The following is a 144179-nucleotide window of genomic DNA, read 5'->3' on the forward strand; positions in this document are numbered from 1 at the left end:
GATGGACACGTAACGGCCCTGGCCATGCCGAGTGGACCATGCATCTGTTGTTAGGTGCACCTTTCCACTCACTGACTGCTTGAGTGCATGGACAATGCAGTCTTTCACATGATGGTGGAGGGCTGAGATGGCTTTGCGAGAGAAGTGGCGACTGGGTAGGTCATAGCGTGGTACTGCATAGGCCATGAGTTCGCGGAAAGCTGCGCTTTCCACCAACCGATAGGGCATCATCTCTAACGAGATTAGTTTGGCAATGTGGGAGTTCAAACCCAGTGTACGCGGATGAGAGACTGAGTACTTTCTTGACCTACTCATAGTCTCTGGGAGGGTGAGCTGGACTTGAGAGCTGCATATGGTGGAACTAGCGGTGGACAGGGCGGACTGAGAGAGGGTTGATGATGGTGATGGAGTTGGTGTTCTTTCTGATGGCCTAGATTCAGTCTTTCGTTGATATAACAGTGGGATTCCCTGACTGCTTTGGCCTTGCAACGACACCTCAACATTTACTGCTGTGCTAACCGGTGGGCTTACAGTGGGGGAAACAATGTAGCGTTGCTGACTACCTTCTTTGTGATCAGTTGCACATGTGGTACTTGAGGTTTGGTGTTGTGTCCACGCTTGCAAGTGCATGCTGGTTAAATGTCTAAGCATGCAACTGGTATTTAAATTTTTCAGATTTTTCCCTTGGCTAAAGGTCTTTGCGCACTTCTTGCAGATAACCTTGGCCTGATCATGAGGATTTTGTTCAAAAAAGTGCCACACTGCACTCTTCCTACTTTGGAAGACTTTGGAAGGCCTAGCACGCCGTGCTATTTTGACCGTCTGGACAAGCTGTCCAGCAACTCTTTTGATTTTTGGAACCTGTCTTTGGAGTGCTCCGGGCCTGCCAGATAACAGCTGTTGCGATGTCGATGTCTGCTGTGGATGCTCCTCCTCCTCATCTGAGCTATTGGAAGCAGCACCCTCTTCCCCAATGGTTGTCAATCTGGGTCAACAACTGGGTCATCCATCACCTCCTCTTCAATGTCATGTGCACCTTCCTCTGTGTCACCGTGTATGGTGGTATAGTATGCGGGAAGGGGCACCTGAGTCTCATCAGGGTCAGAATCTGGCTCATTACACTGCGAGGACAATGTAGTGCTCTGACTGAATGTACCAGCAGAATCATCTATCAGTGGCTGTACATCAGTGCACTCCATGTCAGACTCATCTTGGCCTGGGTAATTCACCATTTCACTTGATAACCCAGGCATGGTATGTGAAAACAGCTCCATGGAGTAATCAGTTGTATGGCCTGCGTCATCCTTCAATCTTGGTTGGGGTGAAGGACACAAGGAAAGGTGTGGTTCATGAACATGACCCTCCAATGACGACTCAGTGCTTTTATTTTTTACAACTTCAGAAGAGGAGGCGATAGAGCTGGAGGCTGAGTCAGCAATGTAAGCCATTACATAGTAATGTAAAACAAGGTACAAGGTGTATATAGGACAGGGGAGACGTCGAATTTCTGAACACACTTGTGGACACTGTTGGATTGTGTGAGGCCCAGTTAATATCACACCGCTATGTCACAGGCTCAATGTCGCAGGTGTGAAAAATGTCACTATAGGACAGGGGAGATGTAGAATTTCTGAACACACTTGTGGACACTGTTGTGTGAGGCCCAGTTAATATCACACCGCTATGTCACAGGCTCAATGTCGCAGGTGTGAAAAATGTCACTATAGGACAGGGGAGATGTAGAATTTCTGAACACACTTGTGGACACTGTTGTGTGAGGCCCAGTTAATATCACACCGCTATGTCACAGGCTCAATGTCGCAGTTGTGAAAAATGTCACTATAGGACAGGGGAGATGTAGAATTTCTGAACACACTTGTGGACACTGTTGTGTGAGGCCCAGTTAATATCACACCGCTAAGTCACAGGCTCAATGTCGCAGGTGTGAAAAATGTCACTATAGGACAGGGGAGATGTAGAATTTCTGAACACACTTGTGGCCACTGTTGTGTGAGGCCCAGTTAATATCACGCCGCTATATCACAGGCTCAATGTCGCAGGTGTGAAAAATGTCACTATAGGACAGGGGAGATGTAGAATTTCTGAACACACTTGTGGACACTGTTGGATTGCGTGAGGCCCAGTGAATATCACACCGCTATGTCACAGGCAGAAATTGGCTAGTGTATGACAAACTACAAGGTGTATATAGAATTGGGCAGAATAGGAATCTCCCTAGAGTGTAGGTCTGTAAGAACGGAACATGTCCTCGACTTATCCTTACAGAGTGACACACAGATAGCTTCACTGTGGCCGTGATAACAGCCGTTACATGGTACTGAGAGAGGAGCGTGCACGTACACCGCTGTCCGGTGTCTGTAAAATTGTCAAGCTCCGTGTTTTTTTAAGTATACGGACTGACACACACTGTCTTTCTATAGTTTTGAATGTGATCAAACAGCAAATATACTTAACTGCCTCAGTAACAGCTGAAGTGTTACCTCACACAGCGGTGGCAGGAGCGGTCTGCATTGCATGTCCCAGGAGCAGAAGGGAAGCCAACCCCACGGTGAGAGAAGACACAGTCATCCAGCTGAAGCACGGTGAGGAAACCAGAGGTGAACGGCTAGTGGGCGGAGTCTATTGCCATCATAATCGGTGGGTGGAGCCTATTCCCGGCATCATCGGTGGGTGGAGCCTATTCCAGCCATCATCGGTGGGCGCAGCATATTCACGGAATTATTGGTGGGCGGAGCCTATTCCCACCATCATCAGTGGACGGAGCCTATTCCCGCTATCATAGGTAGGTGGGAAAGTGAAGCGGCAAGAACAGAATCCACTTACTGAAGAGGAGTGCGGGAGAGAGGCAGAGAACTGACGGAGAGAGGGGGAGCAGACCGTTCACAGCTGTGAAGCGGACATCACAGTAACGGGAGGCAACACCGGAAGTCGGGTCCATAGAAAGTAGATAACCGGCGCTGGCTTAATACAGAGCAGAATGTAATAACGGGCGATCAAAAGATCGTATCTGCCCCTAAATGGTATTGATACAAAACGTCAGCTCAGCACGAAGAATTAGGCCCTCACCCTGCCGCGGATCACGAATAATAGAGACGCTTCAAGTCTTGGAAAAATGGCGCCATTTTTTTTTTTTTTAAACAAACTTTGGATTTTTTCTTCACCATTTAGATAAAAATGAACCTAGACATGTTTGGTGTCTGTGAACACGTAATGACCTGGAGAATCATAATGGCAGGTCAGTTTTAGAATTTAGTGAATACGGTGAAAAAAAACCTCAAACAATTGTGGAATTGAACTTTTTTTTTTAAAAGTTATGGCTCTGGGAAGAAGGGGAATTAAAAATTGGCCTGGGTGTGAAGGGGTCAATAGCACCATCCTGATTGGGTCACCTTGTCACGGTAGGATGGCTTTTACTTTTTTTGATCAAAATAATATCAACTAAGTACCTTATGTTATTTACATGTACCATTTACTTGCTGCAGGGTATTTGCTCATTTTATCATTTATTTTTTTCTTGGGAAAAATAAAGATAATTATGGGTCTCTCAAAATGACAACACAAAACAATTTTTTTTTTACTAAGTTGTTTTTTTTTTTAAAAACTAAAACATAGAAAAAAAAAAGATAAAGGTTTGGTATCGCCGTAATGGACCTGACCTGGAGAATCACGTCATTGTAAGGCCTCTTTCACACTTCAGTTTTTTGTGTCAGTTAAAATCCGCCAAAAAGGCGGATAAGCGGATCCGTTCTTAACTGATGTGAACGGATGCCATAGGATCCGTTTTTTGACGGATCCACAAAATGAGGAAATTTAAAGGAACCGCTGGCCGGGAAGAGAGGAGAGAGAAGAAGAATGAGGGAAGAAGAATCAATGGTGGAGGTCGCCGCCCAATATGTCACCACATGTCATAAGATGAGAGGAACTAAAGACCTCCAAATGGACAATCACTCCCCAAATTTTGCCCCCAACACCCCATCCCCACTACCCTAATCCACTCCCCTGCCACACTTCTTTTCTTGCTTTGGCAACACTAATTGTATTTTGGTCCTGCCAATAATGCCTATTTGAATTTGAGAAGGAGAGAGAGAGAAAGAGAGAGAGAAAGAGAGAGAGAAAGAGAGAGAGAGAGAGAGAAAGAGAAAGAGAAAAAGAGAAAGAGAGAAAGAGAACGAGAGAAAGAAAGAGAGACAAAGAGAGAGAGACAAAGAGAGAAAGAGAAAGAGAGAAAGAGAGAGAAAGAGAAAGAGAGAGAAAGGGAGAAAGAGAGAGAGAAAGAGAGAGAAAGAGAGAAAGAGAGAGAGAAAGAGAGAAAGAGAAAGAGAGAGAAAGAGAGAAAGAGAAAGAGAGAAAGAGAGAAAGAGAAAGAGAGAGAGAAAGAGAAAGAGAGAAAGAGAAAGAGAGAGAGAGAGAAAGAGAGAGACAAAGAGAGAGAGAGAGAGATAAAGAGAGAGAAAGAGAGAGAGAGAGAGAGAGAGAAAGAGAGAGAGAAAGAGAGAGAGAGATTGATTTTTTTTTTGTCCGGCACCCAGATAGAATTTCGGGTTAAATCAGTGTCTGGAGGATCCGCCGGCCAAAAAAACGTTGCAAGCTCCGTTTGGAAATCTTTGAGGATGTTGACGGACAGCAACATTATGGCGGATCCGCACAAAAACGGATGCAACGGACGGCAATCAGTCAAGATCCGCCAATAATGAAAGTCAATGGGGGAAAAAACGGATCCACAAAAAAAATTGCGGATCCGTTTTTTTCAAAACTTGGCGGATTGTGACTGATTGTAAAAAACGGAAGTGTGAAAGAGGCCTAAGATGAATAGTATAAAAAAAAAACACAGCTAATGGCGGAACTGCTTTTTATCCCACCATTTCGCTTTTTTTTTCGGTTTTCCTGTACATTACACAGCAAAATAAATCACGTCGTTCAAAACTACAACTCGCAAGAAACAAGCCGTCTTACAGCGACACATAAGGGAGGAAAAAACTAAATTCTTGGAAGAGCGAAAAGACTGGTGTAAAAATGAAAATTGCTTGTGCCAGGAAAGAGTTAACAGCAAAACTTCAGTAATTTTCCTTCAATTCCTCACATATAATCAGCCCCCAGACATAAAATGTCCCAGAAACCACCCCTCAGGCCACAGCTGAGGCTCTCTACAACTACTACAACTCCCATCATGCCCACACCCCTTTCCCCTCAGCTCCAGTTCCACCTCCCATAATTCTCTGCGTCTGCACCATCTGATCCTTCAACGTCACGTGAGGCAAAACACAGGAAATCAGGTAGTCGCCATCTTAACTGTGGGAAAGAGCTTTTTTGACTTTTATTTCGTCCATATCAAACATTTTTACCTTTTGAGTCTGGTGAAGTAGAGAGAAGGAAATAGGTGCATGTTACCCCCCTGTAGGAACCAGCAATATTTTTTAAGGCTGGCACATTAGCATTGCCGTCATGTGAGCCTGCAATGTGCTGAGCCAGCACTGACCTTTTCTACCGCGCCCCCTGGTGGTGGAGTTTATGTACTGCGACAACAGGGGTTGAGGCAGCAGTCACATAGTGCAGGAGTCAGGGGGGTGTGAAGGTAAGTGCTGGCACACAGGGTGGTGCTCGACAACTGGAGCCCCTGGGGGTGTGCAGACTTCTGCATGGTTAGAGTTCTGGTGTTTCCTGCAGGAGAATGCATTGTGATCACTGTGGAAAAAATAAATGTATTAGTGTTATTTGCAGATATTACAGAAAGTGACAAAAATGAAGTTATCCGGCGACGCAGGATCGTTTATAACCTACAAAACGCCCTGAAGGTCGGTGAAAAGCTGGAAAAATGTGTCAGTGCGGCGTCACAGAAATATATACACCTGTGTGTACCGCCCGCTCGTAAAGGTTCTTTTAGGCTGTGTTCACACCTTGCAGTTTTTGCTGCATTTTTCCACAGGATGAGTTTTTGCTGCGTTTTTTATGTCTCTTTTGCATAGTGTACCCCTAAAAACATCATGATTTAACTTCGTTAGGTTTTTGCACCAAAAACTCAGCAAAACCTGACCCCTGCGTGTTTGTACTTACCCATTGTTTCCTATGGGGGGAAAAAAAACGCTAAAAGAAGCGACATGCAGCAGATTTCCAAATCAGTCAGGAAAAAAAAACCAATGTGTGCGAGAGATGCTGAAATCTCCGAGCCTCTGCTGGCGCTGTAAAATGCAGATTACAATTTGCATAAAAAAAAAAGCGGCAAAAAAAAAACCCACAACGTGTGAATATATCCTTATCGCGCAGCCTGACTGCTCATAGGAACATTCGCTTCATGATCATCTAGAAATGTTAAAACTGGCTGCCGGCCACCCAACAAACGAGCAAGACGGGCGTTCATCTTCTGTGCTGCACAGATCATTGTTCTCGGCAGCACATCGTCATTTTTTTTCATTCCTGGACAATTTTTTTTTTTTCTCGTGCACTTTTGTAGTGTTTTTTTTTTTTTTTTTTTTTTCCTTTCCTAACGTTTTTCCAAAAGCCATGGCGGGTTTTTTTTTTTTTGTGAAAGAAAAAATCAGAAGCTTGTTTAAAAAAAATAAAAATATACAAATGTGGTTTCTGTCACCTTTTTTCAAGGCCAGTGATAAAAACGTTTATTTTCCGATCGATAGAGCCAAGTGAGGGCATTTTTTTTTTTGCATTAGCAAGCTTCTAGTTTTGAGATTTTAAAATGGGGGGGGAGTTTTTTTTTTTTTGTTCCTTTTCAAGACTTGCACCTTACTATATACTTGAATACCACAGTATATGGTGTGCATCCTTGCCTCCTTCTGAAGCTCAGAGAACCAAGATGGCAGCATAGCCATCACCGCCTCATGCTCGCGTTATGGGGTGCCAGTGAGAGCCATCGTGCGTTCGCATCAGCTGTCACATAATTTAAATGCCGCTGTCACACTGACAGTGGCATCTACGTGGTGAACAGCCATGGCCGAAGCTCTGTTAGAAGGGATAACGCTGTAAATCATCAGACACCAGGTAATATTATATGAGCTCTATAAGGTAATAAAATGAATAAAAGATGCTCACCTTGTGAGCTGTGCAATAAAGCATCACAGTGTGGACCTGCTGCCACCCCTATCCAAAATACCAGATGGGTCCGGAATAAAGGATGTACAAAAAGTGGTAATAAATTAGAGTTCTTGGCACAGTCCGTATATAAGGGTTAACGGCACTCAATTTATTTTAGATAAATTAAAACCAAAATAAAAAGTAGTAAAAACATACGAATCGATGGGTATGATAAAAAAAAGCGTACTTGGATCTTCCTCAGCTTAGGGTGGTTTCACATTAGCGTTTCAGGCCGCTGCTAAGCCTCGTCCCCTGCCGCTCCTCCTCCGGTAGCTCCGCCTACGGGCGCATGACGCTGCATGCGACCTGCGTCCCCTATCTTTAGCACTGGGGACGCAGGCCGTGCGCAGGTATGTGTTTGGCGGTGCATGTATCCTTTTGACGCTGCGCCGACCAGCACCAAACGCAACCTGCTGCAATTTGGTGCGCTTGGCGCACAGTCAAAAGGACGCATGTGCCGCCAAATTCATACCTGCGCACGGACTGCGTCCCCAGTGCTAAAGATAGGGGACGCAGGTCGCATGCAGCGTCGTGCGCCCCTAGGCGGAGCTACCGGAGGAGGCGCAGCAGGGGGCGAGGCTTAGTGGCGGCCGTGCGCTGGCCGAAGCTGCGGCCTGAAACGCTAATGTGAAACCACCCTTAGAGACAGATGCGGACTATTAAATAGCCTAAGCCGTGTGTGAAGGGAGCTATTCTTCTGAGCCCCCTCCACATACTGTCACTCCAGAATGCTCATATACCTCCATATGCACAAAGAGTTCAGCAGAATCCACCTATATAAACCGTGTATGATTGACCGCTGATAGGTAAATATGTCCCGATCCGTGATCATATAAAGGGTTTGTCCACTACTCGGATATCCCCTTCTCAATTGCTATATTACTACTTTTAAAATGACAGCCTGTAGTCCTTAGTGATGCTGGCGCCATCCCAGCGATGTCGGGGCTCGCATGACTTTATGTCACGCAAACCCTGCAGCCAAACGTCACATGAGCCCTGACGTTCGTGGGATGACACCCGCAACTAAGGGGAGTATGGGCTGTTGTTGTTTTAGAAGGGATAATCTGATTAGTAGACAAAAACTTTAAAGAAGCCCTCCTCCTCCCATCAAAGTGTTTCTCCTCCTAATATATTGCCATCATCGTATTATACAGCACTGTGTACTTACAATTGCTCATTTTGCCTTTCTATCCAGTCAATTCTTCTTTTTTCTGCTCTATGTAGAAGCGTGAATTATCTTGTCCCCGCAGAAATCATTCTTGTTGTCAACTCCTGAACCAGCTGATCTTCTTCTCCCCCCTGCCATTGACGTTTGCAGTGACTGATGACTCATGCAGGGAAAATTGTCCTCCTGTTTCTACATAGAGCTTAGAATGATTCAGATAGTCAGTTTTTAATTGTGATGAGCAATTGTAAGAGCACAGTGCTCTATAATATGCTGACTACAATATATTAAGAGGATAAAAACTTTAATGGGGGAGGAGGAGGAGGGCTTCTTACATGCTGCAAAATGGGTGATGTAATCTCACCCCTATGTTCTCATGAGAATTTGCAGATGGAAAATCCACAGGGTATTACTACAGGTAAAGTCTGCAATGGAAATTGCCCAGCAACGCCACTTCAGCTCCTGAGTCCACTCCATGCATGTAGTTTATTTGTCTAGCTTATGTCACCATTTGGGCAAAGTGGGTAACGCGACTTTTCTGGACAGGGCCTGTTCTTGAGTAGCAGAGGTTAGTGTGATGTTTGTTACTAGCAGATTTATGTCCCACTCCTCGTTTTCTGTTTGCAGGGCTGTTGTGTGAACGATGGAAGATAACATCGAAGTTATTTTATTCGAGAAATCTACAAAATTCCTTTTTAGTGAAGAGCCTAACTCGCGTGCGCCATGGGTTATATCTGGTGTGACCGCCTCAGTGTATGCTCTATGGACCATGTTTGTCTTCCCAGGTTTCCGCAAAGTTCCCTTTAAACTTAAGGTGGGCACTGTCTGGTTGTGTCAACAGCTCAGAGCAGTTTCCATAAGAAACATTGAGAATGAGTGCATTTAAGGGAATGTCCATTCTTGAGCATCATTGTGTAGATTATATATGATCTACTATACATAAAAACTTATTGACTTTGTAAATACTGGAGATGAGCAAATTCATTGCGAGTTTAATTAGTTTCGAATTTGGAACATTCTGCAAATTTGGACAATTTGTGGTTCCATTCGCATTAAAATTGCAACAATCCTGACCTCTAATTTGCACAATGCAGAAGATTGCATCAGTCACAGAGGACTCGCATGTCCTCAGGTGTGGCCAGATGGGCTTCCCCATAATGCCTTGAAGCGATCCCATGATTTTATAGCTCAGAGCCAATCAGAATGGACTACCATAGCCTATATAAAAACGGAGGCAGGGAATGCAGCAGCCATTTTGCAGTAAATATGGATAGTGAGAGCATGGCACAGCATAATAATGAGAGAGACATAGAACAGCTGTCAAACAGTTGATAGAGAAAGCGAGAGATAGGAGCGGTGCCAGTTAGTAAACAGATGCACATATTGATCAGCCAGGTTCAGTCAATTCCTGGACTAGATACTATGGCAGAGATCCTTAACCTATGCAATGGGCATACTGTCAAGTCCCGTGTGCTGTCCAAGTGGGTATTCAGCACAGCAGGTGGGCTTGTCACAATCAAGCAGAGCAGATAGTCCTCTGCCAATGTGGAAAACCTTACATTTGTTAAAATTAATTAGACACGGATCATTGCCAATTTCCATTCGCCCATGGCTGATGCCAATGATTGGATCATCTGTAGCATCTGCTGTCTGTCCATTGTGTTCTTCAGCTACACTTCTACTAGGAACCCTGTCCTGCACAAAGTAAATAAACCGGAAACAGCTACTAAAAAAAGACAAAAGGACATTTTTTTTGGAAGGCTTGTTAAAAAGTCTCTGGTAATTTTCCAAAAAAGCAAACCTGTTGCTATCCTCCCCCCCCCAAAAAAAAAAAAAAAAAGGATTTCTTTTTGGACCACTGCTTGTCAAATAACCATGGTTTCTTCCATCTACACCACAATTGGCAAACAACAAAAGGTTAATATTTTGGATATCTTTTACATTTTTAAATCCATAAAAAGTTGGTCCGTTAAATGTGTTATTAAACAGGCCGAATACCATCCATTTACACAGTCATATGTTGCGGTCATGTTCACATTTCACAGGCATTGCTGAAAAGAGGTTAATTTCAGCCCTAGGAGACCTCAGAGATCTCTACTCATCTTTTCAGGGAAATTGGAGGCTCAGCGGGTATTTGCAATTGGCAGCAAGTCTGTTCTCTGCAAATCTAATTTTTGGGGAAAATTCGGCAAACCCGACAAATTCAAATTTCAAAAGATTTGCTCATCTTCAGTAAATCCATGGCTTACCTTGTACTGATTGTGCTTTACTCTATATTATACACCAGAGCTGCATACATAGTTCTGCTGGTTGTCACTGGAAGCAGCTTAGGTTTTTTATTAATGATGAGCCCGCTCGTGTGCTTGAATACTAAGTTCAAGTCGCCGTGACTGTTAGGCAATCCCTATATGTGTTGCGGCTGTTGAACACAGACGCGAGACATGCAGCCGCGGGGACTGGAACATAGTGTTCGAGTTCACCGAAGACACTCCTGTTGTCTCACGAGCGCGCCCCCTTGTCACACGAGCGCGCCCCCTTGTCACACGAGCGCGCCCCCTTGTCACACGAGCGCGCCCCCTTGTCACACGAGCGCGCCCCCTTGTCACACGAGCGCGCCCCCTTGTCACACGAGCGCGCCCCCTTGTCACACGTTTCCTAATCCAAGCACGCTCCCTCATCACTAGTTTTTATCCATAAAATAGAAAATGCAGCAGAATTATTTTATTTAGGATTTTTTATTAAGAGTTTTTCCGCAAACAAAGCCCATTTTAACCAATAGATCTGGAATTAAATATAAGTTCCACAATTGGATTTGTTAAAAAGATCCTGTACTAAGATAATCTTATATAAATGTGTCCTGAGTAGTAATGGCTGTGTCTGACCGTACAGGGACATGGTCTGATCGTAGCCTACAGGTCCCATGATTTGAACATGGTCTCAGTTCCTGGCCAGGGGAGGAAGCAAGAAAGAGAGTATACAGACGGGACTGCTTGAGATCGCATAATCTGGTTTCTGTGAGGTAAAACCTTACCCTGCATGTTTAACCCCTTACTAAGGGTGGTTTCACATTAGCGTTTCAGGGTGCAGCGACTGCCTGCGCACAGCCGCCGCTAAGCCCTGCCCCTTGCCGCGCCTCCTCCGGTAGCTCCACCTACGGGCGCATGACGCTGCATGCGTCTTGCGTCCCCTATCTTTATCACTGGGGACGCAGGCCGTGCGCAGTATGCGTTTGGTGGCGCATGCGCCTTTTTGACAGAAGTGCAGAAGTGGGCGGAGCTTCAGGGAGGAAGTACGCAGCCCTCCGCAGAGCCCCGGAACGCTAATGTGAACCTAGCCTAACATATGACATCCTGGCTCCCTGAATTTGATGCGGGCTATGTGTGCCTCTAACGGTCTCTACATATATTGTAGGCTTTTTAGTGTAAGAGAGGCGTCTTATCAGGACAGGGACCAATCTATAAGGTACGCATTGACGCTGCAGTTGCGCTCATATACATTGGCCAATCTATGTGCTAAGTACCTTCTTTTTACGGTAAATTTTCCTATAGTAATTTTGCCTTACCAATTTTCCAAAAGTCCACTTGTACATAATATAGCACCTAACCAGTGTTCTATGGCAGTAATGCAGTTCCAATTTTGCTGGTTTATATTTCCTTAGGCTGGTTTCACATTTGCGTTTTTTTTCGCGGTATTTTAGCGCTAAATAGCGCATGCGTTTTTTTTTCCTATACTTTGCATGGGATGCGCTTATGTGCGCATACACATGCGTTTGTACGCGTTTTACCGTGCATGCGTTTTTTTGCGGTATGCGCTCGGGCGCACAAAATGCAACCTGTTGCATTTTTTGGTGCGTCCGACTTGCCTCAAAAAAACGCATGCGCGCGCAATGCGTTTTTTTACAGCAAGACACCCATTATAGTCTATGGGTGCGCATATGTGCGCATTGGCATGCTTATGTATGCGTTTTTTTGCACATGCGTTTTTTTTGTTAACCATGGAATTTAGGGGTTTGGGTTAGAGTTAGGGTTAGTTAAGGGGGTTTAGGGTTAGGGTTAGGTTTAGGGTTAGTTAGGGTTTAGGGTTAAGTATGGTTTGGTTAAGGGTTAGGGTTAGGGTTAGGGTCAGGGTTAGGGTTAGGTTAGGTTTAGGGTCAGGGTTAGGGTTAGTTAGGGTTTGGGTTAGGGTTAAGTATGGTTTGGTTAAGGGTTAGGGTCAGGGTTAGGGTTAGGTTTAGGGTTAGGGTTAGTTAGGGTTTAGGGTTTGGGTTAGGGTTAAGTATGGTTTGGTTAAGGGTTAGGGTCAGGGTTAGGGTTAGGGTTAGTTAGGGTTTAGGGTTTGGGTTAGGGTTAAGTATGGTTTGGTTAAGGGTCAGGGTTACGGTCAGGGTTAGGGTTAGGGTTACGGTCAGGGTTAGGGTTAGGGTTAGGGTTAGGTTTAGGGTCAGGGTTAGGGTTAGTTAGGGTTTAGGGTTTGGGTTAGGGTTAAGTATGGTTTGGTTAAGGGTTAGGGTCAGGGTTAGGGTCAGGGTTAGGGTCAGGGTTAGGGTTGGGTTAGTGTGAGGGGCCACCTAATGTTGGAAAAAAACGCAAACGCGGTAAAAACGCACTAAAAACGCATACAAACGCATAAAAACGCTGCGTTTTTTTCATGCATGCTCATAAAAATGCTTGAAAAAAACGCAGCAGTTGTATGCTTTTGTATGCGTTTTTTCAATGCGTTTTTTTGCGGGAAAAACGCGCTGCAAAAAAAAGCAAGTGTGAAACCAGCCGTAGAATTATGTTAGCTGGCACCTATTCCCACTAGATGGAATGTGCTGGCCAGTTTTTTTCTGTTTGTAGCTACCTCAAAATGGTATCTGTAAATACGACAGCTCCGAGCACAAAAAAATAAGTCCTCACACGGCCCCATATCCTGAAAAACGAAAACATTATAGGTCTCTGAAAATGGCAAGGCAAGAAATTTTTTTTTTATTTTATTTTTTTTTTTATTTTATTTTTTTCTTCCCATTACTTAAATAATAAATGCATGTTTGGAATTATACTGGCCTGGAGAATCATATTTCCAGGTCCGTTTCTCCATATAGTAAACGTGGTACATAAAAATCAACAAAAACCATTGTGAAATTGCCCTTTTTTTTGCACTTGGAATTTTTTTTCCCCCTTTTCCTGTACATCACACGATAAAATGAATGTTGTAATTCAAAAGTGCAATGTGTCCCGTAAAAATCAAGCCCTCATACAGCTATATTGATGGAAAAATAAAAAAAAAAGTTATGGCACATGAAAACGAAAAAAAGGAAAATGGCCATGGCATGAAGAAGTTAAAGGCCATGTGAACCTCACAGAATCATTTGCGATCCCATGCTGTCCTGTCTGCATACTTTCTTTGTGGGAACACCCCTTTCATTAAAAATGTACGGCTTACAAATTGAACCCTAATGTATATGTACCACAGAATGGGATCTTCATAGAGACTAGATCCTTGTTATTAAAAGAAAGCATCATACAGTTGAAAATATTAAAGTTATGACCACTGGAGCGCAAAGAGGTAAAAACCAAAAAGTTATTCCGTTCCTCAAGGGATGCATTGAAATTGGCGCTCAGTTGCATGGTTCCACTCTTGTCTATGGGCTGTATTTGGTATTGAAGCTCAATCCCTCTTATTTATATGTTACACAGGTCCCATACTTACCTTCTGGCAAGAATCAAACTGCTAATGTGGTAAAACTATTACAAGGGCGGAAAGGAAGACTGGTTGACCTTGGATCAGGAGATGGAAGACTGGTAAAGTAGATGTAACTATACGACATAATTACGTCCTGATTCATAATCCTTTTCTTAGTATTCTCAGTGATCAGTAACTAGAATGGTATGCATCCCATTGATAATTTTTGTAGTCTGACTTCTATGTGGGCATCTCCAGAAGACAGCAAGCGGTGGTTTCCTTCCAATGGGCCACATGTGTGCAGGCAGTGATAGAAAATGTACTCTTGACTTTTGTCTTTTATCAAAGGAGGAACCAAAAAAATGGGCTTTAGTGTTCTGTCTGATGGACACTCAATGGGCCAGATGTTCACCAAGATGTTCTGTTGATGGGTCACTAAGGACCATTAATCTTGGTGCATGAAAGGGGTAAATGTATCGGAATTTTCTTCTGTATCAACCATTGCTTTGACTCTATCCATCCAATTTGCTATGCATTGCTGAATTCCCTCACAACAATTAGTTTTAAGACATTTGATATTTTGTCAGATTTGGTGATACGCTAAGGATTTTTTTACATTTTGATATTTTAAACTTCAGTTCAGTAGCTTTTCCCCAAGTTGTTAAAGGGAATCTGAGGTGTGAAATGTAGAGCCACTCTCTGCTAGACCATATGTACATTCAAAGCAAATATATCCAGCAAAAAAGTGTATTACGCACTTTCCCATGTTACCCCTGGTGAAATACCATGCCAGCAGCCCCAACGTGCGTTTCGCTCGGGCCTCCCCAGGGGGGCTTGTCACACAGCCCCAATGCTTTATGGTAATTGATTTGTCTTCTGCGCCGGCGAGTTACTGCAACTTCCACTCAAGTGACCTCTGGCATGTACGACGATAAGGTACTATCCCCACTTCCTTCCCACTAGGAACCATACACACATGTATACATATAAAGACAAGGCTCCTAGCAAAGACCATGCAGGGAGGTCACTGGAGTGGAAGTCGCAGTGACTCGCTTGCACCAATGAAGCCTGAATACACTGCCCATAGGAAGGAGGAAAAGGTACAAATTGAAGAGGGCGTGCAAGGCGCAGGTGTGGGATTCTGGCGCCACAACTGCATGTGTCAGCGCAGTGTGATGTGCATGGGAGCGGGATGGTATGATAAGATAGGAGGCAGAGATTTCTTACAGGACCGGCGTGCCCCAGAACCTGGAAGATTTTTCAACAACAAGACTGCTAATATGAAGCATACAGGTAGGACTAGTTAAACATTTCTATCACCTGTATGCCCATATCAATAGGCTATATACGTCCCGGGGAGTGACAGATTCCCTCTAAAATTGGCCATTTTTCATGACCTTACAATCAGGCTTATCCCATAAAATCTAGATAGGGAATATCTGGTGAATGTTGTGTGCCAGTCCAGTACTCCACCTCTGATTATTACACTCCTGAGACGAGTGCATACAGAGCCGTGTACAGGCTTAACTACGTGCTTTCAGGACTCGAAAACCCACTGATCCACAAAACACTTCAGTGCCTACAAAATCTTAAAAAAATATATTAAAATGTAGGTAGACTTCAAGCCAAAACTAGAAGTAGATGTAAAATAGAGGAAACAATTAAAGGGGTTGTTCAAAACAGTGAAATCGGACATCATCAAGGGACAGCGGTGACTGAAGCTGTGGTAAGTGACCACAGTGCTGCTCCCCGATGACCCTTTGTTTCAGGGAGGAAAAGGAAGCGGTGGGAGTAACAGCAGCCCCGACTCAAACAAATCATCATTGGAATTAAGGGAGAAAAAAAGTCAGGAAGTTAGATTAGAGAGGGAATTTTTAATGGAATTGCATTAAAAAATTGGTTAGATTATTACATTAAATAGACAGACATATAGTATGAATTTCACTATTTTTTTTTTGGACAATCCCTTTAAAGAAAGACTTTATTAGGGCGTGACTATGTAGCTAAAGAGAGAGGACGCATGTTGGGAGAGCTCCCAAGAATCCTGCCCTTATCCTGCAACTAAGACCTTATTACAGCAATATACCTGGCGGTACTTGGACCCCTGGATATCGGGACCACCCTGGACTCCCGTGGGCGGACGTGGAGCGGCGGTGAGCTAACTGCTGGGGAGGCCGGGACGGACGGCGGGGCCTGCACGAGGCGGCGGCCATCTTAGACGCACGCTCTGGTAGTGAGAGCTGCGGCGTCGGCCTTCACAGCTGCAGCGCCACCCGGGGAGTGAACATCCATTCTGAGGACTAGTGGGGATGCGCAGTGAGTGCCCTGAAAGATTGGGCCCTGCGTTTTCTTCCCCCCTACTGTTATACTCGCTATACCGTTGGCGCCATTACTGTGGGAGCTTGTGGACTCCCTTCACTGCTGCTGTCTCTGTGGGTGCTGCGGATCCACCTCCCTGCCGCAAGAAATCCTGTTGACTCAGCACCGGACGCTGTCCTCATAAGCTCATGTGGCACCTCTGTGTGGGAATTATTCCTGGGCTGCAATCATTAAATAATAGCCCTGCTGTGTTTATCATCTGACGTGGGAAACCACCAGAGCATATACCTCCAGTTATCTTGCTGTACCATACTGCCACTGATCATGAATCGATCTAAGGGGTCAGGAGCAGCAGAAAAGTTGAAACAATATGCCAGACCCGATCCCTCTGAATGTGCACGATCTCTTAGAACCCATCCCTCTCAAGCTCAGCGTAAAAATCGTCCATCTGGGGGAGAAGAATCTGAGCAGGAAGAACTGACCCTCAAACAGGTGTCCGAACAGTTGATGCAGGCCATCTCATTGACTAGGACATCCCTGACTGAGAAAATAGAGGACGTATATACTGAGGTGGGACGACTTCGACAGGATATGCAAACCATGAGGGGATGCATTACAGAAGTGGAGACAGGAGTGTCCTAGGTGGAGGACACCATCGCGCCTATGGAGGCCAAGTTAACAAAAGCGGCAGGTTCTGTGAACGCCTGGAGGCAGAAAGCAGAGGACCAGGAGAATAGAATGCGTCGGAACAATATTGGTGTCATTTGTCTGCCGGAACGCTCAGAAGGTCAATAACCTGACCAATTTCTGGAAGGTTGGCTTAAGGCTTCTTTGGGAGATGAATTCTCTCCAATGTTTGCCGTCAAAAGGGCTCACAGGGTCCCTACAAAACCCCTTCCTCCGGGAGCCCCACCTAGACCTTTCCTGGCACGTCTCCTCAACTGTAAAGACAGAGACACTATTCTGTGCCTTACATGGCAAAAAGGCCCCATCAAGTTCAACAATGCCGTGATCTCGATTTCCCTCCCCCCCCCCCCCCCCGGACTTTTCCATGGAACTTCAGAAATAGAGGGCACAATTCATCGATGTAAAGAAGCGGCTCAAAGAGAGGAATGTTATTTACTAAATGATCTATCCAGCCCGGCTCCGGTCGTACATGGGGGCTCCTCTGTGTTTTTTGCGGATCCAGCGGAGGCGACTGAGTCGCTGCGGTCTCATATGGGATCCCCTGCAAAGAAATCCTAATATACTTACTACTAACCTAAATTCTTTTATTAATGGTCTAATGGGGGCTCTCCTTGTCTTCTTGCAGGTACCCAGTTTACCAACTATGCCGGACACTGTGACCAGTGATGGTATCCCCCTGCTTGTGTTTTGCTAGGAGCGTGAGACTTTGCTCCACTAATGTTTGGTTCCTGTTTTGTTTTCTTTTTTACAATAGTTTTGATTGTTACTTAGGTAAAAGTCGCAGCTAATGGCAATCTCAATCTCTATGTGATGCCTCTGAAATCTGCTCGGGTAGTACTGTATGCCATATTCAATGAAGTGGGTATGGGGTCTGAGATGATATGTATGACATGGAACGTGAGAGGTATAAAGGCCCCCCGGAAAAAGATCAAGGTTTTCTCGCAGATCAGACATTATCATCCTCACATTGTGGCCTTGGTGGAGACGCATCTGACCGGAGATACTGCTCGGTGCGTGCAGAAACCTTGGGTACAATGGTCTGTCCATGCATTTCACACTTGTTATTCGAGGGGGGTCTCATTGTTGGTACATAGAGACGTTAGATGGGAAGCCAGGGAGACCCGGAGGGATCCTGAAGGTCACTTTGTCTTTGTACATGCATTGATAAATACCAGGGAATATGTAATCCTATGTGTTTATAACCCCCCCCCCCCCCCCCCCACCGGCCAATACGTCCATTCTTCAAAAAGCAATGAGCTTTGCCTTAAATCATCCAGATGCCAAAGTTATCTGCATGGGAGACTTCAACATGGTCTTGAAAACCCACCTTGACAAATTGAGATTAGAGGGAGGCACATCTGGGGGAGTCTCTTCGTTGAATGTGACCCAACTGTCATTATTTATGGAAGGTAGTGGGTGGCTAGATTTATGGAGGATGCGTCACCCTGAATCAAGGGAGTATACCTGCCACTCATTCACTAAGCGATCTCTATCACGCATAGATTATATATTCGGATCCAGCGGTCTGGCGATGTGGGTAGATAACATAGAACATGGCAGTATGGGGATTTCAGACAATAGTCCGGTCATTCTTAAACTTAAATATGGGCAAACAAATAATAGGATGTTCTGGAAGCTGAATCCTTTTTGGTTAAAATTAATGGCGACTCCAGATAGAACGATCGATCGGTTGCATTGCTTCATCTCGTCCCACCCAGAGCCTCAAGATATCAATTTATTTTGGGATGCCCTTAAGGCATATCTGAGGGGTTGCTTATCTTCCACGATTTCTTATATTAAAAGGGTAACCTCAAGGGAGGATGATGAGATGGAGCGGCGATTGAAAGATTCAGAGGCTACATATATATCTAACCAAACTAGCGGTAACAGGACTGAGTGGTTGGCTGCTCAGAGGTTATAAGCTCAGCATAAGGACACTAAGTCCATGTGTAAACTATTCTTTACTCGCCAGTCGTATTTTGAGTTGGGAAACCAGGCAAGCAAACTCTTAGCCTATTTGGTGCGCCAACATAACACCTCAAATACAATAGTACAGATTCGTAAGCCGGATGATTCATTGGCATCTTCAGCCGGAGAAATACTTGGCTGTTTTTATGATTATTACAGGTCATTATATGAAACTAAAAGAGTCTAAACACCCCAAGCTGTCACAGTCAATCTGTCAGATGTGACATTCCCTACATTAGATCCTGAACAACGGGCCCTTATGGACACTGAATTTACTGCGGAGGAGATAGAAAATGCCATAACAGACATGGCCTCCGGGAAGGCCCCAGGGCCGGATGGATTCCCTATTGAATTGTACAGGAAATATTGGGATAAATTAACGCCACTTTTGGTTAAAGTATTTCAGGGAATTTGGGAAGGGAAACCTATGCCTGAATCCTTTTACGAAGCTAATATCATAGTGCTTAAGAAGGAGGGGAAGGACTCTTTGGAATGTGGATCCTACCGCCCTATCTCGTTAGTAAATGTGGACTATAAAATTTTTACGAAGATTCTAGCTACCAGACTGAATTTGATTATATTGAGCCTTATACATTGTGATCAAACAGATTTTATGCCTGGTAAGAGCACTTCCATTAACATCAGACGGGTCCAGTCAATAGTCCAATATAGCTCTCTAATTCCAGACAACAAGTGGGCACTGGCATCGCTAGATGCTGCCAAAGCTTTTGACTCTCTTGAGTGGCCTTTCCTCTCCGCGTGCTTACAAAGATATGGCTTTGGGGATAAATTTATAAAATGGATCAAAATACTATATATGAAGCCCAAAGCCTGTATTATAGTGAACAACTCCGTGTCTGAGTCTTTTTCATTGCATAGGGGGACTCGTCAAGGGTGCCCCCTCTCCCCGGCCCTATTTGCCCTTGGATTGAGGCATTGGCAATACGTATTAGATCTTCCCCTGGTATTAAAGGTATAAATAAAGCGGGTCGGGTAGATACCATTGGTCTATATGCTGGTGATATTCATGGACGAAGCGGAGGAGACTCTACCACAAGTAATTGCCATTATAGATAGATTCAGTAAATACTCAGGTCTATATATAAATTGGGAGAAGTCCGCTCTGCTACCCCTTTCTCACGCCCCAATGCCCCAGTTAGAAGCTCTCTCCTCGCTGCCTATTGTAGCTAGTTTTAAATATTTGGGTGTGTATATGTATGTGTGTGTGTGTGTGTGTGTGTGTGTGTGTGTGTGTGTGTGTATGTGTATATATAATATATATATATATATATATATATATATATATATCTCAAAATAGTACGCTTGACTCACAACTCAATATTCACCATTGCTGGAACTAGTTAAAATGAAATTCACAACTTGGAGCAAACTCCCGCTGTCTGTGGCCGGACGTATAAACCTAATTAAAATGATATTACTCCCCAAGCTTAGCTACTCCCTTCAGCATAGTGCTGTAATAGTACCCAAGTTCTTCTTTGTAAATCTCAATTCCCAAATCATATCTTTCATCTGGGGGAAAACTAGGCCCAAACTTAAATTGACCACCCTGCAGAGACCAAAAAAGGGAGGTGGGGCGGCGTTGCCAGATTTTTTTCTTATACTATTTGGCTGGGCAAGCTAAAGCTTTAAATAAATGGATGCCGGGTAGTTGCCTCCCCAATTCGGAAAGCCACCTACTCCATGCTGCGCGAACTGACTGCCCACTAGGTTTCCTTGAGTTGGAGAGGACTAATGTCCCTCGTCTACTACCCTTGCTCCCACTGCCGCGATTAGTTTGGAGACAGATTAAGAAAGCGATTGGGTTAAAAGATTTTATAGCTGAGATGCCCCTATGGAATAATGAATATTTCCCAGAACTACTGAACCACCCATCCACTGTTTTTTGGATGCAACATAATGTTTCTTCGATGGGAGACTTGTATGACCAGAGGACCTTGGTGTCTTTTGAGCAATTACAGGTCACACATGATATTCCGAGATCCCAGTTTTTCCGTTATTTACAGCTGAGATCGGCTCTTCAATCACACTTGAGATGCGGGGCTGTGAACCGTACTATTTCATCTCTGCCTCTGATAGGAATCCTTAATTCACAGGGTCCCCAGGGTCTCCTCTCCTCTTTATACACGTACATGCTGTCGGTGGGAACGGAATCTGCTATAAGCTCTATTAAAAGGAAATGGGACAGGCTCATCCCTGATGCTCAGGGCGAGGAGTGGGAGGAGATCCTGGAATCTCCGATTGGAGTATCACCATCTATTAATAATAGAATGATACAGCTGTATATAATTAATCAATCATACTTAACTCCGACACGACTTTTCAGGATGGGTCGACTTCAATCATCAGAATGTCTGCGATGTCATTCACCAGATGCGGATTTTGTTCATATGATCTGGCAATGTCCCATTATTTTACAGTACTGGAAAGAGGGGACCCTGCTTCTGTCATCCTTGATGCAGGCCCCGGTTCCTCTTGTACCACTGCTCTGCTTGTTTGGGGTATGGGATGAGGAGAATTGGGGTCATTATGACAGGATTTTTCTGCGTGAAACACTATGGCACGGAAGGTGTTGGCACTACGGTGGATGGGGGGTTCATGTCCCTCCCTTAGAATGTGGATTGACCTGGTGAACTCGATTGTTCCATACGAACGTATGCTTTATCAAAATAGGGGATGCCCGGGCAAGTTTGAGAAGATCTGGGAGAGGTGGAATTCTTCTTACCTTACTTTGCAAAATTGAGACATCATATGTGAGATAACATGATATGAGATATTAGGCTGCGCAGTAGTAGGCACCAGTTGATATAGTTGTAGTTTAGGAATGTTCTTTATTATCTGAATGAATAATATGATAACAGCTGGTGAAAGTCAACTGATATGCATGCTTCACAATGTATAACCGGTTGGCTGTTTTCTGTATACTTGAAAGGCTAATGTTCTTTATTATCTGCATGAACAATATGATAAAAGCCTGTGAAAGTCAACTGATATACATGCTTCACAATGTATAACCGGCTGTTTTCTGTATATTTGTAAGGGCTATGCTAGTATTTTATTATCATAAGCCAATATGTATGATGTTCTCCTTTTTGTTCACTAAACGAATTAAAAAAAAAAAAAAAAAAAAGACTTTATTGGCTAAGAAAACAGCTTTTTGTAGACAATCCTGAGGTGCGTGGGTGTTAAAATAGCCCGGGGGCCTGTTCTATGGTATAGATGTCATTGTGGGCATCCTGTATTCAGTGGACACTTATAGGCACCTCAGGGCTGTATTTCCTAATTGTTTCACGTTTCCCATTTAGCATAGCGCCTTAAAGCGCTTGTCCCAGACTAACGGATTGATGGCCTAGGTCATAGGTCCTCAGTATCAGATTGGTGTAGGTCTGACATATTTCACCAAAGCATCTACATTGCATTTGCTGTGAAGACAATTCAGACAGTGTGTTTTTTGTTAGGTTTTCACCACCGCGTCTATGGGATTTCACAGTACCGGCTATGAATTAAATCCCATCTTGTTAAATTGGGCAAAAGTTATGGCATATCGGAGAGGGATTTCTCGGCAACAGGCAATTTTCCTCAAACAGGACTTTTGGGCAGTAAGTAAATTTACTTGCCATGTGTTTTACGTTGCTTGCCCAGATTCATAATGACCATGTAATCACAGTTAATTTATTGCTCATTTTGTAGGCCGATCTGTCAAAGTACAGTAATGTGACTGTGTTCCTGGCACCGGGTGTTGTGAGTATCGGTGGTTTGCCTTCCAATAGAAGTCTTTCGGCTGTCATCTGTTGTCAAGATGTCTGAAATAAGCAGGCCTGGATCTAGGAAGTCCTGTCCTGACTGTCAAAAAGTAGACTCATAGCATTACTCCAGCTTTTCCTTTTTTGTTATTTTTACCCTGGAGTGGTACTTCTAATCTAAGGTCCCTGACCATACTTTTATATTTACCTGCCGCCATCTCCATCTTTATCACCACCACTCCCATCGGTCTCCGGCAGTTTGAGACCTGCTGGATCTTCTCCAATGTATCATGGAGCAAACTGGAAGTCACAACTCGGTACAAGTCTATGAGAGCTTCGTTCTTGCTCATAGACTTAGATTGAGAGCTTGTTGATGTAACTTCTGAATTCCTGTCAGTCAAATGTTGAGTTCACAAGATGTCGCCAAAAATGATGAAGATTATGGAGGGTGAGTATAAGACCTAGGGGAGGGTCTTTACATCAGAAGCAACACTCCAGCGCTGAAAAACAACAAACGCTGGAGTGATACTTTTTAAAGGGTGTTATACACCCTTGTTTTTTTTGTTTTTTTTTTTCTGAAACATCCTCCATTCTCTGTGAAAGAAGTTTGATAATGTCCCATAATTTTTTTTAACAACCAGTTTTACCAGAATACAAGGCTCCATACTACAGTTGTGCTCAAAAGTTTACATACCCTGGCAGAACTTTTGCTTTCTTGGCCTTTTTTCAGAGAATATTAACACCAAACCTTTTTCTCCACTCATGGTTAGTGGTTGGGTGAAGCCATTTCTTGTCAAACTACTATGTTTTCTCTTTTAAAATCATAATGACAACCCAAAACATCCAACTAACCCTGATCAAAAGTTTACATACCCCATTCCTTTATACCGTGTATGGCCCCCTCTAATATCAATGACAGCTTGAAGTCTTTTGTGGTATTTGTGGATGAGGTTCTTTATTTTCTCAGATGGTAAAACCGCCCACTCTTCTTAGCAAAAAGCCTCCAGTTCCTGTAAATTCCTGAGCTATCTTGCATGAACTGCGCGCTTGAGATCTCCCCAGAGTGGCTCAATGATATTGAGGTCAGGAGACTGAGATGGCTACTCCAGAACCTTCACTTTGTTCTGCTGTAGCAAATGACAGGTCGACTTTGCCTTGTGTTTTGGATCATTGTCATGTTGGTACGTCCCATGTGCAGCTCCTGAGCTGATGATTTGCAGTTTGTGAACTATAAAAAAAAAATAAAAAAATAAAAAGAAGCTATTAAGTTGCTGAGTGATTATACAAGTGCAACACTTCTCTATATAGCACTTGAATTTTTGCACTAGCATTAACAGCACTAATCAGCCCTCACCTCTGCTAAACAGACCTATTTCACAAACCTTGTATCTTCATTATCCCACAACCCAAAACCACTGTTCAGCACATTTAACTCTCTCCTCTGCCCACCACTGCCACCTCCAACTCCCCTCATCTCTGCTGAGGATTTTTCCACCTACTTCAAAAACAAGATCGACCAAACAAGGCAAACCTTTACTGTCCCACCACCCCAAACCACTCTACATACCAGACCTCTGCCCTTCCCTAATAACCTCCCTCTCCAACATCACTGAAGGAGAGCTTACTCATCTCCTTTCCAAATCACACCTCTCTACCTGTGCTCTTGACCCCATCCCTTCCCACCTGCTCCCCAACCTCACTAACATAATCTTTCCTAACGCATCTCTTCAACCTATCCCTATCTTCTGGTACCTTCCCCTCTGCCTTCAAACATGCCTCCATCACACCCATCTTCAAAAAATCAAACCTTGACCCAACTGCTATGCCCAACTATCGCCCCATATCACTGCTCCCGTTTGCTTCCAAACTCCTTGAACAGCATGTCCATGCTCAACTTTCCTCCCACCTCTCATCTAACTCCCTCCTTGACATCCTCCAATGTGGCTTCCGCCCCCACCACTCCACTGAAACTGCCCTGACCAAAATAATTAATGACTTACTCACAGCCAAAGCTATCAGACAGTTCTCCATCCTCCTCCTTCTCGACCTGTCCTCTGCCTTCGACACAGTCGACCACTGCCTACTGCTACAGATTCTTTCTTCCCTTGGCATCAAAGACCTTACCCTGTCCTGGATTGCCTCATACCTTTCTGACTGCACATTCAGCATTTCCCACTCCCACACTACCTCCTCATCCCGCCGTCTCTCTGTTGGAGTCCCCCAAGGCTCTGTCCTGGAGCCCCTACTTTTTTCCATCTTTACTCTTGGCCTAGGACAGCTCATAATGTCCCATGGCTTCCAGTACCACCTGTATGCGGATGACACTCAGATCTACCTCTCTGGCCCAGATGTCACCTCTCTGCTGTCCAGAATCCCGGAGTGTCTATCAGCCATACCCTTCTTTTTCACCTCTCTCTTCCTAAAACTCAATGTAGACAAAGCTGAACTCATTATGTTTGCTCCATCTCGCGTATCTTCCCTACCCGATCTATCTATTATGGTAAACAGCATCACGCTGTCTTCTGCACCTGAAATCCGCTGCCTCGGAGTAACTCTTGACTCTGCCCTGTCCTTCAAACCACACATCCAAACTCTTGCCACCTCCTGCCGCCGTCAAATCAAAAATGTTTCCAGAATTCGTCCCTTCCTCAGCCCTCAATCTAATAAAACTCTTGTGCATGCCCACATCATCTCCCGCCTTGACTACTGCAACACTCTCCTCTGTGGCCTCCCTGCTAACTCTCTTGCACCACTCCTGTCTGTCCTCAACTCTTCTGCCCGACTAATCTACCTCTCTCCTCGCTACTCCCCTGTCTCTCCCCTCTGCAAATCCCTCCACTGGCTCCCAATTCACCAATGAATCCAGTTCAAACTGCTAACACTGACCTACAAAGCCATCTACAACCTGTCCCCTCCCTATATCTCTGAACTAATCTACCAATATCTTCCCTAACGTAATCTTCGATCCTCCCAAGACCTCCTACTCTCTTCCACACTTATTCGTGCCTCACACAACGCCTCCAAGATTTCTCCCGAATATCCCCTATCCTCTGGAATTCCATGCCTCAACACGTCCGATTATCCACCCCCCTCGGATCCTTCAAACGGAACCTGAAAACCCATCTTTTCAGGAAAGCTCACAGCCTGCAATAACCATTCTGCTGCATCACCACCGCCCGAGCTGCCGCCTCAAAATCACCAGAGCTGCTGCACCCCCGACCTTCTGTCTCTTCCCCAATATCCCATAGAATGTAAGTCCGCAAGGACAGGGTCCTCTCCCCTCTGTACCAGTCTGTCATTGTAAATTTGTTTACTGTTAGCGATATCTATAACTTTGTATGTAACCCCCCCCTTCTCATGTACAGCACCATGGAATTAATGGCGCTATATAAATAATAACAGACTAAGACTACCATTCCCATTTTCAATCTGCTTGATCATTGCTGTAGTGCGCCATAATCAGAATAGGCCTTTTTATATCCATATGTGGAATGAACTGTACACTCTGACCTCCTATTCTTACACTATACTTGCATAACATGGCGTCCTTGCCTGGCCCTCATCTTTTATACCGAATCTGATGGCTCCCTGATTGGCTATGCTAGACCATGTGATATAAAAGAAACAAAAGGAGAGTGATTCCATCATCGACATGCTAGATAGGTGAGTGTTTGAACTCACCTGAAGGTGTTGTGCGGCGGGCACAACACTGATGCCGCAAGGATTGTGCTAACTCCAAAGGCTGCAGCTAATTCCACAAAGTTCTGAAGTCAAGACTCGAGATGAATTTGCATACAAAAAATATTGTGGTCTCGGTGAGCGCTGCCTGTGAAAAAGGAGATAAGGGATGGAGTAGAATAAAGTAGGGATTTTTTGGGATTTATTCAAACAACGCGTTTCTTAGCAGATCTGGCTCCTTCATTAGGTACATAGTGAACTGGATATCAGTCATGACCTTTTTCTAGGAGTCAGTCTTGTAAAACAACTCAATTGGTGGGTAATAAAATATTACAAAAAAATGTATATATATAAACACACAAAATCATCACCTAGGCCAGTGATGGCGAACCTTTCTGAGACCGAGTGCCCAAACTGCAACCTAAAACCCAATTATTTATGACGAAGTGCCATTATGTGCCAAATGCCCCATCATGATCCCCTTCATGCAGAAATATGCCCCATCATTAATCCCCTTCACGCAGAAATATGCCCCATCATGATCCCCTTCACGTAGAAATATGACCCATCATGATCCCCTTCACGTAGAAATATGACCCATCATGATCCCCTTCACGTAGAAATATGACCCATCATGATCCCCTTCACGTAGAAATATGACCCATCATGATCCCCTTCACGTAGAAATATGACCCATCATGATCCCCTTCACGTAGAAATATGACCCATCATGATCCCCTTCACGTAGAAATATGACCCATCATGATCCCCTTCACGTAGAAATATGACCCATCATGATCCCCTTCACGTAGAAATATGACCCATCATGATCCCCTTCACGTAGAAATATGACCCATCATGATCCCCTTCACGTAGAAATATGACCCATCATGATCCCCTTCACGTAGAAATATGACCCATCATGATCCCCTTCACGTAGAAATATGACCCATCATGATCCCCTTCACGTAGAAATATGACCCATCATGATCCCCTTCACGTAGAAATATGACCCATCATGATCCCCTTCACGTAGAAATATGACCCATCATGATCCCCTTCACGTAGAAATATGACCCATCATGATCCCCTTCACGTAGAAATATGCCCCATCATGATCCCCTTCACGTAGAAATATGCCCCATCATGATCCCCTTCACGCAGAAATATGCCCCATCATGATCCCCTTCACGCAGAAATATGCCCCATCATGATCCCCTTCACGCAGAAATATGCCCCATCATGATCCCCTTCACGCAGAAATATGCCCCATCATGATCCCCTTCACGCAGAAATATGCCCCATCATGATCCCCTTCACGCAGAAATATGCCCCATCATGATCCCCTTCACGCAGAAATATGCCCCATCATGATCCCCTTCACGCAGAAATATGCCCCATCATGATCCCCTTCACGCAGAAATATGCCCCATCATGATCCCCTTCACGCAGAAATATGCCCCATCATGATCCCCTTCACGCAGAAATATGCCCCTTCATGACCCCAATCATGTAGAAATTGCCCATTCCACCACCTCCATCATTTCCTCCACCCCATCATTGGCCCTCTCCCCATCATTCCCCTCTCCCCATCACTCCCATCATTCCCCTCTCCCGCATCACTCCCATCATTAGCCCTCTCCCCCATCATTCCCCTCTCCCCATCACTCCCATCATTGCCTTCTCCATCACTCACATCGTTGGCCCTCTCCCCATCACTCACATCGTTGGCCCTCTCCCCATCACTCACACACACCAGTGGCCACGCACACACACCGGCGGCCACACACACCGGTGGCCACACGCACCTCTCCGCGCAACGGCAGCTTCCGTTCCTCTCACTTTAACACATTGAGCGGCCGCGGCTGGATAACATCATTCAGCTCCGCGGCCGCGCCGATTAATAAGTGAGAGGAAGGAGGAAACTGCAACTCCGGAGCAGTGAGGCGAGGCCGTATGCCATCTGAGAGGGCTCTGCGTGCCCTCTCTGGCATGCGTGCCATAGATTCGCCATCACTGACCTAGGCTATTCTTTACCTTGCGACCCCGGTCTTCAGGGGATGAGTCCCAACGGGTGGGAATAGTCATGTCCCTATTGTGAGGGGTCCCTCAGACTTGGACATTTTTTTTTTTTTTTTTTTTGTCCTCACAAGCCCCAGAACGGTCTTCAGTTGATGCCTTTTTGCTGTCTTAGTGTTCATTCATGACAAACTCTGCAGAATCCAGGTGGCTGAGGCTGCGATCATGAATCTGGCATGGGGGTCGCAACGCTGAGTACTACTGCATTGAATTCTGACAGTGGTCTCCTGATGGTTAGTGGAACAATGCAGCCCTTAGGTGCCAATTTCATAGAGGTCTGTCTGAATCCCTGGAGGACGCTCACGTTCTGCATGATCCCCCTTGTTCTTTGGCGAAGGTCATAACCCAGGCTGCACAAATGGATCGCCAAATTTGTGAGAGGCATGGTGTGCAGCGGAATGCCTTGTTTACCTCTCTGGAGCATGCCCGTTTACCCACGGTAAAGTCATTGGTGGGTGGAGCTGCCAGCTTTTGTGCCGTGGAGAAGAAATAAAGACATAAGCTTGGACTGTTTTGTTTCTACTGTGGTCTTGCAGGACATTCTTTAAAGGACACTTCAACTCGCCCTCAAGCAAGGAAAACTACTAAGTCTGCATGATAGCTTTGGAGGTCACGCAGACTTCCAGGTACCCTTTTTCTCCTTAGATAAAGTAGTGCTCAAAACTGTTTTTTGTCTTTCAAGAACCAGATATTGCCAGCATTGCCTTTCATTGACTGCAGGTATGCAGCTAACTTTCTTGATTTTTATCTGGTTCGGAAATTAGGATTAGGGACAGTTAGTCTGGCAAAAGCCATTCAAATTTTTGCAATTGACAAGACACCGCAACTTCAGAACTTTGTAAAATTTGTAACGGTAGAATTCATATAGAATAGGAGAATTTAACTCAGAATCCAAATCCTGTTTTGTCTTGGATACGGTACCTTCTTGGGTGGCATTGGGGCTTCCATGGTTGCTCATTCACAATCCTATTTTTGATTGGTACCATAAGGAAATTAAGTGCTGCCCAAAAAGTCATAAGAAATGTCTAAGCTCTGTGCCAGTATGTTCTTCAAGTCTGGAGGGGCTGCCGGGGTATCTGAAAGACTTCAGAATTTTGTTTTTCTGAAAAAGAGGCGGAGACATTATCTCCCCATCGTTCTTATTGTGTTATTGATCTTGTCTCTGGGGCCAAATTACCTAAATCTCACCTTTATAATTTATGTGGGCCTGGAGCTCTTCCGGCGTCTGCGCACTGCAGTACTCTGCTCTGCCCTCAACAGAGCAGAGCAGTGCGCCTGCGCCGGAGCCACGACGGGAAGCAAAGAAGAGGACGTCATCGCTAGAAGATGAGAGGAACCGGACCGTGACACCTTCCGGACCCGGACCGCACCTAGGTGAGTATAATATAACTTGATTTTCTTCTCTTTCAGGTTACATTGGTGGCCGCATCTTATATACCAAAAAATAGGTGACTGATTCCCTATAAGAATGCATACCCACTTCCACTCTTCCCCCGACCTTTATAATCAGCTTCCTGGGGCTAAATGGTTTTCTAAACTTGACATTAGTGGTGCTTACAATTTGATACACATTCAGAAGGGTGATGAGTGGAAAACAGCGTTTTTAACTTCGGAGGGTCTATTTGAAAATCTTGTCATGCCCTTTGGGTTAACCAATGTACCTGTAAGGGGGTGAGATATAATGCACCTGTAATGTTTTACATGCTACCCTTCCCTCTGATTATCTTCCAGTACTTAATGTTTATAGATGCATTTTATGATAATTGTCTGCGGTACTGCTACATGTATAACTGTGTATTACTGCTTATTGTTAATGGTATTGCCACATGAATGTGTTACTATTTTATAGAAAACTGTAATATATTGCCTTGCATTCCTGTATTATGGTATTGTAGATGTTATATGCCTTTTGTACAGTTAGGGAACGTTAGTGCATCCTTTCTTGGGACATTAGAGGAGGGCACTCTTAGTACATAGTTCCCCATAGGCCAGGTAGATGTAATTATGTTGCGGGCCACTAGATTGGGGCATACTAGTGGGATCTGATAGGGTTAATTGTAGGAGGGGCTGCTGGGCGTTAAGGTTAGTGCAGAAAAATGGTTTAGTCAGATGGGGCCAGGGGGACCAAGTGTCCACATGGGCTATAGGTCTGGACAACTCGGCAGTTGAGTCATTATAGCCCACGTTACCCACGGCCACTGCGGGTCTTAGCAGTGGGCCAATACAGGAAAAGGAAGATGTGGTGTCTGATCGCCTGGGCCAACGCTTTTAGGGCAGAAGTTGGCTGGACTAAGGAAATGAAGGAAGTTGGAGCTTCGACAAGATCGGTACAGACGGGCCGGATGCTTCACCAGGAGCCACCAAACGTAGTGACTGATGAATTTATGTCTGGGACGAAACGGGCTGAAGGAAATGTCATTATAGCAAGGTCTGGCCAGGAAGGAACTCGGAAGCAGTCGAAGACGGCCCGGTCCGGGCGTGTACTGCACAGAAGTGACAGCCAGAAAGGGAAAGATGAGGAAGCAAGCAAATGTTGTAATGTACCAACTGTGGACGTAACATGCGAAATCCTAAGTAAGTTTCCATTGATGGGGGTCGCCTAGAAGAGGGACTGTTATGGTCTGGGAAGTACCCGGGTGAAGCTGAATCTGGAGATGCAGGTATGCCGAGGAGAAGAGTCTTGTTTCATGTAGGGGAAGGGCTGGACACAGCTGCCACCGTTATACAGGTCACGACTACAGTCCTGGCCCTTCCTTACACACCTGCTGTGTTTCAAAACTTTATTAATTATGTATTTTCTGATTGCATTGGGAGATTTGCTGTTATTTACATTGATGACATTTCAGTTTATGTTGCCTGATTTGGACTCACATCTAGAACATGTCCAGGTTGTATTACAAAGATTCAGGGAAAATTCTTTGTTCTTGAAAATTGAGAAATGTATTATCTCTGTTCAGGAGGTTTCTTTTCTGGGATACATTCTATGGGTTTAAAATGGATCCTGGGAAAAATGCAAGCCATAATAGATTGGGTTCTACCTAGGGACCTGAAAGCATTGCAACATTTTATAGGATTTGCCAACTATTACAGGAAATTATTTATGGGGTTTTCTCAGATTGTTAAACCTCTTACTGATCTCACACATAAGGGGGCAGACCTCTAGGTTTGGTCACCGGATGCTATTGGGGCTTTCGAACAATTGAAAATGTATTTTATGCCTGCTCCTGTTCTAATCCAACCCAATCTTCACAAACCATTCATTGTGGAGGTGGATGCTTCAGATGTTGGGGACAATTTATCTCAAGGGCCCAAAACTCTGACTATTTTGTGGCCGTGTGCATTTTTCTTGAAGAAATTTTCGTCTATTGAAAGAAATTATGATGTCAGGAATTGTTAGTTACTCATGTTAAACTAGCTTTTGAGGAATGGAGGCATTTTTGTTTAGGGGGCAGTTCATCAATCACTGTGGTCACAGACCGTAAATATTTAGCTCACATTGAATCAGCTAAATGGTTAACTCCTAGACAGGCCAGTTGTTCCTCGTTTTTCTCTAGATTCAAGTTCTTTATCAAATTCAGACTGGAGTCTAAGAATGTGAAGACTGACGCATTGTCACACAGTCTTGATTTAGGTTCGCCTCCAGAATCTCCACCCCCCCCATTCTTCCTAAGGACATTGTGGCTTCTGTGGTACCCTCTGAGTTGGAAGCGGAGATCCAGAAAACTCAGTGGTTGTCCCTGTCTTCCACTCCAGGGTCCACGTTATTTGTACCTGTGTTCTTTAGATTGCACCTGTTACAGGAGTTTCATGATTATGTCTTGAGTGGTCATCCTAGGGTCACAAATACGCAGAAAGCTATTTCCAGATTTTGTTGGCTGTCTGTGAGTAATGATAAAGATTTTGGATCATCCTGTGAAGTGTGCGCACACACTAAAGTTTGTCATAACTGGCTGTGTCCGGTAAAGGAATTGGTTCCATTGCCAATTCCGGAAAGAATGTGGACTTATCTGTCCATGGATTTCATCACAGATTTGCCTCTGTCTGATGGAAAAACTGTCATATGGGTGGTGATTGACCGATTCAGCAAACAAGCTCATTTTGTTCCTTTGTCAGGGTTGCATATTGCAGAAACACTCTCCAGGTTGTTTATTCGGCAAGTGGTGAGGTTCCATGGAATTCCTCTTAACATTGTGTCTGATAGGAGAGTGCAATTTGTCTAAAGGTTCTGGAGAGCTTCTTGTAAGAAACTGGGGATTTTCTTGTCTTTTTCCTGTCTACCACCCTGAAACTAACGGTCAGACAGAGAGGACAAATCAGTCTTTGGAGCAAATTTTGAAGTGTTTTATTGCGACTTAGCAGCAGGACTGGTCTTCATTCCTTCGGTTTTAACAGTTGGATCAATCGGTCTTCTGCAACTTTTTCTGTACTTATGGTTTTCATCATCATTCTGGTGAGTTTTCCATGATAAGTTCTGTGTGTCCTGAGGTGAGGGTCGCAATACAGAAGCTTGGGGATGTTTGGAAGGAGGTTCAAAGGAATATTAGGGTTGCTTAAGTTCAACAAAAACCGAAGACTGTTCGAAAACTTTTGGCAGTTCCTGTTGAAAGTGGGTGATAGGTATGCTAGAAACCAGTAACATTCAGAAACATTAAATTTTAGGTACCATCATCGAAGTTTGGTTCGAAATTCATTGGCATCTATGAGGCTGTGGAAGTGGTCAATCCGGTGTTACAGTCATATGTAAAAGTTTGGGCACCCCTATTAATGTTAACCTTTTTTCTTTATAACAATTTTGTTTTTTGCAACAGGTATTTCAGTTTCATATATCTAATAACTGATGGACTCAGTTATATTTCTGGATTCAAATGAGGTTTATTGTACTAACAGAAAATGTGCAATCTGCATTTAAACAAAATTTGACCGGTGCAAAAGTATGGGCACCCTTATTTTCTTGATTTGAACACTCCTAACTACTTTTTACTGACTTCCTGAAGCACTAAATTGGTTTTGTAACCTCATTGAGCTTTGAACTTCAGAGCCAGGTGTATCAAATCATGAGAAAAGGTATTTAAAGTGGCCACTTGCAAGTAGTTCTCCTATTTAATTCTCCTATGAAGAGTGGCATCATGGGCTCCTCAAACCAACTCTCAAATGATCTGAAAACAAAGATTATTCAACATAGCTTTTCAGGGGAAGGATACAAAAAGTTGTCTCAGAGATTTAACCTGTCAGTTTCCAGTGTGAGGAACATAGTAAGGAAATGGAAGAACACAGGTACAGTTCTTGTTAAGCCCAGAAGTGGCAGGCCAAGAAAAATATCAGAAAGGCAGAGAAGAAGAATGGTGAGAACAGTCAAGGAAAATCCACAGACCACCTCCAAAGACCTGCAGCATCATCTTGCTGCAGATGGTGTCACTGTGCATCGGTCAACAATACAGCACACTTTGCACAAGGAGAAGCTGTATGGGAGAGTGATGCGAAAGAAGCCGTTTCTGCAAGCACGCCACAAACAGAGTCGCCTGAGGTATGCAAAAGCACATTAGGACAAGCCAGTTACATTTGGGAAGAAGGTCCTGTGGACTGATGAAACAAAGATTGAGTTGTTTGGTCATACAAAAAGGCGTTATGCATGCGCTGTATTGTTGACCGATGCACAGTGACACCATCTGCAGCAAGATGATGCTGCAGGTCTTTGGAGGTGGTCTGTGGATTGTCCTTGACTGTTCTCACCATTCTTCTTCTCTGCCTTTCTGATATTTTTCTTGGCCTGCCACTTCTGGGCTTAACAAGAACTGTACCTGTGTTCTTCCATTTCCTTACTATGTTCCTCACACTGGAAACTGACAGGTTAAATCTCTGAGACAACTTTTTGTATCCTTCCCCTGAAAAGCTATGTTGAATAATCTTTGTTTTCAGATCATTTGAGAGTTGTTTTGAGGAGCCCATGATGTCACTCTTCATAGGAGAATCAAATAGGAGAACTACTTGAAAGTGGCCACCTTAAATACCTTTTCTCATGATTTGATACACCTGACTATGAAGCTCAAAGCTCAATGAGGTTACAAAACCAATTTAGTGCTTCAGGAAGTCAGTAAAAAGTAGTTAGGAGTGTTCAAATCAAGAAAATGATAAGGGTGCCCATACTTTTGCACCGGTCAAATTTTGTTTAAATGCAGATTGCACATTTTCTGTTAGTACAATAAACCTCATTTGAATCCAGAAATATATCTGAGTCCATCAGTTATTAGATATATGAAACTGAAATAGCTGTTGCAAAAAACAAAATTGTTATAAAGAAAAAAGGTTAACATTAATAGGGGTGCCCAAACTTTTACATATGACTGTATTTAGGTTGAAGCTTCCTCCATCTCTCTGCTTTCTTAAAGACTTACTTCCATAGATTCCTGCTGAAAGAATTTGTCCCCTTGATGGTGTCGCCTTTGTCCCTGCCTCCACTGGTTGCTGTCGATGACAGTCTAGAGCAGTGTTCCCCAACTCCAGTCTTCAAGAGTCACCAACAGGTCATGTTTTCAGGATTTCATTAGTACTGCCCAGGTGATGGAATTATTGCCTGTGCAGGTACTTCAGTTATCACCTGGGCCATACTAAGGAAATCCTGAAAACATAAACAGTTAGTGGCTCTTGAGGACTAGAGTTGGGGAACACTGGTTTAGAGTATGAGGTTCAGAGAGTCTGTAATTCCCTACAGTACCTCATACATTGGAAGTGATATGGACCAGAGTAGAGATCCTGGGCTCCAGCCCGATCTGTGAGGGCAGATCCACTGGTCAGGGCCTTTCATGCTAGACTTCCTGGGAAGCATAAGGGTCCGGTGTCCTCACTGGAAGAGGGGGTACTGTCACGGTTTTCAACATTGACTGTGGCCGAGTGAGAGCTCGCCTGCCTATGGGATCTGGTGTGTTCTGGACTGTCAGTTTTGTGAGTGACAGTCCAATCATCCAGTCTGTTCCTGGGGCATGCTGAGTTGGCAGCAATGCAATCTGACAGCAATGCTGCTCAATCTGGTCTAGTCTGCGGGCGTTTCCACAGGTACCTCCCATTCTTAATCATTTACAAGGTATTTATCGGACAAGCTGTTAGTAGCCAGTATCAGTTGTAGCTTTACTTAAGTTAGGTGTGTTTTGCTTTGCCCTATGATTCTTTGCTCTAATCTTGTTTCTGGACTTAGGATTTGTCGTGACTTTTCTTGTGGATTATCCCTCCTGCTCTTGATGCTCTCTAACTTCTGGTATCTGACCCCTTGTCTTGACACAAACCCTTCTGGCTTTTGACCCCGGACTGTTCCCTGATCACGCCTTTGTATTACTCCTCTGTACTACGAGCCCTCCTGGTATCTGACCTCGGACCTCCTGACTAACCTGTTTAAGGGTGTGTTTTCACAGTCAGTAAATGCTGAGGATTGGACGCTGTGTACAGCCGCAGCGTCCAATCCACAGCGGCCAGATGTTACAGCATAGTGGAGGGGATTTTATGAAATCCCATCTCCACTATGTGTGCAGGGACGCCTCCGGCTTCCCTGCGTAACCGGATATGCAGCATGTCTATTTATTTTGCGGAGACACTCAGTCACCGCAAGATAAATATCACCATCCTATGTATAGAATGCGGTGATTCCGCATGGTTCAATGAACACATGCGGAATCACCACGCGTGAGCCGGTAGCGCTTTGGACGGAGCTGGGTCTAAAGCGCTGCCAATACTGACTGTGGAAAAATACCCTTAGAACATTTCCGCAACTCCCCTCCGCGGGTAAAACGCATGCGGAATTCGCATGCGTTTTCCTGCAAAACACAAGCGTTTTGAGCTTGCAGAATGCCAGCGCTTTCCCAAGCGATTTGAAGCATCGCTTGGAATAGTGATTGACAGGTTGGTCACACTTGTCACGCATAGTGCTTGACAAGTGTGACCAACTTTTTACTATTGATGCTGCCTATGCAGCATCAATAGTAAAAGATAGAATGTTAAAAATAATAAAAAAAATAAGAGAGATACTTGCCCTCGGAATCCTCCCGGTCCTCATCGGTGATGCCGGCAACTTCCGTTCCCAGGGATGCCTTGTGACAATGACCTCTGATGATGTAGCATCACGCGGGACTTCTACGTTATCAGTGGTCATTCTCGCAATGCATCCCTGGGAACAGAAGTTGCTGGCAGCGCCAATGAGGGCCGGGAGGACTCCGGGGGCCAACAAGAGGGTAAGTACAGTATATCTCTAATTTTTATTTTAATTCTATGTTTTATACTGGAATATGGCACCCAGTGCATGGAGGAGAGTCTCCTCTCCTCCAGACCCTGGGTACCATCCGCACATGAAGCGCTCACTTTACACATGGTGGGCATAGCCACATGCCTAAAGTGAGTGTTTCAATGCAATTCTATGGCGGCGGAATCGCCGCGGTTCCGCAGGATTAATGGACATGCTGCGGATTTTGCCGCTATGCAATTCCGCGGAGGAAAAATCCGCAGCATTGGCACAGCAACTGCAAAATCCCATAGGATTGCATGGGAATGCGTTTTGTTAGCGTTTTTTAAGCGTTTCCGCAGCGGCAAAAACGTGGCGGAAACATTTAAAAAATGCAACGTGGGCACACAGCCTTATGGTTTGTCTGTGAGTTGTGACTCGGCATCACAATTAGCCTGTTGAGTCTTCAGCAGTGTGTGGAATGGCACTTGGGCATGTTTCTTTTTTTGCACATCCTTGTGAATGGCAGAATGTTCTAATTTCTACCTGAATTCAGTCATCCGCGAATCTGTCCGCTCATCTCTAGTTGTCAATCTACTTTCCCAGAGAATGGAGAATGTTTTTCAGCCACATTGGTTGCCAATATGGGAGCTTAACATGAAACTCGTATAAGTGGAGAACTGAGGACCTTCCATTTGCAGGTTGAGTTTTTATTTTGTCATTTTAGGTGCAGATACTCCTTGATTTTTCTCCTCCATTGGGGAGTTGCAGAGAGGGCGAGCAAACATGACCTATAAAGACTTCTAATAATAATGTCCTCATTACCGCCATCACCGGCACAGAACTGGGTTATGAGCAGATTATTTCTTCTGTCATTAGTTCTGCGTTTGCCATTCAGATTTGTACAGAAAAACCTGAGTGTGAAGTTCATTTCTGCACTTCATTAACTTTATGTCCTGTGCAAAATCATGTAATTGCTCTTTTAGTCCATAAAACAGGTAATTTGCAAACACAGAATTAATACATCACCTAAATTTGTAAATGCAATTAAATGGGCGATGACTATCAGCTGGCTTATTAGGCGATAAGCCTGTCTGTTATATAGGAATATCAAAGGCAAGATGGCGCTAGAGGTTTCATTTTACTCGGCATGATTGGAAAACTAGGGCAACAACTTTATGAGTCACTATTGGTACTATTCCTACACCAGAGATAAGCTATTGCCAGAAGTGAGCAGAATATTCTCACTGAAAGACTAGTAAGGCCTCTTTCACACATCAGTTTTTTGCCTTCAGGCGCGATCCGGCTTTTTTTTGTAAAACCGGATCCGGCAAAATGCAATGCCGGATCCAGTTTTTCCCCATTGACTTGCATTAGCGCCGGATTGTGCCGGATGGCATTGCGTTTCATCTGTTTTTTGCCGGATCCGGCAACTTGTCTCATTCCGGCGTCTGGAAAAAACGGCTACTGTAACGTTTTTTTGTCTCTGGCGAAAAAGCCGGAAGCGCCGGATCCGGCGCTTCCAGCTTTTTGCTACAATGAAAGTCTATGGGCGCCGGAATGCGCCGGATCCAGAAAAAGACGGATCCAGCCACCGGATCCGGTTTTTTTAAGTCTGCGCATGCTCAGATCCAATTGGCCAGCCCCCAGGAACAGATATAACCTGCTAGACGGATCCAGCAAAAAAACGGATCCGTTTCTACAGTTCTCCAAAATTTATGCCGGATCCGTTTTTTCTAAAAATAGCCGGATCCTGCCTGACGGCAAAAAACTGATGTGTGAAAGTAGCCTTACCCAGCTGCCATGTAGTCCTCCATTGGCATGGCGCTGTAAAACCTGCCCACACCACTGATTGGCGGCTTTCTGCCTATACACAGTGCACACAGAAAGCTGCCAAACAGTGATTTTTAAAAAAAAAAAAAAATACAACAGGGCAGCCTAGTTAATGAAACATCACTGGAATCAGAGTATCTGTCCCTACATCATGCTGCTCTTAGATGGGTTAGCAAAAACCTGGTGACAGATTCTCTTTAAATCTAATGCAATGGATTTGCAGTAGTAGTAATGTAATTTTACATTTATGGTTATCTGACAGACTTTTTTTTTCATGGAGGTGGAAACCCTGAAGAAGAAGTTGGCTGATGAACTTCCTGATGACGCCAGGGTGATCGTTTGTCGATTTCCATTAATTGGATGGTCCCCAACATGTACTGAAGGCACTGGGCTGGACCAGGTCTGGGCATACGATATGGCCAATGTCAGAAGGGTTTATCAGCCGATGTCGTGAAGGAGATCATTTCTTAACAGTAAAACTTGAAGAGCACCAGCTCACAAATGGAAATTCAGCTGTAACTTCTGAATGTGAATTATCTAAGGGCTTATCCACTAGTACTGAAGATGCATGAAAAATGAGTTTTGGGTGAACCATTTTAATGGTGGAGTAATCTTAACTGTGTCTAACCACTGGGGACCCCACCAAGATGGGAGGCTCGTTTCTCCCCAACTGCAAGACCACACCTAAGAATTAAGCAGCATTAGACTGCATGCCCTATCGCTCCATTCAAAGTCCGTGGCGCTGATGGTGGCAGAAACTGAGGCCCTGATTCATTATTTTTTTCTTATTAAGTAATTTTTTTTGTCTTCTCTTTCTGTTTTCACTGGTGGACTGTTTGTTTGAAGTTGGAGCAAATTAAAAAATTCTTGCGTAAAATGTTGCACAATATTTTCAATAACCTTTAAATAGGACCTTTTACCAGCTTGAACATGTTCAACTGGCCACGTCATGGAATAGTTTAATTCTTTAATTTCTCCTCTGTGTTGTGGTAATATTAACTTGCAAAATTTAGGTCATAACTGATAAGTCCAATGAGGCGTTACCATAAATTTATCTGGGGGCGTGTACTTCTTCACTTGTATGATGTTCACTAATCCTAAGCAGGAGACGTCATACAGGAGAAAAAGAGGAGAACACGTCCTCCAAAATAGATTTTAGCAGATTTCTCATTGTGAGACATGTAATGACAGCCAATCTGCTCCTCAATGGTCTTATTGCAGATCTCTGTGTAATTACAACATTTTGAGAACAGATTACTTGGCACCTTTTGAGCTTTCATCTTAGGGCAATCAGTGTCCTTGGGGGAAGATACAGCTGGGCTGACTGTACTCTGAGAGGAGAGTTGCAGACCTGTTTGTAATTATTCAAAGCACAGCTCTCCTGTATAGTTTGTCCTAAAAGGAAAGCTAAAGCGTTTTAGTAATTTCTATTCTTCTATTCCAGACACTTGTAATCACACCTAGCTCTGCAGTGAGACCAGAGCGCAGAGCAGATTGTCCGTCTGTCATTATGTGCACACTGAGAAACCTTCTTGAAGCTATAGTGGGGGTGTTTGTTTTTTTCCTCCTCCAGGATGTTGTTGCCTGCGTATGATTGGTCAGGGTCATGCAGGGGAAGAAGTAAACGCCCCCAGAGAAAAATCTATGGCATCACCCTCTTGGACTTAACATAAATTAAAACCTAAAGTTTACAAGCTAATATCTCTGTAACGCAGAGAAGTCTAAACTGTAAAACTTAGTTTTTCTAAGTTCTGCAGTCACTTTTCCATGATCTGGCCAATTTAACATGCTCAAACTGGTTTAGTCTTCAACTGCACAAAATTTTTTTTTCCCTTACGTCCCTCCGGACAGCACCATGGAGGACGTCCTTCCTTGCCCTATAGTGGGACAGGATCAGAGAGAGGTTAAAAGGCCCCTCCCACCTCCACCCTCCAGTGTTTTTTCCTGTCCCGGCAGGGGACGGTTGTATGAGAGGTTACTCTTAGAGCGAAGATAGCCTGTGGACATTTATTGCTTTCCTTTCCCTTGGCAGGTGGTCTGTGGCTGATTCCTCTCTGGGAGAGGTCCCTCAGCCGTCATTCGTTGTACCAGACGGGATTGAGGGTCTCAGCCCTCTCTTCCCCACTGTCAAGTGGACCGTGGCTGACACCTCTTGGAGAAGTTCCTCAGCCAGCCTGCATGATGGGCTCAGGGGGATCGTGCGGCGCGTCCAATCCTTCCCCCTGTCAAGGGGCCCAGGGCCGACACTCCCCGGTGGGGAGTCCCTCTGCCCCAGAGACCAGTCGAGCGGACGTGCTCCTGGGTTGAGCCGCTCCTCCCGGTGGGAGGCTCTCGGCTCGGACGCCGGCCGGCAAAACATGGCTAAATCCGGAAAACATGCGGTGGAGAAGGCCGCCGCGCCTCCGGCAACGTCAGCATAAGGTCGGTGTGCGTTCCACGGCAGAACGCGGAAGTGCAGAACGAGACAGGCAACAGCCTACTTTCTTGGATCTCGTGGGGCACAGGAAAGGAAATCACTGGCAGTATTACAACATTCCTGACCGAACGCCACTTCCCTCCATGGTAGGCTCTCGGCGTTACCAGCTGCCCCTGTCTTTCTAGCAGGTGTGGAGCCAGCACAGGTGAGTGCACGCTGGAATGTTGTGTTCAGGGCCTGGCCTCTGGGTTAATACTAGCCCTCATGCCTTGGTGCCAAAGCTGGGCCTAGAGCCTCATGTGCTGAGATATGCTCCACATATAAGCAGCTAGGCCTTGGACCTCTAGGCTGTAGTAAGGCCATTTGTCCAAGCTACATCTCATAATGGGACCTCAGTTAGTTGCAGACCAGGTCTGCACAGAGCCTTATGGCTGGACACGTGGTGGAATGCAACACAGGGTCTCCAGGGAGTCTGCTCTCCACCTGAGTCTCATTAATTAGCTCCTTCAGGTGGAGCTGGTCTGACAATTGAGATATATTATTCAGAGCGAAGGTTTATCCGGATCTCTGATTGCTCTCTTGGAGGTAGCTGGGGACCTGGCCTCTTGTTTGGCACCTTCAAGCAGGGCCGTAATCTGTGCATCATATTACATCATAGGGGCATCGTTTTGTCTCTGTGCATCGTATCGCCGCTGAACATCGTATCGCTGTGCACGACACATGGCCGCTGTGCACGACATATGGCCGCTGTGCACGACATATGGCCGCTGTGCACGACACACGGCCGCTGCGCACGACACACGGCCGCTGCGCACGACACACGGCCGCTGCGCACGACACACGGCCGCTGCGCACGACACACGGCCGCTGCGCACGACACACGGCCGCTGCGCACGACACACGGCCGCCGCGCACGACACACGGCCGCCGCGCACGACATACTGCCGCCGTGCACGATATGTTGCCACCGTGCACCATACTGCCGCTGTGCATCATACGGCCTCTGTGCATCAATCGGCCTCTGTGCATCATACGGCCTCTGTGCATCATACGGCCTCTGTGCATCATTGTGCCTCATATTGCATCATTGTGCCTCATATTGCATCATTGTGCATCATATTGCATTGCATCATATTTCATCATTGTGCTTCATATTTCATCATTGTGCTTCATATGGCATCATTGTGCTTCATATGGCGTCATTGTGCTTCATATGGCATCATTGTGCTTCATATGGCGTCATATTGTATCATTGTGCATCATATTGTATCATTGTGCATCATAATGTATCATTGTGCATCATAATGTATCATTGTGCATCATAATGTATCATTGTGCATCATATTGTATCATTGTGCTTCACGTGGCATTGTGCCTCATATTGCATCATTGCGCTTCACGTGGCATCATTGTGCTTCATAGTACCTCTGTGCATCATATGGCGTCATAGTACTTTGGTACATCATACGTCATCATATGGCTTCATAGTGCCTTTGTACATCATGTGGCTTCATAGTTCCCTTGTGCATCAGACTGCATCAGGGGGCTGCATAGTGCCTCTGTTCACCATGCGGCATCATGGGACCTCTGTGCAGCGTATTCCACTATGTGGCTTCATAGTGCCTTTGTGCTGCAACATAGAGCTCTATAGTGTCTGTGCGTCATACTGCATCATATAACTTCATAGTCCCTTGGTGCATCATATTGCTTCATAGCGCCCCATAGTGTCTTGGCACATCATATTGCGTCATGGCGCTTCTGTGCATCATATGGCGTCATAAGGCTTTGGTACCCCTGCGCCTCGGGGTCATTTATGGGTCCTAATACCTCTGTGCTTCATAATACCTCGGGTGCTGTGGCTTTGGGCCTCTGGCTTAGACCTTCTGACTTGGGCATTTTTGTGGGCCACACCTTGTATGGTTGGCCTACCACTTCACATTTTGTCTCAGGCCCCAACTCTGGTCTTTGTGTTTCGGGCCTAGACCCAGTTTCTGTTGCTTCATTCTTGGCAACTGGACTTAGCCAGACGAACAGTTATGCTTGTATTGGCCTAGTAACTTAGCATTTCTTCTATTTGGAACAGAACTCTAAAGTGAGTTACTGTCTTGAGGGCTAAAGGCAGGTCCCTCTCATAGTTAACTTTTAAAGGGAGACATACGTCTTTGGGGTTCATCCTTTAAGTGGACATAGTCTGGGTGCAGAAAATCCCATAAGGTGTGAGGAAACAATTCTTCCCGACTCCACATAGAGCAGTCGGACTGGTTTCCTTGATAGAGACCCGTTAGGCAGATTCTTGTCCTATAAATCAGTTGTATTATGTTTACCAGGGGTGGCATCACTACTTTTTGTACCTGGTGGCGGTTCAGCAGCCCTGCGTCAGGTGGCAGAGGATCCCATACTCGCTGCTCTTACGGGAGTCAGGGCTCCTAAGGTAAAGAAGCGGTATCCATGACTCTTGCAGTCGAGAACCCATAGTCCATCTGCCTCGCAATAGTCAATCCCCTCTGCGATGGGAGGAAACCTACTTCCCTCTAGTTAAAGAGTGTGGTTCCTCGCACCATAGCAGTCAGGGGTATAAATATCTCTAAGATGATTGCCTTTTAGGATATAACATATGAATAAGTTGACACATTTACAGTTTCTGAGCTAATGACTTGTATAGAAGCACACACTTAGTCTCCTCCGTTCCAGAGTCCAGACTCCCTGTGTCTAACATCAGTAAAACAGGCGTGAGGATCCACATTTCCCTTTCAATGCTTCTAATGAAAAGCCAATGTTGGTAGTGGCAGGAGTAGTTACCTGCCAGATGGAGTATTTCCTTAGTCTTAAATAATAGCCAACCCTTTCTTGAGGTTTAGACATGTAAACAATTCAGAATACACAGGACCTCCTGGATGAGTTGGGTACATACGTCTCAATACTCCGCTATTTTCCATGTACTGTTATTGCTCTGATCTGCCAGCGGAGCAGGGTCTCTGGCCTGCAGGTTTCCTTGTAGTATGGTAAGGTGGTCTCTAGCCAAGATTTAAGCCGAGCCCAGGAGGACCGACGAAGGAACTATCCTGTGTTATAAGCACATACAGCGAATTAACGGTCTGTACAGTCCTCTTTGTATTATGGCTGTGGTTATCACCATACCTTTTTCTGGGCAATAAGGTTTTAATCCTATTTCTGCGACTGCGGTGTTCATAAGTATCTATCACAATAACTGTAATTCACTGCGGTTCATTAGTGGTATTGGGGTGCAACAGGTTGTTCCACTGCAAATCTTGTTTGCCACATTCATACTGAAATTGGCCATTATAGACATATATCAGACACTCACTGCGGTGATTACCTTTGTAGATCCCTTTCGATATCTATATTTCTTCTCATCTTATAGATAATGTCTAGATCTAGCCTGGTTCTTACCTAGAACTTTGATCTGGGGGCTTCTGTACCCACCCTGAGACCTTTGCTTTGGTATTCTCCATGGTGCTGTCCGGAGGGACGTAAGGGAAAAAGGGAATTAGACCTACCGGTAATTCTGTTTCCTGTAGTCCCTCAGGACAGCACCCTTAGTTCCCTCCCTTATGTTTGTCTTTAGGCTTGCATGGAATCGATCGGTAGATTGTTCATCCATCAGGTCATCGTGGCTCGAGATGGGGATGGAGCCGCTAAAGGGTCTTACAGACGCGTTTGTAAGGGCATGTTTAGACCATTTCCATCCATCCTCGGTGGTACTTTGAAAAAACACTGGAGGGTGGAGGTGGGAGGGGCCTTTTAACCTCTCTCTGATCCTGTCCCACTATAGGGCAAGGAAGGACGTCCTCCATGGTGCTGTCCTGAGGGACTACAGGAAACAGAATTACCGGTAGGTCTAATTCCCTTTTTTTTTTTTTTTTACAGATGTTGCACACCTAAGGAACTGGCATCATTTTATTATAACTTGAAAAATCAGAAATGATGAATTGGTTGTAAACATCTGGGTAATGAAAACCATGCCCACAATTGTTAAGCAAGTGCAAAAATAGTAAAAAAAAAAAAAAAAAGTAAACAACAATAGCATAAAAAGTGGTGCAAAAACCACAATGACTGGATTTTAGACATTTTTATTGTTGTGACATTTACTTAAAAAAAAAAAAAAAAATTATAAAGCGGTAAAAAGAATTAAAATAAAATCGGGGCCAAAGTGTTTAACCTATTAATGAACAGAGCCTTTTTCAGTTTTGCCTTTTTGTTTTTCGCTCCCCTATTTTCCAGATCCATAACTTTTTTTTATTTTTCTATCAATATGGCCATGTGAGGGCTTATTTTTTGCGGAACAAGTTGTACTTTTCAACGATACCATTGGTTTTACCATGTCGTGTAACAGAAAACGGGGAAAAAATTCAAAGTGTGGTGAAATTGCAAAAAAAAGTGCAATCCCACACTTGTTTTTTGTTTGGCTTGTTTGCTAGGTTCACTAAATGCTAAAACTGACCTGCCATTATGATTCTCCAGGTCATTACGAGTTCATAGACACCAAAAATGTTTAGGTTCTTTTTTATCTATGTGGTGAAGAAAAAAAATTAAAAATTGCGCCATTTTCTGAAATCTGTAGCACCTCCATTTTTCATGATCTCGGGTTGGGTGAGGGCTTATTTTTTGTGCGCCGAGCTGAAGTTTTTAATGATACCACTTTTGTGCAGATACGTTCTTTTGATCGCCCGTTATTGCATTTTAATGCAATGTCGTGGCAACCAAAACAACGTAATTCTGGCGTTTTTGATCTTTTTTTCTCGCTACGCCATTTATCGATCGGGTTAATCCTTTTTTTTTTTTTTTTTTTTTTTTTTTTTTTTTTTTTTATTGATCGGGCGATTCTGGACGCGGCAATACCAAATATGTGTAGATTTGATTTTTTTTTTGTTTTATTTTGATTGGGGCGAAAGGGGGTGATTTGAAGTTTTTATTTTTTTTTTATTTATATTTTTAAACACTTTTTTTTTACTTTTGGCTTGCATCAATAGCCTCTATGGGAGGCTAGGAGCATCCACTACTCGATCGGCTCTGCTACATAGAGGTGATGCACAGATGCGATACTTTGGCGAGAGATTTGCCCAATTTTCGTACAAATTGTTGTATCTAGTTTTACAATTTTTTTTTATTTCATGTTTAAAAATCACAGTTTGCTCCTCATTCATTAATGGCCGGCATAGAAGGGAGTCGTGAATTAAAAATGGGGCAACTTATGGCAAGTTGCATCAAAATGTAGACATGAAAAAGTGGAGCAAAGTAAGTCAAGCAATGGAGGGTGTTCAGTAACCCAAGTGTGTAAAGGTGTGGAGGATTCAACATCCATTACGTGCTAAATTTACAGCATTTTCAGAGGGTGTAGCCTAGTTCTTTTTACTAGGGGCTGATCTGCAGTACGGTATTTGGCAGCGGCCATTACACGTTGGACACAATCCAGGCACCGCCGGGGCTGCTAGCATCGGATCAGTGGGTGTGAGGGTGTCTGACCTGCACCTATCTGATAGAAATGAACTATCCAAAAGATAGGTCATCTATATAATTTGCCCAGAGAACACTCTTTAAACTCTCATTAGAAAATCCAGAAGAGTACATTAATTTTTGTCATTGGCCCCTTCTTTCACATTCTTGCTTCAGTGATGGAGAAACATATATGGCCCCTAATGCCCTCCCATCTTCCTTCTCCATTTCCAAAGGACCCTCCAGTCCTGTATCCTGATTGTCTTCCATATACCTTTAATTCACCCTAAGGCTACTTTCACACTTCCGTCGGGGAGATTCCGGCGGTGTGCGGCGAAAAGCCGGACGGCCGGAAGCGGAGGCAGCAGAAGTAGCTGCGGCACAACTTTCGGCAGACTCGGCAGTCGTCACCGCAGTACGGGGGAAGACCACTTTTCGAGAGAGAGAGAGATATCCGGGCATGCGCAGAGGAGGAAAACTGCAAGTGGTGGCCGGATCAGGTAAAAGCCTGATCAGGCTGCCAGACGTTACCATTGCCTTTCATTGGCCCACAGAGCCGGAAGTGCCGCATGCGTGCATGTCCGGCTTTTTTCGCCGGACAAAAAAACATTGCAGCACGCGTTCTGTCCGGCCGCCGGACAGCAGATTTCAGCCGGATCCGGTAAAAACTGGAACAAACGGAAGCACATGCGGCGCGATCCGGCGCATGTGCTATTCAATGACAAAAAACGCATCCGGCTGAAAAAAAAACCAGATCCGTTTCTTTACACACATGCCGGATTGCGCCTGACGGCAAAATCTGGATGGGTGAAAGAGGCCTAAGACTTTATTCACACGTGACTGTTGTCTGTGTGCTGTTTATCGTCAGTACCACTTTAATTATAAAGTGGATTTATTCATATAAGATGTTGACTGATGGGCTTGTCCACCACTCACAGATCAGGGCATCGTACTGCATTGCCTCCTCGTTGTACAAGTAAATGCATTGGCAGCTGTATATGCAAGATCCGACTATACCCCGATTAATCAAGACCGATGATTTTCTCGCCGCTCTCGATGAGGGGACGCGGTGGCGTCAGTCGCTTCTAATTTATGAAGAGGTTGAATACATTTGAATACATGAATGTGGAGCATCTGATGGGTGGTGTGCCACACCAGAAACCGTACTCCATTCCCACACCGTAAGACTCGTGGTGTAGGAAGCGCCACAGCTGTACATGAATTAGACGAGTTGTGGCCTTGTGCCCCGTCACGCCCCAGCTTTTCCCATTTTGGAGGAGCTGGAAGAAATGCCAAGTGTTACAAAATATTTGCGCCACTCCAAGTCACGTCAAAATTATACAAGTTTTCAAAGCAATTTATGACAAAAATTTTGTCGAAATTGCTTTGATGAATCGGGGCCTTTGTAGCTACCAGATGTGCACCAAATTATCCATCACTGATCATAGTCTCGCTGCACATCTGGAGGATCCTTGCCGTTTCCTAGTGCATTAGTCAGGGTCTTGGTGAGTCTACCTTTCAAATGTGTTTTTTTTTTTTTTTTTTTTAATTTTTGGGAATTTTTTCCTTATGTGCGCTATGGAGGAATCTGGGAATGATTGCCATATTTCTATGGCTCTAGTCGTGCCCCCAGTCTTTTTCGTCAAGACTCAGAACCGTATATCATGTCACCACCAGAGGGCGCATCTGTTCTAATAAAGAAATTAAGCAGCATGGGAGGAACACCACTGTTCTGGTGTTTTCTAATGTAAATGTATAGAGTACAAGAATATGTTCATCACTTTTGATGAATTCCTTTTAACTTCTGATAATCATTCTGTTTTATGACGCAAGTTTTATGACAATCACTGATGATCGCGATTGCACCTGACGACAGGCAGCGGTTCATCATTGGCATAGGTGGTACGAGGTAAGCGGTGTCCTAATGACATACAGCCACTAGGGGGAGACAGTGGCACAGCAGTGGGAATGTCACTAGCACGTGTGCGATCAGAAGCCGCCGTGTCTGGGATGGTTTTTATAGAAATGGTGTCACGTGGCTTGGAGAAGTAGATTACGCATCGGGAAATGTGAGACGCAGTTTACTTTATAATAAGCCAAAAACAAATGTTCAGTACATCTCTAGCCTTGTATCCAGATACCTAGGTCAAGGCATATCTGCTGGTTGGTGCTGCCCCCTTTCCTTTCCCAGCTCGCTTACATTGGCATGTGTGGGGGAAAAAAAGAGAAAATGGGTGAAGTCCGCATGCCCAATTCTGGACGTAAGCTGCTGCCATTATTGGCTCTGGTTTTACATAGGACTGCTGGCAAATGTTGGCATTTTCTTCAGCTTTGTACCTTTTTAATGCGCAAACAATACGGCTCTAAGGGTGAAAGGCCAATTTAGGTGGAGACCATGGGAGAAGCTTGTGCAGGATTTCCGTCCCTCGTGTGCGGCGTACACTCCACGCCCCGTTATATGGTGCACAGTGACGCCACGTTACATCATGCCAAGCTGCGGCCAGACATTGTGCCAGAACGGCTGCCTGTACCCTGGGCTCTAATAACTCTGTGGAAGATGCAATAACTCATCATTAGTAATCAGAAGGAATGTACGGCTGAATGAAACGCCAGACACACCGATCACTGGATACGTGACATCTTCACTTGCCTCGGGCTACTTGCATGCATAAGAAGTACATCTTAAAGGGAATCTGTCAGCATATTTTTGCTACCCAATCTTGAGAGCTGCATAATGTAGGGGCAGAGACCCTGATTCCAGGGATGTCACTTTCTGGGCTACTTGCTGTATGTGTCTACCTCTGTCAGTGGGTGCTCCCATCTGCTGGCCTGGCTGTCTTTAGAAGGATCGCATGGACCATGGCTCATAACACTGAACCCCCATTCTCCTTTCCCGTGGGCAGAATACTACTCCGATAACACAGGGTGAGGCAAAACAGCATGGCAATGCTTAATGAACCACCAACAAATAACACATAGGCCAGTCCCAGGAAATGGACAAGATGGTGCAAATTACAGCGTCTCACCCTTCCGCTGGCTCGCCGGGATTAGAGCAGCTGCGTATTCAGGACTGATTACCCCCCACCATTGGCACCCCGCTTATAGAAAAGTGGTAACAATAAGCTTAGGAAGCTGACAGTCCATTGAGGTATGTGGCCAGGTGACCTGATTGTCCAAACCTGGCTTCTCTGCACTTCTCCATGGGTTCAGTGATGGTAAATGCAGCAGATCTGTATTCCTCCAGCTACGGCTGTGGTTCCTTAAGCTGGCATCCTGTAGAATCTCATATCTGTATTCTTCCAGCTGGAGCCATGGTGCATTGGTTGCTCTCATGTAGAGTCTGGGAACAGAGGTAGATCCCCCTTTTATAGTCCACAACTGTCCTTCAGGCCATCATCCACAGGTCAAGGGGAAGGTGGGATGAGGTCATCTCTCATTGTTCGAGTATTCAATCAATCTGCATAGTTTGTTCTTCACTGTTTGCAGGGCAACAATGAGTAATCAACATATTGGCAAACATTGATTGTTTAAATATCTTACGTCCTTGTCTTACAAGGATAACAGCACAATAAGTTGCAACAAATATCTATCCAAGCATCAATGTTCATGCTCATATGAACAATGGCCTATGTCTCTTTACCCCCTGACGAAAAATACGTCTGGTCTAATTAAGAATAAATGCTGTGTTTGTCACACTGTAGTTTTGATAAAATCACGATGGGACTAGTAAACCTACCTGCCATTTAGTCCTCCATATGCATGTGCTCAGTATGACCCTTCCCACACCACTGATTGGCAGCGTTCTGTGTGCACTGTGCATTGGCAGCTTTCTGCCTATCGGTGGGTGCTGGGTTATCCAGAGATCATGAATATGGATGTCTTCCTGGCAGCAGGTTTACTAGTCGTCTAGTGATGATCTGCTGATACAATCAGCATTTTATCAAAACTACAGCTAACAGCCTAGTAAGGAACACATCACTGGAATCAGGGGCTCTCCCCTATATTATGTTGCTCTCAGACTAGGTGTCAAAAACCTAGTGACATATTCCCTTTAAAGGGATATGGATATATTCAGGGGCATTTTGTTTTCCTTAAAGAAGACATGTGACTTGCCATAAGTATATATTTTACATGGTGTGAATTCAGCTGTTCTCCTGAATCTGACAATGTTTTTCTTTTGTTACTGGATCCCTGTGCCTGAGATATGGCCTGGACTTTCCTGTATGTATTCATAGTCTTGTTAGCCAATGGGATGTGGTCATAAAATCTTTGCTGTTATCCCCTGGGGGCCATGCCCTGTTGGTGAAATAGACTAGATTTAAATGTAGCGAAGAGGTGGCCATATCTAATAAAAAAAAAAAAAAAATGGAAAAGAGCAAAAGGAAAACAAAGCCAGATTCAGAGAACAGCGACTATTACACCTGGTAAAAAAAAAAAATTACATATTTATAGGTGGCGGGTCCTCCTCTTTAATTACATTTATCTTTGAATCATGTTTGTAGTATTGTTTTATTAAAAATGTTGGACCATTTGCCCTCTACAGCCTCTATGTGCATAGCAGACTGCAGAAGGAGTTATCAGAGAATCTGTCAGTGAGCTCTTCTGACGGCAGAGTCTTTAACCCTTATCCTCCTCTTTTGGTTGATTGACTGCACGAAAATTGTGAAACTGTAACACCGATCTGTGAGAGCGCAAAGTAATACTTCGTGGGTGTGCCTTAAATGGCTTGTTCACTTTGTTAAATGTCTTTGTATTGGAAGGGTCCCTTGATGATCACTCGGTCTCTAGCTGCTGGGACCTTCACAATTAGCATGAAAGGAGTCATCTGGCCGAAGTAAAAATGTTACTGGCAGGAATCTGGAGAGTTCACCTGCTGTCACCCCGTAGAGCTAGTTGCTCCAGTGGTCTATGCCGACACTGAAAGCGATGACGTCCGTGGGGCGACAGCCTATGAGTAAACCAGATTTTATTTTCACCCCATTCATGACCCTGGTGATCTTTTTATTTAGACCAGAAATTTCCTGTAAACGTGTACTAAGTGTTCAATTTCTCTACAGCACTCCCAGAGGAGAGGAGGGGTATTACAAAGAAATCATTTAAATCAGTAGACTGTCCCCTTGGTAGACCACCTCTGGAGGACCCCTCTGCTTCCTGATGGTGAGACCTTCTATATTTACTCCGAATTCCTTAGTCATTTACAAATGTCGGGTGGGGGTGCGTCGATGGCTTTATAGATGGAGAATACACCGGCGCTGAGGCAGTTAATTTACTAGACTAGTGTTAATTGCAGATAAGTCCTGTAGATTGTCTAAATCGGACCTTTCGCTAGATGTTTTTAATTTAATCTTGACACCCCTCCAGGTGGCGCTGCTTCTCTGATTCTGGAACTGTTTTTTTCTCTTACTCCTGTGACCCTCCATTCCTAAATAATGGACCCTCCCCACCCCCCCACCCCTGTTATATGATGCAAATTCTCTCTTCAACCTATCGGGTGGAGCTTCCTTGTGGGCGTGGCCCTGTTTTGATTGGCCAGCATCAAAGGAGGAAAAAGTGAACGCCCACAGGGAACTTCTGTGGTACACGCCCAGTTGGCTGAGAAATTTGCTTTGCGCCACCATTAACATTACCAGGAGGCATCTCTTTGGAACGGAGGGGCACAGAAGAAAAAGGAAAATTGTTCCAGACTCGGTGGAGCAGCGCCAATTAGAGGTGATATTCAGATTTAATTTTTTTTTTTTAAAATCCAGTAAAAGTTTCATCTTTAAAGGGGTATTCCCATCTCCAAGATTCCATCCCAATATCTAGTCGGTGTAATAATAATATTACCAAATACCTCCAATTAGAAAGGTAGCATAGTTCTTCTGATTCACTATGCCTCGTTCCTCATGTGCAGACATTGCAGAACCTTAAATAGCCATGGTTGCGACCACTAGCAACTAGATAAGTGACCGTAACCATGGATTGTGAGCCCCATCGGGGACAGTGATGATAATGTGTGCAAAATTGTAAAGCGCTGCGGAATATGTTAGCGCTATATAAAAATAAAGATTATTATTATTCCTAAGGTCCTGCAATGCCTGCACAAGAGGAACGAGACATAGAGAATCAGAAGCACTATACTACACTTCTAATTGGAGGTTTTTGGTAATTTTTTTTTTATTACACCTACTATATATTGGGATAGGATCTTGGAGATGGGAATAAAACTTTAAAGCTAATTACTGTATGATGCCGGAAGAGCGATAATGACAGAGGTAGGTCTCCGGCAAGTGGCGTTTTCTACATAGCCGTACCGGGGTCCACACCAGCCCGGATGTCACTGCTGCAGGCACGTTACAGGGTCATGTTGTGTGAGAAGGGAGCACAGGAGGCTTCACCCAGTGAGGCGCCTCTGATCAAAGAGCGATCACCTTTCCTGTCCTCGTCTGTGCTGACAGCTGAGAGGTGCGGACATGCCTGAGCTTGTCGACTGGGACTGTTCACTGTGGGAGATCTGCGCTCCTGCCTCCTCCTACCTGCATTCTCCGCTCCCAGGGATTGCATTACACGCCAGTGCCACCGGCCACAAATGTCACCGCATCCCCACGGCCCGGACCCTAATATGGAGGAGCAGCTCACTTCTCCATTGTCTGTGTATGATGCCGGATCACTGTGCAGAGAACATACGGAAGAGGGTCCCTGTGGTCTGTACCCCCTCAATCGGCCGATGTCTGCAGATCTGACCAGTGACTTGTACCCATTTAATTACTGTAAAATTATAAAAAAATATTTCTTTTTCTACACTGTTTTTCATTGTGACAATTATTATATATGACCGGTCGGGGGGCTGTGAGGACCGCAGTTTGGGAAACGCTACGTTAAATGCTAGTTTGGGGGAACTAAAAGTTAGATTTGCATTTTGACTGTCATAAAAAAAAAAAATGCAACATTTGGTGATCCTAGCCTTTGTCTCATGGTCTATTGCCGGCTGCAGAATGAGGTCACTGAGAATCTGTCAGTGAGCTCATTGTGACAGTCTGATGGTTGAGTATTTTTTTTTTAAATCTTTTTCTGAGCTCTTTTCAGCTGATTTATGACCACATTATTAGTATTTCTTTATTTTCAGAGCACAAGTTATTCTACAGTGGATGTGCTGAGACACACAGAGTCTGGAAAAAGCCAAAATGGCTTATAATACAACTCAAGATTTGCATTAAAGTGACACTTGTATAGAAAACCAGCTCATAGAAGACGAGTCAGAAATGGTGCAAGAAAGGGTCACTGGCAGCAGGCTGCACCACCCAGAGGCTGACAATCTGCTTGCTGCTTCAGTTTTTTAACTCATCCTATACAAGACCTGTAATCTGGTTAGTGGCTACAGCAGCGGTTTACATCCAGTAGGATGACGGCTACAAGACTTTAAAGTGCCAGTCTGGAAACCGCTGAGCCATTCTGCACATTTCATGTTTATCTCTCATAGCCACCACTAGGTGGAGCTCATTGCACAGTGACTTATTTTTGACTGCACTGTGAGCTCCCCCTAGTGGCTTCTGCAGGGAGAAAGGTTTTGATTAAATAAAAATAAATCTATCACCAGCGCCCCACCCTGTCTCCCTCCATGAAGACTTGTATTTCTCTAGAATTAAAAATTCCGCAGCATTGTTTTCTATCTCTGCATTGTGCTCTTCCTCTATTATTCCTCCATTATTATAGCGCCATTTATTCCATGGTGCTTTACATGTGAGGAGGGGTATACATAATACATACAAGTACAGTAATCGTAAACAATACAAGTCATGACTGGTCCAGGAGGAGAGAGGACCCTGCCCGCGAGGGCTCACAATCTACAAGGGATGGGTGAGGATACAGTAGGCGAGGGTAGATCTGGTCGAGCAGCGGTTTGGTGGATCGGTGGTTACTGCAGGTTGTAGGCTTGTCGGAAGAGGTAGGTCTTCAGGCTCTTTTAGAAGATTTCCATGTTAGGCATGTATAAATAAATAATAATGGGGCGTTACCATTCCTCATCAAAGAGGCGTGTCCCTACATAGTCTGATACTATGTGCTCTGATTGGACAGTGAGTTTGTGTCAGTACACCCCCTCCCCGCCCTCAGCTGTCAGATTATTCATACACTTCCAAGAGGAGCTACAGAGGAACGGCCCCATGTGGCCAACATCCTCCTCCTGACAGACCTCATCATTGATGTCCCTACCGGGGGTAGATAAGGCCCTATATCCTCTCCAGACCACCCTGCATCGCAGTATTGACTCCCCTGCCCACCCTATATCCTCTCCAGACCACCCTGCATCGCAGTATTGACCCCCTGCCCACCCTATATCCTCTCCAGACCACCCTGCATCGCAGTATTGACCCCCTGCCCACCCTATATCCTCTCCAGACCACCCTGCATCGCAGGATCAACCCCCTGCCACCCTATATCCTCTCCAGACCACCCTGCATCGCAGTATTGACTCCCCTGCCCACCCTATATCCTCTCCAGACCACCCTGCATCGCAGGATCGACCCCCTGCCCACCCTATATCCTCTCCAGACCACCCTGCATCGCAGGATCGACCCCCTGCCCACCCTATAGCCTCTCCAGACCAGCCTGCATCGCAGTATTGACCCCCTGCCCACCCTATATCCTCTCCAGACCACCCTGCATCGCAGGATTGACCCCCTGCCCACCCTATATCCTCTCCAGACCACCCTGCATCGCAGGATTGACCCCCTGCCCACCCTATATCCTCTCCAGACCACCCTGCATCGCAGTATTGACCCCCTGCCCACCCTATATCCTCTCCAGACCACCCTGCATCACAGTATTGACCCCCTGCCCACCCTATATCTTCTCCAGACCACCCTGCATCGCAGTATTGACTCCCCTGCCCACCCTATATCCTCTCCAGACCACCCTGCATCGCAGGATCGACCCCCTGCCCACCCTATATCCTCTCCAGACCACCCTGCATCGCAGTATTGACCCCCCTTCCCACCCTATATCCTCTCCAGACCACCCTGCATCGCAGTATCGACCCCTGCCCACCCTATATACTCTCCAGACCACCCTGCATCGCAGTATTGACCCCCTGCCCACCCTATATACTCTCCAGACCACCCTGCATCGCAGGATTGACCCCCTGCCCATCCTATATACTCTCCAGACCACCCTGCATCGCAGTATTGACCCCCTGCCCACCCTATATCCTCTCCAGACCACCCTGCATCACAGTATTGACCCCCTGCCCACCCTATATCTTCTCCAGACCACCCTGCACCGCAGTATTGACCCCCTGCCCACCCTATATACTCTCCAGACCACCCTGCATCACAGTATTGACCCCCTGCCCACCCTATATCCTCTCCAGACCACCCTGCATCACAGTATTGACCCCCTGCCCACCCTATATCCTCTCCAGACCACCCTGCATCGCAGTATTGACCCCCTGCCCACCCTATATCCTCTCCAGACCACCCTGCATCACAGTATTGACCCCCTGCCCACCCTATATCTTCTCCAGACCACCCTGCACCGCAGTATTGACCCCCTGCCCACCCTATATACTCTCCAGACCACCCTGCATCGCAGTATTGACCCCCTGCCCACCCTATATACTCTCCAGACCACCCTGCATCACAGTATTGACCCCCTACCCACCCTATATCTTCTCCAGACCACCCTGCACCGCAGTATTGACCCCCTGCCCACCCTATATACTCTCCAGACCACCCTGCATCACAGTATTGACCCCCTGCCCACCCTATATCTTCTCCAGACCACCCTGCATCGCAGTATTGACCCCCTGCCCACCCTATATCCTCTCCAGACCACCCTGCATCGCAGTATTGACCCCCCTTCCCACCCTATATCCTCTCCAGACCACCCTGCATCGCAGTATCGACCCCTGCCCACCCTATATACTCTCCAGACCACCCTGCATCGCAGTATTGACCCCCTGCCCACCCTATATACTCTCCAGACCACCCTGCATCGCAGGATTGACCCCCTGCCCATCCTATATACTCTCCAGACCACCCTGCATCGCAGTATTGACCCCCTGCCCACCCTATATCCTCTCCAGACCACCCTGCATCACAGTATTGACCCCCTGCCCACCCTATATCTTCTCCAGACCACCCTGCACCGCAGTATTGACCCCCTGCCCACCCTATATACTCTCCAGACCACCCTGCATCACAGTATTGACCCCCTGCCCACCCTATATCTTCTCCAGACCACCCTGCACCGCAGTATTGACCCCCTGCCCATCGTAGACCACTACAAATATGGGAGATGAAGGGAAGTATGGGAATTTTATAAGAATATAGGATAAATAAGGGTTAAGATGGGGGAGGATTTTTCCATTTCCATCATTAACCCCTATATGAAATCTCCCCTCACCCTTTAAAATACCACATTTGACTTTCACCTTCCCTTTACCTATATGTACAAGGGAACAATTGCAAAATATCCAGAACTATTAATAATAATATTATATATATATAATATTATCTCGTGACTATCACACACCACTCTAGATGTCAGCACCTTAATGCCTGTACAGGAGCCCTGGCTGATGCTGTGGACGTTCCCAAAGGGTTCGCAGTCCCCTAGCAGTAGTCATGCGCTAACCCTCCCTATACAGAGGAATGGTATTTTCTTTTTTACATTGTTTTCATTCATATTTGTTTTTTTGGTGCTACCATTGCTCTGATTAGGGGGAGGGGAGGGTGCACAAATGTCAGCGGCACTGCAGGGAGAGATATGTCCAGGCAATGCCCGCGGAGGGAGGCGGGGTGTGAGAGGAAGGGGCGTGGCCACAGCTTATATAAGGCGGTGCCGCTCCGTCAGCCCGCAGACTGCGCTGGCAGGAGGCGGAGAGGGAAGGAGCGATGGAAATATTGAGGACTATTACTTACCAGCCAAGCAACGGGAGCAAGATGTGCGAGCAGCAGGGACCGGGAAGGGGGTGTGAGAGCAGCCGGAGGTGGAAGCTGCCGGCCGAGGGGGAGCAGCACGCCGGCGCCGCCACTGACGTGTCCCGGATTATCACCGACCCCAGCACCGGGAAGCGCTACTGCAGGGGCAAAGTGCTAGGCAAGGTAACGAGCTGCCACCCGGGGATTACACGGCACTGCCCCCGGATCTGCAGCCTGTGGCCGGACACCCTGCAGATCACCAGTGATCGCTGCCACTGTGCTGGTCCTGGACACCCTGCAGATCACCAGTGATCGCTGCCACTGTGCTGGTCCTGGACACCCTGCAGATCACCAGTGATCGCCGCCACTTCCACCACCTGTCTGAACATAGACGCCCAGAAATCAATGGGAATGGGCTCTTGTCCTCAGGGTGCGCTGCATACACTGCGATCAGAGGCATTGTGGAGTTTATTACAAGAATTGGCTATGGATCCATTTTATCATGATATAAAATACTACAATCACGCATACTCTCTTCTCTAATCCAACGCTTCCGTAATGTCACGTCTTGGTGCATTTTTTATCGTCAAAATCTGAAGATTCCAGTATTGGTATCTGCTAGATCTTGGCTTCTTTCTATTGTTTAAATAAATAATAAAGTAATTAAATATAAAATCTATATTCTAGCAACAAGAACTTAATTCTGCTATTGTTTAAAATAATATATAAAATCTATATATTTAGCAGCCAGTCACGGGCTGCGTGTATAATGCATGCTCATAGAGATGGATCCTTTGTGGGATGGTTTGCGTTGGTTGTCTGTGGATTCGGAGCGTCCTCGTATTTGTCCCCCCACACCCCCCCCCCCCCGTCTGCTTTGCAGCGTCTAGTTGTTGGTTTAGATGGCGAGCGATGTTGCAAGGCTTCTTTGTTTAAGACCAACCCGTCTTCTCCTTCTCTTTTGTAGGGAGGGTTTGCAAAGTGCTATGAAATGACAGATCTGACAACCAACAAAATCTACGCTGCCAAAATTATCCCGCACAGCAGGGTGTCAAAGCCTCATCAGAGGGAGAAGGTGGGTAATGTGCGATTGTCTACATACCTGGAGATTACTGCCAAGTTGTTGTTTTGTTTTTTGTTTTTTTTCCGCACTGATTTTATTTACAAGAATAAAAAAATTTACTGATTTTTGTAAAAAAAAATTTTTTTTCCCAGATTGACAAAGAGATTGAATTGCATCGGACCCTGAACCACAGACACGTCGTGCAGTTCTATCACTATTTTGAGGATAAGGAGAACATCTATATCCTGCTGGAGTACTGCAGCAGAAGGGTGAGCGTTCTGCATCCAGTGCGCCCGTCTGCGGTCCGTGCCCCCCGATCGCTCCCTGGCACGAGCTAATGACGTCTCTCCTATTGTTTCTCCAGTCTATGGCACATATACTGAAGACAAGGAAAGTGTTGACAGACCCTGAAGTGAGATACTACCTCAAACAGATCGTGTCTGGCCTGAAATACCTTCATGAGCAAGAAATCCTGCACAGGGATTTAAAATTAGGTGAGTGCAAGCTCTGCCGGCAAGGCAAGCCTTAGTGTTTGTAGCCTTAAAGTGCAAGCATGTTCTAGAAGTGTGACGTTTCTAGATGTAGCAGAGCCGAATTTGTGCATATATCAATCGTGGGTTGTAGCAGAGGCGAGCTGTCATTTGGCACATCTGTGCCATGTAATTGATGCACGCATTCTGATTTTGAGATTGCAATGTTTTTTTTTTTGTTTTGTTTTGTTTTTTTTCATTCATGGCACTAATATATATTTTTCTTTTTGTTTTAGGAAATTTTTTTATTAACGAAGGCATGGAATTGAAAGTGGGTGACTTTGGCCTGGCAGCTAGACTAGAGCCTATGGAACAAAGGAGGAGGTACGGTCACTGATCGATATTCGCCCTCCTGTGCTGTGAATTCGGATGCACCTCTCTAATGCGTGTTGGCTAATTTTCCGTCCCGTTTTTTTCTGCAGAACGATATGTGGCACACCAAATTACCTCTCACCCGAAGTGCTTAACAAACAAGGGCACGGCTGTGAATCGGACATCTGGGCTTTAGGATGTGTAATGTAAGTATCTCTCGTGATAATGGGGCGATATCCATCATGATGGGTGGGCTGGGGATTTTAGGCTGAGAATCAACTTTGCATGTTATATCCTCTTGTAACTTGTATGTAGCATTCACTAATCATGTGCATGTATAGGTGATGACCTTGTCCTCTAATTTTCTTTATAAAGGTACACCATGCTGCTTGGGAGACCTCCTTTTGAAACCACAAATCTGAAGGAGACCTACAGGTGCATCCGGGAGGCGAGGTACTCCCTGCCATCTTCACTAATGTCATCCGCAAAGCATCTCATAGCGAGCATGTTGTCCCGGAACCCCGAGGACAGGCCCAGTCTTGAAGAAATCGTGCAACACGACTTTTTCACCCAGGTATGTAGTGATTCATTTCTGGGAATGTTCCTTTGTGCCTGGTGCTCATCACCCGTGCAGACAATAACTGGCCGCCTTTTTCCCCTCCAGGGCTTCACACCTGACAGGCTTCCGTCTAGCTGCTGTCATACCGCTCCGGACTTCCACCTGTCAAGTCCAGCTAAAAGCTTCTTTAAGAAAGCGGCTGCAGCTCTGTTCGGAGGAAAGAAAGAAAAGGCAAAATACTTAGATAACCACAGTAAGTTTGTTCTTACAGTAACTGATGGAGCGGAAACCTTGGCCTCCATATCTTGTCTGTTGGGCCTTTTATCTAACCAGGCTCCATTGCTTTACAGATAAACTAGCCAAGGAAGATGAAGAAATTTACAAGCTGAGACAAGACTTGAAGAAAACCTCCATATCTCAGCATAATCCCAGGACGGATGAGGTTAGTTTCTTATTGCGAACGGTGGGACATGAGGGGTTTTACTGCACAGAAACAAATCTTATATTTGGGTCTTGAGCTTTGATTCTTATGTTCTTCTTGTTTCTTGACTTCCAGGAGATCAAAACTATCTCCAAGTCAAATGCCCTGGACAAGCCCGACAAGCAGCAGATGGGCGACACTATCCGAATGATTGTTCGTGGCACCCTGGGCAGCTGTAGCAGCAGCAGCGAATGTAAGTACACCCATGAGGCTATTGACAGTCACGGCACTAGTGACTATTGGCTCAATTATCTCTCCGCACAATTGGGCTCTCGGCTGCCTTGGCACTGCTACAAGTCAGAATGTTGACGATACAATTATCCAAAAAAAAAAAAAAAAAAAAAAAAAAAAATGCACACTGCCTAGAATAAACCAGAACAAGATAACTGCACAAAGCTCCTACAGAACAGGCTGCGCGCTGAGATTGCTGAATATGTGCCGAGAGTTCCCTAGGCACGCAGACTCACCTGTCATTGGTAGTAACGTTATCCATTACTCATTTCCAGGTCTAGAAGACAGCACGATGGGCAGCGTGGCCGACACAGTCGCCAGGGTCCTCAGAGGCTGCCTAGAAAACATGCCCGATTCAGACTGTATCCCTAAAGAACACTTGACCACCTCATTTCACTGGGTGACCAAATGGGTCGACTACTCTAATAAATACGGCTTCGGTTACCAGCTGTCGGATCACACGGTTGGCGTGCTGTTCAATAATGGGGCGCACATGAGTCTACTGCCTGACAAGAAGTAAGTATTGCATATGGGCCGTCATCACCTTATTCTTCTAATCCTCATCTGGTTTGGATGTCTTATGCTTATGTCTCTTGCCTTTTTCGCAGGACTGTGCACTACTACGCAGAACTCGGCCAATGTTCCATCTTTGCTTCTACTGAAGCCCCAGAGCAATTCATCAGCCAAGTTACCGTCCTGAAATACTTTTCTCATTACATGGAGGAGAATCTCATGGATGTAAGTAGCCACCTGATATCTGATGCGCTTTTGAGCCTAGTGGAGACAAGTCTGAAAAATATAACTTCGTCTATATGAGCCCAATTCATACACTTGTGCGCCTGCTAGTACATAGTGTCTACTTCCTCCTTGACTAATGATTTTTGTTTTTTCACTATAGGGAGGTGACTTGCCCGGTGTCACAGATGTGTGCAGACCTCGTCTATATCTCCTTCAGTGGCTAAAGTCTGACAAAGCCCTCATGATGCTGTTCAACGATGGCACGTTTCAGGTAACAACCTTTCTCTTCACACCAAGTGTTTGCGTACGTACAACCAACTATGGTTAGAAGGGTTCACCCCCTATTTTTTTTTTTTATATGTATATATATATATATATATAGACTGTTGCCCAGCCTTAAAAGTAACTGGTTGTATGTTCCATCTATGGATAGGAGGAGCTGAGCAGATTGCTATGTAGTTTATTGAGAATAGATTAAGTATAATTTGCTTTATTTAAACTTTTGCTCTCTGTAGTCCAGTAGGCTGTCTTAACCAGTAAAATAGGTCTGCCCACTGAACTACCAAGTATTGAAAAGAAGGTATTTGAATGAAGTGCAACTTTTACCCAGAGCTTATATGTACTCATTTAATCCCATACTTCATGTGTAGACCAATGGTCAGTTGTACTTGACTGATTAGGATCACTCATTGGAATCCTAATATTGAAAAAGTGGGCATTTTATATAGGCTGCACTGCATATTTTTTTTTTTTTTTTTTTTTTTGTAATTTAAAATAACCTATATATCAATCTGCTTGGCAGATTGCTATGTTGCTTGCCAATCAGACTAATGTGACAGTATGTCTTTTAGACTTATAAAATGACTTTTATAGATAATGTGGTGGCTCATAAATGCCTAAACTGGTTCCTCTTCATATAAACAGGTCAATTTCTACCATGATCACACAAAAATCATCATAGCCAACCAAAGCGATGAGTATCTTCTAACTTATATCAATGAAGACAGGATGTCTACAACTTTCCGATTGAGTACACTACTCATGTCCGGTGGTTCAAACGACCTGAGGAACAGGATGGAGTACGCATTGAACATGTTGATGCAAAGGTGCAATTAATGGGGCTGACGGTTACCGGGAACGTAGAGGATGATAAAATCCTTCACTGTGAGAACACAAGTGTCGGGCACGGAACCAAGCACGTTGGAAAGCGGAAGTGGTACGAAACAGACTTCCTACGTAGCATGCTGGGCTGGAACCAGACTGGACCAGAGATCAATACACTTGGCTTTGTTGGACCAGTTATGAAGCTTACATTTGTGGAAAGTAATTCTGCTGGATGATGAACCTTATTGGGAGTCCGTCAAAGCGGGGTGACTGTGTTTTGCGCTATGGAGAGAGAGCATCTTGGTCGTGGATTTGAACTGTGAACACTTTCACGATTCCGAATCGAATGTCTGCATTGGAGGACATGAATGTGATGTGGAATCGCTGTGATCGACGCAGCTTACTGCTGCTCAACTGTGAACTATGGCCATATATAATATATATTTTTGTTTTAATACCCACGTTTGTGGCTGGACAAGTGCATTCCTAGTTATTATAATAATTTATTACAGCCCAAAGTGAAGTATTTATGACCTTTTTTTGGACATTATTTTAAGTATACATTGTATACGTTGTTGGCAATAAATACATGAAACTACCGATGTTTTTGCCCTTATGTTAGCAGAATGGACGAGAGTATTAAATATGATCTGTCTTCAATATGTATTATACATACCCTTAATGGTACAACCGACTCATTTACTCATCAGAATAACTACGTGAATTAGTTCCCAAGATCAATGATTTAGTTCTTTCAACAATCAGGTTGATGGAATGTAATATAACCTGTAATTTTGGGCGTCTGTAAACTGCACATAGTTGACTACAAGTTTCTAGATGGCTGTCCAAAGCCAACATCTGAAAAGCTGCAATTACATCTTGATTGGTAATGGACCTTGAAGCTACCGGACACCTTAGTAAAGGTCCAAGGTGTATAATGGGAAGAAGGTGGCATGAATGGGTTATGTCCCTATATACTTTAATAGGTCATGGTGTAGGCTGGTTCAAGGCATAAAATAGGGGTAGGGTGTCCATCGAGAACAGGTGGATCATGCCTACCCACAAAAACGACCACTGATGCCAACCGAAGGCTCAAAATATTGTACCTTTTTATAACAATCTTTTACACTTTCACCTAATTCTGCATTATACCTACTGGGGGGCTGGAAAGTCTTGACTGCTTCATTCTGGTAAGGCATATAATTCCAATCTGGAGAGGACAGTTGGCGAACGAACCACTAAAGAACAATATCCATCCAGACTTTATGAAGGTTTACACGGGTTGACTACTGTATGTAGGCTGAGAAGGGAGAAGATTCAAATGTGCTTTGTGGCTCTCATTAGTGATGGGCAAGTAGCATCGTTGCTCAGGTTTTGCCGAGCTTGCTCGGGTGTCCTCCGTATATTTTGGTGTGCTCGGGAGATTTAGTTTTTGTCGTCTAAGCTGCATGATTTGCGACTTGTAGACAGGCTGAATACATGTGGGAATTCTCTATCCATCAGGCAGTCCACACATGTATTCAGGCAAATCATGCAGCTGAGACGAGGAAAACAATCTCCGAGCACGCCAAAATACTCGAAGACCACCAGAGCATGCTCGGGGGGGGGGGGGACCCCGAGCAATGAGTATACTCGCTCATCACTAGCTCTCATTTAACTTGGTTTGAAACCATCATTTAAATTAGTTTAGCCACAGAATTATGGTTTTAATCTGTGAAAAGGCCATGAATTATTGCTGCCTTCTAGGGGGGGGGGGGGCGGGCAGCAGACATATGATCCAACAGGTGCCCCTTTAAAACCATCCATACTCTAGATGGCATACTGCACTGAGAAATGGTGATGCTGGGCATTCATGTGCTTCATTAGTTGTTGGATGTGAATAGCCATTTTTCAAGCATGGGAATGGATTTACTAAATGTCACCATGTGCCATTATAGTACCTATAATAAAGATTGGGCTACCCAGAGTATGGATGACAAACACAGAATTAAGACTCATTCACTCGTCTATAAAATAGCCGCAAAGTTCAGATGGGTCCAGCAGAAAAGCCACGGGGAAGGGAGGCGGTCTGAACATCGTTGCTCTAATAAAAAAACCCTGCATATGAAGCTGTTTTTAAATAATGGGATCATTGGAACTCTGTAATGACTCCAGTCTTTCTGGTGGTTGGAATGAATTGCAAAAGTTAATGGTGTCTGAAAAATATTTAGAATGGAGTCCTCCAGTGGTTGATACCATCTTTTCAGTTAGCCATTAAAAGGTATCAACCACTGAGGACTCTCAATTCTGAAACCCATCTTAATGGTGTCTGGTAATGTACGGGTAATCCATGTATTAACATTAGTATGATTCTCATTGAGTTGTGCCTGTGCTTTCCTCTCTGGTTCTATAAAAGGACTACCCAACACCACCATTAACTCAAAATGCCGTCATCTGATCTGAAAATGGGACTATAAAATGACTTTGTCATGCGACAAAAGATTGCAGGTTAATGGGGTTGCATTTTGTACCTCAATACCCATCCAAACTATGCCCACATATGGTGGCGAATGGCTGCAACATTTTGCCAGTGAAAATTTCTCAAATTGTTACTTATATTGACATGGAGCAGATTTTACAAGCCCAAATGAAGGGTTTTTTTTTTTTTTCCATAAATATTGTCGTGTTTAAGGTCCCAAACCTTCAAACTAGCCCAGTCCCAAAAAGTGCTGTTATGGTTCCTACAGAAAATGCAGAATGATTGGGTTAATGATGCGCCATGGAAAGACCCAAACAAAACGTAACACTAAAAATAGTCTAGATGAACCGGTAATTTCACACTTCAGTTTTAACACTGTGTGAACAAGAAACTTGTCTCTGAAATCCTGAATATTTCACAATCCTGGGAACCATATATTGGCGGACTATGCAAAGTCTAAGCCTGTGTGCTGCATTGCTCCAGTAGCATATGTAAGAAAGTGACCTGAGTATTTCCCACTGTATATTGGTCAAAGAGCCTTATATTATTCAATGAGAAAATGGGATTGTAAAGCTGTATATTGGTTTAAATGAAACAAGAGTGGATCATGCGCCCTAACATTCTAGAACTAAATAGCTGCTCTAAATACCTGCAGTATATAGATTCTATAGGTCTGCTACATGCCACCCAAAAGTCTCTGCTCTCCAAAGTCACAGTCTCGATGTGACCTCTGAAGGTGTTGCAGCACATCCCACAGGTGATTCATCGGAATGAGATCTGGAGAATTTGGAGGCACACCTTGAATTCATAGGACCCAATTCATCAAGACTGGCATTTTGTGAATCCGTCTTAAGGGCCTGTCACACTAAGCGATATCGCTAGCACTATTGCTATAACTTGTGACGTGCTAGCGATATCGCTATGTCTGATACTTAGGGTGATGTCACACTTAGCGATGCACCAGCGATATGACGCGGTCAGGATCGCTGGTGCATCGCCAAGTGGTCGCTAGTGAGCAACCACACAGGCAGATCTCACCAGCGACATCATAGAGGTCGGGGGTCGCTACTTACCTGTCACACTAGGCGATCCTGACATCCTCCCGCCCGGCTCCTCGCTCGTCTCGCCGCAGGAAGCTGACGACGAGAAACAGTCCTGGACGTTCTCGCGTGATCAGCAATAACCAGCGGGGGAGCGGGTCGTAGGTAAGTGTCACACACAGCGATATCGCTAGCAATATCGCTATAACGTCACAAGTTATAGCGATATTGTTAGCGATATCGCTAAGTGTGACAGTACCTTTACCTCCGACTGCTCCCCCGCTGGTTATTGCTGATCGCGTGAGAACGTCCTGGACCGTTTCTCGTCGTCAGCTTCCTGTGGAGAGACGAGCGTGGAGCCGGGCGGGAGGACGTCCGGATCGCCTAGTGTGACAGGTAAGTAGCGACCCCTGCGATGTCGCTGGTGAGATCTGCCTGTTTGGCAGCTCACTAGCGACCACTTAGCGATGCACCAGCGATCCTGACCGCGTCATATCGCTGGTCGGGATCGCTGGTGCATTACTAAGTGTGACAGTACCTTTAGGCCTTCTTCACACATTTGTTTTTTTATGTCTGTATGCAGCCTATTTTTTAACAGACACGCACACCCATTGTATTCAATGGTGGTTCGCCCCTGTCAGGTTTTTCACCTGCAGACATGTCCTTTTATTTCATGCACCATGAATGTAATGTGTGATGCCCACAAATGACGGGTGTCACCAGTGTGACATGTACTGGCGCCCGGGAAAAAGCAGAACCGTTATCGCTGTTCCTAGGCACCATGTGCTGCATTAAACTCATCATTATCGCCTGGTCTCCCTGCGATCAGGGAAATTGGGTGATGGAGTCAGCACCCACTGTGTGTGTGTACAGTATATCAAGTATTAAATAATTTATAAAAGAAAAACAATATGGGGTGCTCCTTTATTTTCCTAACCAGCTGAGGGAAAGCCGACAGCTGGGGGCTGATGTTAATATTCTGGGAAGGGGTTAAAAGTCATAAAGACTGCCAGCGTGATCTTGGGCACTAACTCTCAGCTTCCCTTCCCTAATCTTGGCCGTCCATTACAGTTAAACCTGTCTAGACTAAATTTCAGCCCCAGAGGGTTTTATTTTCCGGTAACATACATCAAAACAAAATACATTTAACCACCTGAGGTGTCAAGGAGTAGAACATCACCTCCACCACTCCTACAGAGAATCGGTGCTGGACCAGTAGAGGGTAAGCATTACTCAGTCTGTTTTTTATAATTACTGAAGCTTATACCCAACAGTTTTCTGAAAGGGGACAACCTTAGCTTTTCTCTGTACAGAAGTAGAGTCACTAAGAGAACAGGAAGAGGAAACGCAAAGAAAACTATAGGATTTACTTAAAACACAATAGGCCACTTTCTCAAGCCTTAACTGAGAGCGTTGTGGATGCCAGTATATCTAGTAAAGTGTCAAAACTAAAGGAACACAAAAAGCGCAATAGGGTCTTATCCGGGTTAAATGCTGGAAAAGTAATTTAGATTGTACTCACCCTTTTTAAGAGAGGTTCAAGCATGTAGGATCAGTAATCTGCTTGCTGCACGTCCAAAGGTCAGCTCTGTGACCGCTTACACATCAGTTTTTGGAATAAATTCTCGGACTTTTGTGCGCTGCCAGATAAATTCACCAATCCAATATTTAGGAAAAAGATTAATTCATTTATTTCCCAACGCGTTTCGAAATGTATACCATTTCTTCATCAGGGGATGACAATATCCCCTGATCCCCTGATGAAGAAATGGTATACATTTCGAAACGCGTTGGGAAATAAATGAATTAATCTTTTTCCTAAATATTGGATTGGTGAATTTATCTGGCAGCGCACAAAAGTCCGAGAATTTATTCCAAAAACTGAAGTATATCTAGTAAGGATTATGCATCATCTTGTTCAGAAGATAAAAAGTTTTTGTCTTGTTTGAAGACTCAGTAATATCGTAACTTTCAACAAGTTGTTTCTTTTCATCAAAAGAAGAGATCTCCTCACAAATCACCTAGTCTGGTTTCATCTGACTGAGTCAGTGGTATCCCTGAGCCTGTCTGAGGATGAATCTTCTTCTGAAGGCTCACATTCCGGCCTACCGGATGATGCATGTTCGTTCCACAAAAACGGAGCTGGCAAACCAATCAAACTAATCAGAAAACGTAAATCTGTTATCCAACAAAATCAAGAATCTCATTATTATTCCCCCCCCCCATGAGAAGGGAACATTTCTACTGGAACCCTCTTTTATGAAAAATACACTATTTTGTCTGTCTAGAATAATCCTCAGGAGAAAGTGGAGGTGTCTTCAAGATTCAAGTACAAATTTGACCCCAGAACTTGTGAACAATGGAATCTTCGTCCTAATTCAGACCAGGTAGTTGCTCAATTGTCTATATGATCCATATTTCCATCAGAAAAATCCTCTGTTTTTTTCTGGATTCTATGGCAAGGTGGCCAATTGCATAAATCTAGTTTTCCTCAGTCGTTTAACTAAAACTCTATAGGCCTGGGGTTTCCTAAATCTATACCGTACATATTTTTGCTGTGATTTCCCATCAGGCACCTTCAGGCTAGCTTCCAGGAACTTGCCATCATTCACCTCTGACAAAAGTCTCATAACATTGTAAGAATCATTTTTGCTCCTTGGATTTTCATCCCTCTTCTCTTTGGTCCCTATTCAAGCAAAAATCTGTAGTAACTCAGTAAATGCACTTGACTATCCTTATCCCAGGCATTTCACAAGAAGATACTTAGGTTTTTTCATTTCCAAAATAGAAGATACGGTAAATTAAAGAAGCACAAAACTGTTTATTGCTTAATCCTATATACAGTATATGTAGTGTAAGTGGGGTAATATGCTCACCGATCACTGTCTTCTCTGGTTTCCAGTGCAGCTCCAGTCCTTTTCTGGGTCACATGGGAGCTATTCCTACTCTATTGAGTGTCAGAACAAGGAGCCATAGACTTATATTTTAAAAGTCTCTTCTGGCTCACTCATAAAAAATTGGTGATCCGGTAAGTCAGGACAGTGATCATGTGAGCCAGAGAAGGAGTGGAGCGGCGCTGGAAGCTGGAGAAGACTGCGATCAGATATATTGTATATGGTATGTTACCACACTTACACTGCACTGCACATGCATTCACAGTAGTTTAGGCAATGGAATGCTTTTTTAAGAGGAAAGTTTAGAGCCCTGAAACAGATAATAATAGGATTTTAGAGTAAGAGACTATTCTTCAGCCTCCAACGCCATGAAGCTCTTCTCTTCATTTTTCAAATCCACTGATTTATGACACCAAGATCATCGTTCCTTCATTCAGCCCCAAGCATCTTCTCTACAGGGTCAGAGATGTCATCAGGAGCCGGGGTCAGTGCCACCATAAAGTGAAGAAATACCCATTCAACAGCAACCTCTTGGTAAGAGTCTGGTTCAGAACCCTGAAGCCCAATTTGTGGGTGAACAAATAGGTCTTCAACCTCTTCCTTCTTCAAGGATTACTGACTACACTTCTCTGCTTTATAGAATGTGGTCATTGACCTTCAAATCACTTAACAGGTGTCTGCAAATATTAAGGATATGAACAATTTGGGAGTATTTTGTTTACTTCATCGCATGTATTTTGGGATTAAAATCATTTTTGCAGTTGGGTTTTAAAGGGAACCTGTAAACCCCCCCCCCAGGGCGTTTTTTAACTAAAAGAGCCACCACCTTCAGCAGCACGACGGCTGCATTATGTGAAGGTGGCTCTTCTGTTTCTGACCTACATTAACGCCAAAATATAGACTTTTATAAATAGGTCCTCATACCTGCATTCCATCACAGAGGTATGGTGTGTCCCTCTGTTTAAGCTGCCTCCCAGCTGTCCATCAACCCCCCTCTATAGCGTCCCTGCACCGCCTCCTCCTGTGTTGTTGCTGTTACTCGTTGTCGGGCGCCTGCGCTGTGACAACAGATCTCGGGCATGCGCAGTGCGCATTGCCAGGGAACTGCTATCAGGCTATTGCGCCTGCGTGTTGCGGAGGCCCCAGATCCCGCCCCGCAGTGTGTTATGAAGTATTCACACTGCGGGGCTGGGGTCTTCGCAACACCCAGGCGAGATAGCCTGATGTCAGTTCCCGGGCAGCGCGCACTGCGCATGCCCGAGAGCTGTGGCCACAGTGCAGGCACCCGGCAGCATCTAACGCGTACAGCAGCACAGGAGGTAGGCAGCGCAGGGACGCAACAGGGGGTTGATGGACAGCTGGGAGGCAGCTTAAACAGAGGGACACACCATTCCATCTGCGACTGAATGCAGGTGGGGCGCCCTCACACACCCAGGGCAGCAGGGTACTCGGTACCGGGCCGGTGTCAAGGCGGGAACGTGTCACAGCAGCGGTGACCCGGTCGGTGGCCCTGGGCGCCCAATATCAATGGCGGTGATGTTAATGGTGTTAAAGTTTATTAGAATAGTTTGTGACACCACCCATGGTGTTTGGCAAGTAAGGTGTTGAGCCAACGCTGCGTGCAGATCCGCTGGGACTGATGGTGTGGTGCAGCAAAGATGCTGTAGCTCCCCACAGGTGGAGCTGTAGTCCCAGGGCAGTGTATGTGCAATGGATGAGGAGAGGCGCAGAATGGTATGGATGCTGGTACTCAGGTGTAACGGTGCGGGAATAACTGGAGGACACCAGTGTATGCGGTTCCGAAGCTTTACTCACTGTTTGCAGTTCACACAACTGCCTGCCTCCGTACCGTGTTCTCCAGGTCAGGGCTCCAGCCAACCTCCAGACAGGATAGGATTCTCCCTTCCACACTCTGCCAACATGTACCTTACTGAACGACTCCTCCAACGCGCCTTTAGGTGCGAAGCACTCCAGTACTTAGTTACCCTGGAATGCCTCTCTCTAGGTGTTCCTAGTCTTTACTTGTATGACAGACAGCTGTAGCCTGCTTCGGGGACTCCACTCTGCGTCCCGGCTCTCTATTCAGTTGCTGTTGTGTCCCAAGTCTATGGCGTTAGCGGCTCACTACTCCTCCGGTGTCTGTTGCCGGAAGATCCAATCAACCTCGGGGACCGGGCCCCGGCGTTTGCGCTCTCTGGACTGGAAGGGTTCTCTATCTTTCTTCAACCAGCTTCCCACCATCCTATTCTCCTTCGTTCCGACCTGTTCTATCTCTCTTACAGAAGGTTAGGTTATCAATCTTATCAGTCTCTTTCTCTGGTCTTTCTCGTGCCAGCAGCCCAGATCACTGGGACCTGCTGCTGCACGTCCCTCAGACACCCATCTTCTCTCTCCTCTAACCAACTAACCAACCCCTTAACTTTCATTGTTCCCACTCTTTTATATCATCTCACTCCACCCGCCTCCCAGCACATCTCATGTTACGAAGCAGGATTCCACGAGGGGTGCTCTGCTAACCCCCAGCCTGAAGCTGTTAGGTGGCCCCACTGAACTATCCTGTGTGTGGAATGCAGGTGTGGAGCGTGGTCAGGAGTTCCCACCTTACCTGGATGGTGGGGCACTACACCTTAGGAGAGGGTGCAGTACCTCTGTGGCGACTGAAGCCTCAGGGGCGCCACACAGGTATGAGGACCTATTTATAAAAGTCTATATTTTGGCGTTAATGGGGGTCAGAAACAGAAGAGCCACTTTCACAGAATGCAGCCTTAGTGCAGCTGAAGGTGGCTGTTTTACTTAAAAACGCGCTGGGGGGGGGGGTGACAGGTTCCCTTAGCAGTTTTACAGTTTGCCTTCTCTGTCGACACTGTGTTGTGTATTGCTGACAGGAGAAGGAGATATCTGAGATTGTGCCAGTGAGCTCATTCAGACGAGAAGTTTGTAATTCTCCTCTGTGCTGATTTATGACCATATACCACATCAAAGTTGAAATGAGCTACAGTAGCATGTAAAGGTTTAGGCACCCCTGGCACAAATTACTGTTATTGTGAACAGTTAAAAACACCCTGGGGGGTGATAGGTTCCCTTTAAGTAAAAGAGCCACCTTCAGCAGCACTAAGGCTGCACTCTGTGAAGGTGGCTCTTCTGTTTCTGATCCCTAGTAACACCGAAATATTGACTTTTATCAATTGCTCCCTATACCTGTTTTGAGTACCATAGGTATGGTGTGTCCCCCCTGTATTAGCCACCACCCAGCCATCAATCATCCCCCTGTTGCATCTGTCAGTTGCCTCCTCCTGTGTTTCTGTTACATGCGCAGTGCGCACTGCACAGGAACTGACATCAGGCTATCGCGTCTGCGTGTTGCGGAGGCCACAGATCACGCCCCGCAATGTGTTATGTATTCACACTGCAAGGCTGGGAATCTGGCGCCTGCGCAGTGAGCAACTATAGCTGGACCTGCCCCCATCTCCCTCTTTCTCTTTCCTCCCTCAGCAGCGTCTGATGAGCTGACCTACCAGCTGAGCTCCCCACACGTAGTTCACTATAGCTGGGGCCTCCGCAAAACGCAGGCGCGATAGCCTGATGTCAGTTTCCGGGCAGTGCGCACTGCACATGCCCGAGAACTGTTGGCACAGCACAGGCGCCTGGCATGTAGCAGCTGCAGTACAGGAGGAGGCGTTGCACAGACGCAACAAGGGGATGATGGACGTCTGGGAGGCGGCTGATACAGGGGGACACACCATACCTATGGTACTCAAAACAGGTATAGGGAGCAATTTATAAAAGTCAATATTTCGGTGTTACTAGGGATCAGAAGCAGAAGAGCCACCTTCACAGAGTGCAGCCTTAGTGCTGCTGAAGGTGGCTCTCTTACTTAAAAACTCCCTGGTGGGGTGACAGGTTCCCTTTAAGCAAGGTGAAGAAGAAATTAGCTCTAAAAGGCCTAAAGTTAAAAATGGCACATTTCCTTTGTATTTTAGGAGAAAAACCACTAGAGAATAAACAAGGTATGATTTAGCATAAACCACGCAATACAAAACCTTTAAAAATTAGCTTTTATTATATACTAGCTGAAGAGCCCGGCGCTGCCCGGGCATAGTAACTAACTACGGTTAGTTATACCAAATTATAATGATTATATATATATATATATATATATATATATATATATATATATATATATATATAAAGCTGAGTGTAGAGCCCCGCCCACTCCGCATAGCCAAATTCACTATAATATCCCACATCATCCTGTCAGCCAGCGCTACCGGACTACTACCCCTAATATCCCACATCGTCCCATAAGCCAGAGCTACAGGACTACTAATACAGTATCCCACATCATCCTGTCAGCCAGAGCTACCGGACTACTACCCCTAATAACGCACATCATCCCATCAAAGCCAGTAAAAGTAGAATAGTGAAATTCCAAGGAAACATGGTTCACTAAGATCCCAGGTTTTCTACTCATCAGGCTGATATTCTCACTTATCTGCCACCATAAATATCACAGTCATGCTTTTCACCAATGGACAGGCACAGACTTTATACATTAGTACAGTAGAGAAACCTTCACACACATTTTCATGCACAGCCAACTTGTAATTTGTCCGGCTGAGTTGCTCATGGATGTACAGCATCTGTATACAGTATAGTATTATAATTAATGGGTTGTTATGGGAAAAGCATTACCTTATATGGGTATTTTCATGTGAATTATGGGGAAAGTAGCACTTAAAAAAACTCACAGCATCAGAGCACAGTAACACATCAATAATGCATAAAAGTGTCTGTGACAAAATATTAAATCCACATGACATTAAATATGTGCACTTTCCTACATTCATGTGTGTCACTTAATGATACCAAACGAGAGGGGGGGATTCATTTCTGTCATGTACTCACTGCTCCTTTCTGGGGGACAGACGATGGCTGGAGCTTATGTTGTTAGGAGTGGCGGAAGGCACTAAAAAAATAAATAATTAAAGTGCCTTCGACACTCGGGGTCCACCGTGCGGCAGGTGATATGACCGCTACTAGAGAGGCAGAGCACTATGGCATTAATGTGCACGGGGTTAGCTGCACCCAGAGTGCACTGAAGCAAGCTCTGTTAAGGACACAGAGCCGCAAACTTAAAGCACACAAAAACGCTGTGTCTATTTAAGTCACAGAACAACAGCGACAGGGTATAAAAGGGTCACAGGAGCAGCCTTAAATGTCAGAACTACTCCGACAAGACCTACCGTGAAAAGAGGTGCGAGACGTCGCAACTGCGAAAGCTCGAGAAACTGCAGTCGCAGCGCGGTGTGAACGGAGCCTCAGAGGAGACACCGCAATATCGCTGGCGCGGTGCAGGACGCTAGCTGCTGAGACAGGAATAGCTGGAGCACGCTGGCGCTGACACTGGCGGCTGCCCAATCACTCACACAATCGTATTATCAGAGGGAAGGGGTTTCTTAATAAGTCAGTCACCAGTCCAAGCATCCGTCACCATACATACAGCAGCAGTATGAAATACTAGCGCATGGCATAGCGGCCATGCGCACTTTTTATAGCGTACGGGACCTGCCAGAAATCTCCAGAGCCCTGAGCTAAGCCAATGGAATCAGGAGCAGGACCTGAGCACCTGACTCCTGAACTCCAATGGGAGCTCGTCCTGTGGGCATGCTCAGAAGTTGGAAAAAAGGACTTAGCCTCTGGAGACAAATGTGAGAATCTGGATTCCCGTATAGGCAGCATAGAACCCAGATTCCTAACATTACCCCACCCTCCTAGGGCCCCCTCCTCCCTGAACCTTCCGATCAGGGGAGACGAGATCGCAAGGTCTCAGGAGGGACACCCGGGAGACAATAGGAGTGGGAGTTTCAGGAGGTGGCCGCCGTGTAACGGCGGGCGTAGCCACACTCTGTTCAGGGAGGCTATCCCGAGCACACAGGGTGCATGCCGAATAAACTTTTTTACGTCCCGAGCCCTGTGAGGCCACCAATACGAACCGGCCAGAGACTTCGTGGTCTGCATATATCCACGATGGCCGTCTGCATTGGGCGCGTGTGCCCACGCGAGGACTTTAGACCGCTGGCAAGGAGGGACAAAAGCCTCGCCTACTGACTCATGGTCAGACCGCTGCGGGGAGCTGTCTTCCGGAGAAGCAGTGGGTGGATGAAAACAACCGCATTAGGACTCCTGAGCCGGACATGTCTCAGAAATGGCGCGAGACACTTCCATGGGCTCAGGTGGCGGGACCTCTGGCTCGGGCGGATCCAGAGATTCAAAAAATTTGGGAGTCGGGGTACCTCTCCCTTTGGAGTGAGCTCGCTCCAAACCATGCTCCAAAAATCGGAGGTCAATCCGCGAGGAGATTGATATTAACTCCTCGAGACTGGTAGGAATTTCTCTCGTGGAGAGAGCATCCTTTACCTGCTCCGCTAATCCCTTCCAGAAGACAGGAATCAGCCTTGTCGGACCACTCCAACTCGGACGCCAGTGTCCGAAAACGGACGGCGTATTGACTGACCAAGAGCGATCCTTGAGACAAGGAGAGCAGCTGGAGAGAGGTATCGTGTGTAACCCGCGGACCAAGAAACACCTGCTTGATAGCAGTTAGCAGATTAGCTGCGGTCCGGATATCCGGGTCACCACGCTCCCAAAGTGGCATAGCCCATTACAGTGCCTTTCCCGACAGTAGGGATATAATAAAGGCCACCTTGGCCCGCTCTGTAGGGAATTGCGCAGCCAGCAGCTCCAGGTGGATCGAGCACTGGCTGATAAAACCTCTACAGGAGGCGCCATCCCCAGAATATTTTTCAGGCAACGGGAAGCGGGTAACTGTCGGCGTAAGGGCGGACATGGACATACGCCCTACCGCGTCCGTGAGTGCTTGGTCAGCAGCATCTGTGGCCTGCGAAGCAGCGAGAGCTCTCTCAAGGGTAGCCAAGCGAGTCTCGAGCTGTCGCACGCACTGCAACAGTTGCTGCTGATCTGCCATCTCCAGCCAGACCCTGGCGCTAGTATTATGTTAGGAGTGGCGGAAGGCACTAAAAAAATAAATAATTAAAGTGCCTTCGCCACTCGGGGTCCACCATGTGGCAGGTGATATGACCGCTGGTAGAGAGGCAGAGCACTATGGCATTAATGTGCACGGGGTTAGCTGCACCCAGAGTGCACTGAAGCAAGCTCTGTTAAGGACACAGAGCCGCAAACTTAAAGCACACAAAAAGGCTGTGTCTGTTTAAGCCACAGAACAACAGCGACAGGGTATAAAAGGGTCACAGGAGCAGCCTTAAATGTCAGAACTACTCCGACAAGACCTACCGTGAAAAGAGGTGCGAGACGTCGCAACTGCGAACGCTCGAGAAACTGCAGCGCGGTGTGAACGGAGCCTCAGAGGAGACACCGCAATATTGCTGCGCGCCAGCGATATTGACGCTAGCTGCTGAGACAGGAATAGCTGGAGCGCGCTGGCGCTGCTACTGGCGGCTGCCCAATCACTCACACAATCGTATTATCAGAGGAAAGGGGTTTCTTAATAAGTCAGTCACCAGTCCAAGCATCCGTCACCATACATACAGCAGCAGTATGAAAATACTAGCTCATGGCATAGCGGCCATGCGCACTTTTTATAGCGTACGGGACCTGCCAGAAATCTCCAGAGCCCTGAGCTAAGCCAATGGAATCAGGAGCAGGACCTGAGCACCTGACTCCTGAACTCCAATGGGAGCTCGTCCCGTGGGCATGCTCAGAAGTTGGAAAAAAGAACTTAGCCTCTGGAGACAAATGTGAGAATCTGGATTCCCGCATAGGCAGCATAGAACCCAGATTCCTAACATATGTTCCCAGGGATGCTAGATTTCTCCCACCATGTCAGTGTCTGCTGAGGTGTTGTCAAGTGGGAAAACTTGCTCATAGCAACCAAACACAGCTCAGGTTATTTTAACCAGCTCTGGTGAAATGAGAGATGCTTAGTGATTGGTTGCAAGGAAAACTGTTGTTGATAGCAACGAATCACAGCTCAACTTCCTTTGAACAGCTCTGGTGAAATGAAAGATACTTCGTGATTGGTTGGTGATACACACATACATACATTCATTTTTAAATATAGAGATTATTAAAATAAAGTCCACACATAACATATAGGTGAGTCAATCAGGCCAGGGTCATAAATAGTCCCAAATAGGGAAAACTTTATTTATCCAGAAAATAATGTAGGGGAACAGAAACTAGTACTTGTTCCCTTACATGACAGCTGAGGTTGGCACCCTAGGGGACACCTAAGGGCACCCTCATTCCCTAGGGGACTGTCCCTGCCTGACCCTACAAGGGAATCCCTCACCAAGCCAACACCAATACCCAAATAAAGTGCTTAAATGCAACAAAAAAATCATTATGTGTCCCCTAGGTTGACAACCTCTGCTGTCAGGTAGGGAAACGAAGGACTAGTTCATGTTCCCCTAGATTATTTTCTGTATAAATAAATTAATTAAGTTTTTCCTACATGTTTTATGTGTGGGCTTTGTTTTAATCATTTATAATAAAAACTAATCTTCGTATTTTAGGAAAAAAATGCATATATATATATTATATACACTCACTGGCCACTTTATTAGGTACACCTGTCCAACTGTGTGTTAAGACTTAATTTCTAATCAGCCAATCACATGGCGGCAACTCAGTGCATTTAGGCATGTAGACATGGTCAAGACAATCTCCTGCAGTTCAAACCGAGCATCAGTATGGGGAAGAAAGGTGATTTGAGTGCCTTTGAACGTGGCATGATTGTTGGTGCCAGAAGGGCTGGTCTGAGAATTTCAGAAACTGCTGATCTACTGGGATTTTCACGCACAACCATCTCTAGGGTTTACAGAGAATGGTCCGAAAAAGAAAAAAAATCCAGTGAGCGGCAGTTCTGTGGCCGGAAATGCCATGTTGATGCCAGAGGTCAGAGGAGAATGGGCAGACTGGTTCGAGCTGATAGAAAGGCAACAGTGACTCAAATTGCCACCCGTTACAACCAAGGTAGGCAGAAGAGCATCTCTGAACGCACAGTGCGTCGAACTTTGAGGCAGATGGGCTACAGCAGCAGAAGACCACACTGGGTACCACTCCTCTCAGCTAAGAACAGGAAACTGAGGCTACAATTTGCACAAGCTCATCGAAATTGGACAGTAGAAGATTGGAAAAACGTTGCCTGGTCTGATGAGTCTCGATTTCTGCTGCGACATTCGGATGTTAGGGTCAGAATTTGGCGTAAACAACATGAAAGCATGGATCCATCCTGCCTTGTATCAACGGTTCAGGCTGGTGGTGGTGGTGTCATGGTGTGGGGAATTTTTTCTGGGCACTCTTTGGGCCCCTTGGTACCAATTGAGCATCGTTGCAACGCCACAGCCTACCTGAGTATTGTTGCTGACCATGTCCATCCCTTTATGACCACAATGTACCCAACATCTGATGGCTACTTTCAGCAGGATAATGCGCCATGTCATAAAGCTCGAATCATCTCAGATTGGTTTCTTGACCATGACAATGAGTTCACTGTACTCAAATGGCCTCCTCAGTCACCAGATCTCAATCCAATAGAGCATCTTTGGGATGTGGTGGAACGGGAGATTCGCATCAGGGATGTGCAGCCGACAAATCTGCGCCAACTGTGTGATGCCATCATGTCAATATGGTCCAAAATCTCTGAGGAATGCTTCCAGCACCTTGTTGAATCTCTGCCACGAAGAATTGAGGCAGTTCTGAAGGCAAAAGGGGGTCCAACCCCTTACTAGCATGGTGTACCTAATAAAGTGGCCAGTGAGTGTATATACTGTGTATATAGTCATTTTTTACATTTTGAAAATGACAAAAAGGAAAATGGCCAGTGCCAATGTTTGGGAACCCTTTGAGATTTGTGTACTCAGATAACTTTGACCAAGGTTTCAGATCTTAATTAGCCAGTTAGTGTTATGGCTTCTTCGCTATCCTCGTTTGGTAAGGCCAGGTGATGCAAATTTCCCAACTTTATAAAAACCCCAACTCCTCTAATCTTGTGCCAAAAAACAGCAGCCATGGCTTGTTCTAAGCAGTTTGCCGAGTTCTCGGAAAATGAAAATGGTGGAGGCCTACAAAGCAAGAGAAGACTGTAAGAAGACAGCAAACATTTCAAGTTGCCCTTTCCTCAGTTCCAAATATATTTAAGAAATGGCAGCTAACGGGAACAGTGGAGGTCAAGATAAGGTCTGAAAAACCAAACAACATGTCAATGAAATCTGCTTGTATGATTGCTAGAAAGGCAAATCAGAACCCCTGCTTTAACTGAAAAAGACATTCAGAAAGATTAAGGGTGAGTACACACAGTGTGGATTGAGCTGTGGATTTTTCAAGTAAATCCGCAGGTAAAATGACCTGCGGTTTAACTGCGGATTTGCCAGCAGTTTGCCCCTGTGGTTTGACACCTGGACAATGGAACAGGTGTCAAACCGCTGCGTAATCCGCAGAAAGAATTGACATGCTGCGGATTTAAAATCGCAGCAAATCCATGCGGAAAAATCTGCAGCATGTGCACTGCAGTTTTTAAATTCCATTGATTTGCATTGTACTATACAGTACAATGCCTGCAGATCTGCAGCGGATCCGCAGTGGCAAATCCGCTGTGGATCCGCCGCAAAATTCGCACCGTGTGAACAAGCCCTTAGCAGACACTGGAGTTGTGGTACATTGTTCTTCTGTTCAGAGACACCTTCACAAATATGGCCTTCATGGAAGAGTCATCAGTAGAAAACCTCTCCTGCATCCTCACCATAAAGTTCAGCATCAGAAGTATGCAAAAGAACATCTAAACAAGCTGGTTCATTTTGGAAGCAAATCCTGTGGATTAATGAGGTTGAAATATAACTCTTTGGCCACAATGATGAAAGGTATGTGTGGAGAAAAAAGGACACATAATTTCAGGAAAAGTACATCTTGCCGACCATTAAGCATGGGAGTAGATCAATCATGCTTTGGGGTTGTGTTGCAGCCAATCACACAGGGAACATTTCATGGGTAGAGTGAAGAATGGATTCAAAGAAATTTCAACAATTTCTTGATGCAAACATAACACCATCTGTACAAAAAACTGAAGTTGATCTTGCACACACGTCAAAATCCACAAAAGATTACCTTAAATAGGGCAAGCCGAAGGTTTTACAATGGCCCTTATTGTCCCCTAATTGGAACATCATTGCAAATCTGTGGCTAGACTTCAAAATGGCAGTGCATGCAAGACGAACCTGGAATCTCACAGAACTGGTATAATTTTCCAAGGAAGAATAGATGAAAATCCCTCAAACAAGAATTGAAAGACCCTTATCTGGCTACAAAAAGCATTTATAAGCTGTGCTACTTGCAAAAAAGGAGGCGCTACTAGGTACTAACCATGGAGGATGCCCAAACTTTCGCATTGGCCCATTTTTCTTTTTGTTATTTTTAAACTTTATAAAAATGACAATACATACATGTATATATTTTTTGCCTAAAATACAAAGGAATTGTGTCATCCTTAACTTTACCCATTTTAGAGATCATTTCATCTTCAACTTTTTTAACTGTTCACAATAACAGTAATTTTGATCAAGGGTGCACAAACTTTTACATGCCACTGTATGTTGTAATCATCAATTAGTTGAGAGAAGTAAAAAAAAAGTACAAAGAAACAAGTAACAAACTCACTCAAAACTATCCTTAGGTAACTCATTCTGTAAGCAGCAACGTGCAAGGAAGCAAAAAACTTTTAAAAGCTAAACAATGAAACTAATTTTTTAATGAAACTCAACTGCAAAAATGTTTTACTAGCCCAAAACATATACATTTCAAAATAATGTCACCAAACGGGTCCATATCCTTTAATACAGTTTTGTGAATCCCATCCTGTGCTGCCTGATGAGCTATCAGAAAAGTTTAAATTGACAGTTTTTCCAGCACCTGAAACTTTCATCTTTGAGTCTGAAAGCAACTCAGCAACACGTGAACGCTGAACCGCAGTCCATGTGTGTGGAACAATTGGGGGAGATAACCGTGAGCAGCACAAACCCTACTGCCTGTTCTGTAGGATCTAATATTAGCAATCTATTATTATTCTGTTAGAATTTCATTTGCAGAGCCGTTCTTTAGCTCTATTGAAATTTTTTTATTCTGTAGCATTTCTATGCCCTCTAGCATTTCTGTGCCCGCTGCTCCATTCAGAAGTGAGCACACAACTTTGCTGCAGACTTTTGTTCCCTCTTTTGAATTTGCAGAGCACAATGCAGAGATGGAAATCTGGCTGAAATGTCCTCCAATCAATACACATAAGCAGGAAGGAATTGTGCTCTTGTCAATTGGGTAACCTTCACAGAAAGGCATTAACAGATCTTTGACTGATGACGCTACTGAAATAGCCTTGAATAGAGGAAAAACTGCAGCTTGGGCTGAAGGGCCATTCATGTGACCATAAACCTGGTGATAATGTACTCACCATAAACCCGGTCGATAATGGACTCACTATAAACCTGGCGAGAATGGACTCATCATAAACCTGGTGATAATGGACTCACCATAATCCTGGTGATAATGGACTCACCGTAAATCTGGTGATAATTGACTCACCTTAAACCTGGTGATAATGAACTCACCATAAACCTGGCGATAATGGACTCACCATAAACCTGGTGATATTGGACTCACCATAAACCTGGTGATAATGAACTCACCATAAACCTGGTGATAATGGACTCACCATAAACCTGGTGATAATGGACTCACCATAAACCTGGTGATAATGGACTCACCATAAACCTGGTGATAATGGATAATGGGTTTGTAACTAATAAGTCATGTCAGACTAACTTAATTTCCTTCTATGACGGAATCACTGATTGGGTGGATCAAGGAAATGCTGTAGATATAGTATATCTTGACTTCAGCAAAGCATTTGACAAAGTCTCTCATACAATCCTTATTGAAAAAATGACTAAGTATGGAATGGACAAGGCAACTGTTAGGTGGATTCATAACTGGCTTAGTGATCGGACCCAAAGAGTGGTCGTAAATGGCTGCACATCCAGTTGGAAGAATGTCTCAAGTGGGGTACCACAGGGCTCTGTCCTGGGCCCTGTATTGTTCAACATCTTTATCAAGGATTTAGATGAAGGAATTGAGGGTAAACTGATTAAATTTGCTGATGACACAAAGCTAGGAGGGATAGCTAATACTAGAGAAGAGAGAGAGAGGATTCAAAAAGATATAAATAAACTGGAGAAGTGGGCAGCAACTAACAGAATGGTTTTTAACAGGGAGAAATGCAAAGTACTACATCTGGGCAATAAAAATGAAAAAAGCATATACAGAATGGGAGGAATAGGGCTAAGTGACAGCACATGTGAAAAAGACTTGGGTATACTAATAGATCACAGACTGAATATGAGTCAACAGTGTGATGCAGCAGCAAAAAAGGCAAATGCAATTCTAGGATGTATTAACAGAAGCATACAGTCTAGATCACGTGAAGTCATTATTTCCCTCTACTCCTCTTTGGTCAGACCTCATCTGGAATATTGTGTCCAGTTTTGGGACCACATTTTAAAAAAGACATTAACAAACTGGAGCAAGTTCAGAAAAGAGCAACCAGAATGGTGACCGGTCTGCAAAACCTGTCTTATGAGGAAAGGTTGCAGAATTTGGGAATGTTTAGCTTGCAAAAGAGAAGACTGAGAGGAGACTTAATAGCTGTCTACAAATATCTAAAGGGCTGTCACATTGTAGAAGGATCAACTTTATTCTCGTTTGCACAAGGAAAGACTAGAAGCAATGGGATGAAATTGAATGGGAGGAGACACAGATTAGATATTAGAAAAAACTTTTTGACAGTTAGAGTGATCAATGAGTGGAACCGGCTGCCACGAGTAGTGGTGAGTTCTCCTTCAATGGAAGTCTTCAAACAGAGGCTGGACAGACATCTGACTGGGATGATTTAGCGAATCCTGCTTTGAGCAGGGGGTTGGACCAGATGGCCTAGGAGGTCCCTTCCAACTCTACAATTCTATGATTCTATGGACTCACCATAAAACTGACGATAATGGACTCACCATAAACCTGGTGATAATGGACTCACCATAAACCTGGCAATAATGGACTCCCCATAAACCTGGCAATTATGGACTCACCATAAACCTGGCGATTATGGACTCACCATAAACTTGTCGATAATGGACTCACCATAAACCTGGCGATAAGGGACTCATATTACTGCCATACAGTGACCATATAGTGGTCCTGCAGAAATTACAAGTAATTACAGTACAGGTATAGATGATGACTTACAGATTACGGTACATTCTTTCTGATGGAGTTGTTCACGTTTTCTATCTTTTGCATCTGGCCCAGACCAGCATGACAACTTCACCAGCCACAACTCATCTGCATAGATTACAGCAAAACCCCATTTGACACCTCACATTTCATTGCACTGTATCCATCTAATCCTAACCAGCACATGCTTCTTATTCTATTGTAACCCCAATGCTGAGACGCTGCTGATGTGTTTGTTCCGGTTACTGAATCTGATTTGTGGCACAAAAACAATGCTTCTCTTTGTGCCCCATATAATAATGCCACCACTGTGCCCCTTACAAAGTAAAATGCCTCCTTTGTGCCTTCTAGGTGCTCCCTAGAAAATATTAATAATCTGTGCAAGTGTTATAGAAGACAGTGTCCAAAATTTGACCCTTAGAAAGTTATAATGAGACAGTGCATCTATGATTGTCACTATACCATGAGTGCCCATATAGCAATAATGCTTCTTAAGTGCCCATTTAATATTTAAAAATGTCTGGAGTCCCCTACACTTAGCGTAATAATATCCTCTAAGTTTTCAACACTGTTAGCAGCTGATTATTCAGGAAACTCTCCATGTGTGTGACAAGTGACAACATAGCTTCTTAATTCAGGAACAATCAGGAACAATATATGATAAGCTTAACAGATCAGGAATAAATCATTTGTGTGTGTCTATCTGTGCAGCATCTACAGCAGGCTGCTTCTCTCATACACAGACACAGGAAAAACAGGAAATACAGTCACATGCTCTCCTTGTTTGAGCCTCTGGAATTTTTTTTTGTTCTAACTTTATGAACAGCATACAAATCTAGCAACTAAACACTCATAGACAGGAATGGAGTTGTTGTACCAAACATATTCCAACACCCCCACTCAACAACTACTTATCATGTTAGTCCCATTGCGGTTCTGAAGTCCACAAACTTGGCTTTTGATAATGGCTTTGTCATACCATCAGTTACTTGTCAGACTCACAATAAACAAACTCGAGTACACCACGTTCCACTAAGTCACATAAGTGGTGATGTTTTACATCAATGTGCTTAGTCCTTACACTAATGTTCTCACTGCTGGCAAGTTTAATGCACCTTGGTTGTCCTCATAGATAACTGTTCGTTGAGCTAATGGCTTGCCAAAATCTGTCAAAAGTTGTTTCAACCAAGTTACTTCTTGACTTGCAAAAGCAGCAGATATATATTCTGCTTCTGTAGAAGGTAATACAACTGAGATTTGTTTTGTGAAGGACCATGAAATTGGATTTTCCCCTAACTAGAAAAAGTAACCACTTGTTGATTCCTGATCACTTGAATCTCCAGCCCAATCTGCATCCACATAACCTCTGAGAGTGAGATCTCATGATGCAGATATCTTAAGATTTAGCCTTTGAGTTTCTTTAAGATATTGAAGAATTCTCTTAAGTGCATTCCAGTTTCTTTGGTGTGGCTAGCTTACACGTCAGCAGAGAATTCCAACTGTGACTGTGATATCCGGACGAGTTGTGGTTGCTATGTACAGAAGTTCCCCCTCTGCTTGTCTGTATCTCTCATTGCTGGGTAGCAGATCTTCTCCTTCCAACTTTAAGTAGGACAGATCCAATTGTGTTCATGCACCTTTGGCTTCTGACATTCCAAACTGGTTTAGTATTGCAGAAATTGTAGAACTTTGGTTGAGAACAAAACTCCCATCTTCCTCTTTCTATATTTGGATTCCCAAATAATATGTCACATATCCATGGTCCTTAGTCTCAAAATGCTGGTTGAGAATTTCACCTAGCTTTGCAATTTCTTTTCATTGTGGTAGCTCAGTAAGCTCCCATGTCTGGAGTTGGTGAAGGGACGCCATCTCTTCATTTGCGGCATTTATCCACTTATGCTTCTCGTGGACAGGCAGTTTTTGCCTCTCTTGCCATGACCGTGTCTCTGGTTCAGGAAGTGTTCTGACCTTATAAGGAAGGTGTCTAGCTGGGATATCTTTGCTTGGCCTTTCTGAACTCCTGACTGGAGGTTGACTTGGTTCTTCTGTGTCTTCCTTGGTGGCTTCAGAGCTTATCCACACTTGGGTGGGTTTGGTGATTGAGATTCTTGTTCTTGCTTCTTTGATTGAATAACTGGTGTAACTTCATGGAAATTGAACGATACAGAGTTTTCAGCAATCACTACATCTCTTCTGATTGTTACTGTGTTGGTCCCTGGGTGGAGAATTCTGCATCCCTTTTGAGTTTCGCTATAGCCCACCAGGACTCCTTGCTTTGCATGTGATTCCCACTTGGAACATTTTTCTTTGGGAACATACATAAACGTTTTGCTTCCAAATATCCTGAGGTGCTTCAGGTTAGGCTTCTCACAGTTACATTGCTCATATTGAGTTTTATTTGTGGCTTTACCTGGCACTCTGTATTGAAAATAGCAAGCTGTCATGTTGGCTTCTCCCCAATTCGTTGTAGGTAGATTCGCATCAAACAACATACTTCTTCCACTTTCACAGAGTACTGTTCTTTCTCTCTGCAAAGCCATTTTGTTCTGGGTTTTATGGAATGGTAGTCTGGAAAACGATTCCATCCTTTTTCAAAATGGCTTGCACCTTACCACTTGTATATTCGGTTCCATTATCTGCACACAGGGCTTTTGGCATTCTTCCAAATTTGTTAAACACTACTGCAAGATATTCTTCAAGTTTCTGTGAAACTTCTTCCTTACTGTGAAGCAGGTAGGCGACTGTATATCTGGAGTAGTCATCAGTAAATGTAAGAAAATATCTCTTCTTGCTAGGAGTTTAAACACTCATTGGACCGCATACATCTCTATGTATCAGATCCAGTGGCTGTGCAGATCTTGTGGTGCTTATTTTAGGAATGGATTTTCTGGACATTTTCCCTTTAAGACAGCTAGTGCACTTCATCATTTGACTACACTTTTTGATTTCAATACCATTTGCAAGTTGAGCTAGCTTCCTTACTGCTTCTGGGTTTCTGTGCCCAAGACGTCTGTGCCATACATGGATACAGTTCTTATGCAGATCTTGTCTAGCACTGTACACTCTTTCTTTGCAATTTAGCTGATGAAGTTCATCTTGGATTTTTCCTTCTGCAAGAGTGTGACCCTTCTTTGAGATGATGCAGCTGTTATCTTTAAAAGTAACTACATTCCCCTTTTGTGTGAGCTTCGTTACTGACAGAAAATTGCTTTCAAGGCTGGGAACATAGAGAACATCCTTTAATGGGATGTTTCTGCTTTTTGCTTAGGAAACTGGACAGTGGAGGTAGCCGTCTCCTACTCCTTCTGAAGTCATATAGTGACCATTGGATAAGATGACCTTTTCTGACTTGCTTTCATTAAGGTCAGCGAAGAAATCCTTGTTATTTATCATATGGCTGCTTGTACCAGAATCTATACGCCATATATGCTTTGCAGATGGGCCTGTACTGGCATTAAATGCAGCTTCAACACATGCAGAATCTTCCTTTACAGCTGCTTTAACCCATTGATGACTGTTCTTCTTTTTAAGCTGACTCATTCTTGCTTTCCAAATTCTGCAGTCTGCTTTAAGGTGGCCAGGCTTTTTACAGACAAAGCATTCCCGAGTTTGTCTTAGATTGCTCTTATATTTAGGGAAATCTTGTGTCTTTAATTATATTTCTCCCCTGGTTTCATTATTTCTGCTTACATGCTTCATTTTTCTCTTGAATTCATCCACAAGTTTGCCTTTAACATACCCTAGTGTCTGTTCATCATCTAGTGATGCATCTAGTGCAGTCACAAGTGTGTCATAACTGTTAGGCATCGGGTTCTGGGCGCTGCACAGCGGGAATCCCGTGCCTTGCCATCGTCGGTCTCCCATTCCTCTCCGGCCGCAGTAGAGCCTGCTCAGCCCACACCAGCATTGTGGGTTAGGTTGCTGCTGCCACCTCTGGTCCAGTTATGGCAATGCAGCCTAGCCAGCAGCAAAAGACTCCAGAGTCTAAGTCCTTCCTTTGGTCCACTGAGCATGCTCATGAGACGATCTCCCATTGGGGATCGGGAGTCACATGCTCAGGTCCTTCTCCAGTTCTGAGTGGTCCATCTGGAGGATCAGGAAGGTCCCGGAAGGGCAGGGCTATAAAAGGTTTGCATGGCTGCCCCGCCATGCGCTATGGATAGACTCTGAGGCTATAGTACTTAGTGTACAGTTGTGACCAAAAGTATTGACACCACTGCAATTCTTTCAGATAATACTCAGTTTCTTCCTGAAAATGATTGCAAACACAAATTCTTTGGTATTATTATCTTCATTTAATTTTTCTTAAATGAAAAAACACAAAAAGAATTGTCCTAAAGCCAAATTGGATATAATTCCGCACCAAACATAAAAAAGAGGGTGGACAAAAGTATTGGCACTGTTCGAAAAATCATGTGATGCTTCTCTAATTTGTGTAATTAACAGCACCTGTAACTTACCTGTGGCACCTAACAGGTGTTGACAATAACTAAATCACACTTGCAGCCAGTTGACATGGATTAAAGTTGACTCAACCTCTGTCCTGTGTCCTTGTGTGTACCACTTTGAGCATGGAGAAAAGAAAGAAGACCAAAGAACTGTCTAAAGAACCTTGAATAACATCCAAACAAGTTCAAGCTGCCCTGCAGTCCGAGGGTACAACAGTGTCAACCCGTACTATCCATCGGCGTCTGAATGAAAAGGGACTGTATGGTAAGAGACCCAGGAAGACCCCACTTCTTACCCCGAGACATAAAAAAGCCAGGCTGGAGTTTGCCAAAACTTACCTGAAAAAGCCTATAACGTTTTGGAAGAATGTTCTCTGGTCAGATGAGACAAAAGTAGAGCTTTTTGGGTAAAGGCATCAACATAGAGTTTACAGGAGAAAAAAAGAGGCATTCAAAGAAAAGAACACGGTCCCTACAGTTAAACATGGCGGAGGTCCCCTGATGATTTGGGGTTGCTTTGCTGCCTCTGGCACTGGATTGCTTGACCTTGTGCATGGCATTATGAAGTCAGAAGACTACCAACAAATTTTGCAGAATAATGTAGGGCCCAGTGTGAGAAAGCTGGGTCTCCCTCAGAGGTCATGGGTCTTCCAGCAGGACAATGACCCAAAACACACTTCAAAAAGCTCTAGAAAATGGTTTGAGAGAAAGCACTGGAGACTTCTAAGGTGGCCAGCAATGAGTCCAGACCTGAATCCCATAGAACACCTGTGGAGAGATCTAGAAATGGCAGTTTGGAGAAGGCACCCTTCAAATATCAGGGACCTGGAGCAGTTTGCCAAAGAAGAATGGTCTAAAATTCCAGCATTGTAAGAAACTCATTGATGATTTCCGGAAGCGGTTGGTCGCAGTTATTTTGGCTAAAGGTTGTGCAACCAAGTATTAGGCTGAGGGTGCCAATACTTTTGTCTGGCCCATTTTTGGAGTTTTGTGTGAAATGATCAATGTTTTGCTTTTTGCTTCATTCTCTTTTGTGTTTTTTCATTTAAAGGGAATCTGTCACCCCTTTTTTGAGATATCATACAATGATATCATTCAATTGTGTGTCACATAAGGATTCTATTAGTACTTTTGCTTCCACCTGACCCCGCACCTTTCATGCATAAATACCTTTTTTTATATCGGTTCAGATGTATGTAAACTGCCACAGTCCGGTCCGATGGGCGGGGCTTATTCAACTGCTCCCCCCCTCCCTGTCTTGCTCTACACAAGAAGAAATGCATAGAGCAAGACAGGGGGGGGGGAGCAGGTGATTAAGCTCCACCCAGCGGACCGGACAGCGGCAGTTTACATACATCTGAACCGATATAAACAAGGTATTTATGCATGAAAGGTGCAGAGTCAGGGGGAAGCAAAAGTACTAAGAGAATCCTTATGTGACACACAATTGAATGATATCATTATATGATATCTCAAAAAAGGGGTGATAGATTCCCTTTAAGACAAATTAAATGAAGATAATAATACCAAAGAATTTGTGTTTGCAATCATTTTCAGGAAGAAACTGAGTATTATCTGACAGAATTGCAGGGGTGTTAATACTTTTGGCCACAACTGTATGTGTGATGATGGATAAATGAGCCTGGTGACTGAAGCATTATAATTCCCCCTCCTTGGATATTACGCATGTTTTAGGGATAGGCATTGGAGTCAGCACAGCAGCTCTGACACTGCATAGCGCCGCAGTGTTCCTCATCGTCTTCCTCTTGCTCCTTGGGCGTCAGCCAGTACAGGCCTTCTGGACCACTGCTACTACAGTGTCCGCCTAAGTAACGCCGTGCGCCTTAGGAGCGCTTTCCAGCTGTTGTTAGGCTGGTTAGTGGTGTCTATCAGGGCGGACAGTGCACCCGTACTAAGCGGTGGTTCACACTACCGTGACCTGTGACGCTAACAGGTTGCGGTTGCTCGCCGGCTGGTACGTGCCTCGTGAAGTAACGGGGTTCGTGCCTGTTCACACCGGGTTAGTGTTTTCCCACCGGTGTCCGACTCTCTCCTACACACCTTCTCCCCATTGTTTTAGCTGCAGTTGGTGACCTCTGCACGGTGGGCCCTGGGCTGCGAACGCACCTTATATATTATTTCATCTTTATTATTTGGTGCGTTCCACCAGCCCGTAACAATAACTTTCTGGAAGACCACTTAATAGAAGTGCCGCAACATGAAAATCTTTAGTTTCTTCTCCAATACCCCTGAGACACTCCACAATCTCTAGGGTGTTTCTTATATAGTCCTGCATATGCTTTCCATCAGTTAGCTTAGACTGATACGGCTTTCTCATGAGATAAAGGTTATTGCTGAGATCTTTAATGCACTTTCTGTAACTTGTCCCACATCTCCTTTGCAGTTGCACACTTGGATATATGCACAATCTGATTATCATCTACACTTTGGGAGATCGTGCTTTGTGTTTTCTTATCCTTCTCTAGCCAATCATCTGGTAATGGATGAGGCACTTGTTCCTGAGTATATTTCCACGTTGCTTCACTTATGAGCAGCATCTTCACCTTGAATTTCCAGGACTGGTAGTCCTAGTTAGTGATGGTTGACACAGAGAACTTGACAGGACTGCTGCTAGAGAACATCTTCTCTGTTACTCTGTGCTGCTTTTGCTTTGGGCTTCTGTTGTGTTACTCTGGGGTTCTGTGTCACTCTGGGCCCATAACCTGTAGGCAGCGTATTATTCACGATACTCTCCAAGCGTGTGACAACAGAGCTTCTTTATGCAGGAACAATATATGATAAGCTTAATACATCAGGAATAAATCATTTGTGTGTCTCTATCTGTGCAGCATCTGCAACAGGCTGCTTCTCTCATACACAGACACAGGAAAAGCAGGAAATACAGTCACATGTTCACCCTGTGTGAGCCTCTGGGAGTTTTTTTTTAAACTAAACTTTATAGACGGCATACAATTCTAGCAGCTAAACACTCTTAGACAGAAATGGACTTGTTGCAAACATATTCCAACACCCACATGCAGAAATAATATCTTGAGTACAGCACACTCATACACAGTATTATGGTCATAAAGCTCCCCTATACACAGTATGCTGTCCCTACTGCTCTTCTATACACAGAATCATATCTCTACAGCTCCACTATCCACAGTATGATGTCCCTACAGCTCCTCTATACAAGGAATGATATCTCTAAAGCTCCCCTATACACAGTATGCTGTCCCTACAACTCCTCTATACAAGGAATGATATATATACAGCTCCCCTATACACAGTATGCTGTCCCTACAGCTTCTCTATAAACAGAATGATTTCTCTACAGCTCCCCTATACACAGTATGATGTCCCTACAGCTCCTCTATACACAGAATATCTCTACAGCTCCCCTATACACAGTATGATGTCCCTACAGCACTCCTATACACAGTATGATGTCCCTACAGCTCCCATATACACAGTATGATGTCCCTACAGCGCTCCTATACACAGTATGATGTCCCTACAGCTCCTATATACACAGTATGATGTCCCTACAGCGCTCCTGTACTCAGTATGTGTGATGGTCAACGTGTGGCTGGACACACCGCCTCCAGCAGGGTGAATTTCTCTGACACACTTGACCCTGGATACACCGCCTCCAGTAGGGCGAATTTAAATAATATAACATGCAGCCGCATACACCGCCTCCAGCAGGCGACTTTCAGTATTACACGTGTATCTGGATACACCGCCTCCAGCACGGCAAATTTAAATAATAAAGGGAAACACCAGGGAAACTGATACAATGGAGGGCCCTGTCATAGGGTACGGGGACGTGGAGACCTCCTGCACTCCCCTGAGCCAGTCTCTACACTCCTAATAGTCCCTATACAGGCTCCGCACCTGTCGCCGAGCTGAAACCTAAGAACCCTAGCTCGCCCTGCACCTAGCCCTTTCTAATGAAATGGACGGTGCAGAAACTAATCCCACCACTGCACTGAAACACACAAAAGGAAAGTTACAAAACAGGGGTAACACCACTTAGCTTTGCTCTGTTGCTCTTGCTCCCAGCAACAGAGTCCACCACCAGAATGCAGCTTTCCTCTTGAATAGCTGCTGCTTCACCAAGCTTTGTCAGAGCTGCAAGGAACTCTCTCTAGCTCCTTCCACACCAGGACTATAACTGAGCTGCCAGGAACTCCTCTCAATAGCTCCTTCCTTCACCAGACTTGGTTGGAAATTACCAATATCACCAACAGTGATTGCAACCACCTGACACTCTTTTATAGGTAAGAGCCAGCAATCACACCTGCTTCATAATCACGTGCACTAAACTAAAGTAACCAGAGTGCAATGACCCTAACGGCCACTGGGGGCAAAACCAACTCTAAGCACACAGCTTAAGGAAAAAAAAGGTTACTTGTGCATTTATCTGTCATAATCCAACCTGGATCACGACAGTATGGTGTCCCTACAGCTCCTCTATACATAGAATGATATGTCTACAGCTTTTTGGTTAGCTCCGGACCAGATATTAATTAAGAAATCGGAGTTGGTGGAAACAAAGTGTGTGTGTGTGGAAAGTTCTAGAAAGGTACTTTGAAGGTGAGCATTTTCGTAGTATCATTACAGATGTCCCTACAGCTCCTCTATACACAGAATGATATATCTAAAGCTCCCCTATACACAGTATGATGCTCCTACAGCTCCTCTTTAAACAGAATTATATTTCTACAGCTTCCCTATACACAATATGATATCTCTACAGCTCCCCTATACACAGTAAGCTGTCCCTACAGCTCCTCTATACACAGTATGATATCTCTACAGCTCCTCTATACACAGTATGATATCTATACAGCTCCTCTTTACACAGAATATCTCTACAGCTCCTCTACACACAGTATGATATCTATACAGCTCCCCTATACACAGTATGATGTCCCTACAGCTCCTCTTTACACAGAATATCTCTACAGCTCCTCTATACACAGTATGATAGCTATACAGCTCCCCTATACACAGTATGATGTCCCTACAGCTCCTCTTTACACAGAATATCTCTGCAGCTCCTCTATACACAGTATGATATCTATACAGCTCCCCTATACACAGTATGCTGTCCCTACAGCTCCTCTTTACACAGAATATCTCTACAGCTCCCCTATACACAGTATGCTGTCCCTACAGCTCCTCTATACACAGAATATCTCTACAGCTCCCCTATACACAGTATGCTGTCCCTACAGCTCCCCTATACACAGAATATCTCTACAGCTCCCCTATACACAGTATGCTGTCCCTACAGCTCCTCTTTACACAGAATATCTCTACAGCTCCCCTATACACAGTATGCTGTCCCTACAGCTCCTCTATACACAGAATATCTCTACAGCTCCCCTATACACAGAATATCTCTACAGCTCCCCTATACACAGTATGCTGTCCCTACAGCTCCTCTTTACACAGAATATCTATACAGCTCCCCTATACACAGTATGCTGTCCCTACAGCTCCTCTTTACACAGAATATCTCTACAGCTCCCCTATACACAGTATGCTGTCCCTACAGCTCCCCTATACACAGAATATCTCTACAGCTCCCCTATACACAGTATGCTGTCCCTACAGCTCCTCTTTACACAGAATATCTCTACAGCTCCCCTATACACAGTATGCTGTCCCTACAGCTCCTCTATACACAGAATATCTCTACAGCTCCCCTATACACAGAATATCTCTACAGCACTCCTATACACAGTATGCTGTCCCTACAGCTCCTCTATACACAGAATATCTCTACAGCTCCCCTATACACAGTATGCTGTCCCTACAGCTCCTCTTTACACAGAATATCTCTACAGCTCCCCTATACACAGTATGCTGTCCCTACAGCTCCTCTTTACACAGAATATCTATACAGCTCCCCTATACACAGTATGCTGTCCCTACAGCTCCTCTATACAAAGAATATCTCTACAGCTCCCCTATACACAGTATGATGTCCCTACAGCACTCCTATACACAGTATGATGTCCCTACAGCTCCCCTATACACAGAATATCTATACAGCTCCCCTATACACAGTATGATATCTCTACAGCTCCTCTATACACAGAATATCTCTACAGCTCCTCTATATACAGAATATCTCTACAGCTCCTCTATATACAGAATATCTCTACAGCTCCCCTATACATGGTATCAGGGGTGGATTAAGGGTAGCCAGGGCCCGGGGCAGTTCAGACTCTGTGGGCCCCCCTCGTCACGTGACGGGGGTCACGAATCGTAGAGCCACACTCTACATAGAGAATAATGGGGCCTCCAGCACCGACCTCCACCTGCAGAGCCTCACTCCACATAGAGAATAATGGAGCCTCCAGCACCGACCTCCACCCGCAGAGCCTCACTCCACATAGAGAATAATGGAGCCTCCGGCACCGACCTCCACCCGCAGAGCCTCACTCCACATAGAGAATAATGGAGCCTCCGGCACCGACCTCCACCCGCAGAGCCGCACTCCACATAGAGAATAATGGAGCCTCCAGCACCGACCTCCACCCACAGAGCCACACTCTACATAGAGAATAATGGGGCCTCCAGCACCGACCTCCACCCACAGAGCCTCACTCTACATAGAGAATAATGGGGCCTCCAGCACCGACCTCCACCTGCAGAGCCTCACTCCACATAGAGAATAATGGAGCCTCCGGCACCGACCTCCACCCGCAGAGCCGCACTCCACATAGAGAATAATGGAGCCTCCAGCACCGACCTCCACCCACAGAGCCACACTCTACATAGAGAATAATGGGGCCTCCAGCACCGACCTCCACCCACAGAGCCTCACTCCACATAGAGAATAATGGAGCCTCCGGCACCGACCTCCACCCGCAGAGCCGCACTCCACATAGAGAATAATGGAGCCTCCAGCACCGACCTCCACCCGCAGAGCCGCACTCCACATAGAGAATAATGGAGCCTCCAGCACCGACCTCCACCCGCAGAGCCACACTCCACATAGAGAATAATGGGGCCTCCAGCACCGACCTCCACCCGCAGAGCCGCACTCCACATAGAGAATAATGGGGCCTCCAGCACTGACCTCCACCTGCAGAGCCTCACTCCACATAGAGAATAATGGGGCCTCCAGCACCGACCTCCACCCGCAGAGCCACACTCCACATAGAGAATAATGGGGCCTCCAGCACCGACCTCCACCTGCAGAGCCGCACTCCACATAGAGAATAATGGAGCCTCCAGCACCGACCTCCACCCGCAGAGCCACACTCCACATAGAGAATAATGGGGCCTCCAGCACCGACCTCCACCCACAGAGCCGCACTCCACATAGAGAATAATGGGGCCTCCAGCACCGACCTCCACCCGCAGAGCCACACTCCACATAGAGAATAATGGGGCCTCCAGCACCGACCTCCACCCGCAGAGCCGCACTCCACATAGAGAATAATGGAGCCTCCAGCACCGACCTCCACCCGCAGAGCCACACTCCACATAGAGAATAATGGGGCCTCCAGCACCGACCTCCACCCGCAGAGCCACACTCCACATAGAGAATAATGGGGCCTCCAGCACCGACCTCCACCTGCAGAGCCGCACTCCACATAGAGAATAATGGAGCCTCCAGCACCGACCTCCACCCGCAGAGCCACACTCCACATAGAGAATAATGGGGCCTCCAGCACCGACCTCCACCCGCAGAGCCGCACTCCACATAGAGAATAATGGGGCCTCCAGCACCGACCTCCACCCGCAGAGCCGCAATCCACATAGAGAATAATGGGGCCTCCAGCACCGACCTCCACCCGCAGAGCCGCACTCCACATACATGGCTGCTCTCAGTGCTGTGCGCACAGGACCTGTGATGAGGTCACAGGAGGGGAGGAGACAGGGGTCACATGATCGGGGGCCCTGACACCTTACCTCCTGTGATCTCATCACAAGCCTTTGCACGCTACCAGCAGCATCAGCGTTCACGCTACTTGTAGATGCTGCTGGTAGCAGAGCACATAATGCCGCCCCCACGGTCACTCACTTTTAGGTGGGGAGAAGATGGAGTGCCATTGCAGCAGCCAGCAGGAATGTGGTGGGGGCCCCCTTAGAAGCTCTTGTGGTGGGGGCCCCGGGGCTGAAGCCCCGCCTGCCCTGCCTATAATCCGGCCCTGCGCGGTGGCGGATTATAATGGGGCAATTTACTGGCCTGGGCTGTGGGCCCCTTAACCCCACTGGGCCCGGGGCAACTGCCCAAATTGACCTCATTATAATCTGCCACTGCATGGTATGATGTCCCTACAGCTCATCTATACACAATATGATATCTCTACAGCTCCTCTATACACAGAATGAAACCCCTACAGCTCCTTTATGCACTGTATGATGTCCCTACAGCTCCCCTATACACAGTGTGATGATCCCACAGCTCCCCTATACACAGTATGATATCCCTACAGCTGCTCTATGCACATCATAATATCCCTACAGCTCCCCTATACACAGTATGATATCCCTACAGCTCCCCTATACACAGTATGTTCCCTACATCTCGCCTATATATTGTATGATTTCACTGCAGCTCCCCTATGCACAGTATAATACCCTACAGTTCCCCTATACACAGTATGTTGTCTCTACAGCTCTACTATGTACAATATAATACACATAAAACTTCCCTATACACAGATGATCTCCCCTATACACAGTGTAATTTCCCTGCAGCTCCCCAATATGGGAGGAGACACAGATTAGATATTAGAAAAAAACTTTTTGACAGTTAGAGTGATCAATGAGTGGAACAGGCTGCCACGAGAAGTGGTGAGTTCTCCTTCAATGGAAGTCTTCAAACAGAGGCTGGACAGACATCTGACTGGGATGATTTAGCGAATCCTGCTTTGAGCAGGGGGTTGGACCAGATGGCCCAGGAGGTCCCTTCCAACTCTACGATTCTATGATTCTAAGAATACACAGTATGATGGGCCCACAGCGCCCCAGAGTGAGAGACCCTGGGTGACAGCCCCCTCTCTCCCCAGTAGCTAGGCTCCTGTTATGTAATCATATCTATGCCTTTCTATATATGTATATATCCATATAACTGAAGGTGTTGGAGCAGGTATCATGATCCTGTTCAGTTATCCACAATGTATAAGACTATACTAAAAAAAACCATGTAGTGGGGACTTCTTTTTATTCCAATACATGACCTTGTCTATCTGTAAGAGAAGGCGATGCTACCCCTGAAGAGCCCCTGTGTGATGTGGCATTAGTAAAGGAAGGCTGCCATTTACTGGCTAGATGGAACCCTTTGGGACCAACCAACATTGGAAGAGTTTCAGAGGGAACGAGTTCACGTGAAATAAGTATTTGATACCATAGAAAAACAGAACTTAATATTTGGTGCAGAAACCTGTGTTTGTAATTACAGACGTCAGATGTTTCCGGTAGTTCCCAAGTTTGCATACACACTGGGGATTCTGGCCCACTCCTCCATACAGATCTTCTCCAGATCTTTCAGGTTTCGGGGCTGTTGCTCGGCAACATTGAGTTTCAGCTCCTTCCAAAGATTTTCTAATGGGTTCAGGTCTGGAGACTGACTAGGCCACTCCAGGACCTTGAAATGCTTCTCATGGGGCCATTACTTGGTTGGCCCAGTGTGTTACTAATGGAAATGCTTGAGACTGTGGTTCCAGCTTTCTTCAGGTCATTGACCAGGTCCTTGAGAGGTCCTCACATGTAGTTCTGGGCTGATTCCTGACCTTTCTCAGAATCATCCTTTCCCCACAAGGCGAGATCTCACATGGAGTCCCAGATCGAGGAAGATTGACAGTCATCTTGTGTTTCTTCCATTTTCTAATAATTGTACCAAAAGTTGTTGCCTTCTCACCAAGCTGCTTGCCTATTGTCCTGTAGCCCATCCCAGCCTTGTGCAGGTCTACAAGTTTGTCTCTGGTGTCTTTAGACAGCTCTTTGGTCTTGGCCATGGTGGAGAGATCGGTGAGTGATTGATTGAGTGTGTGGGCAAGTCTTTTATACAGGTAGCAAGTTCAAACAGGTGCAATTAATACAGGTGATGAATGCAGAGTAGGAGGGCTTCTTAAACAAAAACAGGTCTGTGAGAGCCAGAATCTATCTATCTATCTATCTATCTATCTATCTATCTATCTATCTATCTATCTATCTATCTATCTTTGTTTCTATCTATCTATCTATCTAAACAAAAGGAAAAAAATAGGCAGCACTCAAATTAAATGTGAAAACAGTGGATAGTTTACTGATCCTCAGGTGGCAATGTTTCAACGGTGACCCGTCTTTCTTGATCTATCTATCTATCTCTCTATCTATCTATCTATCTATCTCTATCTATCTATCTTTGTTTCTATCTATCTATCTATCTATCTATCTATCTCTATCTATCTATCTTTGTTTCTATCTATCTATCTATCTATCTCTATCTATCTTTGTTTCTATCTATCTATCTATCTCTATGTATCATCTATCTATCTTTGTTTCTATCTATCTATCTGTTATCTATCTATCTATCATCTATCCTTTGGAATCTCCATTGTTACAATATAATTTCCATTTTATAGGCTCATCTGTTTATATTTCATCATTTTATTCATTGAGTTCCAAGTACAGATTATTTCCAGCAATGTTATGATGTGAGGGATATTTCTGGCTTGTAGTCCCGGAGCTCATGTACTTCCCCGTCTGACATCAGTACAGAGGACAGTGCAGTTATCATAGAATCATAGAATCATAGAATCGTAGAGTTGGAAGGGACCTCCTGGGCCATCTGGTCCAACCCCCTGCTCAAAGCAGGATTCGCTAAATCATCCCAGTCAGATGTCTGTCCAGCCTCTGTTTGAAGACTTCCATTGAAGGAGAACTCACCACTTCTCGTGGCAGCCTGTTCCACTCATTGATCACTCTAACTGTCAAAAAGTTTTTTCTAATATCTAATCTGTGTCTCTTCCCATTCAGTTTCATCCCATTGCTTCTAGTCTTTCCTTGTGCAAATGAGAATAAAGTTGATCCTTCTACAATGTGACAGCCCTTTAGATATTTGTAGGCAGCTATTAAGTCTCCTCTCAGTCTTCTCTTTTGCAAACTAAACATTCCCAAATCCTGCAACCTTTCCTCATAAGACAGGGTTTGCAGACCGGTCACCATTCTGGTCGCTCTTTTCTGAACTTGCTCCAGTTTGTTGATGTCTTTTTTAAAATGTGGTGCCCAAAACTGGACACAATATTCCAGATGAGGTCTGACCAAAGAGGAGTAGAGGGAAATAATGACTTCACGTGATCTAGACTGTATGCTTCTGTTAATACATCCTAGAATTGCATTTGCCTTTTTTGCTGCTGCATCACACTGTTGACTCATATTCAGTCTGTGATCTATTAGTATACCCAAGTCTTTTTCACATGTGCTGTCACTTAGCCCTATTCCTCCCATTCTATATATGCTTTTTTCATTTTTATTGCCCAGATGTAGTACTTTGCATTTCTCCCTGTTAAAAACCATTCTGTTAGTTGCTGCCCACTTCTCCAGTTTATTTAAATCTTTTTGAATCCTCTCTCTCTCTTCTCTAGTATTAGCTATCCCTCCTAGCTTTGTGTCATCAGCAAATTTAATCAGTTTACCCTCAATTCCTTCATCTAAATCGTTGATAAAGATGTTGAACAATACAGGGCCCAGGACAGAGCCCTGTGGTACCCCACTTGAGACATTCTTCCAACTGGATGTGCAGCCATTTACGACCACTCTTTGGGTCCGATCACTAAGCCAGTTATGAATCCACCTAACAGTTGCCTTGTCCATTCCATACTTAGTCATTTTTTCAATAAGGATTGTATGAGAGACTTTGTCAAATGGTTTGCTGAAGTCAAGATATACTATATCTACAGCATTTCCTTGATCCACCCAATCAGTGATACCGTCATAGAAGGAAATTAAGTTAGTCTGACATGACTTATTAGTTACAAACCCATGCTGACTCTGTTTAATCACTTCATTCTTATCCAGGTATTGACATACATGTTGTTTAATAATTTGTTCAAAGATCTTTCCTGGTATAGAAGTTAGACTCACCGGCCTATAGTTGCCTGGGTCCACCTTCTTCCCCTTTTTGAAGATAGGAACAACATTTGCTCTTCTCCAGTCTTCTGGCACTTCTCCTGTTCTCCAAGAATTTTCAAAGATTATGGAGAGGGGTTCAAAAATTTCTTCTGCTATCTCCTTCAGTACTCTGGGGTGTAATTCATCTGGACCTGGAGACTTGAATTCATTTAGGTTAGCTAAGTGTTTCCTCACTATCTTTCTGTTTATAGATATCCTGGATTCTTCTATTCCCTTAATAGGACAGTGAATAACAGTTGATGTTGCATTTCCTTTCTGAGAGAAAACAGATGCAAAATAGGAATTTAAAAGTTCAGCCTTCTCAACATCCTGTCTTACCATTTCATCATTTTCATCCTGTAAAAATCCTATAGCATCTTTGACTTTTCTTTTACTTTTGACATATCCCCAAAATCCTTTATTATTGCTTTTGACATCTCTTGCAAGCCTCAGTTCATTTTCAGCTTTAGCTAATCTGATTTGTGCCCTGCAGGTTCTGCAGACAGCATTATATTCTTCTTTAGATATGCCTCCCTCTTTCCATTTTATAAACATTTTTTTCTTCCTTTTTAGCATGTGCTTAAGTTCTGTGTTCATCCATCCTGGTTTCCTTAAATGCTTCCTATTCTTCCCTCTTTTCGGAATTGTTAACAACTGTGCTTTGAGAATTTCATTTTTCAAGATTTCCCATCCTTCCTGGACATTTTTGTCTTTAAGGATATGCAGCCATTGGATCCCTCCAATTCTCTTTCGGAATCCCTTAAAATCTGCCTTTCTGAAATCTAACCTTGACGTCTGAGTCTTCACAGGTCTTCCACCTCTAGTTATCCAAAATTCTAAAATAGCATGGTCGCTACCTCCTAGGGTCCCAGCCACTTTTACCTCCTCAACCATTTCCTCCCTGTTTATAAGGATTAGATCCAAGGTAGCAGTTCCCCTTGTTTTCTCCCCTACCTTTTGGAAGATAAAGTTGTCAGCAAGAGAGGATAAGAATTTCCTTGACCTGTTAGTTTTGCCTGAGAGAGATTCCCAACAAATGTCTGGATAGTTGAAATCTCCCATGACAACTATGTCATATTTTTTGGAGAACTTGGCCATCTGATGCATAAAGAGTTCATCTATATCTTCGGCTTGCACAGGCGGCCTGTAGTAAATGCCTACAATGGTGTCCTTTCCATTGTTCTGTCCTTGTATTCTTACCCAAACAGTTTCCACAGAACTCCCAGTCTCTGAAGCTTCAATCTCTGTGCAGATATACGCGTTTCGAACATACAATGCGACACCCCCTCCTCGTTTATCAAGTCTGTTTCTTGCAAATAAGTTGTATCCTTCTAGTCTTGTATTCCAATCATGTGTATTGTCCCACCAAGTTTCAGTGATTCCAATTACATCACTGATCCAGCAGCTCTAGTTGGATAGCATCCAGTCTTTTGAGAGTTTTTCCCCCTTCAAGTTTTGAAAAACGCCTTATTGGTAAGGTATGCAGAGAACAATAATATTCATAGTGCTTTTACAAGCGATAATAGTACACATATATTTGATATGATTGGAGAGTTGACTCACCCAATAGAAAAGTTATATTTGTTACTCTGAGTTGATACGACATGCCGAATTCAGCGTCTCAGAGACTCTGCTGCCCAAGTCTATTAGTGTTTCAGCAGTCTAGTAGGAGCGGATTATTGTCTACGCCATAGAGATAGGCAACACTGGTGCCATGTGAGATTAGAAGCTCTGAGCGCCATCATAGAAAAGGAAAATGATGCCATCAAAGAGCTTACTGCATGCCGAAAGAGTGGGCACGCAGGAAACATTTTTTAAAGGTCCACCTACTCTTTAGGTTATATAATAGTCACATACTAGAATCATCCTTATAATCGACATGTAAGAACAAAATATATATTGATCATTGTATAGTATAGAAAGTATATTAATGGATATTAGAGGTATAAGATTAGGATCCTCATGACATATCACTTATTTTTATGAGGGCTTATTCCCATTTCTGGAAGCAATCTCCCAACTACAATGAGCATATGGTTGGGATCATGGTCCTCCTGGGTTACATATATCTTCACAACTCTACATGGTTGCTTAAGTTGTTCTTTGGTGACCACTTGTTACATGGAAAGGGGAAAGAACTTTATTCCGACTTCAATGTGTATAGATGAATAAATGATATTACATTAAATTGAAATTTTAAGACTTTTTTTTACTTCTTTTTATGTTAAATAAAATCCATATTTTTATCAGGTCCGACTCCAACATTGACATTTTCAAAAACAATAAAAAATATATAGAGAGCACTGTGCAGTAGTTGCATGAATCAATAAGAATAGAAAAAAGGGGTGAGTCCTCTTCTCCAAAGATGTATATACTGTATTATTCATCAGTGTCCTGTGAAAATAAAAGAAAAAATATAATAAAAAATTAAAAAGGAATATACAACTAAAGTATACTGCCTCTAGATAAATGGGGAATGCATGGAGGGGCAGTCAAACAACAATTCTATATAACTGCATTTATTTTTAACTCAACAATTAACCCATTGGATTTTCACGTTGATTGCCTATGGATCCTCTCTAGCTCAACATTTGACCTATCTAAACTATTAATGTGGGCATACAGGTTATAGGCTGCTGAAAAAAGTCATCCCTGCCTGTATTCCTCATATCATATGCGTTGTTGTTGAGAAATCAACTTTTATCACTTTATGCAAATGAGGGAGAGTTATCAGTGTAATGGCCGCTACCTGATCTCACTGCAAAGCTGTGTGTGGTTATAACTGACACATCTGCAGGTTCCTCTAGGGCTTCAGCTTCCATCCCATAGGCAGACAGGGCTGCAATATTGTTGTAACACAGCAGAGCTCAGAGAGAAGCAAAAATGTGCTTGCAAGAAGACACATTAATGTACTGATAGTGGTTCTGGTGATGTATTCATGTACTGATGGTGGTTCTGGTGATGTATTCATGTACTGATGGTGGTTCTGGTGATGTGTTCATGTACTGATGGTGGTTCTGGTGATTCATTTATATACCGATAGTGGTTCTGGTGATGTATTCATGTACTGATGGTGGTTCTGGTGATGTATTCATGTACTGATGGTGGTTCTGGCGATTCATTTATATACTGATGGTGTTTCTGGTGCCGTATTCATGTACTGATGGTTTTTCTAATGACCTATTTATTTACTGATGATTGATGATGGTTCTGGTGCCATATTTTAGTACTATTGATGGCTCTGGTGTTTTTTTTGTATACTGATGATGATTTGGTTTTTGTATTCATGTACTGATGATGGTTCTGGTGATGAATACAACACCAGAACAACCATCACTACATAAATACAAAAAGAGATCCACCATCCGTACATGAATACAACATCAGAACCACAATTCATACAGGAATATGGCACCAGAACCACCATCAGTTTTGTTGCAAACTCTATGTGTCACATGATGGTCATAAGAACCATCAGATGTATCCGTTTATCTATACTGGGGTCTGTTTAGTTTCCATTAGGATATCTGCCAAATGCTGGACACCTTAATTGAAACAAGATAAAACAATGAATGATTCAATATCAAACTTTGAAAACATACTCCCTGTTGAACCCCACCTCTAAAATACACCACTTTGATTTTAGTTTTGCTGGTATTTTTGCTCTTCTGCATGAAAATAACAGATGATTTTTCAGTTCTGACACATTTGGTAAAAAATTCCCAAGCATTCCCAATGTCGTCGTTTACAGTTGTGCTCAAAAGTTTACATACCCTGGCAGAATTTTTGCTTTCTTGGCCTTTTATCAGAGAATATGAATGATAACACCAAAACTTTTTCTCCACTCATGGTTAGTGATTGGATGAAGATATTTATTGTCAAACTGCTGTGCTTTCTCTTTTTAAATCATAATGACAACCCAAAACATCCAAAGGCAAACTGGACATAATTAAAAAAAAAAATAAAATGGTCCAGACAAAATTGTTGGCATCCTCAACTTAATATTTGGTTGCACACCCTTTGGAATAATTAACTGCAATCAATTGCATCCTTCAACCATCAAGAATATTCTTACACCTCTTAACTAGAATGTTGGACCACTCTTCTTTTGCAAACTGTTCCAGGTCTCTCATATTTGAAGAGCGCCTTCTCCCAACAGCAATTTTAAGATCTCTCCACAGGTGTTCAATGGGATTTCTGGACTCATTGCTGGCCAGTTTAGAACTCTCCAGCATTTTGTTTCCATCCATTTCTGGGTTCTTCTTGAAGTATGTTTGGAGTCATTGTTCTGGTAGAAGACCCATGACCTAGTACACAAACCCAGCGTTCTGACACTGGGCACAACATTGCGACTCAAAATCCTTTGGTAGTCTTCAAATTTCATGATACATTGCACACAGTCAATGCACCCAGTGCCATAGGCAGCAAAACAACCCCAAAACATTTTTGAACCTCTACCATATTTGACTGTAGGTACTGTGTTCTTTTCTTTGTATTCCTCATTCTGTTTTTGGTAAACTGTAGAATGATGTATTTTACCAAAATGCTCTATCTTGGTCTCATCTGTCCACAACATGCTTTCCTAGAAGGATTTTGGCTTGCTCATGTATATTTTGTCAAACTGTTGTCTATCTTTTTTATGTCTCTGTGTCAGCAGTGGGATCCTACTGGGTCTCCTGCTATAGCGTTTCATTTCATTCAAATGTTGACCGATACAGTAGTTCTCAATAGCACTGATGTACATTGAGTCTGCAGAACAGCTTGAATATCTTTGGAACTTGATTGGGTTTGCTTATCCACCATCCTGCGTTGCAACCTTCCATCAATTTTTCTCTGCCGTTCACATCCTGGGAGATTAGCTAAAGTGCCATGGGTTTTACACTTCTTGATTATGTTACACATCGTGGACAAAAGAACATCAAGATCTCAGGAGATGGACTTATAAGTAACCTTGAGATTGTTAATATTGTACAACAATTTTGGTTCTCATATCCAGAGGCCGTGTCTCCTCTTTATGTTCTCCATGCTTAGTGTGCCACACAAAGACACACAATGCAAAGATTGAGTCAACTTCTCCCCTTTTTATCTGGTTTCAGGTGTGATTTTCACATTGCCCACACTTGTTACTTGCTACAATCACATGTTTGAAGCAAAGTTGTTTAACCACAATTTTGGAAAGGTGTCAACAATATTGTCCAGCCCATTTTGGGGGTTTTGTGTGAAATTATGTTCAATCTGCCTTCTTTTTCTCTGTTTTTTGTGTTATTACAATACACACAAAGGAAATAAACATGTGTATAACAAAACATATGTAATTGCAATCATTTTCTGAGAGAAATACTTCATTTTCTGGAACGATTTCAAGAGTGCCAACACTTTCGGCCATGACTCACTCTATCTGTCAATCGATCGATCGATCGATATAGTTATCTATCTATCTAGAGGAAAAAATCAGGATGTGTTGGTGGACTTACAGAAGCCAGTAATGCATTTCCTGTCTACCTATAGGATGCAATGTCTTTCTGTATGCTCCTTTGCAGCAGATTATTATCGGAGGCCACAATCAGGCCTGTAAAAGATGAATGGAGCGCACACTCCAGACTATTATTCCTCGCCAGTGTGTAACCATAGAAACAGCAGGACTCGTCTCCCACCATTGCTGCTGACGCTGCATTCATTACATGCAGGCAGCACATTTTCCTCTCGTGTTGTGCAGGGTACGCCGGGTCCATTCTTATGGAGATCTTATGTATCTCATTTGCTATTTCAACATGCCATGAATCATAGCATGAATGACTTTACTTCAGACAAAAATATTCATTGACGGCAATGACTACATATCAGGATGTGCATAAGAGCATCACCCAACGTCTCCTAAACAATACAGCCATAGGACTGAAACAATAGCGTTCACCAGTGCTGTCCATGACACCAAACTGGCCGCACGGGAAACCTATGTCCTCCTAACAGGTTGTCAGGAACCGGTGATTATTGGGCTCCAGGATTGGAGAGCTGTGGGGGGTTGGTGACTTCTGAGTAATCGGTCAGGTCACCCATGTGTAATTAGGGCTAGAGGGCACGTTACTAAGGTGCTGAAGTCTGTTGTGCTGCACAGACATATTGGGGCAAGCAGTGTGACTATAGCTTCACCTCCTTGTAGGTTAAGGAAGGCCTGTCACTTTCCATAAATATGTACACTTTTTATCTGGTGTCAATGGTGCTGTTCTCCTGAATCCATCGTTGTTGTTTTTTTGTTCCTGTTTCTCTCCGTTACTGAGCTATGACCCCCCTTCCCCCCTTTGCTATAATGCTGTAAGTGGATTTGTCTGTGTTAGTCAACTTGGTGTGATCCTCAACTCTTCTCTGTGGGTGTCTGCTTGATGAACCACGCCCAACTGGCTATTAATAATGAATGGCCCATTGCTTGGGAATAGGGAAGCGCAGGAAGAAAGAAAAACAACACCAGATTCAGGAGAATAGCGGCATTAACATCTAGAAAAAAAAATTACATATTTATAGCACTAGAAAGATCTTCTTTTAAAATGTCTTCAGCTGCATTTACATCATTTTGCTCAAATAAGTAAAAACTGCACAATAAGGATGTCTAGCAACTCCCTTGAAAATGATGGGATGGTATCACCCGGCACCATTTTCCAACAGAATATAACCTAGTGAGGAAGGTGCTGTCCAGGTATGTACTGGGGCTGAATTTCAGCCCTGGCATTTGAAATCACACAGGCACATGCCATCCCTGTCCCAAAGCAGCAGATGAGGATATAGTATCCTGGATGGAAAAGCAAGATTTACTACAAGACCAACATTTCTAATGATACCCGTGGCCTGCTGGGGTAAGTGATGGAGTCAGCGAGTTTGTGTTCCATCACAACTCTTTACAGTGTGTCTATCTTGAGAACACCGATTCTGCTAACACAGTAGCAGACAAGGCGGCCTACGACCAGACAGGCCCTTCTGGCATTTGTCAGAATTGCCAGATGGTCAGTCCGGCCCTGGGGCTGTCTCATAAAGACAAACCCTGTCCATATACCTTAATAGACAGTGGTGCATCACTAACGGTGGCAAGCCACACTCAGCAGTAGATCCCCACCATCTAGTGTGGCAATGTTAATGGTATCTACATCCTCACGGTGCCAACGGCTGTCTGTTCCATCATTTAGCCTGTGCATCTAAGTATGATGGCCTGCTGTGCTCAACCTCAGTCCACATAATGAACAAAATGAAGCAGGGGAACGGGCTAGGTGAGTAGTTTTATTTATTTTTTATCTTATTGGTCAGTACTTATAAGGGGTTAAGGCACCATAATACTGTGTATGGGGGGGTCTGTAGGGACCATCATACTGTGTATGGGGATGTCTGTGGGGACCATCATACTGTGTATGGAGAGGTCTGTGGGGACCATCATACTGTGTGAGGGGATGTCTGGTCTGTGGACACCATCACACTATGTGAGGGGATGTCTGTGGGCACCATCATACTGTGTATGGGGAGGTCTGTGAGCACCATCATACTGTGTATGGGGAGGTCTGTAAGCACCATCATACTGTGTATGGGGAGGTCTGTGGGCACCATCATGCTGTGTATGGGGAGGTCTGTGGAGACCATCACACTTTGTATGGGGAGGACTGTGGGGACCATCACACTATGTGAGGGGATGTCTGTGGGTACCACCATACTGTGTATGGGGAGGTCTGTGGGCACCATCATACTGTGTATGGGGAGGTCTGTGGAGACCATCATGCTGTGTATGGGGAGCTCTGTTGAGACCATCATACTGTGTATTGGGAGTCCTGAGGAGACCATCTTAGTGTGTATGGGGAGGTCTGTGGGGACCATCATGCTGTGTATGGGGAGCTCTGTGGGGACCATCACACTGTGTGAGGGGATGTCTGTGGGCACCATTATACTGTGTATGGGGAGGTCTGTGAGCACCATCATACTGTGTATGGGGAGGTCTGTGGAGACCATCATGCTGTGTATGGGGAGGCCTGTGGAGACCATCTTAGTGTGTATGGGGAGATCTGTGGAGACCATCATACTGTGTATTAGGAGGCCTGTGGAGACCATCTTAGTGTGTATGGGGAGGTCTGTGGGGACCATCATACGGTGTATGGGGAGGTCTGTGAGGATCATCATATTATGTTGGGGACACTGGGGGAGATCTGTGAGGATCATCATATTATGAAGGGGACACTATGCAGACATCATACTTTGCTGGGGCACTGTGGAGTCATCATATTGTGTGTGTGTGGGGGTACTGTGGAGGAATTCACTGTGGGATTAAACATATTGTATGGGGGACACTTTATGGGCATAATACTCAATAAGGGCCATGAGACGGGTTTCGTAGTGGGTGAGATCAGTAAGGGGTTTCAGTAGAAACAAAGTTATTGTGAAAGTCCTGAAATATATGCCGCTTTCACTGTGTTTAAACGCTGGGAGATATGCCCATCTGTGACTGTGCTTATGCTCCGTGACCCTGACTACGCATCCAAATATTTTTTTGGTGGGGAGGGAAATGTAGCCAATTAGGACTTTTGATATGAGGCCCCATTAATTCTATGATTGCTCATGGTAAAGTAAATGCACAAAATAAAGGGTGATCCAACATTTGGGGACCTCCTTTGGTGAACTCTAAACCTCTAAACAATTTATGGACAGTCATATACTGTATTACTACATGGTTTGAAGTCGGTATTGAATGGGAAACATCTAGCTGCTTATAGTTTTCCCTACCGATATTAAAAATTTCCCTGGGGTCACTGAAACAACATCCATGTCGATCAACTTATCATAATAGCAGTTCCCTAATAAAAGGTGACATCTGTGGTGACACAACCCCAAAAATGACTAGTACGCAATGTCCAAAAGCATGTAACAAAAAGGTAATGTTTATTAATTTCCTTAGAGCATTTCTATGTTCTGCCTTTATTTTAGTTGTCACCCCTTGTGTATGGCAGCCATCAGCCAGTTGGGTCACTGCTGTCACTGTCAATGTCACTGGTCAGGGCTGCCACAAGGAATTTCAGGGTCCTATACTAGCAAAATCTTCAGGTCCCCTTCAGACCCCGCCCAGGTTCCAGCCCAGCTCCACGTCCACACCTCAAACCTCCCACAGTCACACTGCCCAGTCTTGGAAAAACTTCACTTCAGCACCACGTCCTCGCCAATCACACATTAACAGTTCCCATCGAACACCAGATCACATACATAGCCATCAGCGTTTGTTTTGGCTAAAAGATTTTTTTAAGTCAGCCAATATGACAAGGTATCCTCTTTAGGCAGGGCCCTACTCTACCCTAACCTATTAAAAATTTCTTAAAATATTCAATACTCTTATGATGTATATTTCTATTTATTGTTCTTTAAGGGAATGTTTCACATACATTTTTTAAAATGACCAATAATACCACACTCAAGGGACAAATATCTTCACACTATGGCTTGGCCACATATTACCACCACATAGTGACCAAACACTACCTCATACAAAGAACACATACCACCACACCATGATCAGAACACATATTACCATCACATAGTGACTGAAAACAAAAATACTGATTACGCGTATTAATAAGAAAACAAAATACTAATATTAACATAAGTGCCATTATACACAGGAGCTCTGCACACTCCCCTCCTCCTGCAGGAATGCCTTCTGACTTACTGCCCTGATCCTCATGTCACCCGTCCTCCTCCTCCTTCTGCTTCCCGGAGTCTGTGCACGCCTGGTAGATCCTCGGGCACTGTACTTAGGGTGCGCGTACCTCCATCTATTGGAAGGTGCCTGAGCAATGTGTTACATTTGTTAATCTGCACACTTGCTAGTCCTCAGGTCCCTTGTCAGTTTGTACCTGACAGTACCCGCTAGTACCTGCCAGTACCTGCTTGTGCCTGCTAGTTCCAGTCTGTGCCTCTTTGTGCCTTTCAGTATCTGCTGTTGTGCCAGTCTGTATACAGCCATACCTGCCTGCACCTGCCGTGCCAGTCTGCTCACCAGCCACACCTACCTGCACCTGCCGTGCCAGTCTGTGTACCAGCCACACATGCCTGCATCTGCTGCACCAGTCTATATACCAGCCGCACCTGCCTGCACCTACCGTGCCAGTCCGTGTGTCCGAGGTCTGTCCTGGAATAGCACTTGGCATCCATCTGGAGCCAAGTCTAACCACACTTTCAGGGGCTTTAGCGAAGTTAGGTGTTTGCCTACTATCGCCCTCCGTCTATGGCACAGTGGTTACATCATTATACATACGTTACAGTGTATAGTGTAAGTGTACAGGTAATACAGTGACTCACTAGTGACATTATACACAGGAATGCTGTATATAGTGTCAGTGTACAAGTGATACAGTTATCATCCTATTGACATTATACACAGGAGATCTGTATATAGTTTCACTGTACAGTTAACACAGAGATCACCAGTGACATTATACATAGTAGCTCTGTGTATAGTGTCAGTGTATAGGTACTACTTGGATCACCAGTGACATACACTGGAGCTCTGTACATAGTGTCAGGGTGCAGCTAATACATTGATCACATGTGACATTATACACAGGAACTGTGAATATAGTGTACAAGTATTACAGTGATCACAAGTAACATTATGCAGAAGAGGTCTGTATATAGTGTCAGTATACAGGTAATACAAGTATCACCAGTGACATTATACAGAGGAGCTCTGTATATAGTATACAGTGTATAGTGTCATTGTACAGGTAATACATGGATCACCAGTGACAATATACAAAGGAGCTCTGTATATAGTGTATAGTGTACATGTAATACAGGGATCACCAGTGACATTATGCACAGGAGCGCTGTATGTAGAGTCAGTGTACAAGTAATACATTGATCACCGGTGACATTATACACAGGAGCTCTGTATATAGTATACAGTGTAAAGAGTCAGCGTACACCTTATACAGAGATCACCAGTGACTCATCTAGTTTAAGATACTCATCATTGCTTTTCTTTTTCATCCAGCGCAGACCTCCATCACTTCTTCCAGCCAGGACTAGGCTCTGCAGAATATAATAGGTAAGCCACATTCACACAATCAGTATGTGATCAGTATTTGACATTAGCATTTGAAAGCCAAACAAGGAGTGGGTGATAAATGCAGAAGTGATGACGTGTTTCTATTATACTTTTCCACTGATTGGTCCACTCTTGATTTTTGCTTAGAAACACTCATGTAAAATACTGACCAAATACTCAACATGTGAACACAGCCTTACCTACAGCATCGCTTCCAGAGCACATTCCCCACTTTTTTCCCCAACTTCTACACTATGCCATATGAAGAAAAAAAAGCAACCTAGTGCCATCCTGCACAGTAACAGTTTTGGTGTGCATATGATATTTTGAAAGCATTTTTAACCTTTTCTGCATTTAATTATGGTTTTAAATTTTGATAGATTGTACTTTTTCAGTCATGTGACCAAACATGTTTACTTAAAATTAATTTCTTTACTTTTGAAAGGGGGTTTGATACTATGTATTACAATACCTCAGTATTGCAGTGCATAGTGAAATTGCTGTTCTGTGAAGAGCTGCCTGTGGCCGGAGTCACACTAACGCTTTTAAAATCAGATTTTGTTCCTGAAAAGTTGGATGAGCGTTATGCAAGTGTCATGCATTTCTCATTAGAGTACAATCCGATTTTTAACACCTAGCATTTGAATGACATCCGATTTACATGCGAATGCGATCCGATTGCAATATTTTAACATGAGCTTTTGCATAGAGCAATTCTATATGTCATTTACACATAGCTTTCAAAGCAAATGTTCTTCAATCTATTTATATAGATTAGATAGATAGATAATAGATAGATCGATAGATAGATACAGAAAAATAGATATAAATATGTGAGTGAGATATATAATCAGTGCTTTGCATTTGTAGCGTACTGTACATGTGTTTTATTACTAAATAAATTGATTTCTGAAAAAAAATTGCATGGGGCTCCTAGAAATTTTATTAAACACCTGGGGTCAGATGTTTATAGCCTGGGAAGGGGGTAATATCCATGACTAATATCAGCTCACAGCTTTATACTTAGCCTTTCCTGGCTATTAAAATGGAGGACCCCCTCCATAAATGACGTAGAGTACACCTATAATTAATAACTAGCAAAAGCTAGGCAGACAGCTGTGGGCTAATGTTACTAGCCTAGGAAGGGGCCATGGATATTTGCCCCCTGCCACACTAAAAATGTCAGCTCTAAGCCTCCCCGGAAAAGGTGCATCCATAAGATGCGCCAATTCTGGCACTTAGTCTTGCACTTTTCACTTGCCCTGGTACGGTGGCAAGTGGGCTGATAGTATTCGGGTTGATGTCACCTTTGAATTGTCAGGTGACATCAGACCCAGAGGTTAGTAATGGAGAGATGCCCCCATTACTAACCCCATAGTCAAATTGTAAAAAAAAATAACACCCTGAATAAAGTCCTTTATTTGAAAGAATGACACAGACTCCTTTAATGAATCTAAATTTACCAAAAACACTCATACTTACTTCAATTCCCAATCCACTGAAGCCAATGTCCCGTGTAAAAGAATTAAAATAATAAACAACTGGATTCCTCACCTGCCCAACGAGAAGATAATAATCCAATTGTCCCAGTGCCTTGGTCTGGCACCGGCCTTCCTCCTCAAATACTCATGTCTCCACATTCCCCGCTGCTCTGGTCTCTTTTGAATCTCTGTGACATCTCAGGGCAGAGGGCGCGATGACTTCACTACAGCGAATGAGACTGAACCAGCGGGGAATGAGGAGAGGTGAGTAATTGATTGTTTTTTTTTTATGTATGGAGCATTATATGGAGGCCATTATATACTGTATGGAGCAATATATGGGGTCACTATATACTGTATGGAGAAATATTTGGTTGCTGTTATACACTGTATTGAGCAATATATGGGAGCATCTATTATATAAAGCTCAAGTGTGTGTATGTATGTATGTATGTCCGGGATTGGCATCCGCACCGCCGCAGCTACAGCCACAAAATTTTGCACAGTCACATGTCTGGACCCCGAGAGCATCCTAGGCTATGTTGTGAGGTGAAATTTTAACCCCGCGCATTCCAATTCACCAAACAATTTTGCCCCTATCTACATAATGGGGAAAAAGTGTGTGTGTATCATGCCCCGCCCCTCATTATGATGTCATAATGGTTGCCATGGCGACACTGATGTCATCATAGGTTGCAAGCCCCGCCGCTCATTATGATGTCATAATGGTTGACTATGGGATGGAGGATGTGTGATGGGTATATGGGCACTGGACTATGGGATGGAGGATATGCATGACGGGTATATGGGCACAGGACTATGGGATGGAGGATGTGTGATGGGTATATGGGCACTGGACTATGGGATGGAGGATATGTATGACGGGTATATGGGCACGGGACTATGGGATCGTGGATATGTATGATGGGTATATGTGCATGGGACTATTGGATGGAGGATATGTATGATGGGTATATGGGCATGGGACTATGAGATGAAGGATGTGTGATGGGTATATGGGCACTCGACTATGGGATGGCGAATATGTATGATGGGTATATGGGCATGGGACTATGGGATGGAGAATATGTATGATGGGTATATGGGCATGGGACTATGGGATGGAGGATGTGTGATGGGTATATGGGCACTCGACTATGGGATGGAGGATAGGTGTGTTGGGTATATGGGCACGGGACTATGGGATGGAGGATAATTATAATTTGTTATAACTATCCACAATTAGTTACTATGCCCGGGCAGCGCCAGGCTCTTCAGCTAGTTATACTATATAGACTGGGTTGAACAATATATTCGGCCATTGTACACTGTATGGAGCAATATATGGGGCCATTATACTATATGAAGCATTATATGGGGTCATTATATACTGTGCGGAACAATATATAGGGCACTTATACTGTATGGAGCAATATATGGGGCTCGCTATGTACTGTATGGAGCAATATATGGGGTCATTATATACTGTATGGAACAATATATGAGGCCATTATATACTGTATGGAGCGATATATAGGGTCATCTTACTGAATGGAGCATTATACTATATGGAGTAATATATGGGGCATGGGGCATTATATGGGGCCATTAACCTGCATGGAGCATTATATGGGGCTCAGTATACTGTATGGAGCATTATATAGGGCCAATTATACTGTATGTAGCATTATATGGGGCCCATTATACTGTATAGGGCAATATAAGGGCACAATAATACTGTATGGAGCAGTATATGAGGCCCATTATACTGTATGGAGGACTATATGGAGCCCATAATACTGTATAGAGCACTTTGTTGTGCCATTAATACTGTGTGGAGCACTACGTGGTGCCCATAACACTGTATGGAGCATTATGTGGTGCCATTAATACTGTATGGAGCACTATGTGGTGCCCATAACACTGTATGGAGGACTATGTGGTGCCCATTATATCATGCGGAACACTATATGGGGCCCATTATACTGTATGGAGGACTATTTGGACCCATTATACTGTATAGAGGACTAAACTGTCCGATCCAAAATGAAAAGTCTGCAGTCACTCTGCAGTCACACAGAGTGACACACAGACTTTTGAATCCCCCCCTCCAGTACACTCACTGGGCGCTGTGAGGATTTGCTGGTTTCTGAGCTATTGTAAAAATTTTTAACAGATCTCACTCATATAATGTAAGAAGTGAAATCTTTGCCATTGAACTTTACCTATATTTCTTATCTGTGCATCATGAATCATGGTATGTGTTAAAGGGGCCCACTGAGAATCTTTTGCCCAAAGCCCACAAAAACAAGGACCGTCTGTGAATATATATTTATGGAATATAATGTGGCTACTATATGACTGGAATACTGCTTTAAGTTGTCTGCTCAACTGGAAGGCCTGTGTTGTTTCAGGGGCCCCCTCTTACAAGCAGTCCCCTCAACAAGCCAGTAATGGCCATAATCTAAACATGTTAAAGTGGAAACGCAGGTAAAATAATCTTCTGATTTTGACACAGTTGAGATCGTCACATTGGTGAAATCTCCGATCAATGACGACCACTGATTTCCTGAATAAAATGAGTCTTTAGGAAGTTGACAACCCTTCGAATATTTTAAAGGGAACCTGTCACATTGTGCTTATAGTCTGGTCTGTGGACTGCACAGTCTAGAGACGGAACGTTCGCCATTCTCCTCACGTGTATTTTGTTAGTCAATAGACAGCTATGAGATAATTTAAGAATATTTTTGGAGAAGAAGCAACAGTAAAATATTGTAGCATGAGAAGATCGTATCGCTGGAACAATAACTATGTGAATATATGAGCTTGGATTCTGGTGTAAATGGCTGCAGTCCACTGATGTGTGTGAAATATTTCCTCAGCATTATAAAGCATTTGTTGTTAATCACCGCGGTTTCCTTTTTCGCACTTTTTTTGTGTGCTGTATAAGCTGCTGTAATCCAAACGCCCCTGAGAGAATTCAGCTGCCGAGACGACATTTCTGGCCACTGTCATTGCCTAGAGAGGACGAACTATGTTGACTAACTGGTATCTGTAAGGCATCTCATTCACGAGAATTCGGAAGTGCCACACGTGACTGACAAATGCTTACTTTCTCTTACAGATCTTATCACAGAATCTACAGTGAAACTATACTGTGCAATGACGGGGCTCAATTATACGTTATGTAGCTTATAATATGTTCAATATACTCATAACATTAGTGCCATAAAACAGCAAAATCCAAATTTGTACATATACTCACCTTGCCATCAACTTGTTCTCCTACCGCAGCTCTGCGCACAATCTTCTGCTGGCTCCCCGCGGCACCAGTCTCTTCTGGTCTGCACCGGTGCTTCCTGCCCTGAGTAGGCCTCGTCCAATACATATTATGACATCACTATGTCAGGATGTTATAACCTGCATCACCAGATTTTTAGTCAGTGTAAAAAGTGCCACATCAATGTGGAGGAGGACCAGAAGAGACTGGAACCGCAGGAAGCCACAAGAGGATCGGGTAAGGAGTTACGGCAGCAAGACAGTGGAGCAGCAAGGAGAATATAATTTATTTATTTTTTTTAACTTCTACATTTATTATTCTTTGGAGTCTGGAGAGATACCTTAGCACAATAAGGCACATTCGATTTGTATACAATAAATTTGAGGCAAATCAAATGTCTTGGCCAGATTCAAGTCCTTACTGAACCTGATGACCTGTTTGTGTCCACTACGTTACTGTGCGTTGGGGTTTGTATTGGTATCGTGCACTGCAACATACAGTTACGCTATGATGACGGTGCGGACTCCGGAATTGTGGCCTGCCATCTGCAGCAGTGTTCTGATCAGAGCTAACTCCAACCCACTTACATGCCCCGGTCAATAGCATCCACGGCATCTAAGGAGGTTATCACCTATTTATCATACACTACTGTTGACGCATTAGTAATAAATTCAACAATAATCAGACAACAAAGAGAAGCCACAAAGATTCATCCGTTTCCTTTCTTCCTGAGATGTATTGAATCAGAAATGTTGAAAAAGAAAAATAGTGATCATATGTAAAATAACATATTTTACATTATGGAGAATGACAGTCACATACAGCTTGATCTTTTTGCCTTTGTATTTACTCAAAATATCAGTAAAGTTTCCACTTTGTAACTATAAAAAGATTTGGGAAAAATGTGGCCTTAAATATAATTGTGGTAGTATTACAATACACTGTTCCTATGTTCCTGGAAAGATTTAGTATATCATTGCTATACAAACATTTCTCCTGTTCACAGCTACTACCTAGTTATGGTTATCATCTTTTTATTGCATTATAATCGCCATTCTACATTTTGGAGGAGGTCTGTGTGCAGACTAAGCTATAGCAAAAGGCTCATAGGCCCTGGTGCAAATGTTAAGCTCAACAACAGATTATTGTCAGCTGAATGATGTTTCGTCCAATCATTTGGTCAGATAGCAAACCCTCCTAACTCATGCACATAAAAGAACTCTTGGCTCGGACCAGCAATCCTTTCTTCTCTACGAGAAAGCCGCTGTCAGACTTCTCTGGTGGCACCTTATCTGAAGGAAAATGACCTGCAGCCCAAAATTAGACTTGCTGGCTCCTCTCTCACACACATCCTCTGTTGGGGAAGAGTTGGGAGGCACTCATATATATTAGGCTGAATCCACCAATATCCGAGGGTTTGGCCAGCTTTAGTCTAATGCGTATGGAGTAGAGTTGAGCGATACCGTCCGATACTTCAAAGTATCGGATCGGAATGGATCGGCCGATCTTTAAAAAAAGTATCGGTATCGCCGATTCCGATACCGGAAGTCCCATTCAAGTCTATGGGACTTCCGGTATCGGAATAAGAAAAACCCTGTTTTTGCCTTGTACAGCCTCTCTGGGGTCTGTACGGGCCTTTCGGGGGGCTGTGCCGGCCTGCCAGGGGGTCTGTGCAGGCTCCGGTGGTCTGTGCCGGCCTGCCGGGGGGCTGTGCCGGCCTGCCGGTGGTCTGTGCAGGCTCCGGTGGGCTGTGCCGGCCTGCCGGGGGGCTGTGCCGGCCTGCCGGTGGTCTGTGCAGGCTCCGGGGGGCTGTGCCGGCCTGCCGGGGGGCTGTGCCGGCCTGCCGGTGGTCTGTGCAGGCTCCGGTGGTCTGTGCCGGCCTGCCGGGGGGCTGTGCCGGCCTGCCGGTGGTCTGTGCAGGCCCCGGGGGGCTGTGCCGGCCTGCCGGGGGGCTGTGCCGGCCTGCCGGTGGGCTGTGCAGGCTTCGGGGGTCTGTGCAGGCATCGTCCGATGGGACTACAAGTCCCATCGGGCGATGCCTGCTACCATGACAGTGATTGACACATTAGCCAATGATGGGACAGTAGTAGTCCCATCATCCGGCTAATGTGTTGAATGTAAAAAAAAAAATTACATGCTACATACATACTACATATATACATACTACATGCATGCTACATGCATGCTACATGCATGCTACATACATACTACATACATACTACATGCATGCTACATACATACTACATATATACTACATGCATGCTACATACATACTGCATGCTACATGCATGCTACATACATACTACATACATACTACATGCTACATACATACCACATATATACTACATACATACAATACATTCATACAATACATACATAGACATACAGTACATATAACATAGAGTAACATACTTACCAATACTTGTCACATTGTTCCCCGAAGCCATTGTCTTTTCCGGAATAAATATTAACATAACAAACCACAAAAATACTCACCCACGATCCGAAGCAGTCCACGAGTGTGTCCCACGATGATCTTGGGTAGAGAACTGCAGCATCAGCTGATGCTGCCGTTCTCTATGGGCTGCAGGAATCCAATGACGGAAGGTAGGTATCCTTCCGCACTGTATTCCTCCGCCACTTAAAAAAAAAAAAAGTCCCTAGTCTCACTTTATGCCATTGCTGTGTGGGAATTTCATGTATATGAAATTTCATGTAGTATATATGTAGTATGTATGTAGCATGTAGCATGTATGTGGTATGTATGTGGTATGTATGTAGCATGTAGTATGTATGTAGCATGCATGTAGTATATATGTAGTATGTATGTAGCATGTAGTATGTATGTAGTATGTATGTAGTATGTATGTGGTATGTATGTAGCATGTAGTATGTATGTAGCATGCATGTAGCATGCATGTAGTATGTATGTAGCATGCATGTAGTATGTATGTATGTAGCATGCATGTAGCATGCATGTAGTATGTATGTAGTATGTATGTAGTATGTATGTAGTATGTATGTAGCATGCAGTATGTATGTAGCATGTATGTAGCATGTATGTAGCATGTATGTAGTATATATGTAGTATGTATGTAGCATGTAGTATGTATGTAGCATGCATGTAGTATGTATGTAGTATGTATGTAGCATGTAGTATGTATGTAGCATGCATGTAGTATATATGTAGTATGTATGTAGCATGTAGTATGTATGTAGCATGTAGTATGTATGTAGCATGCATGTAGTATGTATGTAGCATGCATGTAGTATGTATGTAGTATGTATGTAGTATTTTTTTTTTTTTTAACATTTAACACATTAGCCGGATGATGGGACTACTACATTGTTATATGTACTGTATGTCTATGTATGTATTGTATGAATGTATTGTATGTATGTAGTATATATGTGGTATGTATGTAGCATGTAGTATGTATGTAGTATGTATGTAGCATGCATGTAGCATGCAGTATGTATGTAGCATGCATGTAGTATATATGTAGTATGTATGTAGCATGCATGTAGTATGTATGTAGTATGTATGTAGCATGCATGTAGCATGCATGTAGCATGCATGTAGTATGTATATATGTAGTATGTATGTAGCATGTAATTTTTTTTTTTTTTACATTCAACACATTAGCCGGATGATGGGACTACTACTGTCCCATCATTGGCTAATGTGTCAATCACTGTCATGGTAGCAGGCATCGCCAGATGGGACTTGTAGTCCCATCGGACGATGCTTGCACAGACCCCCGGACATCAGCACAGCCCCCCGGCAGGCCGGCACAGCCCCCCGGCAGGCCGGTACAGACCCCCACAGGGTGCACAGACCACCGGCAGGCCGGCACAGCCCCCCGGCAGGCCGGTACAGACCCCCACAGGGTGCACAGACCACCGGCAGGCCGGCACAGCCCCCCGGCAGGCCGGTACAGACCCCGGGCAGTCCACACAGCCCCCTGGCAGGCCGGCAGAGACCCCCGGAAGGCCCGAAATGACGGCGCATCATGATGCGCACACACCGCGCATCATGATGACGTCAGGCTGTCAATCAACTTTGAACTTCCGATTCCGATGCCGAATTCCGATATTGAAAAAATATCGGAAGTCGGTATCGGAATTCCGATACAGCAAGTATCGGCCGATACCCGATACTTGCGGTATCGGAATGCTCAACACTAGTATGGAGTCATTTACTCCCACACGCAGATTGACATTAGATAAAACCAAAATCTTACCTTAATTTACACTCATATCAAGCACAGAGAGAAACCTTCCCCAAGAAAGTAAGCATGGACTAGGCTTCAGAGACAGAGGATGGTACTGTAGCTATCAACGACACATTGGAGGACATGGTGGCTGTCATGGGACATAATGTCTGGCATACAGGCATTGTGAAGGCCATAGAGCCATTACGGCTGCTAAAGTAGGTGTTATGATTGGCATGCTGGCACTGTGGCTGCTATGGTGGAATTATGGTGACATTTTAATTGTTGATTGGACATTGGGCCATCTGCACTAGAATGTCCAATAGGCTCCAGAAAAGAAGGAAGGACCTCCTGGACTACTGGAAACGTTAGGAACTAAGGAACCCCAAAACCTAAACCTTCCAGAAATCAGTGCTTTCAGAGGTTTTTTGGATATGACCCTGATATGTCTGATAATTAGACTGAATTGCAAGGTCAAACTGCACACTCCCCAGTGCAGATAGCATGTCCTGGAGAGGGGAAGTTAGGGTGCCTATGGGTCTTCCGCTTCACAAGCCTGTATATATTGGAGTAGTAGATGGAAACTTTGACAAGTGAGGGCTATTACAAGGGTATTGTGGTTGATGTAGGAACACCGAGGCTATCATAAAGGCATTTTGTCTGCCACAGGGGGATTGTAACTGGCTATATGATATAAAAGGAAGGGAGATCCTGAGAAGGCCAGTCTGCTGAGCTGTGTCATAGCTGGAATTAGCTTTCATGCCAGCCTTGGTCATATGGAGAAAGTGAAAGCGAGCAACTTTCATTAGGGAGAATGTTACCTGTGGCTGTGAGTCATTGGGTTTAGCTTTCTATCTTCTGATTACCTGACTGTATTTATCTGTCCAGTACAGTGGGGTAATAATTGATGATATTTGGAGGTTGGTCTAAAACGAGACATATATTTATAGAAAAAAAACAACTCCACCAAATCACCAAAATTCCATTCTCCCACGTACATATTTTTGTAATTCATACCCCATTCCCCCTTGGGTGTTTTTAATCCAGCAAGTAGCAACGCTTCTGACAGTCTTTGGAAATATTCAGAATATTCAGAGTTTCTAAATGCATTACTCACATTTAATGAATACCAGTACAAAAAAATCTCTAAAATAAAAAGGAAAGTCAGTCCATTGATAAGATGTCTTTGTTCTTGTGATGCAAGAATGCATGTTTTTACTTACTAAAGTGGGTGAAATAAGTATTTAACACATCACCAATTTTCTAAGTAAATCTATTTCTAAAGATCTTATTGACATAAAATTCTCACCAGATGTCGGTAACAACCCATCCAATCCACACAGGCAAAGAAGTCAAACCATAGATGTCCATAAATTAATTTATGTAGTGTAATAATGAGAAATGACACAGGGAGAAATTATTGAACATAAGAACAAAGAAGTGCAAAAAGCCCTGTTAAGTCATGACACCAGCTGAAATCTATGAGTAAATAGCAGTCCGGCCAATTAGTGAAAAATATCAGCTGGTTCAACTTAAGTGACCTGTTCAATACTTATTTCATCTGCTGTATATCCTGATCGTCATAGCTAATATTTACAGAAACTATTTTGCATAGTGGCATTACCGGACTTGATTTACATATTTTTTAAGGATTTTTTTTGGAAAACATACTGTAACTTTGGAATTGGCATAAAGGAGCAGATTTATCAATTGTGTCTACATTTTAGACAAAGTAAACTTAATCTTAAAATGCACCAGATTTATCATGGTGGCTTATCCTGGATGATAAAACTTTATACCGCCTATTAGTTGGCTTGCTTTAAGTAGAAATTTGCACCAAAATTTTGGCACATTTTTATCTACCCAGTGTTACATATTAGACCATGCCAATGTCATATAAGGCCACGGTTCTTTATGTGAAGACAATCCCCATTACCAGCTGAACCTCAGAGTATCTAACACGTAGAAGTATTCACACGACGTGCACAATTATCGGGCGATTTGTATATTAGATCAATGATTTTGTTATTGAATGACTACAGTGCTGTCGGATCAACCCAAAATGGTAATAATCCAGAAACCTGAATATTTAAGAAAGTAAAAGTGAGGTTATGTCTTTCTTAGAAGAATATCTATGTGTGCAGATTTATTGGGCAAGTACTGGAGTTCAGAATTATTACAACTAATTGAAAAAACTTCAATGTTCCATCTCAATTGATTATAGTCATCTGTTAACTTTAGAATGAGAAACAAACCACTCAAAATGTGCAAAAATAAGTTTCTGACATTTCCCCCAAAAAATATCAGTGACTAATATAGTCAACCTTCTTTTCAATAACTGTCATAAGCTCCATCCATGGAATCTGTCAGATTTTAATAGATTGATGATAAACTTTTTGGGCAGCGCCGACCGGAGCTTCCCAGACATGGTTCAGAGAGTTGACTGATTTCCTTCACCATAAATCTCCAGTTTAAGAAGGGCCCTCCAGTTCTTAATCGGGTTTAGGTCAGGAGAGAAAGAAGCCATGTCATTATTCTTTCACCTTTAAGGCCTTTACTGATGGCCAAGCAGTGAAGAGCAAGTGCGCATTTGGGTGGTGTGACAACACACGGTGGGGCCTCATGTGTGGAAGTGGTGAGCGATGTGGAAAGACGGGATGCCATGCTTCCCACTGGATTTGCGGCCCAAGATATGTATCTCCCTATCTCCCGATTGACAGGCAACAAAGGATGCTGCCTTGCCTAATGTTAGCCAATGGTGGGAATTTGTGCACCTTACTGTTTAGGTGAGCAGGTAGTGGGGCTTCCTGGACATGGCTGGGAGGAATGCATCACCTGATTGTTGCCCTTGGATTAAGGCTGGCTATATAAGGCCTACTTGTAATCCAGTTCAATGCTGTTTATTCAGTTCCTTTGCGTAGTGGTTGGTGAGTGCTTCCAGGTTGAGTTTTGGTTGCTTCTCAGTAGTTGCTAATGTTCATTACTGGTTCTTCTTTATTAGTTTTTGTCCCACGTTTCCCTTTGGTTTTCATTTGGGCTTTTTGCTAGCTTTGGATTTACTCTTGTATCTGACTCCACATTGTTCGCGTCACCAGACGTCAGCTATCCTGTGCCATCAGTATGGGTAGACCTCTGTAAAGCCCTCCTCCCTTTCGGGAGTGGGTGAAGAATATCATGGCCCTTAAGAGCTCGCCTAGCAGTGGTGGCTTGTGTAAAGTGCATCTGTGACTGAGCCTTTGCTGGTCTGATGTGAGTCGCTACAGAGTAACTATTCCTGAGCATAACACTTTGGCAGTTACTTTGAATATTTTTTTCTCCACTATTTTTTGTGACCCTGTTGACTATTTGCAACAAAACTTTTGATGGTTTTGTCTTCATGCCCAAAATATCTTAACAGTTTGAAGACTGCTACACCCTCTGTAAGGCTTATACATCCCTCTGCATAAAAATGATGCTATGGACAAAGCACTCACTTGTCTAGAATTGGTGAACACCTGGACTGAACGATCGCTATACACATAAATGACAAGTATCCATATGGCTAGACTTTAGCACTCCTGTCTCACCTCTCACTGTGCTCAAATGTGTCATGCATAATGAGGAAAAGATAGGATCTGGAATAGCTCTGATTAAAAACTGTCTGGAATAGATGGGTCAATAACGGTGCATGGCCCGGGGAATGCTGCACTCCCTAATGCACAATGCAAAAAAAGAGACCTATGGGGACAAAGCCCGATGAGCGCTAGAGTCTGTATATATAAGGGACACACTGTCCCAGTTGGATGGCTCATAATTTTTTTTTATCAAAAACTGTTAACCTGATTTATGCAAAAGCAGCAAGTGGTATGAGTGAGACCCTGGTCTCTCGATTGCAGTCAGGTGAAATGCTTTGGTGAGGAGACCTGCCAATCACCTGCAGTGGGCTGGCCAGAGGCGCTGCTGGACTAGTCTGGCAATTGTGCAGATCTGATTCATGCTGCCTGTGGTTTGGATAGCATGAATCAACTGGGTGTGTCTAGTCGCTTCTGACATTGGCAGACTGTGTGATAAATACATCTAAGTGACCGTATATGAAATCAATTGATATTAGGAATGATAACTTCCAGTTGTCAATTATTCATACTGTACATTTACAGGAAAAGTAACAGAGCTACAGCAAAATAAAGAGTACTATGAAACAACTAGGGATGTCAGAAGATCGGGCAGATCATCTCCATTGAAATATTATTCTAAAATAATAAAACTATTCTAAAAGCTGCCAGATATACAGTAGATGTCCTATAAAAATGCAATAACTGAGTGCTGCCTAGTCTCCATAATTTACAGTATTTTCTAAATTTCCACTATTAAAGACTAAAATGAAAGAAACTTCTGGCGTCTGCTCAATGTTTTTAGCTTGCAGCCAGGTGGGCGCTCCTAAATCTTTTATCAATGGTAAAGTTTTAACATTAAATGCATCGACATCCTCCTTCCATGGACCGATATGAACGAATTAACAGTTATTATCTCATGGAGTCATTTCTTCGATTTGAATCTCTGCAAACCCACATGAGATCAAATGCTTGATAGCCATTAAGTGTGTTTACACGGAGCACAGCGCTGGGCAGGATGTGAAAGCCGCTATATTTAATTAAGCCTGAAGGACACCGCGCTCCAACTTTTTGAAAGGATATCCAATTCCCACACACCCAAAACATAGGAAATAAAGGACGCTCACTTCTCCAAAGAGTCTTATTTCAAGAAAAGTCCCAAATGACAGACATCGAAGAGCTGATGAATAAGATGCACTGTGAAACGCCGGGGATGGAAGGGGGAAGTGAATCCATTAAAGTTTATGGAGGAGTAATCTCCGCTACACACATTTAAGTATCAGTTGCAAGGCTGTTTGATGGCTGGAGCTTCCTGCTCAGGGAATATTGCAAGTTCAGACACCATGATAGGAAAATGGGGAACTGAAGACTCATCAATGTTAAGTACTTGATATTGTTCTTCAGCCAACTCAAATAATCCTCAAAGTCCCGATAGATTTTATGGCATTCCTACCAAGAAGGTTCATTTTAAGGTGATGACTGACAAAGTAGGTCACGTGTGAGGTGTAGCCTATCGGTCAACTTTAAATGGGATTATAAGGAGAAACTTGGCACAAGTCAGTCTGTTTTGTAGGTCCCAATGGCATTACGGTTTTCACCCTTCCACAGGGAACTCGCCATCATTGTAGAGGCCCATAGCCTGAAGTAGCTGCTGGTAGTTGGATCGAGTTGAGGGACGAGGTGTCGGAAAGCAAAGTTAGCATCAGAGAGTTGGAACAATTACTGAATTTCTTACCAAAGATATGATCTGGGGATAGCTGGGATCAATTCCAGCGGGTCAGGCCGCACTGCAGGGTGAATTCCATAGAGATAGAAGCCAGGTCAAAAAACAAAGTATCACTCTATGGGCAGGTGCAAATGGCTGTAGATTCTCTAATCTGAGGTAATTGGGATGATAATGCAAATCACGCTGTGATCAAGCTACCATCAGAGAGTAATCATAGTTTGATCCATTTCTTTCAGATGTGGAGAGCATGAAGAAAAAAATGTCTCCATCTTCTCCATTCTGTGAGGTTGTGGAAATCGGACTGCACTCAGATGTCATCTGAGAACTTTCTCATGTTTCCCACACACTCATTATCTTGCATTGCTGTGTGATCCAAAAATTGGATTAAACTCAGACAAGCAGCGATTTTTTCCTTGGACAGACACTGTGCCTGTCCCCATAAATTAGCATTGGTCTGCGTGCCAACCGATGTTCTTTCGGGTAGCAATCACACCAAAAGTATGCTCATCTGCGGCACCTGCCCTAATAACAAGTGCACAATAAGTGCAGCTTAGTGATACATGTAGGGCAGGAGACAAGGGGGACAAATAATACTTAAAATCCATCCTTTTATTGGTCTGCTACCTGGCCCTAGCAATATGGTTGTCAACGGGAAGTTAATCAACGCGTTTAACTTTATTACTGTCCATTCTTTGGTCGGCGCTCACAATGCTCAGAAAGAGGAGAGACGATTCCTTCCGATAGGAGAAATTTGCAACGCTTGCTGGGTGACGAGTGAACTGTGCAGCGTCATCATCACCATCATTTTTTACCACCAACAGCTACGTCCACAGAGTTACGTGATGAAGAATTAAGGTTGAAAGCTTTGACATGTGGTATTATCCATGTATCCTGGGTTAACGGGTGATACAAGCAACGTCATTATTACTAAAGATTGCAAAATTTAATGGAAAACTGAACGCAATGTAGTATTTGTCATCTCACCTCTTGTCTCGACACCAACGAGCCACCATCCAGCACGGTTTTCTTTACAGACGCTTCTCTGAAATCCATGGGAGTTTTTTGACTATTTTTGGTTGACCCCCATTATCGCCAATGAAGAGGGTCCCACCTCTGAGACCTGCACATTGAGACATCAGACATTTTTAGCATATCCTGTTGATGTGCCATAAATACCTGAGATGAGAATTACCCTTTATAAAGTCAGCCTCATCTTCTTAAATGGGTGAAATTGCAAAATTCTTGTAAAAAAAACAAAACAACAAGCGACTTTGCAAATTTCTTCTCCGTTCTCCAGAACAGAGTAATTATTAATTTTATAGTTTACGATTCATTGCCTAGGTTACCGACTCTCTATGCAGTCTATTAGCGGATGCCAGTTTCTTAGACAAGGAGCGCTTACAAGCTCTTTGCTATAGAACTTGTATGGGATGCTCTAAAACTGACTCGGCTCACTGGATTCCGCCAGCTGCAAAGTCAAAGCTGTCTCTGCTTACAGTATTGGAGACCTCACAGTTTGGGCAAGAGGCTCTATCATGCCGCTGGTCCGAGCTGTCAATCATCAGGAGCCACCCCTAAGCAAGCGGGAGGAGGTGCAGTGTACTCCTGAAGACTGAAGATGGGATAAACCATTTAAACAACAATAAAGAAGGATATTCTAGAGGGTCTAGCTTGAGATTACACAAGCTCTATCAACCATATTTTATTTGCAAGTTGTGGACCCTTTAATCCGCCTTCCTGGTTCTTTAGGCTTAAGACCCATAGAACTGCTGCAGGTGCAGATTCTTTTCTTACTGTTGTGCATTTCTCCCGTCATCCAGCACAATAACATATTTCAAGAACACACCTTGATTGCCTACATCAAACAATCGATACATACCTTCCAAATTCTCCTCCTCTGAGTCATTATAAAAGGATTTCCAGTCTTCTAATCCATAATTGTTTAATGGGAGGAATTAAAGCAAAAACAACACACAGCGCCTGGCAGTTCTTACATCCGAGAGGTTTGATATTACATCGCTATATATAAATTATAAAGAAGTTTGGTCTCCAGTACATCAGTAAAGTCGAACCACAGGAAATGGATGAAAAGTGCATTAGCATAGTCTTAATATCTTTCTGTATTACGGCGGTACGAAAAATCATTATCTTTTCCAAGTCCGTCCTGCCTCAGACATTTCCTTTAAAATGAGTAAAAGTCAATGGTTTCTTCAAGCGTCATCATACTTGTACTCGGCTTTACAGTGTCTAGCTTGCTGACACCGTGACACTACAAATATAGAAACATAACACAAAGTGCCGAAGCCATCTGGTAACTGTGATTTCTTATTCTGGGGAGAAAAAAAATGATTGCTGAAACCTGGATCAAGATTAAATGTCCTTGAATTGTCCTTTGAAAGGAAATATTTCTCCGTCGAAAGATGTTTTAAAAAATTTGTTTTATGAGGCAGGTCGAGCAATCATCTGATTGCCATGGGTTTGGAGCTAGAGATCAATAAGTTGTGATCGCCCAGAAAGCTGTAGCTGCTCATCCATTTCATCAGAAGCAGAATAATCAAGGAACCAGAGGGAATAAAATAAGAAAAATGGTCAATTTTCACCAAGTGAAAGGCCCTCATTAATGATTGTGGCACCAGGTATTATTGAACTATATCAGTATGTAAGTAACCTACTCTTACAGCTCATTTATGTATTTTTTGAGGGTTGATAACCCATTTAAAGAAGCCCTCCTCCTACGTCCATCAAAGTTTTTATCCTCTTAATATATTGCAGTCATCATATTACACAGCACTGTGTACTTACAATTGCTCATTTTACCCTTCTACCCAGAAAATTCTTCTCTTTTCTCTGCTCTGTGACGAAACAGGAAGTCTCTTCTCCATGCATATATCATTCCCTTCTTCACTTCCTGACCCAGGGACTTTTGCAGTGATGACTGATGTAGGGAAAATTGACCTCCTGTTTCTACACAGAGCGAAGAAGGATTCAGCTAGTCCGTTTTTAATCACTTGAAGTCATAGACCTAATAGAAAAGTGAAGAATTAAAGGGGTTGTCTGGTCCAAATCGATAACTCTGCAGTTACTCTGTGAGGCTGCAAATTTATGAATCCCCCAGTGCACGCACTGTGCGCTGCAGGGATTCGACGATTTCTGAGCCGGATCCAGAGGATATGTTATACATACTGCCAGCTAGTCCCAGTATAGTGGGCCTGGCCTCGCTCACTTCTATTGAGCCAGTCTGCGCCCCACCTAGTGACGTGGTCGTCAAGTGGGCATGACCGACTACAGGGTGCGGCCTCACTCCATACAAGTGGGCCATTGATGGGCCCTGGCTGGGAGTATGTATAATGCATATGGGTCGCCCTCCCAGGGCTGTGGGGTATTCGGTACCGGGCCGGTCTCTCAGATGGGAATGTCATAGCAGCGGTGACCCGGTCCGTGACCCTGGGCGCCCAAATAAAAGGGGGATTGAATGAATGGAAATGCAATGGATTAGATGAATAGTTTGTGACGCAACCTGTGGTGTTCGGCAATGGAGATGTTAAGCCGATGCTGCATGCAGATCCTCTGGGACTGATGGTGTAGTGCAGCAAAGATGTTAAAGCTCTCCACAGGTGGAGCTGTAGTCCCAGGGCAGGGTAGTGGTGGTTGGCACGGGGATGTAACGGTACCGGCAGGGTAGGAAGCAGACAAGACACAGCGGGTTGCAATTTCTGTACCTTTACTTGATAAATGCAGTCCAGGGTCCTGGTTACAGATGGTACCAGAGCAGGTTAGCCTGGAAGCAGCTCAGGGATTCTCTCTCAGCAGCTGGGCTGTGCAGTTTCCTTCCTAGCGCTTATTTGAGTGAAGTACTCCCAGTACTGAGTTACACTGAAGTTCCTCCTTTAAGATGTTCCGAAGAACAATACTTGTACAGCAGACAGCAGTAGCCTACTTCGGGGACTCCTTGCTCCTAAGTCCCGGCTCACTATCCAAGTTGCTGTTGTGCCCTCAAGTCTTAGATGGGAGTAGTGCATTTACAGCCTACTACTCCTCTGGTGTCTGTTGCAGGACCGTTAGTTTCCATACAACCATGGAGACCAGCCTCCAGATCATGCGCTCTCGATGTAGATGAGCCTTTCCTCCTTGCTCAATCTCTGCGCTTCTTCCTCACGTCTGCACACTTCACCCTCCTCACGCTAACTCCCCACTCCTTCCTCTTGGCCCTCAGAGCACACTCCTCCCCTCAATTCAGGTTCAGAGTCCCCCCTGCGGGCCTGGAGTGGAATTGTGTTGCATGTATAGGTTAACTGCGAGAGAGGCCCTTCATTGCTTCCAAGCATGACATCACCCTCCCAGGAGGAAGGCAATGCCATTGTGGCGACCATACTCCTGGGGGCGCCACACATACATATCCTCTGCTACTGACTTAGAAACTGGCAAATCCCTGCAGGCCAGAGTGTGTACTCTGGGGGATTCATAAGTCTGCAGTCACACGGAGTGACTGTAGACTTATCGATTTTGACTAAACAACCCCTTTAAATTTAAATAGGTAGAAGGGCAAAATGAGCAATTGTAAGTAGACAGTGCTATATAATATGATTTGATTGGAGTGCTTCTTTAAAATTCACCATGAGGACGCTTACATTGGCTTCTGTGCTAGTTTTGTTGCAAATTTCAACTCTCAGAATCATCAACATTCAGATGTAGAGTGAGAATATACTGTTTTACTGGAGAAGTGCAGTAACAATTATCTTCATCATTACATGGAGAATTACAGGAATCGCTGAATGCAAACAAGAACAGTACAATATTAAAGGGGTTGGCCACTATTTGTACATCCCCTTTTTTAATGCAACAGTCCCCATCTACAGGTTGGTTCATTTATATGGATACACCTATATAAAATGGGAAATGTTGGTGATATCAACTTCCTCTTTGTGGCACATTAGTATATGGGAGGGGGGGAACTTTTCAAGATGGGTGGTGACCATGGCGGCCATTTTGAAGTCGGCCATTTTGGATCCAACTTTATGTTTTTCAATGGGAAGAGGGTCATGTGACACATGAAACTTATTGAGAATTTCACAAGAAAAACAATGGTGTGCTTGGTTTTAATGTAACTTTATTCTTTCATGAGTTATTTACAAGTTTATGACCACTTATAAACAATAAGTTTGATGTGTCACATGACCCTCTTCCCATTGGAAAAAATAAAGTTGGATCCAAAATGGCCGACTTCAAAGTGGTCGTCATGGTCACCACCCATCTTGAAAAGTTCCCTCCTCCCATATACTAATGTGCCACAAACAGGAAGTTGATATCATCAACCATTCCCATTTTATTTAGGTGTATCCATATAAATGGCCCACCCTGTATATTAAAAAAAATATACAAAACTCCCAGACTGGCTCTGGTCCAGCAATATCGGTGATGTGTTTTTTGGTGCTCACATGCAGTGGCGTACATAAAAGTAATGGGGCCCCATATCAGAAGTCCTAATTGGGCCCCCCCTACAAAAAATATGTATATATTCTTCAGGGTCACATAAGAACATATCTCACAACTTTACAAACAGTACAATGGCCCCCACATAGCCCTCCATATAGAATAATAGCCACCACATAGCCCTCCATATAGAATAAAAGCCACCACATAGCCCTCCATACAGTATAATGACCCCCAAACAGCCATCATAATATTATAATAGCCCCTACATAGCCCTCCATATAGTGTAATGTGCCCCCACAAAATACTCAAGGATTTAAAATACCCTCACCTCTCCTCATTCGCCCGCTGCTATTGTCTTGGTAGCGAGTGTTCTGAAGTTCTGCCCTGCTCAGCACAGTGCGTACGATGTAGGGACATCATTGCGCCAGTTGCGCTGAGACTTCAGAGGTCAGACGCAGAGGTAGAATGATGGAGGCTGGAGCTGAATGTTGATCTTCCCTGTTGTGACCTGGATGTTTTGATTGCTAACATATTTTATGAATTGTTTTTTTTTTAAGGTTGGGTTTTACTTTAATAAAATCTTTTTCCTGCATTAACAGTCTTCAAAAGAGGGCGGCAATTATTGGTTTGCAAGAAATCAGGAAATCTTTTTGCTGTGGTTTCACTTCCCACTCCTGAGGCGAAACCAAACCTTAGTTGCCAAAAACCTGAGAACATGAACATTAAATAGCTCCTGTCATTAGCAAACCAACCGCATGCTGCTGTTGACAGCATAAAAGATCTATCAACAGCAACTAACCTGCTTGTTGATAATTTTTATTTACTAAACTATATTTAAAGAAAGATAAAAAAAAGTTTGTGATTTGCCTCTGCACTTATAGAGGGAGGTCTCAAGCAGTCATCATCCTCTATAACCTCAATAGTGGAAATGTACAGTAGAGTTGACTTTGTGAGACAATCCCCAAAATATCATAGATTGAACTGAAAAATGCATTGACAAATTACAGGAGACCTTTGCTCATTCTTGGCAGTGTAAGAAGAAGGACTGGGCCGTGGATACCTGCTTTGCGCCGGGTCCAGAACTGTCGAGGCTGTCTCCTCTGTTGTCCAGGGGAAAGCTTAGGGGACTGGACCTACTCTTGCATCCGGGAGCAGGGGATGTGGCTAAGCTAAAAAATCCACAGCACGCGCGGAAGCGGTCAGATTTGGCGGGAACAGACAGCGCGCAGCAGAGAGAAGTGAGTGCTCCAGCTCTCGAGCACTGCAGGAGCACAGGCCCGCGTCCAAGCATCCCCGCTCTCACCCACATAGACTGTGCACAGAGACGAGCAGCGTGCCCACTGGCCTTCACAGAGCAAGGCGCAGAATGCTTTGGACCTGTGAGTACCGCGGGTGTACTGCCTGAGAACGCCCGGGTGTGTGACCGTTACCTGCGCTCTGACTCTCCACTCTATATTTGCAGAGCCACGATAGGCTCAAGCAGTGCTGTGACCTGTACCCTTTCTACCGCACCCGTATATGGTCGAGGAGTTCAACAGGAGATATCAGAGACTAACCGCTGCCACCGGAAGATGGATCATCGTCACATGCAGGACTCCACCAAACCAACCCCGCGCCAGCCTTCGTTGACGCCATCACTTGAATTGCAACCCTAAAGCCTAAGAACCAACTCACTGGATAAGTTAATCCTACCTGAATTATTAGGTCTACATCAAAACTGCTTATTTTCCCCTATTTTCCTGTTTACCTCCCTCCGTGGAGTATCCCCTGTGTTAAGTAAAATTGTTAACCCTTGCTCTGTCTCTTGTCCGTCACTGCATCCTGCAACCTGCTCACAGCAGTATAGTTTGTGACAGGAAGTGCATCCCTGCCTTCCTGCCTCCGATAAAATTTAGGTCAATGCTAAATTAGCACTTTCCAAAAGGTCATAGGAGGTTCCTAAATGTGCATTTACACTACACGATTATCTTCAATGAGTGTTCTTAGGAACGTTTGTTTCCTGATAATTTTTCAGGGTAACTACCAGCACAGGTTAGGCTACCATTCACTTGAAGAACTATCAAAACACTTGTTCGTTGGGGGAAATGTTCTTTTGGTTGGCACAAAATATCATTGTTCTTAGCAGCGCAAGGTCCTATGCGGATCTGCGCTGCTGAGAACAATGGCAGCCAATGGGCACAGAACGATCCTTTAGTATGCTCCTGAAGTGGGTTCTGCCTGTGTAAACAGAATATTAGGAAGCACAATTTACCGATGTGTGGTCTTTTAATGCCAAAAAATCAACCTTAAATATAAAAAATATTTAATTCTTATTTTCTTCTTTCAGATTCAGTAATCAAATTTGTGCTAAAAATAAGATAAAGCGTGAAATGTCATGGTTTATCAATTTCTAAAAATGTGGCGACATGAAGAGCTGAAGATGGCAGCTGTTAAGTATAAGACTAGAGTCAGGGAACATAAATTAGTAGTACAACTGCAGCACTGAAATAGAAAAAGACGCTGGAGTGGTGCTGTAAAAGGCTTAAACCAAGAACAGCCAATAAGAAGCTTCTAACAGCCTCATCCGCCAGTCGGCCAAAATTGCCTCTTAAAGGAATTTTCCACTACTAGGATAACCCCTTCTTAATCTGAATGTTAACCTACTTTAAAATAAAAACACTAATACTCACCTCCCGTGCCGGCGCTGTTCCAGCGGTGTCAGAACTCGCATTTGCGGGGCTCGCATAAAGTTGTTATATCCCATGAGTCCTGCGCCCAATCAGCTCCAGCTTCACTGTCTCCGCCTTCTTACAAATCGAACAAGAACAGGAAGTCAGAGAGAAGAATTCAGGCTTGAGAAGGAGTTGTCTTAGTAGTGGACAACCCCATTAATGGATAGTCAGGAGGCCTCCCTACACATCAAATGTTTGTGTAATGGATTTCTGGGAATCAAAAACAAGGAAAAACAGTTATGAAGTAGAAAGAAAGTTTTGATATTGCTTTTTTTTGTGTGCTAATTTTGCTATGAACTTAACCTTTAAACAATTTACAAAATGCCTCCAAGCTTTTGTGCACACGATACTTGATCATCTCTTTACAATAGTCATCTACTCAAAATAATGTTTATTTATACATTTTTCTTCTCCGGCTCATAATATTTTGACACAAGAGCGTACATTGGCCAAATCTCAGAGAAGCAATCTAATTAAAATTCATAGACAGCACATTTATTCCCAGGTTCCATCTCGCCGAGGTGCAGAATTCAGAATATTCCCACATGTAAATTGATCCATTGTGAGAAACAGAAACATACTATCTCCGGGAATACATTTGTATGTGTGAGACTGTTACCGATTCCAGAGCAGCCAGGCCACCCTCCACCGAGGAGCTGAATGTATACATTCCCGAGTATATAAACATTGTAGAGACTTATGTGCATATGTATAAGGCTGCTGCTGGCTCCTTCCATATCCAGTCTTCACTGCCGTGTAGTTCTTGGCACATATCTCAAAGATGTACTGCAAGTGACAAAGAGTGTTGGGAACCGCCACATAGATGGATAAATTGGCATCGTACCAGGGATCGAGATCCACCTGTGCAAACTGCAAGTGTAAAATTATAAAGCGTTAAAAACCTGCAAATCTGCGGTATATACTGTATTACAATTAAATATTAATATAATAAGTATTGATGGGGCACAGTTCGTGAGTGGTATTGCAGTTTATCCCGGTGGACAGTGGTGGAACCTAGAGGAAAGCAGCCATGTTTTTTTCTAATCTTGTATAATCACTTTATTTTTCAGTGGTCCTAAAGGGGATGTTTTCCAGTACCAGAGGAAAGTAGTAAAAACTTAGCCTATACTCATATAGGAGAAAATAATTGGCAAAATGTGCACAAAAAAAATCATAATGCTCACGTGTTTCGAGTAAGTAAAATCCTTAATCAAAGCTTTTCTACCCGGAACGCGAAAGATTATGTTTTTTTTAATAGTTGCACATTCTGCCAGTTTCTTTTTCTATCCTATATGATTAAAGGCTAAGTTTTCACTATGGTACTTTTATCTGGTGCTGAAGAACATCCTGTTTTGGACCACTGAGAGAGATTTGACCTGGAAGCCAAACCAGTCCATACTCCATGCACCACTCCCGACCACAGACTGTCTACTCTAGAAGAGTCTTGGGATACTTATCCCTAACGCAGTATTTGTGAGGTAAACTGACATTTTTTTTATTTTTTGCTCAATGACTCTATAGCAAGAGGAAAATGCATGTAAACATTATTTAGCCATCGTTTTTACGGTTTTTGCAATTCGCTATCGAACTGTACTGTACATATTGTTTTAGCTATGTGGGTTCCAGAAATGTTGTTATTATTATATAATGACTATGAATCAATATTCATTAAGATTTTTTCCTTTTCACTTGCTTTGAACCATTATTTTTCTTTGCACATGCTAGAAAATATAAGGGTTTTTTTTTCCCAGTACTTTTACATTGATGACATTAGCTGATCAATGAGGGCACCAGGTGTCGGTCCTCCAGCGATCTCATATACTGAATAGAGTTGAGCGAAACGGCTCGGTCAAATTCATAAGTCGCCGACTTTCGCTAAAGTCGGGTTTCATGAAACGAAACCCGACCATAGCGTGAGGTCGGCCACGAGGTCGGCGACCCAAGCGCCAAAGTTGCGTTTCAAATGATGCTTCCAGCGCCCTTTTTCAGCCAATGATGGAGGACGCACACTGTGCGCAACGCGATGACAAGGGCAGCGGTCACCACCATCTTTGAGAAGGGCATGCAAGTGATTGGCTTGCTTTGTGTGGCGTCACAGGGGCTATAAAAGGGCGTGCACGCCGACCGCCATCTTACTGCTGCCGATCTTAGCATAGGGAGAGGTTGCTGCTGCTGATTCTGAATAAGGGAGAGCGTTAGGCAGGGAAGAAGAACAAAAAAACTGCTTCTGCTGGTAGCGATTTCCACTGTACAACACAACAGTTTGTGTGCAGTGACAGGGGAGGATATATTTTGGTGCATCAGCTCTGTTGGTTATTAGGCTGCCTTATAAGGCTCCCTGATAGCTGCATTGCTGTTTGCACACTGCTGTGCAAACTGCTTTTTTTAAAAGCAAAAATACTTTTCTTCCTCTTTTCTGCACAGTTACCAAGCGTTCATTTTTCCACCCTTTTGTGTGCAGCAGTCCTGCTTATTAGGCTGCGTGCTGCCATACTTGGACTGAGAGCATCATTGTCAGCCTCCTAAATTCTCTAGGGAGATTCAAATTCTCCCCAATACTATATACACCTTATATTTGTGTCATTCACCGCGCTATGCTGAGCAGATGTATACAAAAAAAAAAAAAGGGGAAATAAATACTTGACAGCAGTTATACGTACTTACTTAAAAATGAAGTTGATGTAGAATATTCTGTGTAAGTTGAGATGTCTACGTGGTAAGTAGTTTGCAGGTTATCTGATGGTAGAGATCTCGTTTTTGATAGCTGCTGATGCTATTGGAACAATGATATTAAGGTACAAATAAAACATACAAAAGGTCACACCACTCCTTGCATGTCCACCATACTCACTGGTTGTATCTTAACGTTTATATCCTCTTCGGGGTGTTCCCTTTATGGTGGATCAATTGATACAATACTAAATATGAAGAGAATTTCAATTACTAACAGTGACCACAACCTTGATATTCAGTCCCAGTTCCTGGGGTACATATGCACTTACTTGTGCTAGATTTGTTATGCTACCCAGGTGTAAATCCTGGTAGACTCTCTATAATGGTCTTTGTTGGCTTTATTTAGAGCCAGTGCAGGGACGATATCCACTGTTGAAAAAAATGACAAAGTGCTGGGTAAGGAGGGATCCACTAAACCCACAAATAGTGCTAGCGTTCCAGTAGCCAGTTAGTCCTAATAGGACTTCTATGCACTTACTTCTGGTAATTGCTCTGTCGCAGTCTGGCTGAGGTAGCAGCTGCTGATAGAGTGATAAGCGATGCAGTGTAAGGAGGGATCCACTAGACACCCTAATTATGCTAGCGTTCCAATAATCAGTTAGTCCTAATAGGACTTCTATGCAATTACTTCTGGTGATTGCTCTGGCGCAATCTGGCTGAGGCAGCGGCTGCTGATGGAGCGATAAGCTATGCAGCGTGTAGTAGGGGAGCGGGTAGACGCCAGCACCTCGTGTACTCCGGCCGGAAGTATTGACGAGGACGCGGCGAGAGTGGGGGGCGGAGCTACTGTGACGTCACAGGCAGGGAGGAGGACGGGTGCACGAGAGGCACAAACCAACCAACATGTTTCGAGGGGGGCTTCCCTCTTCGTCAGGGCTATGCTGAATGCCTGTCAGCCCGTCCTTATATAATAGCTCACCCAGCTGCAATCCATACCAATCATTAGTCTTGGGCAGAAATGTATGGGTTTTTTTTTTTTTTGGTTTTTTTTCTCTTTCTTTCTCTGTGTGTATTGTTGCCTCAAGATACGCCTTGCTGCTATAATTACAATATTATATTGTTGATTTATTAAAATGGATAGTCCGCTTTGTCTCCTAAATAATAAAAGTATACCTAACTTGTGTGCATAATATACTAAACTAAAACATAACTTTTATTTATACCAATTTTAAGATAATTTCAAATAATTTTAGTGGAACTAAATAAAACATGAGTATGGAGGATTACACGAGCAGATTGACCTTCCGCACGTTAATAAAATAGATACCTATATTTTCTAAAAAGTATATGTGTGCTACCAGCACTTTAGCAAAAAAAACGGAAAAAAGGATTGAAATGGAAGGGGGGGGAGGACTAATTTGACCATATGGTACTCATCGTGAATCTCTATATAGCCTTATTATTTAGGAGACAAAGTGGACTATCCATTTTAATAAATCAACAATATAATATTGCAATTATAGCAGCAAGGCGTATCTTGAGGCAACAATACACACACAAAAAAACAAAAAAAACAAAAAACAAAAAAAAACATACATTTCTGCCCAAGACTAATGATTGGTATGGGTTGCAGCTGGGTGAGCTATTATATAAGGATGGGCTGACAGGCATTCAGCATAGCCCTGACGAAGAGGGAAGCCCCCCTCGAAACGCGTTGGTTGGTTTGTGCCTCTCGTGCACCCATCCTCCTCCCTGCCTGTGACGTCACAGTAGCTCCGCCCCCCACTCTCGCCGCGTCCTCGTCAATACTTCCGGCCGGAGTACACGAGGTGCTGGCGTCTACCCGCTCCCCTACTACACGCTGCATAGCTTATCGCTCCATCAGCAGCCGCTGCCTCAGCCAGAGCCGCTGCCTCAGCCGCTGCCTCAGCCAGATTGCGCCAGAGCAATCACCAGAAGTAATTGCATAGAAGTCCTATTAGGACTAACTGATTATTGGAACGCTAGCATAATTAGGGTGTCTAGTGGATCCCTCCTCGCTTATCACTCTATCAGCAGCCGCTGCCTCAGCCAGACTGCAACAGAGCAATTACCAGAAGTAAGTGCATAGAAGTCCTACCAGGACTAACTGGCTACTGGAACGCTAGCACTATTTGTGGGTTTAGTGGATCCCTCCTTACCCAGCACTTTGTCATTTTTTTCAACAGTGGATATCGTCCCTGCACTGGCTCTAAATAAAGCCAACAAAGACCATTATAGAGAGTCTACCAGGATTTACACCTGGGTAGCATAACAAATCTAGCACAAGTAAGTGCATATGTACCCCAGGAATTGGGACTGAATATCAAGGTTGTGGTCACTGTTAGTAATTGAAATTCTCTTCATATTTAGTATTGTATCAATTGATCCACCATAAAGGGAACACCCCGAAGAGAATATAAACGTTAAGATACAACCAGTGAGTATGGTGGACATGCAAGGAGTGGTGTGACCTTTTGTATGTTTTATTGGTACCTTAATATATCATTGTTCCAATAGCATCAGCAGCTATCAAAAACAAGATCTCTACCATCAGATAACCTGCAAACTACTTACCACGTAGACATCTCAACTTACACAGAATATTCTACATCAACTTCATTTTTAAGTAAGTACGTATAACTGCTGTCAAGTATTTATTTCCCCTTTTTTTTATTTTTTTTTTGTATACATCTGCTCAGCATAGCGCGGTGAATCACACAAATATACGGTTCGCTCAGACTTTATAACAGGAGCCGACACAGTCCTGTCTCTTCACCAGCTGCATCTGAGTTTTTTGGATAGGTAGCGCCCGTGTTACTTTACCGTAATTACTATATACACCTTGTACCTTGTCATACACCAGCCAAATTCAGCCTGTTAAATTGAGGTGTAATCTATAGTGGGCCTGAGATAATAGTTCAGCCTCCTAAAATCTCTAGGGAGATTCAAATTCTCCCCAATACTATAGAAAAATATTCAGAATTGAGAGTCCTCAGTGGTTGATACCTTTTAATGGCTAACACGGCTAACACGGTACAAAGATATACATCTTTCCTGTACCCCAATACTATATACACCTTGTACCTTGTTTTACAGTACCATATAGCTGGTGCTATTGTTGGTACATTTTCCCAAAAATGAGGAAGTATGGTGGAAGAGGCCGAGAACCTGGGCGGGGGATGCCAGCTGGTACTGATGGTGGTGGTGGTGCATCTGCTGGTAGTGGCAAAAACACAATAGCACCTAAGGCAGGAGGTGTTGAGCCTGCATCATCATCTGGCTCCACAAGGCCTCAAAGGCCCCCTTTTCTGGGAGTAGTAAACCGCTTTTAAAGCCGGAGCTTCAGGAACAAGTTTTGGCTTACATTGCTGACACAGTCTCCAGCTCTATCGCCTCCTCTTCTGAAGTTTCAAAAAATAAAAGCACTGAGTCGTCAGTGGAGGCTCCTGGTCAGGAACAACACCTTTCCTTGTGTCCTTCACCCCTACCAAAAGTGAAGGATGCGGCACGCCACACTACAGATTACTCCATGGAGCTCTTTTCACATACCATGCCTGGGTTATCAAGTCAACTCGTGAATTCCCCAGTCCAAGATGAATCTGACATGGAGTGCACTGATGCACAGCCACTGCTAGATTTTTCTGCTGGTACATTCACTCAGAGCACTACATTGTCCTCGCAGTGTACTGAGCCAGAATCTGACCCTGATGAAACTCAGGTTCCCCTTCCCGCATACTATACCACCTTACACGGTGACAAAGAGAAAGGTGCAGATGAAAGTGCAGGTTCCTTGAGCAGGTGGGGTGGCATACTCATGGGCGACGGCACTGGCACAGGGCCCTTCATAGTACGCAAAAGTTTCTCTGCTGGTGGGAGGGACCAGCCGAAAACACACTGCCGTACTATGAGGGGACCTGTGCCAGTGCCGTCGCCAACGATTGGGCCCCCCGCTTGCTCAGGATCACAACACTTGCAAAGATGAAAAACTTACCTCTCCCTGCTTGACCGCCGTGACATCTTCCGCATTTCCTGACAGTGACATTCTGGTCAGAGAGCACGATCGATGACATCACGTCTGTACGCCCTCTGCCTAAACAGTACAAGTGCAGAGAGATGGAAGATGGGGACGACGAGGAGTCCAGAGTACAGGGATTCCTTAGCGAGGAGACTTATTTAATTGTTTTAAAGGATTGGAGCAATTTTTGGGGAGCACTATACTCTGGAGAATGATATCTGGGGCCCACCATACACTGGAGCATTCCAAAGGTGGACATCAGACACTGGAGCAGCATTTACAGGGCCCATTATACAGTGGAGCATTAGAAATGAGGCCCATTATATATGGACCATTATTTGGGCCCATAAGACAGTGGAGCTTCATTCATGGGGACCAACATATACTGTAGCATTATGTGGAGCTCATCATATACTGTATCGAACATTATATGGGACCAGTGATTCTGTATGGAGAAATATATGGGCCTCATTACTCTGTATGGCGCAATGTAGTGAAACCTCCACCAGGGGGAGCTGGTGAGGGAAGAGAGGTTACACACTAAGAGCAGCAACCCTGAGCAACAGCACAGGTGCCACAGGAAACGAGAGAGAATAGTCAGATGAACCGAGTCAGAAACTAGCAGGAGCAGACGTACCAGAAGAAGCAGCAATACACGTAGTCAAAATACCAAAGCCGAGACTCAGAAAGCCAGAACATGAGCACGGGGTCCAAAACGTGAGACTAAATATGAGGTCAGGGTACAAGCCAGGGAGTCAGATGCCAGAGAGGGAACGTAACAGCAGAGACGAATACCAAGAGACGGGGTCAGAGATCAGTCCGGGTCATACACGTCAATATCAGTCAAAGGCAGGAGGATTACCAGGGTACAAGGGTCAGCGGCTCTAAACTGCAAGCTTGAGCTATCACTAACACTGGTCAGCAGGCTGTGAGGGATTGAAATAGCCCAGCTAGCTCCAGAACGAGGCTGAGGAGATTAACCCCCGCATGACCAGTCCGGAGTGAAGACAGCAGAAGATAAACTTCGGACTGGACCATGACAGTACCCCCCTCTCAATGGGGGGCCACTGGACCCCCAGGCTTCCCTGGATGACGAGCGTGAAAGGCCCAGACCAACCGATCCGCATGGACCGAACGCGCCGGCACCCATGACCGATCCTCAGGACCGTATCCTTTACAATGGACCAAGTACTGAAGGGAACGACGGAGCATACGAGAATCCACCACCTGTTCCACCTCGTACTCGGCCTGCCCATCTACCATAACAGGCGGCGGGTGCAAGGGAGAATCGTCAGAGGAAGGCACCGACGGCTTCAGAAGCGCTTTATGGAACACATTAGGAATCCGTAATGACGGAGGCAACCGCAGGCGAAAGACCACAGGGTTAATCACCTCTAAAATCTCATACGGACCAATAAACTTGGGATCCAACTTAGCAGAGGAAATTCTCAGCCTTATGTTTTTGGTGGATAACCATACCTTATCCCCCACCTGATAAGTCGGCCCCACCGAGCGTCGTTTATCCGCAAAAAACTTATATTTGCCCTGAGCCTCCCCAATGTTTCTCTGAACTTCCCTCCAAACCTCCTCCAACCGCAAAAAGGCTGAATCAGCCCCTGGGCACTCCGAATCTAGTCTGGAGAATTCACCAAAATGAGGGTGAAACCCATAGTTGCAGAAGAAAGGAGACGTACCAGTAGACTGATTGACACGATTATTGAAGGCGAATTCTGCCATAGGTATCACAGAGCACCAATCATCCTGTCTGGATGTGACAAGACACCGCAGGATCTGCTCTAAAGACTGATTGGTCCTTTCAGTCTGACCATTGGTCTCGGGATGGTAGGCCGATGAAAAGGTCAGACTGATGTCCAGCCTTTTACAAAAAGCTCTCCAGAATTTTGACACGAATTGCACCCCTCTATCAGACACCACACTGACAGGCACACCATGCAACCGAATCACATGCTCAATGAATAGCTTAGATAGAGTCTCAGCATTAGGAAGGCCCGTTAAGGGTACAAAATGTGCTTGTTTATTGAACCTATCCACAACTACCCAGATCACGGTTTTGCCATTAGAGAGTGGCAGATCGGTGATAAAATCCATGGACAGGTGAGTCCACGGTCTATCCGGAATTGGCAGTGGCACTAATTCCCCGGCCGGCCGGTTGTGGGAGGCTTTAGCGCGGGCACAAGTTTCACAGGAGGACACAAAACCAGTGACGTCAGAAGTCAACGAGGGCCACCAGAACAGCCTAGTGATGGCTTTATGAGTGGCCGAGATTCCTGGATGCCCACTCAGAGCTGAGTCGTGGAACTCCCGAAGCACCCTTAACCGATACTGGACAGGCACAAAGAGCTTATTTTCAGGTATGGACGGGGGAGCAAGAGATTGAGCCTCACAAATCTCCTGCTCCAATCTCTGGGACACCAAAGCCACCACCACCCCGCGCTGAAGAATGGAGGAAGGAGGCTCCGGAGGCGATACCGGATCTAGGCTGCGAGACAAGGCATCCGCCTTCACATACTTGGAACCTGGTCTGAAAGTGATGGAAAACTGAAATCGGGAAAAAAAAAGTGACCACCTTGCCTGTCTCGGAGTCAGATGTTTGGCGGATTTGATGTAAGACAGGTTCTTGTGATCTGTAATGACAGTGATATGATGGACAGCCCCCTCCAAAAAATGCCTCCATTCTTCAAAAGCCAATTTAATGGCCAACAACTCTCGGTTACCCACATCATAATTCCTTTCAGCAGAGGAAATTTTTTTAGAAAAGAAGGCACAGGGTCTTAAGTTAGTTAATGTGGTGGGCCCCTGGGACAACACAGCCCCCACTCCCACCTCAGAGGCATCCACTTCTACGATGAATGGTTTAGACAAGTCAGGTTGCACCAGTACCGGAGCAGTCATGAAACGTTCTTTTAACAAAGAAAACGCCGCCACAGCTGGAGATGACCAGTTTTTAAGATCCGCTCCCTTTTGGGTGAGATCAGTGAGGGGTTTGACCACTTGAGAGAACCCCTTGATGAATTTTCTGTAATAATTGGCGAAACCCAGAAATCGCTGAAGACCCTTGAGATCTCTGGGTTGCACCCAATCCATAATGGCCTGTACCTTCCTAGGGTCCATACGAAACCTCTCAGCGGACAGGATGACCCCTAGAAAGGACAATTCTTGAGTAAAAAATGAACACTTCTCCAATTTGGCAAAGAGTGAGTTCTCCCTGAGCCTCTGGAGAACCACATGAAGATGACCCATATGACTTTGTCTATCAGAAGAATATATAAGTATATCGTCAAGATAAACAACTACAAAGCGTCCAATAAAATCAGAAAAAACATGGTTAATGAAATTCTGGAATACCGCTGGTGCGGTAGTCAAACCGAAGGGCATAACCAAATTTTCAAACAGACCCTCAGAGGTGAGAAATGCAGTTTTCCATTCATCCCCCTCCCGCATACGGATGAGATTGTATGCTCCCCTGAGGTCCAACTTAGAGAACCACCTGGCCCCCGACAATTGATTGTACAAATCAGGTATCAGTGGGAGAGGGTAAGCGTTTCTTATGGTTATTTTATTCAGTTCTCGAAAATCGAGGCATGGGCGTAAACCACCATCCTTCTTTTTTACAAAAAAGAACCCCGCTGCCACGGGAGAGACAGATGGCCGTATATGCCCTTTACGGAGGCTCTCAGAGATATACTCCTTCATAGCAGCCCGCTCAGGGCTGGAGAGATTGTACAGCCGGGCTTTGGGCAATTTGGCACCGGGAACAAGATCCACGGCACAATCGAATGGGCGATGTGGTGGTAGAACCTCAGCCTCCTTTTCGGAGAACACATCCTTAAAACCCTTTAGGTACTCCGGAATACCCTCCAGGTTGACGGATGACATAGACACAGTAGCAAGACAATTTTCAGAACACCCAGGTCCCCATTTAACAATATCCCGGGACCCCCAGTCAATAACTGGGTTATGCCGTTGCAACCAGGGAAACCCTAACACCAGGCCAGCAGGGAGGTTATCCAAAACAAAGCATGACATGCGCTCCTGGTGTAGGGCCCCCACCCTGAGGGTAAATTCTTTAGAAATGAAATGGAGACCATCCTTAGTGAGAGGTGTAGAATCAATAGCCACAATTTTTAAGGGAGTCCCCAACCTAACTGTCCCTAATCTACAGCGAGCCACCAGCTTAGAGTCAATCAGGTTCAGGGATGACCCACAGTCTACAAAAGCCGAAGTATGGAAAAAGCCGTTCTCAACACCAAGTTCCACCTTTAGCAGTACTCTTGAAAAGGAAGAAAAAGGTACCTGAGAGTCTGGGTGACCTCCACGATTATAACCCAGACTCAGCCGCTTGTTAGTTGGAGGACAGGAAGGGCAGTCTTTTTTCCAATGGCTGGGATCTCCGCAGTAAAAACACAATTTTCCATCACGTCGCCGT

General features: G+C 44.4%; 2 protein-coding genes and 1 pseudogene across 5 annotated transcripts; 2 read left to right on the plus strand and 1 right to left on the minus strand.

Moving 5' to 3' along the window:
• The first annotated feature begins 5139 nt into the window (after positions 1-5139).
• LOC141097197 (ATP synthase subunit C lysine N-methyltransferase-like) lies at positions 5140-39338 on the plus strand. Of its 4 annotated transcripts, none has more exons than XM_073584301.1 (6): positions 5140-5294; positions 8897-9083; positions 13948-14052; positions 22384-22524; positions 22616-22666; positions 38742-39338. In XM_073584301.1, the coding sequence occupies exons 2-6, from the start codon at positions 8913-8915 to the stop codon at positions 38913-38915; spliced, it is 642 nt and encodes a 213-aa protein (XP_073440402.1). In that variant the 5' UTR covers positions 5140-5294; positions 8897-8912; the 3' UTR covers positions 38916-39338. The 4 variants fall into 4 exon arrangements, with proteins under 4 accessions (XP_073440402.1, XP_073440403.1, XP_073440401.1 ...); XM_073584300.1 differs by lacking the exon at positions 5140-5294 and adding an exon at positions 5382-5593; XM_073584302.1 differs by lacking the exons at positions 5140-5294; positions 13948-14052 and adding an exon at positions 5379-5593.
• A 17819-nt stretch (positions 39339-57157) lies between these two features.
• PLK2 (polo like kinase 2) lies at positions 57158-62845 on the plus strand. The gene is made up of 14 exons (XM_073584304.1): positions 57158-57412; positions 58197-58304; positions 58445-58561; positions 58657-58786; positions 59059-59146; positions 59245-59340; positions 59510-59708; positions 59799-59946; positions 60044-60135; positions 60250-60367; positions 60681-60921; positions 61014-61143; positions 61304-61414; positions 62068-62845. The coding sequence occupies exons 1-14, from the start codon at positions 57203-57205 to the stop codon at positions 62257-62259; spliced, it is 1980 nt and encodes a 659-aa protein (XP_073440405.1). The 5' UTR covers positions 57158-57202; the 3' UTR covers positions 62260-62845.
• Positions 62846-84023: 21178 nt separating this feature from the next.
• Positions 84024-84599, minus strand: LOC141097211 (uncharacterized; annotated as a pseudogene).
• Between the last annotated feature and the right edge of the window lie 59580 nt (positions 84600-144179).

Source organism: Dendrobates tinctorius, unplaced genomic scaffold (assembly GCF_039654945.1).
Source record: "Dendrobates tinctorius isolate UK_male_01 unplaced genomic scaffold, ASM3965494v1 ptg000083l, whole genome shotgun sequence".
Classification (NCBI taxonomy): domain Eukaryota; kingdom Metazoa; phylum Chordata; class Amphibia; order Anura; family Dendrobatidae; genus Dendrobates; species Dendrobates tinctorius.

What these genes read in the sequence shown, in the direction of transcription:
- PLK2 (XM_073584304.1), top strand. Translation starts at nt 57,203, where the DNA reads ATGGAAATATTGAGGACTATTACTTACCAGCCAAGCAACGGGAGCAAG. An exon ending in GCACAGGGATTTAAAATTAG is followed by an intron (nt 58,787 to 59,058) that starts GTGAGTGCAAGC and finishes TTTTTGTTTTAG; the next exon opens with GAAATTTTTTTATTAACGAA. An exon ending in AACACGACTTTTTCACCCAG is followed by an intron (nt 59,709 to 59,798) that starts GTATGTAGTGAT and finishes TTTCCCCTCCAG; the next exon opens with GGCTTCACACCTGACAGGCT.
- LOC141097197 (XM_073584301.1), top strand. Translation starts at nt 8,913, where the DNA reads ATGGAAGATAACATCGAAGTTATTTTATTCGAGAAATCTACAAAATTC. An exon ending in GATCAGGAGATGGAAGACTG is followed by an intron (nt 14,053 to 22,383) that starts GTAAAGTAGATG and finishes GTTTTTTGTTAG; the next exon opens with GTTTTCACCACCGCGTCTAT. An exon ending in TCAAACAGGACTTTTGGGCA is followed by an intron (nt 22,525 to 22,615) that starts GTAAGTAAATTT and finishes CTCATTTTGTAG; the next exon opens with GCCGATCTGTCAAAGTACAG.